The sequence below is a fragment of the Mobula birostris genome, chromosome 5 (assembly GCF_030028105.1).
Source record: "Mobula birostris isolate sMobBir1 chromosome 5, sMobBir1.hap1, whole genome shotgun sequence".
NCBI classification, from domain to species: Eukaryota; Metazoa; Chordata; class Chondrichthyes; order Myliobatiformes; family Myliobatidae; genus Mobula; species Mobula birostris.
In genome coordinates, this window is record NC_092374.1 from 186,261,306 (window position 1) to 186,405,484 (window position 144,179).

At 45.0% G+C, this 144,179-nt stretch overlaps 2 protein-coding genes across 3 annotated transcripts; one reads left to right on the plus strand and one right to left on the minus strand.

Annotated features, from left to right (window-relative positions):
- Positions 1-10,712: 10,712 nt before the first annotated feature.
- On the plus strand, positions 10,713-84,495 carry LOC140198133 (uncharacterized). Its single transcript, XM_072259085.1, has 11 exons — positions 10,713-10,938; positions 20,367-20,672; positions 44,757-45,023; positions 48,345-48,461; positions 52,212-52,313; positions 66,074-66,181; positions 66,267-66,353; positions 80,533-80,631; positions 82,097-82,150; positions 82,230-82,273; positions 82,910-84,495. The coding sequence occupies exons 1-11, from the start codon at positions 10,797-10,799 to the stop codon at positions 82,937-82,939; spliced, it is 1,356 nt and encodes a 451-aa protein (XP_072115186.1). The 5' UTR covers positions 10,713-10,796; the 3' UTR covers positions 82,940-84,495.
- A 28,683-nt stretch (positions 84,496-113,178) lies between these two features.
- Positions 113,179-133,373, minus strand: LOC140198134 (HEPACAM family member 2-like). 2 transcript variants are annotated; one of them, XM_072259086.1, is made up of 4 exons: positions 133,210-133,373; positions 129,441-129,749; positions 123,962-124,222; positions 113,179-116,468 (listed from the first exon to the last, which is right to left on the minus strand). In XM_072259086.1, the coding sequence occupies exons 1-4, from the start codon at positions 133,319-133,321 to the stop codon at positions 116,374-116,376; spliced, it is 777 nt and encodes a 258-aa protein (XP_072115187.1). In that variant the 5' UTR covers positions 133,322-133,373; the 3' UTR covers positions 113,179-116,373. The 2 variants fall into 2 exon arrangements, with proteins under 2 accessions (XP_072115187.1, XP_072115188.1); XM_072259087.1 differs by lacking the exon at positions 133,210-133,373 and adding an exon at positions 131,303-132,496.
- Between the last annotated feature and the right edge of the window lie 10,806 nt (positions 133,374-144,179).

Consider the following 144,179-nt stretch of genomic DNA (forward strand, 5'->3'; position numbering starts at 1 on the left):
GCTTGGGAGTTTTTGACTTGCTTTTTAGCTAGTCCTGCCCAACAACGAGGGCCAAGTGGCCTGTTCTAGCTCTACCCGGCTATCTGCTATGAAACAATTTAATTTCTTCTCTTTAAAGTATTTTCTTTCCTTTTCCAGGTGGCTGGGGGTCCTGCTGGAGGCCGTGCTCTCCAGTCTGTCGGGCTTAGAGGCTGCACACTCCACTCCAAAGCACATCGAGCGATGTAGTGATATGATTTAGTATTTCCATCCAAATCAAAATAATATAAAAATGGAACGTTTGACAAAGGGTGGCACTTCGTGATGTTAGTTTCATGCTCAGAGAAAACTCTAACTGCTCCCTTCTAGAGTGAAAGTAAAGGTATTAGACAATAGACAGTAGACAATAGGTGCAGGAGTAGGCCATTCGGCCCTTTGAGCCAGCACCACCGTTCACTGTAATCATGGCTGATCATCCACAATCAGCACCCTGTTCCTGCCTTCTCCCTTGATTCCGCTATCTTTAAGAGCTCTATCTAACTCTTTCTTGAAAGAACCCAGAAAACTGGCCTCCACTGGCTTCTGAGGCAGAGCATTCCACAGATCCACAACTCTCTGTATGAAAAAGTTTTTCCTCAACTCCGTTCTAAATGGTCTACCCCTTATCCTTAAACTGTGGCCTCTGGTTCTGGACTCCCTCAACATCGGGAACATGTTTCCATAAGACCATAAGACAAAGGAGCAGAAGTAGGCCATTCGGCCCATCGAGTCTGCTCCGCCATTTTATCATGAGCTGATCCATTCTCCCATTTAGTCCCACTCCCCCGCCTTCTCACCATAACCTTTGATGCCCTGGCTACTCAGATACCTATCAATCTCTGCCTTAAATACACCCAATGACTTGGCTTCCACTGCTGCCCGTGGCAACAAATTCCATAGATTCACCACCCTCTGACTAAAAAAATTTCTTTGCATTTCTGTTCTGAATGGGCGCCCTTCAATCCTTAAGTCATGCCCTCTCATACTAGACTCCCCCATCATGGGAAACAACTTTACCACATCCACTCTGTCCATGTCTTTTAACATTCGAATGTTTCTATGAGGTCTCCCCTCATTCTTCTAAACTCCAAGGAATACAGTCCAAGAGCGGACAAGTGTTCCTCATATGTTAACCCTCTCATTCCCGGAATCATTCTAGTGAATCTTCTCTGTACCCTCTCCAACGTCAGCACATCCTTTCTTAAATAAGGAGAACAAAACTGCCCACAGTACTCCAAGTGAGGTCTCACCAGCGCCTTATAGAGCCTCAACATCACATTCCTGCTCCTATACTCTATGCCTCTAGAAATGAATGCCAACATTGCATTTGCCTTCTTCACTACCGACTCAACCTGGAGGTTAACTTTAAGGGAATCCTGTACGAGGACTCCCAAGTCCCGTTGCATCTCAGAACTTTGAATTCTTTCCCCATTTAAATGATAGTCTGTCCGTTTATTTTTTCTGCCAAAGTGCATAATCATACACTTTCCAACATTGTACTTCATTTGCCACTTCTCTGCCCATTCTTCCAATCTATCCAAGTCTCTCTGCAGACTCTCCGTTTCCTCAGCACTACCGGCCCCTCCACCTATCTTCATATCGTCAGCAAACTTAGCCACAAAGCCCTCTATTCCATAATCCAAATCGTTGATGTACAATGTAAAAAGAAGCAGCCCCAACACTGATCCCTGTGGAACACCACTGGTAACCGGCAGCCAACCAGAATAGGATCCCTTTATTCCCACTCTCTGTTTCCTGCCAATCAGCCAACGCTCTATCCACGTATGTAACTTTCCTGTAATTCCATGGGCTCTTATCTTGTTAAGCAGCCTCATGTGTGGCACCTTGTCAAAGGCCTTCTGAAAATCCAAATATACAACATCCACTGCATCTCCCTTGTCTAGCCTACTGGTAATTTCCTCAAAAAATTGTAATAGGTTTGTCAGGCAGGATTTTCCTTTAAGGAATCCATGCTGAGTTCTGCCTATCTTGTCATATGCCTCCAAGTACTCTGTAACCTCATCTTTGACAATCGACTCCAACAACTTCCCAACCACCGACGTCAAGCTAACAGGTCTATAATTTTCTTTCTGCTTCCTTGCCCCCTTCTTAAATAGCGGAGTGACACTTGCAATCTTCCAGTCCTCAGAAACCATGCCAGAATCTATCGACTTTTGAAAGATCATCGCTAATGCCTCCGCAATCTCCACAGCTACTTCCTTCAGAACATGAGGGTGCATTCCATCTGGTCCAGGAGATTTATCGACCTTTAGCCTATTCAGCTTCCTGAGTACTTCCTCTGTCGTAATTGTGACTGCGCACACTTCTCTTCCCTGCCACCCTTGAGTGTCTGGTATCCTGCTGTCTTCCTCAGTGAAGACTGATGCAAAATACTTGTTCAGTTCCTCTGCCATCTCCTCATCTCCCATTACAATTTCTCCAGTATCATTTTCTATCAGTCCTATATCTACTCTCACCTGTCTTTTACTCTTTATATACTTGAAAAAGCTTTTAGTATCCTCTTCGATATTATTTGCTAGTTTCCTTTCATAGTTAATCTTTTCCCTCTTAATGACCTTCTTGGTTTCCTTTTGTAAGGTTTTAGAGACTTCCCAATCCTCTGTCTTCCCACTAATTTTTGCTTCCTTGTATGCCCTCTCCTTAGCTTTGACTTTGGCTTTGACTTCTCTTGTCAACCACGGTTGCATCCTTTTTCCACTCGAAAATTTCTTCTTTTTTTGGAATATACCTGTCTTGCACATTCCTCATTTCTCACATAAACTCCAGCCACTGCTGCTCTGCCGTCTTTCCCGCCAGTGTCTCTTTCCAGTCAACTTTGGCCAGTTCCTCTCTCATGCCACTGTAGTTTCCTTTACTCCACTGAAACACCGACACATCCGATTTCGGCTTCTCTTTTTCTAATTTCACAGTGAACTCAATCATGTTATGATCACTGCCTCCTAAGGGTTCCTTCACCTCAATCTCTCCAATCACCTCCGGTTCATTACACAATACCCAATCCAGTACAGCCGTTTCCTGCCTCTAGCATGTCCAATCCCTTAATAATCTTAAATGTTTCAATCAGATCCCTCTCATCCTTCTAAATTCCAGTGTATACAAGCCCAGTCGCTCCAATCTTTCAACATATGACATTCCTGCCATCCCTGGAATTAACCCAGTGAACCTACGCTGCACTCCCTCCATAGCAAAAATGTCCTTCCTCAAATTTGGAGAGCAAAACTGTACACAATACTCCAAGTGTGGTCTCACCAGGACCTTGTACAACTGCAGGAGGACCTCTTTGCTCCTATACTCAACTCCCTTTGTTATGAAGGCCAGCATGCCATTAGCTTTCTTCACTGCCTGCTGTACCTGCATGCTTACTTTCAGTGACTGATGAACAAGGACACCCAGATCTCATTGTACTTCCCCTTTTCCTAACTTGACACCATTCAGATAGTATTCTGCCTTCCTGTTCTTTCCACCAAAGTGGATAACCTCACATTTATCCACATTAAACTGCATCTGCCCACTCACCCAACCTGTCCGAGTCACCCTGCATTCTCATAACATCCTCCTCACAGTTCACACTGCCACCAGCGTTGTGTCATCTGCAAATTTGCTAATGTTACTTTTAATCCCTTCATCTAAATCATTAATGTATGTTGTAAATAGCTGCCATCCCAGCACCGAGCCTTGCGGTACCCCACTAGTCACTGCCTGCCATTCTGAAAATCCCTACTCTTTGTTTCCTGTCTGCCAACCAATTTTCTATCCATGTCAGTACCCTACCCCCAATACCATGTGCTCTAATTTTGCCCACTAACCTCCAATGTGGGATCTTATCAAAGGCTTTCTGAAAGTCCAGGTACACGACATCCACTGGCTTTCCCCATGTCCATTTTCATAGTTACATCCTCAAAAAAATTCCAGAAGATTAGTCAAGCGTGATTTCCCCTTCGTAAATCCATGCTGACTCGGACCTATTCTGCTACTGCTATCCAAATATGCCGCTATTTCATCTTTTATAATTGACTCCAGTATCTTCCCCACCACTGATGTTAGACTAACTGGCCTATAATTGCCTGTTTTCTCTCTCCCTCCTTTCTTTAAAAGTGGGATAACATTAGCTACAAGGTTTAAAAAAGGGAAAATTTCAACGGTTCTTGTTTCAGTCGAAGCAAGTAGCTGAAGAAGTGAGCGGAAGAATTCGGGTCAAAAAAGTGTTTTTTTTAAAAAAACTGCTCGGGGAGGAGGGTCTGCACTGCGCAGGCGCGTGACGTAGCGCGGCAAGGTTTAAAAAGCAGACCACCATATACAGCGGCCATCGTCGGACTGGACTGAGTCAGGGTGGGGCGGCTTTGGCTCAAACAGGGTTCGGCGAGAAGAGGCAGAGGCCAGGGTAGGTTCTGGTAAGTTTTTTGTTCAGATTGTCTAGCGTAGAGAGAATGCCAGGCAGGATGTTCGAATGCTCCTCTTGCAGGATGTGGGAAGACAGGGAGACCCTCTGGTTTTATTTCACTGTTATAAATGCAGTAGGGAGCATGCAGATGCCATCTCTCTGGCACTGACGGAGTGGAGAATGAGGACCTTCCAATTAAACAAGTGGTACTTATGGTAGTAAATACCAAAGCACTTACTCCGCTAGGGTTATTAAGGGTTAACTTGTTCCCTACTCTAGGTTGAGGTTGGCTGGAATAGACTAAACCCCCCTGCTCCCCCAAAACAGATTGCCAAAACCCGACAGGCTAGATCATTTCCCCCAACCGTCTTTCTTTGTCATCAAAGGGATGCCATCTCTCTGGCCCTACATTCCTCCTTAGAGCACCTGGAGAATAAAGACGCATATGTAAGGCTCCTTTTTATTGACTACAGCTCTGTCATTAACACCATCATTCCAAATAAACTTGATTCCTAGGCTCTGGAACCTAGGCCTTAGCACTCAGATCTGCAGCTGGATCTTCAACTTCTTCTCAGACAGAACCCAGGCTGTAAAAATAGGGGACAAGCTCTCCTCTACAATCACTCTGAGCACCGATGCCCCAGGCTGTGTACTCTGCCCCCTGCTGTACTCACTGTACACCCATGATTGTGTAGCCAAGTTTCCATCAAACTCAATATATGTTTGCTGATGACGCAACAATTGTAGGCCGTATCTCGGGTAATGATGGATTTGAGTACAGAGAGGAAATTAAGAACCTGGTGGCATGGTGCGAAGACAATAACCTATCCCTCAACGTCAGCAAGATGAAGGAATTGGTTGTTGACTTCAGAAGGAGTAGCGGACCACAGGACCCCATTTACATCAGTGGTGCACAAGTGGAACAGGTTAAAAGCTTTAAGTTCCTCGGGTTCAATATCACAAATGACCTGACTTGGTCCAACCAAGCAGAGTCCACTGCCAAGAAGGCACACTAGCACCTTTACTTCCTGAGAAGGCTAAAGAAATTTGGCCTGTCCCCTAAAACCCTCACTAATTTTTATAGATGCACCGTAGAAAGCATTCTTCTGGGGTTCATCACAACCTGGTATGGAAGTTGTCCTGTCGAAGACCGGAAGAAGCTGCAGAAGATCGTGAACACAACGCAACATCACACAAACCAATCTTCCATCCTTGGACTCACTTTACACCGCACGCTGTCGGAGCAGTGCTGCCGGGATAATCTAGGACACGACCAACCCAGCCAACACACATTTCATCCCTCTTCCCTCCGGGAGAAGGCTCAGGAGCTTGAAGACTCGTACGGCCAGATTTGGGAACAGCTTCTTTCCAACTGTGATAAGACTGCTGAACGGATCCTGACCCGGATCTGGGCCGTACCCTCCAAATATCCAGACCGGCCTCTCGGTTTTTTTGCACTTCCTTACTTTTCATTTTCTATTTTCTATGTATGATTTATAATTTAAATTTTTAATATTTACTGTCGATTTGTACTCCAGGGAGCGGGAAGCGCAGAATCAAATATCGCTGTGATGATTGTACGTTCTACTATCACTTGTTTGGTGACAATAAAGTATAAATTGGTATGTCCCATACGGGATCGCCCTTGTCCCGTATTTCTCCCGCTAAGGTAGAGCGTTGCTATGAAACCTTTCGTGCCGAAATGGCATCAAGCGCAGAAACAATTACCATTAATTTATATGGGAAAAATTTTTGAGCGTTCCCAGACCCAAAAAATAACCTACCAAATCATTCCAAATAACACATAAAACCTAAAATAACACTAACATATAGTAAAAGCAGGAATGATATGATAAATACACAGCCTATATAAAGTAGAACTAATGTATGTACTTAGTAGTCGGGAAGATTGTCAAAACCGGTTTGTGGAAAGCACGTCATATATATGCGCACGTTACGCATGCGCACACAGTTACCCGCGCAAGGTTTTATGGTCATAGTAGTCTTTCTCGGGGTAAACACTGTCCCGTAGTTGACTCAAGCAACACACGTCAAAGTTACTGGTGAACGCAGCAGGCCAGGCAGCATCTCTAGGAAGAGGAACAGTCGACGTTTCGGGCCGAGACCCTTCGTCAGGACTAACTGAAGGAAGAGCTAGTAAGAGATTTACCTCAGCTCTTCCTTCAGTTAGTCCTGACGAAGGGTCTCGACCCGTAGTTGACTACAGCTTTTGTTCCTTATTTGGAAGTGAAAAAGTTGGCAACCCTAACTGTAAAAGACATGTTGACGTGAGTTTAACCCTACTTGAACACCCCACCCCCTCCACCCCCGGTCGGCCAGTCCGCAAGAATATTGTCAATATTAAACCGGTCCACGGTGCAAAAAAGATTAGGGACACCAGGTTTAGAAGAAACATGTAAAAGACCCCATATTGCTTCATTACAAATGTAGTACATCTTCAGAGTTGAAGGGAGGTGAACACTACCCAGTGTCCTGCCTTATACCAATGACATATTCACTCTATCCATTGACACAGTGGTTGTGGACCACCGTGTCCTAGTCCACAGTTACAGTGGGTGGTGTTCAACAGGCTCCGTATTCGGGTCTCTTGCTAATGACAAACTCAGGAGCATCAGACACGCGATTCAGAAGAAACCTTGGCTCCTGCACAGTCACAGAAAGCTTTGTGCTTAGTGAAGATTGGGAGCTGGAGAAAGGGAAAGGTCTAAATATGAACTGAATTGTGACATTCTCCATGTCATCGCCAGGCTTTTTAGAAGGCACAGAAGACTGTGTCAATGGTGCTAAGTTTTGTAACTCCAAATCATCAAATTAATTTACACAGGGGTTCAAAACGTCAATCTAACTTAGTCTTACTTTAAGCAAGGAAGGCGTGCACTTATGTTGTAGCATCATGATGTATGCAATTACAATAGTACTCAAATACTACTGAAGTATTAAATACACAAACTCCTCCCTGCTTAGCTATAAGCTCCAACTCAATATAGAATGTATTTAAATTTATATACCTACACCATATATACAGTGTACTATATAATACAACTACAATATAGACTTCCACGGCATAGTAAATGCTAAATTGCCCAATTCAGGCCTAGAGATTCCGTACTCTTGTGGGATAAAGTCTTTCCAGACAAGGCAGGTCACTCTGCTTGGCAGGTGAGACTTGTGACTGTCAAAATAATCTCAGACTCTGGGGCATTCTCTGTGGTGATTGTAGGAATTGACTCTGAGACTGTAGGAAGTGGTTTTGACAGCTCTGGACACCTTTCTTATCCTTTATTTTTCTTATTCTAGTTTGGGCATCTTGATTTTGGGAAGGTGCATTCAGTTCACTGGAGTATTTTCATATTAATCCTTCTTTGTTCCCTTTCTGATGAAAGCGGTATCAGTAGAGATTATGGAGGCATTAGTAATGATCTTTCAAAAATCATTGAACTCTGGCAGGGTACCAGAGGACTGGAAAACTGCAAATGTCACTCCACTCTTTAAGAAAGTAGGAATGCGGCAGAAAAGGAAATTATACACCAGTTAGCCTGACCTCAGTGGTTGGAAAGATGTTGGAGTCAATTGGTAAGGATGAGGTTATGGAGTACTTGGTGACACAGGACAAAGTCAGCATGATTTCTTTAAGGGAAAATCTTGCCTGATGAACCTGTTGGAATTCTTTGAGGAGAATACAAATAGGATATATAAAGGGCATGCAGTGGATGTTGTATATTTGGACCTTTAGAAGCCCTTTGACAAAGTGCCACACATGAGGCTGTTTAGCAAGCTAAGAGCCAATGGTTTCACAGGAAACTTACTGGCATAGTTAGAGCATTGGCTGATTGGTAGGAGGTGGTGAGTGGGAATAAAAGTACCCTTTTCTGGTTGGCTGCCAGTGACTGGTGGTGTTCCGCAGGGGTCAGTGTTTGGACCGCCTTTTTTATGCTCTATACAAATTATTTACATTATCGAATAGATGGCTTTGTTGCCAAGTTTGCAGATGATATGAAGATTGGTGGAGGGGCAGGTAGTGTTGAGGAAACAGGTAGGATTTAGACAGATTTGGAAAATGGGTAAGAAAGTGGCAAATGAAATACAATGTTGGAAAACACATTGTCATGCACTTCGGAAGAAAAAAATAAATATGCACACTATTTTCTAAACAGGGAGAAAATCCAAAAATCTGAGATGCAAAGGGACTTGGGAGTCTTTGTGCAGAACACCCTAAAGGTTAACATGCAAGTAATGTTGGCGGTGAGAAAGACAAATGCAATGTTAGCATTCTTTTCGCGGGGTGTAGAATACAAGAGCAGGGATGTGATGCTGAGGTGTTATAAGGCACTGGTGAGGCCTCACCTTGAGAATTGTGAACAGTTTTGGACATCATCTAAGAAAAGATGTGCTAATATTGGAAAGGGTTAGAGGAAGTTCACAAGGATGAATCCAGGAATGAATGGGATATCATATGAGGAACCTTTGATAGATCTGGGTCTGTACTTGGAATTTATAATGATGAGAAGGGATCTCATTGAAACCTTTCGAACATTGAAAGGCCTAGATTAGATGTGCAAAGGATGGTGGGGGAGTTTAGGACAAGAGGGCACAGCCTCAGGATAGAGGAGCATCCATTTAAAACAGAGCAGCAGAGAAAATTGTTCAGGCAGAGCGTGGTGAATTTGTGGAAGTTGTTTTCTGTACAATGGGGATAGATGTGTATCAGAAGAAAGGTTCCATATCTCCAGATGAAATTTCAAAAAGTCAAATTGGGTTGTACTTGATGATATATGTGAAAGTAAATTTCCTGAGCAGTTAATTTTGGCGGCTATCAAGCCAGGTTAATAATACCTTGTGCTCTGTACCCACAACTTAATAGTTGAGGAAGGAATTTCCAGATTATTGATAATAAAAGGAAAGCTGTTCCCTGGCGGACAGATGAATGTAAAAGAGCTGTGAAGGTTCAAGTACAAATTTAATTGTCATTCAGCCATACATTGATAGCCATGAATACAGCCCAATGAAGCAGTATTACTCTGGGACCAGGTGGCAGGAGTCTGCTGTCTAACACAATACAGCTTGCGTTCTGCCGTGCGAACACCGGTGCAGCCCTGATTCCAGTTTGGATGGCATACCACACCGCCTCTGGTGGAGCACACCAACTCTGACATCTCTCTCCTGGGCATCTATAAACAGGTGGCACCGCGGCTCAAGGCCCAGTCCTCGCTACAACGGAGGCCACGCAACTCCTCCGCCATCCGCCAATGAAACAGCGAATCAGACTTGCAGCATTCCACATCACCAATGTCCAACAGGTCCCTGCAATCACAAAAAAAGCGATCACTGGCTGTTAGATGCTCACTGCCTTCCCATACCAGCTCCTCTGACACCTCTCTAACACAAGCAGCAGCACAATCCAGCTCCTTCGATTTCTCTGCCAATGAGCAACTTGCTGATGGGGTAGACCTACAGTGTTTTAATTCCTAATGTCCAGCCGGTTCTTGTGTTCATTTAAAAAAAGTTTAAAAAGGACAATAATGCCTGCAGTGCCCCTCGTAGAAGCTGCTGCGGTCGAACCTGCCACCATCTTATCAGAGTTACTAACTTAAGCAGTGATACTCCTATTCATTGTTCATGTAACATAAAAGAGCTCAAGCCATAGTAGGAAAGGTGGTGAGAAGGGCAAAGAAAATGTACTGGAGAACACACTGTGATAGCATTGGGAAAGATTTAGAAAGTACAGGAAGTTTGGGATATGATTCAGAAAATGAGGGGGATTTGAAAACTTGATGCATTACTGGCTTTGTTTGGTGGGGAGAAGGTTGCAGTTACTGTATTGTTGAATCAGGTTCGCAGGACCGGCAAGTGAGATAGGAAAGGGTATATTAATCATTTATTTACCAACAGTAAATATTTGACCAAACATTCATGTTCCCCAAGTTACAGACACCATAAAGCTGAATACTCAACAAACATACTTAATTAAAAGTGCGCGCAGAGCATACCTTCCCAATCACCACACCTCAAAGTTGCTGGTGAACGCAGCAGGCCAAGCAGCATCTGTAGGAAGAGGTGCAGTCGACGTTTCAGGCCGAGACCCTTCGTCAGGACTAACTGAAGGAAGAGTGAGTAAGGGATTTGAAAGTTGGAGGGGGAGGGGGAGATCCAAAATGATAGGGGAAGACAGGAGGGGGAGGGATGGAGCCAAGAGCTGGACAGGTGATAGGCTTTGTATCTGTACTCGGCACAATGATAATAAAGTTGACGCTAATCCAGTAGGTGGCGGTAATGGTCTGCTAACAAGGCTGTAAACAACTGCCGTCGCTCTGTAATATCGTTGCTCCCCAGTGCTCGAGTCAGGGAAGGAGCGGTAATGGATGATGCAATGTTTGGAATGTGCTTCTTGCACAACCCCAGACCGTGGAAACGATTTGACTTTGGCGTCCCAAGTTACTGGATATTGTTGCTCCACCTTCTGCTGCAGCAGGAACCGCACTGCGTGTCTGGTGCGGAAGGTAGGCCGCCGCCACTGGGGAATTAATTGAAGTAAACAAGTAGCAGTTGTTGTGATTCAGCGTTCGGAATTTTTCCACCAAATATGGCCAAATGTTGTTCCAGGAAAACTGTTGGACACCATAGGAGCTTCCTGCGATTACTGCAGGAAATGCAGTCAACTTCAACACTTGTGGACCGGAGTAAAGACCGCCCCCGCTTAATGCGCCTTCGCCTTTTGTGTTTTTGATGCGGAAGGTGTAGCCGCTGGCGCTGGGGAATAATTGTTGTAAACAAACGACATATTCCCTGTTACGCAGACACCAGGAATTCTGCAGATGGTGGAAATTCAAGCAACACCTCAAAGTTGCTGGTGAACGCAGCAGGCCAGGCAGCATCTCTAGGAAGAGGCACAGTCGACGTTTCAGGCCGAGACCCTTCGTCAGGACTAACTGAAGGAAGAGCTAGTAAGAGATTTGAAAGTGGGAGGGGGAGGGGGAGATCCAAAATGATAGGAGAAGACAGGAGGGGGAGGGATGGAGCCAAGAGCTGGACAGGTGATAGGCAAAAGGGATATGAGAGGATCATGGGACAGGAGGCCCCGGGAGAAAGACAAAGGGGGGGGGGACCTAGAGGATGGGCAAGGGGTATAATAGAACATAGAATAGTACAGCACAGTACAGGCCCTATAGCCCACAATATTGTGCCGACCCTCAAACCCTGCCTCCCATATAAGCCCCCACCTTAGATTCCTCCATATACCTGTCTAGTAGTCTCTTAAACTTCACTAGTGTATCTGCCTCCACCACTGACTCAGGCAGTGCATTCCACGCACCAACCACTCTCTGAGTAAAAAACCTTCCTCTAATATCTCCCTTGAACTTCCCACCCCTTACCTTAAAGCCATGTCCTCTTGTATTGAGCAGTGGTGCCCTGGGGAAGAGGTGCTGGCTATCCACTCTATCTATTCCTCTTATTATCTTGTACACCTCTATCATGTCTCCTCTCATCTTCCTTTTCTCCAAAGAGTAAAGCCCTAGCTCCCTTAATCTCTGATCATAATGCATACTTTCTAAACCAGGCAGCATCCTGGTAAATCTCCTCTACCCTTTCCAATGCTTCCACATCCTTCCTATAGTGAGGCGACCAGAACTGAACACTACTCCAAGTGTGGCCTAACCAGAGCTTTATAGAGCTACATCATTACATCGCGACTCTTAAACTCTATCCCTCGACTTATGAAAGCTAACACCCCATAAGCTTTCTTAAATACCCTATCCACCTGTGAGGCAACTTTCAGGGATCTGTGGACATGTACCCCGAGATCCCTCTGCTCCTCCACACTTCCAAGTATCCTGCCATTTACTTTGTACTCTGCCTTGGAGTTTGTCCTTCCAAAGTGTACCACCTCACACTTTTCTGGGTTGAACTCCATCTGCCACTTCTCAGCCCACTTCTGCATCCTATCAGTGTCTCTCTGCAATCTTTGACAATCCTCTACACTATCTACAACACCACCAACCTTTGTGTCCTCTGCAAACTTGCCAACCCACCCTTCTACCCCGACATCCGGGTTTTCTCTGGCTGACAGAGCGTAGGTGTTCAGCAAAGCGGTCTCCCAGTCTGCATCGGGTCTCGCCAATATATAGAAGGCCACATCGGGAGCAGGGGATTTCACAACTGATGCTCCCTATTTATAGTGTATAATGTGGGACGGGCCATGAACCTTTGAACGCATCCTGCACTGTTGGTTTCTCCTAATGATCAACACATCCTATTTCCTTATGCACCCAACCCCCACCCCTGAAGAGTCTGCTATCACGCAGTTGCTTTCCCTGCTTCCCCTCCTATCAGACACGCACTCAACCCACCGTCCCTCCTCGCCTTGCTTTTTGATCAAGTTGCTGTCCTATCCCAGACTCTTGTCATTGTCTCCACCCGTCCTTCCCTGCATGGCCCCACCTGCCCACAAACCATGTCACACCTGGCTGCACTGGTCAGTTACCAGCTCATGACCCTGCCTCCCTCCCGCTCACCTCTTTATAACTGGTAATCTCCCCTTTACACTCAGTCTTGAAAGAGGGTCACAACCAGTGTAAGTCGTTGTGATACGTACGGTAACAAACTTTAAAAGACAGCTGCATGGAGAGGAAAGGTTAGAAGATGGTGGACTAGCTCGAATGAGGCATTTAATTTAGTGTGAACTAGTTGAACTGAGGGGCCTACTAATGCAAGGGCCCTCAAGAACATGGGAAGAAAGCCAAAAAAAAAACTTCAAGCAGAGACCATGGAGTGTCCTTGGAAAGTAGGATTAAGGAAAATCCGAATGTGTTTTTATACATGTACTAAAATCAAGAGGCTAGTGAGGGACAGAGTAGGACTACTCAAGGACAAAGGAAGGAGCCTGAGCATATGGTCAATGTACTAAATGAGTAGACTCCAACCTGATGGCATGAATATCAATTTCTCCTTCCAGTAGTTCCCCCCCCCCCCACCTGCACTCTTCATTCTGGCCTTTTACCTCCTACCTACCTTCACCCCTTCCTCCTCTCCCCGCCCGCCGCCCCCCCATGTCCCCTCCTCCTTCCCTTTCACCTATGGTCCACTCACTTGGCTTCACCCATCACCTTCCACCCAGCTTCCTTCCCCTCCCCCCCCACCCCACCCCCCCTCTTTATTCTGGAGCCTTCCCCCTTCCTTCTCAGTCCTGAAGAAGGGTCTTGGCCTGAAACATTGACTGTTTATTCATCTCCAGCGCTGTGCCTGCCCAGCCGAGTTCCTCCAGCATTATGTGTGTTGCTTGGAGGCCAGAAAGGTGATTGTTGGGGCTTTGACAAAGCTCTTTGTATCCTTTCTAGCCAGAGAGGCCCCAGAGGAGTAAAGGACATTGTCAACAAGTTTACAGAGTCAAGATTGTTTCATGTCATTTCCAGAACAGGTGTAAAGGAGAATAAAATAATTGTTATTCTGAATCTGATATAGCAGGAAAACACAAATATAAATATATATAGCATATATACATAGCTTAATTGTATGTCCAAGAAGTGATGTGAGGTACAGGAGTATCTGTTGATAAGGTGACTGACAGGAAATGATAGTGTTGGTTAGGAATTCGGAGGCGTGGGTTAGTGGGTGGAGTTGCTGATCAGCCTTGGTGTTTGGGAAAGGTAACTTGCTGAGTCTGATCCCTGATGGAAGAGGGACAAACAGGCCATGAGCTGGGTGGGATCCTTCATGATGTTACTGGTGCTTTTCAAGTACCTCTCCGCATACATGTCCTAGATGGCACAAAAATTGTGATGTCTGCACAATCAAGGTCAATTACAGCAGAGCCCAATGGCTACCATTCTCCTGAAGTTTGGAAACAGAAAACTCCGCGCCCTCCGACCTCCAGGTTCCCCGCTCGCCCGACCCGACCCCGGCACCCTCCCACTCCCCGCTCACCCGACCTGACCCCGGCTCCCTCCCGCTCCCTGCTCCCCGCTCACCCGACCCGACCCGACCCCGGCTCCCTCCCGCTCCCCGCTCCCCCGCTCACCCGACCCCGGCTCCCTCCCGGTTCCTGACCGACCGACCCTGGCACCCGCGCGGCTCCTCTCCCGACCGACCCGACCCCGCCTCCTGCCTGGCTCCCCGCTCGCTGCTGTCTGGCACATTCTAGGCTGCAGGAGTAAGTGCTGAGGTGCGCAGCCAATGCAATAGCTCGGATTCAGGTTTATTTATCTCGTACACAGTGAAATGCGTTTTGTGCATTAACAACTAAGCAACCTGGGGACAGCCAGCAAGTGTCACCAGACATTCCAGCCCTAAGAGAACATACCCACAATGCTCAACAGAAGAACACCGCAAGACTGGGCCTCTGATTTCCCTAGTGCACTTCAGACTGTTATAAGGCCTTTTTTGACTTCAGGACTTCCAATTGACCTTAAGGCTTTGATCTTCAATGTTGACCCCACTACTAGCTGGTGACAGGGCTTTGGACTCTAGGTCTTGAACTCTGGACTCATTTTGACTCCAGTACCTATGTTGCCATCAGCCCACATGCCTCCTACTTGCACAAGCATCTGGTCTCGGGTCCCACCAACTTGGTGGGTGGACTCGCTGACCACTAGCTCTTATCCCTCGCTGGTCCTTGTCCACAGTGCTTGCTAGGGGGACGGCCACGGATGTCCTTTGTCACACATCCATGTTGTTGGCTTTCAATCAGAGTGGAGGCCTGGACTCCAAATGTCCTTCATCCTATTTCCACATTGCTGGTATTTGGGCATGAAATGTAAAGCAGAGGCCTAGACTCCAGCCTGACCCCTCGCTCCCCTCTCTGTCCCCTAAACTGAGCCACGACATTGTTGGAGACTGCAGCTGGGCTCCATCTGTCTGGGGGCTTGGTGGGGAAGGGCCAGTGTCTCGCGTTCTTCTGGCTCCCTGACTGAAGTATAGATAGTGTCTTTAGAGGAGGGGCTGGTTTCTGTGATGCACTGAGTTGGGCCCACAGCTCTTCAGTTTCTTGTGATCGCATGCAGAGCAGTCCTCAGAGAGGACAGGAAAATTTTTAATTGGGGAAGGGCAAATTATGAGGCTTTAAGGCTAGAACTTGTGGGTGTGAATTGGGATGATGTTTTTGCAGGGAAATGTACTATGGACATGTGGTCGATGTTTAGAGATCTCTTGCAGGATGTTAGGGATAAATTTGTCCCAGTGAGGAAGAAAAAGAATGGTATGGTGAAGGAACCATGGGTGACAAGTGAGGTGGAAAATCTAGTCAGGTGGAGGAAGGCAGCATACATGAGGTTTAGGAAGCAAAGGTCAGATGGGTCTATTGAGGAATATAGGGAAGCAAGAAAGGAGCTTAAGAAGGGGGCATGAGAAGGCCTTGGCGAGTAGGGTAAAGGAAAACCCCAAGGCATTCTTCAATTATGTGAAGAAGAAAAAAAGGATGACAGGAGTGAAGGTAGGACCGATTAGAGATAAAGGTGGGAAGATGTGCCTGGAGGCTGTGGAAGTGAGCGAGGTCCTCAATGAATACTTCTCTTCGGTATTCACCAATGAGAGGGAACTTGATGATGGTGAGGACAATATGTGTGAGGTTGATGTTCTTAAGCATGTTGATATTAAGGGAGAGGAGGTGTTGGAGTTGTTAAAATACATTAGGACGGATGAGTCTCCGGGGCCTGACGGAATATTCCCTAGGCTGTTTCACGAAGCGAGGGAAGAGATTGCTGAGCCTCTGACTAGGATCTTTATGTCCTCGTTGTCCACGGGAATGGTACCAGAGGATTGGAGGGAGGCAAATATTGTCCCCTTGTTCAAAAAAGGTCGTAGGGATAGTCCGGGTAATTATAGACCAGTGAGCCTTACGTCTGTGGTGGGAAAGCTGCTGGAAAAGATTCTTAGAGATAGGATCTCTGGGCATTTAGAGAATCATGGTCTGATCAGGGACAGTCAGCATGGCTTTGTGAAGGGCAGATCGTGTCTAACAAGCCTGATAGAGTTCTTTGAGGAGGTGACCAGGTATATAGATGAGGGTAGTGCAGTGGATGTGATCTATATGGATTTTAGTAAGGCATTTGACAAGGTTCCACACGGTAGGCTTATTCAGAAAGTCAGAAGGCATGGGATCCAGGGAAGTTTGGCCAGGTGGATTCAGAATTGGCTTGCCTGCAGAAGGCAGAGGGTGGTGGTGGAGGGAGTACATTCAGATTGGAGGATTGTGACTAGTGGTGTCCCACAAGGTTCTGTTCAGGGACCTCTACTTTTCGTGATCTTTATTAACGACCCGGATGTGGGGCTAGAAGGGTGGGTTGGCAAGTTTGCAGATGACACAAAGGTTGGTGGTGTTGTAGATAGTGTAGAGAATTGTCAAAGATTGCAGAGAGACATTGATAGGATGCAGAAGTGGGCTGAGAAGTGGCAGATGGAGTTCAACCCGGAGAACTGTGAAGTGGTACACTTTGGAAGGACAAACTCCAAGGCAGAGTACAAAGTAAGTGGCAGGATACTTGGTAGTGTGGAGGAGCAGAGGGATCTGGGGGTACATGTCCACAGATCTCTGAAAGTTGCCTCACAGGTGGATAGGGTAGTTAAGAAAGCTTATGGGGTGTTAGCTTTCATAAGTCGAGGGATAGAGTTTAAGAGTCGCGATGTGATGATGCAGCTCTATAAAACTCTGGTTAGGCCACACTTGGAGTACTGTGTCCAGTTCTGGTCGCCTCACTATAGGAAGGATGTGGAAGCATTGGAAAGGGTACAGAGGAGATTTACCAGGATGCTGCCTAGTTTAGAGAGTATGCATTATGATCAGAGATTAAGGGAGCTAGGGCTTTACTCTTTGGAGAGAAGGAGGATGAGAGGAGACATGATAGAAGTGTGCAAGATATTAAGAGGAATAGATAGAGTGGATAGCCAGCGCCTCTTTCCCAGAGCACCACTGCTAAATACAAGAGGACATGGCTTTAAGGTAAGGGGTGGGAAGTTCAAGGGGGATATTAGAGGAAGGTTGTTTACTCAGAGAGTGGTTGGTGCGTGGAATGCACTGCCTGAGTCAGTGGTGGAGGCAGATACACTAGTGAAGTTTAAGAGACTACTAGACAGGTATATGGAGGAATTTAAGGTGGGGGCTTTTATGAGAAGCAGGGTTTGAGGGTCGGCACAACATTGTGGGCCGAAGGACCTGTACTGTGCTGTACTATTCTATGTTCTACTAGATTGGATGCTTTCTATGGTGCATTGATAAAAACTGGTGAGAGTTGACAGGCATCCAGTGGAAATGGAGGTGTTCGTGAGCTTTCTTGGCCATGATAGAAACATAGAAAATAGGTGAAGGAGTAGGCCATTCGGCCCTTCGAGCCTGCACCACCATTCAATATGATCATGGCTGATCATCCAACTCAGAACCCTGTACCTGCCTTCTCTCCATACCCCCTGATCCCTTTAGCCACAAGGGCCATATCTAACTCCCTCTTAAATATAGCCAATGAACTGGCCTCAACTGTTTCCTGTGGCAGAGAATTCCACAGATTCACCACTCTCTGTGTCAAGAAGTTTTTCCTCATCTCGGTCCTAAAAGGCTTCCCCTTTATCCTTAAACTGTGACCCCTCGTTCTGGACTTTCTCAACATCGGGAACAATCTTCCTGCATCTAGCCTGTCCAATCCCTTTAGATTTTTATACGTTTCAATCAGATCCCCCCTCACTCTTCTAAGTTCCAGCGAGTATAAGCCTAGTCGATCCAGTCTTTCATCATCTGAAAGTCCTGCCATCCCAGGAATCAATCTGGTGAACCTAATCAGTCTGGTGTGATGCCTACATAGTTGTAACAAGGTGATTTTCAGTCCTAGGGGCTTGAAGATCTCAACCCTCTCTAATCCTTTGATGTAGACAGGAGATTGTGCACCATCCCATATCCTGAAGTCAATGATCAGCTCTTTTGTTTTGCTGACATTGAGGAACAGGTTGTTGTTATGACACCATGTTACTAAGCTCTTTATTTCCTTCATCATTGTTTGAGGTATGACCCATAACAGTGGTATCATCTGTAAACCTGATTATGGAGTTGGGGCAGAATCGGGCCACACGGTCTTGAATGTACAGGGAGTAGAGCAGGAGGCTGAGGACACGGCCTTGTGGAGTACAGTGTTTAGAATAATCACAGTGGAGGTGTTTGCTGCCTTTCCTTACTGATTGTGGTCTGTTGGTCAGGAAGTCGAGGAATCAGTTGCAGAGGGAGACATTGATTCCCAGGGTGGGGAGTTTGGTGATGAGTTTGCTTGGAATTATAGTTTTGAATTCAGGTTCCCTCAAAATTACTTCCTCTTACTTTAAACCCACACACTATTGTTTATGCCTGCTTTGAGTCCACTGGGGAAGTTGGAAGACCCAACGTCCATGAGCCCACTGGATTGGGGACCTGTGTGTGTGAATGGGTGGGACGGAGGGAGATAAGGGACTAGTTTCTTTCTCTTGATTATTTATTTTGCTGAACAGTGTGGGCATGCTTTGTTAGTGCCGCAATGTGTGGTGACACTTGTGGGCTGCCCCCAGCACACCCTTGGGTTGTGTTACTTGTTATCGCAAACATCACATTTCACTGTATGTTTCGATACACGTGATAAATAAATGAATCTGAGATACACACTATGGGAAAAAGATCTTGACTAACAACGCCTTTCATATCTTCAAGGAAAACAAACCCAGCCTTCCTATCTCTCCACATATATAAGGTTCTCCAATCGAGGCAACATCCTGATGAATCTCCTCTGCAATGTCAATTAGCACATTCATATCCTTATTATAGTGTTGCAACTGGAATTGCAACACACCAGTATTTTGTAAAGTTATAATGTAAACTACCATATTCCAACTTCCAGATTGTGTGGGCGACCAAAGAAGGTAAGCATGACATAAGCTATCTTCACCACATATCCATCGATTTTGATACTGTCAGGAGACAATGAACTTGAACCCCACGTAACTATTCATCAACATTTTAAGTGCGCTCCCATTTATTGTATATGCTGTACCCAACTTAACTTCCCAAAGTGAATCACCTCACAATTGTTGGGATTAAGTTCTATCTGCTATCACTCTGTCCGATTGATCTATATCCTGCTGTCCCTTTAGACATCCTTTGTTATCCATCACACCAAATTTTTTTGTGTCATTCACGAACACACTAATCTTGCCTCCTGCATTCACATTCAAGTTGTTACTATATACCACCAGTGGCCAATCTTTTACATTCCACGTGTCAATTTTTTCATGCACAAGTTCGATAGTAACATACTTTTACAAGAATTGAATGGGGGTACAAGAGTTGTGAACTCGTGAGTGAAAAAATTGACGCATGGAATGTAAAAGGTTAGCCACCCCTGCTATATACCATAAACTGCAAGGGCTCCAGCTTCTACTGCTCCAGAGAAGTTTGTACAACCTCGCATTTAGCTGCATGCATACTTTGATAATAAAATAAACCTTTGAACTCTCTGAATTCTATATTATAGGAGAGGAGTGAAGGCTTTGGAGGGGGCGCACATGGGATTTGCTAGAACAGTTCCAAGTGATTATTGCTCGGGAGGGAGTGGAAGAACAGAGGGTGGTAGCTTGGTGTAGATTTGGCAGAGTTGTTTACATCACTGAGGGCTGACTTGGCAAACTGAATCTTTAAGTTCTTTCAGGATGACATAAAGCAGTTATGAGTAGCTTTGGCTGTAACACACTCATGGTCAAAATGGTGTGACCTTTGCATTGTTATGAAGTTACATAAGTTATAAAGGTATTTTGTTTATAATATGAAGCTTATATACTGTAAACTGCACTCACATAGCCAGTGTGTCACTTCACAGTGCTTTTCCCAGTAATGTTCACTTGCTGTAGCCTTTCATTTGCTTTTTCTTTTTAAAGTTTCATGACTGTCACCAGTTTAAATGGTTACATTTTCTCTTCTTACCCTAATCAGACAAAGAAGAATTGGTCGGAGTCCTTGGTTCATCAGTTTTACTGGATCCTAAAGTCAGAGTTGATCTCAACAAAAGTGAAGTTCTTTGGACATTCGTCGCCAGCCACAGAAGCCCTCTCACCGTTGTACATCACATCCCACAATACTTGAAGTGGGCAGAGCCCAGTGAGCAGTTCAAGTCCCGTTTACAGTTTAATCCGTCTAACAGCTCTCTGGTAGTGAACAGATTAGAAGCCGATGACGAGGGAGTTTACAGCTTCACTGTGGATAGAAAAACACTGAAAATAATCCAATTGTTCCTCTTTGGTGAGTATTGCACTTGTTTGTGATGATGCAATGTATCGTTCACAACAGAATATGTGGTGGTTTCTGGGTTGCATCACCTGGCAGAATTTCAGCCACCGTAGCTGTGATATACCCTACCATCCCATGGAATAGACTGCTTAGGATCATTAACGACTATCCCCTGTAGTACTGGTGAGATGAGAGAAGGAATGCTGCCTATCAAACCCAAGGATTGGGATTTCCTTGTGACGGGGCGTCAGATAGATGATTCTGTGGACGCAGTCCAGAGACCCGGATGGTAGTTTGTCTCCCTGGTGCCAGGGTCCGGGATGTTTCTGATCGTGTCCAAGAGATCCTGAAGTGGGAGGGAGAGGAGCCAGAGGTCGTGGTATATATAGGTACCAATGACATAAGTAGGAAAAGGGGAGAGGTCCTGAAAGAAGAATATAGGGAGTTAGGAAGGGAGTTGAGAAAAAGGACCGCAAAGGTAGTAATCTCGGGATTACTGTCTGTGCCACGTGACAGTGAGAGTAGGAATGGAATGAGGTGGAGGATAAATGCGTGGCTCAGGGATTGGAGCAGGGGGGAGAGATTCAAGTTTTTGGATCATTGGGACCTCTTTTGGTGCAGGTGTGACCTGTACAAAAAGGACGGTTTACACTTGAATCCTAGCGGGACCAATATCCTGGCGGGGAGATTTGCGAGGGCTACTGAGGTGACTTTAAACTAGAATGGTTGGGGGGAGGGAATCAAATTAAAGAGTCTAGGAGAGAGGAGGTTAGTTCACAAATAGAGAAAGCAGGTAGACGGTGTGTGAGGGAGGATAGGCAGGAGACAGAGATCGGGAGCACTCAGACCAAAGATGTAGGGGACAAGGAAGAAAAGGATAACCAAAGTTGTTTGCTCCATTAAGGATAAACAGAGAGTGGGAGGGGGAAGAGTTTCTTAAATGCATCTATTTTAATGCTAGAAGTATTGTAAGAAAGGTGGATGAGCTTAGAGCATGGATTGATACCTGGAAATATGATGTTGTAGCTACTAGTGAAATGTGGTTGCAGGAGGGGTGTGATTGGCAACTAAATATTCCAGGTCTGGACAAGAGTAAGGCACTGTTACAGAGTGTAAGGAAGTGGAGGGTCAGAATCAGGAGTGAAGTCGGAAGGGGAGAGAGGTTTGTCTTTACCAATTAACTGGACTCTGAAATCTCACACTTGTTCTTCAGTCACACTTTATCTACTTGTGCACAAGGAAAACAGCATCATCAAATTTTCTGAAGTCTGAACGAAGAAATGCCATTTTTATACACAATTGACTTGCGGTTACAGATATTGACCACTTGCAAACTCTGTATGTTCAAATTCCTTACTTGCAAGATCAATCACTATTCACAATGGAAATTTTAAAACTTAATAGAAACTACAAGCTAACAACCAATGATACGTTGAAGTTAGTAAAATAATTGTCCCCTCGTTGCATCTCCTGATACATCCTTATCTGGTCCCGAGCTGTACAAAGGGAAGCTATGCTCTTCAAAGTCCTCTCCTGCCTGGGTTGACTGCATGTTGTCCATAAAATATCCTTGCCTAGATATTACCTTAACCCTTGCCTAGATATTACCTTAACCCTTGCCTTGCTGCAATTTCCACATATTGAAGGTAAAAAGAGGGAGGCATGGAGGATTTGAGATAAGTTTGGGAAAGTGGAGCACAAAATGATGATTGGAGTGTTTTCAATCCTCTGTTCTAAATGCATGCCACCAATACCACTCCCTGCCTACAAATAGTTAAGTCAGCAATGTCTTGGCATAAACTTTTCCATTTGACTTAGCAACTTTCAGTGTTGAAATAGAGGTTGGAATTTTAGGAAGGCGCCCAGGTATTAAGGTTGGTATCTCTGCATTATATTTTAGGAGTCCACACACTCTAACTCTTTAGTAGCACCTTTGGAAATATATCTGTCACCTGAAGTCTTCATGAATTTCTCACTGTCAACTGTAATATGACAAAATGGAACCTGTGTGATCCCAGAATGCTTTGCTAGTTTGAATTTTTTTAGTTTGCAAGTAGGATGCATGTTTAGAGCAGGATGTACGTTTATGGCAGGTAATGTTTTGAAAACAAAAGAAAAACAGGACACAGCTGTTGTGGTGGTGGGGGTAGTGGGGAGAGAAGCTTCAAAAGACAAATGGACTCTTTTAAAATGGATGGAAATAAGGAAGGAATGCAATTATGGGCTTGAACAACCTCAAAGACATGAAGTGATAAATTACTAGACTCTGCAAATGTATAAAAATGTTGTTCTGTTTTGAGCTGTAAGATTGAAGCTACCGACTAACAAGGGTTTAACATATGGAGGTAGACTTTCCTTTACAAGTATTAAACGCGCATATAATTTGATGCACGCTGATTTTGTTGGAGTTTGTTATTGTATATCAGAAGTCCTAGCTGGATGGTGCACTACAGAATTTGGAGTTTCCACCAAGATCTGCTTGTCTAGGGGCAACAGCAAGTCAGAATTGAGAGGATGGGGCTGCCTAAGGGAAAATCCTTGGCAGCAGCAACTGCTGAAAAGTAAGTTTCTTTTCACACCTGTGGATGTTCCCTCTTGGCAGTCAGTCTTCGGATTTTGACTCCTTTTGCCCTACACTTTGCGATCAATGGTATGGTCTTGGGTGGATCAGTTTCTCTTGTCATGATCCTGACATATTCAACATGATGACAGAAACTTCGAATGGTAAGAGGTGAACACTTCTACAGGTTGACCTAGCTTCTAGGACATGTGACAGAGGTGAGCAAACGAGTTGGATGGCTCAGCATCAGGGAAGCACATGGACCTGTGTCGGGGACATGTGAAATTTTACTGAGATAGTGTAAGAAAGGCATTTTTCAAACACCCAATAATAAAAGGTTGTCAGGGACACTGGGTGCTGAAACTAAATTCTGAAAAATTTATTAAACTCTACAGGGACGGTGTAGTGAAAACAGGTAAGTTGAAAGAATAAAGGTGAACATAAATAGCAAAAAAAGATGAAGTAAAAGGTGGGGCAGGGTGCATCTTTCCCTGATCCAGAAAGAGAAGTTTACTGATTTACAGATGCAGAGAAGTATGGATTCAACTTGTATGTACCAGTTTCAGTTAGAATATATAAAGCTGGTTTAAGAAAAGAATAAACGTGAGGAAGCAGACTGCACCTGAACATCTGCAATGTACTCGCATCTGAACATACACTCCATTTTGCCAGAAGTGCAGCAATATGCTGGGGGAGCAAATGATAGAGTGCAATATTGACTGTTGTGGGCGTTAACAGAGGGGATCTGGACTCACTTCCGTAATGTTGCGAGTGGAAAGGAGAACACCCCACTGTATTTGCGTCCTGATTATGGATGGTGTTCCAAGGAGTATATGGATTAACAGCAGATCAGAGATTGGGGTAGCAGAAGGGTCAGAATATGTTGGAATTATGGTTAATGGGGGGATGCTATGCTTTGAACTTGCGAAGTGATTACATGATGGGGCGTAATGAATAACTTCCAACATTTCTTTGTTTTAAAGTCTTAAAGAAACAGATTTCTTCAATTTTAAAACAAAAAGAACATAAGGCATAAGACTAGAATTAAAACAACAGGAATTCTGCAGATGCTGGAAATTCAAGCAACACACAAAAGTTGCTGGTGAACGCAGCAGGCCAGGCAGCATCTGTAGGAAGAGGTACAGTCGACGTTTCAGGCCGAGACCCTTCGTCAGGACTAACTGAAGGAAGAGTGAGTAAGGGATTTGAAAGTGGGAGGGGGAGGGGGAGATCCAAAATGATAGGAGAAGACAGGAGGGGGAGGGATGGAGCCAGGAGCTGGACAGGTGATTGTCAAAAGGGATACGAGAGGATCATGGGACAGAAGGTCCGGGAAGAAAGATGGGGGGGGGGGGAGGTGGGACCCAGAGGATGGGCAAGGGGTATATTCAGAGGGACAGACGGAGAAAAAGGAGAGTGAGAGAAAGAACGTGTGTATAAAAATAAGTAACAGATGGGGTACGAGGGGGAGGTGGGGCATTAGCGGAAGTTAGAGAAGTCGATGTTCATGCCATCAGGTTGGAGGCTACCCAGACGGAATATAAGGTGTTGTTCCTCCAACCTGAGTGTGGCTTCATCTTTACAGTAGAGGAGGCCGTGGATAGACATGTCAGAATGGGATGTGGAATTAAAATGTGTGGCCGCTGGGAGATCCTGCTTTCTCTGGTGGACAGAGCGTAGGTGTTCAGCAAAGCGGTCTCCCAGTCTGCGTCGGGTCTCGCCAATATATAAGAGGCCACATCGGGAGCACCAGATACGGTATATCACCCCAGCCGACTCACAGGTGAAGTGTGAAGACTAGAATTAGGCCATTTGGCCCATTGCATCTGCTCTACCATTCAATCATGGCTGATCCTTTTCTCCCCTCCTCAGCCCCCCTCCCTGGCATTCTCCCTGTAACCTTTGATGCCATGTCCAGTCAAGAACCTGCCTTAAATACACCCAACGTCTTGGCCTCCACAGCTGCACGTGGCAACAATTCCACAAATTCACCAACCTCTGGCTAAATAAATTTCTCTGCATCTCTGTTTTAAATGGACACCCGTCTGTCCTGATCCTGTGCCCTCTTGTCCTAGATTTCCTCCCTCCCCCTATGGGAAACATTCTTTCTACATCTACTCTGTCTTGGCCTTTCAACATTTGAAAGGTTTCAAAGAGATCACCCCCTCATCCTGAGTTCTGAATTCCAGCAAGTACAGACCCAGAGCCATCAAACATTCCTCGTATGATAACCCTTTCATTCTCAGAATCATCCTTGTGAACCTCCTCTGAACCCTCTCCAATGCCAGCACATCTTTTCTTAAATGAGGAGCCCAAAACTGTTCACAATACTCAAGGTGAGGCCTCACCAGTGCCTTATAAAGCCTCAGCATTACATCCCTGCTCTTGTATTCTAGACCTCCTGAAATGAATGCTAACATTGCATTTGCCTTCCTCACCACCGACTTAACCTGCAAGTTAACCTTTAGGGTGTTCTGCACGAGGACTCCCAAGTCCCTTTGTATCTCAGATTTTTGGATTTTCTCCATGTTTAGAAAATAGTCCGCACATTTATTTCTACTACCAAAGTGCATGACCATGCATTTTCTCAGCAGGCCAGGCAGCACCTATGGAAAAAAAGTACATTTTCCAACATTGTATTTCATTTGCCACTTTCTTGCCCATTCTCCTGTTCTGTCTAAATCCTTCTGCAACTTACCTGTTTCCTCAACACTACCTGCCTCTCCACCAAACTTCGTATAATGTGCGAACTTGGGAAAAAACCTATTCTGTCATCTAAATCATAAATCTACAGCATAAAAAGTAGTCCCAATACCAACCCCTGTGAAGCACTACTTGTCACTGGCAGCCAACCAGACAAGGATCCTTTTATTCCCACTCCCTGCCTCCTACCAATCAACCAATGCTGTCAACATGCCAGTAACTTCCCTGTGATACCATTGGCTCTTAACTTTGTAAGCAGCCTCACGTGTGGCATCTTGTCAAACGCCTTCTGAAAGTCCAAATATACAACATCCACTGCATCCCTCTTATCTATCCTACTTGTAATCTCCTCAAAGAATTCCAACAAGCTTGTCACAGAAGATTTTCCCTTAAGGAAACCATGCTGTCTTTGTCCTATTTTGCCGTGTCACTCCATAACCTCATCCTTAACAATTGACTCCAGTGTCTTCCGAACCACTGAGGTCAGCCTAACTGGTCTATAATTTCCTTTCTGCAGCTTCCCTCCTTTCTTAAAGAGTGTAGTGACATTTGCAGTTTTCCAGTCCTCTGGCACCATGCCAGGATCCAATGATATTTGAAGGCTATTACAAATGCCTCCACAATCTCTACTACTACCTCTTTCAGAACCCTAGGGTGCAGTTCATCTCATCCGGGTGACTTGTATACCCTTATGTCTTTCAGCTATTTGAGCACCTTCTCCTTTGTAATAGTCACCACACTCGCTTCTCTTCCCTCAACATCTGGCACATTGTTAGTGTCTTCCACAGTGAAGACTGATGAAAACTACTTATTTAGTTCATCTGCCATTTCCTTGTCCCCTGTTATTATTTCTCCAACTACATTTTCTAGTGGTCCTATATCCACTGTAATCGCTCTTTAATTTCTCATTGTTATTTATTAATTGCTATAGTATTTTTTCTGATTTTTTTTTTCCAAAAATACTTTATTCAGAAATATTACAAAATAAAAATAATTACATACAAGAAAAGAAAACCATTCGTTGACTGTGAGTCCTTATTCAATACAGTTATTAACAATAAAAAATTTGCGTTGACTCTCTGTTCATTGACAAATGAAAGATGTTTACAGTAAATCATGCGTTTACTCTCAACCCTTGGTCAAGAGTTAAGGCTTATTAGCAATCAAAATTTTCAACAATAAAGGCAGGCAATGGCTCTAATACTTTCCCAAATTAACAATTCCACCCACTCCTTGGGCACCATGTTGATTATCTGATTCTAACTGAATATTTTGGTAATGATTTAACTGTTAGGAACAAGAGATTTTCTGACATGGTGTAAAGTGTGGATGGTTTGCACCTTTTCATTGTAAAGAGTGAAAATGAGAGTTCACAAAAGAGGGAGAGAGAGCAAAGGCTGTTCTGTATTTGCTCAATGGATATTGGGAGGAAGTTTTAATTAATTTTGTGCTTCAGTTCAAAAGGTGATCAAGTGAAATATTTTACTCTGGGGTAAATTTGCTTTTGTGTTTTACAATATGTTAATGAGTCAGGGCCCCATGCAGCAACTTCCTCCCTCCTCCTTGTTCTTTGTAAAATGTGTGAAAGGTTTTCACAGTGAGAATTAACTATTTAGTTTTGCACTTACTTGTAGAGGTTCTGAAGGAAGAACAGTAAAAAATGGATTTTTTTTGTTCTGTCTGTGCATTTTGGTTGGTGTTTCTTTATTTGCTTTCCATGTAATTGATTTTACAGAAACCAGGATTCCATACTGGTTATGTGGAATCCAGGTTAAGGAAATGGAAATCTGTACATCTGTGTTTTGGATGTGAGTTGTTCTCATTTCAGAGGGAAATGGGCATTTGGGGAAATTGATATTTGGTAGAGAGTTAAATTGAAAATTTGAAATTAACAATTTTGGAAAGATTGGATTATTTTGGGAGCAACCCTAAAAGTTGCTATACTAACAGGACTGCTTTCTTTTATAGAGCATAAGTGATGCTACTCAAGACTTTTGACATTGATTTTGCATTTGAGATTCCTTGGAAAATAGTTTTGATGCAGTCAGTATTTTGTCATGTAAATTGCAAATGGAAGGAGGTAAGGAGTTTCTTGGGTGTTCTATTGTAATACATTAAGTGGATGATCTCCTGTTGACCTCCCCAAGCAAGGAAATTCGGGAGCAGTACTGCCTGTAACTTTTAGATAAACTAGCTAAGAAAGGTCATAAAGTATCCAAGCAGAAACTACAGATTGTACAACCAGAAGTTATTTATCTGGGACATAACCTATACCAGGATACAAGGTCAATGGTCAATTGTAGCAGTAGTCAAAGCGCCGCAACCATTGACTCGGAGGGAAATAGAGCACTTCCTGGGGATGGCTAGGTATTGTAGAGAGTGGATTTTAGATTGTGCCTCTATTGTAAGGCCCCTCCAGAATATATTTCTTCCCAGACAACCAGATCTGTTATGCTGGATCCCGTAAGCTGAGCAGGGATTTGAATGTATAAAAGAAGCAATAATATTTAGCCCAGCTTTGGGCATCTCAGACTATAGTAAGGAATTTCACTTTTTCGTTCACAGTAAGAATGGTTTTGCTCAGTCCATTTTGACTCAGGACCACGGAGAAAGACAAAGGCAGATTGCTTATTTCCGTACTCTGTTAGACCCAATAACCAGAGGTCTACTGGGTTGTCTTCCAGCACAGCACTTGCAGTCTTTTACTCTCATGTCCATGTCTCACATTCAGTGGAAGCGTTACTGACTCACTGTGCACACAACACCCTACCCCCTCTAGACAAATTAAATTATTCACAAATCTGAATGTTAGAATTACTCACTGTGTAACTCTTAACCCGGCCACTCTTCTCTCCACGGAGGAAGACGGCGACCCACACTGCCGTGAAACTCTTACATGAGAAGTAGTAAAACCCCGTGTGGGCCTTACTGATGCTCCTATTGTTAATGCTGATTAAATTTTCCTTGTTGATGGCTCGGCTTTTCGTAACGAGATGGGAAAACTATGCGCAAGATATGCAATTATTTCCCTCACCCATGTTGTGGAGGCAGCAGCACTTCCTGTGTCTACTTCCAGCACAACAAGCAGAGCTCTTTGAACTCACTAGGGTTTGTATACTTGCTGGAGGCCAGACTGTCAATATTTATACTGACTCGTGCTACGCCCTGGAAATGCGGGGATTTTTGTCCTGGAGGGTGGGGTCCCTATCAAAAAATTTGGTGGACATATGAAACCTATTGGTAGCATTACAGGAGCCTAAATAGGTTGTAAATATTAAGTGTGCAGCTCCTACGGGACAAATGGATGAGTTTGCTAAGTGCAATAAAGTGACAGGTTGTACTGCAAAAGAAGCAGCAAATGGGCCCACCCTTGTTGTGCTAGAAACAAGCGCCCCCCTGATGAAACCTCACCCTTTGGAGGACATATGAGCATACTAGTCCACTGCTCCATCGGACTAAAGGGCCAACTTGGAAAAGCTGTTCTTGCTTTCAGCACAATGGAATGTGGCTTCACCCAGATGGATGTCTTGCAGCTCCAGGTAAGCTGGTACCATGGTTTGCCCAATGTGTTTACAAGTTCACATATGTGGGCAAGAGGGGAATGTTTGATCACATAAACCAAACTCGGTGTGCCCCTGGAATATCTCAAGTTGCAGAACAAATCTGTAGACACTGTATGATATGTGCCTTGCAGAATTCGGGAAAACAGGTACAAGTAACGGGGCTCACACTCCACCGTCAGATGTTTTCCTTTACATTTACTGATGAACTTTATTGAATTGCCTCAATGTGAAGGGTATGTATTAGTCATTATTAAGGTGTTTGCATGATGGGTTGAAGCATTTCCATAAGACATAAGACAAAGGAGCAGAAGTAGGCCATTCGGCCCATCGAGTCTGCTCCGCCATTTTATCATGAGCTGATCCATTCTCCCAATTAGTCCCACTCCCCCGCCTTCTCACCGTGACCTTTGATGCCCTGGCTACTCAGATACCTATCAATCTCTGCTTTAAATACACCTAATGACTTGGCCTCCACTGCCACCCGTGGGAACAAATTCCATAGATTCACCACCCGCCGGCTTAAAAAATTTCTTCGCATTTCTGTTCTGAATGGGCACCCTTCAATCCTTAAGTCATGCCCTCTCGTACTAGACTCCCCCACCTTTACCACATCCACTCTGTCCATGCCTTTCAACATTCAAAATGTTTCTAATGTTGGTCCCCCCTCATTTTTCTAAACTCCAAGGAATACAGTCCAAGAGCAGACAAACGTTCCTCATATGTTAACCCTTTCATTCCCAGAATCATTCTAGTGAATCTTCTCTGTACCCTCTCCAACATCAGCACATCCTTTCTTAAATAAGTAGCCCAAAACTGCCCACAGTACTCCAAGTGAGGTCTCATCAGCACCTTATAGAGCCTCAACATCACAACCCTGCTCCTATGCTCTATTCCTCTAGAAGTGAATGCCAACTTTGTATTCGCCTTCTTCACCACCGACTCAACCTGGAGGTTAACTTTAAGGGTATCCTGTACGAGGACTCCCAAGTCCCGTTGCATCTCAGAACTTTGAATTCTCTCCCCATTTAAATAATAGTCTGCCCATTTATTTCTTCTGCCAAAATGCATAACCATACACTTTCCAACATTGTATTTCATTTGCCACTTCTTTGCCCATTCTTCCAGTCTATCCAAGTCTCTCTGTAGACTCTGTTTCCTCAGCACTACCAGCCCCTCCACCTATCTTTGTATTGTCAGCAAACTTAGCCACAAAGCCATCTATTCCATAAACCAAATCGTTGATCTACAACATAAAAAGAAGTGGCCCCAACACTGATCCCTGTGGAACACCACTGGTAACCGGCAGCCAACCAGAATAAGGTCCCTTTATTCTCACTGTTTCCTGCCAATCAGCCAACGCCCTATCCATGTATGTAACTTTCCTGTAATTTCCTTGTAGAAAACATGATGTAGTTACAGTAACAAATTGTTTGTTAAAGGAAATAATCCATGATTTGGGATCCCCTGGAAACTACCTACTGACGATGGTACCCATTTCTCTGATAAGGTCATTAAAGAAGTATGCCAGGCTGGATAGATTGAAAAGTCAGGAGGACAGGGTTGAGCTGGGCTCGATGGATTGAAAAGGCCAGAGAACAGGGTCGAGCTGGTTCTGCTCGCCGCTCTGCAGTACTTACACTGCTCTCCACAGTACTGAGGCTGTGGGCTGCTCTGTGCTTTGTGGCTGCGAGCTTCATGACAGTTTGCCCCACTGTGTGATGAACTGAGGCTGAGATGAGAGTGTGGGCCTGTTCTGGCTGCTCCGGGCTTCATTCTGAATGCTGTTGTTTGCTTTTATTGTTCGAACAATTTGTTTTTTTTTCCCCTCTATGCATTAGATGGTTTCTAGTCTTTTTTTTAAAAAGAGTTTTTTTGGATTTCTTGCATTGTGGCTACCTGTAAGGAGACAAATCCCAAGGTTGTATAATTTCTATGTACTTCGATAATAAATGTACTTTGAACATTTCCGTTGTAGCCACCATCCTCAGTCGGCTAGTGGAAAGGATGAATGGAACAATTTAAGAATAAACTCAAAAACTTCTATAGTTGTACCATGGAGATCATTCTGACAGGCTGCATCACTGTCTGGGACGGAGGGGCTACTGCACAGGACTGAAAGAAGCTCCAGAAAGTTGTAAATCAAGTCAGCTCCATCTTGTGCACTAGCCTACAAATTACCCAGGACATCTTTAGGGAGTGGTGTCTCAGAAAGGCAGCATCCATTATTAAAGATCTCCAGCACCCAGGGCATGCCCTTTTCTCACTGTTACCATCAAGTAGGAGATACAGAAGCCTGAAGGCACACACTCAGTGCTTCAGGAACAGCTTCTTCCCCTCTGCCATCCCATTCCTAAATGGACTTTGAAGCTTTGGACACTACCTCACTTCTTTAATATATAGAATTTCTGTTTTTGCACGATTTTTAATAACCTTTTCAATATACATAATTGATTTACTTTTATGTTTTATTTTATTTATTACTATTATATTTTTCTCTCTGCTAGATTATGTATTGCATTGAACTGCTGCTGCTAAGTTAACAAATTTCATGTCACATTCCGGTGATAATAAACCTGATTCTGATTCTGAAAAATGTGTAAGTAAATTGCATTAAAGTGGAAGCCAGTGCTGCCTTTTGGTTCTGATGACTATTCGAGCCACTGCTAATAGAACCATCGACTTATCCCCACATGGAATCATAATGGGACGGCCATGCACCTGATGTGCCACTGGGAGTTAAGTAGATGGATGTGCAAAACCTGGACGAGGGTACACTGGACTATTGTATTGCCCTTTTTATAAAAAAAAAAAAAAAATTCCAATTATTATCAGCGGGTAAAGGAAACCCAGCAACTGATGCTAACTGCCATGACATTGAGCCTGGAGATTGCGTGGTGGTGCAGACATTTAACAAAGAGCTGTTTGGAACCTCAATTTGAAGGACCACTTCAGGTATTGCTAGTCACCAATACAGCCATCAAAGTAGGAGAAAAGCAGTTGTGAATTCATGCCTCTCACTGTAAGAAGGTGCCTAATGACATACAAAATAAAACTACTGAGAGTGTAATGATGACGGATGAATTAGCCCTTGTTCTTTCTCTGACAGGGCAAGGAACCACGAACACTTACTTACAAATACGCAAACAGGACCAGTGTCTCAAGCTACACCCACAGAACACTGGAGGAACTCAGCAGGTTAGGCAGCATCTTTGGAAAAGAGTAAACAGCCGATGGTCAGGCCGAGACCCTTCAGGATCAGTAGCTCTTCAAGCGCCTGTGTTTGTATGGCTGTCCTGGCACATGAAGAGATAGGTGTGCCCCTTTTACTCATGTTCAATGAAATAGAGATGAACTGTTACTTTAATTGGTCCAAGCTCTCTGATCTGCATATGTTTAGTTTCTGGTACAATGGTGATGGGGCTGAGAAACAGAGACCCCCCCTTGATATGGCCTTGGTGGAGGTTGGGAATATAAATTTGGAAACAATGAGTGTTTCAGAGTATGGTATACCCCCATATGATAATGCTAACCCCAGGGTAAAAGGACTTATTGTTGTCCCTAGGGAAGGTAACACTTGCCTATGAAACTGGTAAAGCTGCACGGGAACCAGTTAACATGGCATCAGCTTTGGAAAAGTTAGCCAACGAAACTGCGTATGCTCTCGATCAAACCCAGTAAGTAATATCTAAATTGTCAGAATTGGTGGTGGTCTGTACGGTGGCATTGCAAATCCAAGTGGCAGTGGACTTTGTTTTATCCAATAAAGGAGGCACGTCAGAATCAGGTTTATTATCACTGACGTGTGTCGTGAAATTTGTGAACTTACCAGCAGCGGTTCAATGCAATACATAATACTGTATAGAAGAAGAAGAAAAAAGTAATAAAGTAATAATAAATACATTAAATTACAGTATAAGTTTATTGAATAGATTAAAAATCACGCAAAAAAAAAACGAAATAAAATATATTTAAAAATTGAGGTAGTGTTCATGGGTTCAGTGTCCATTTAGGAATTGGATGGCAGAGGGGAAGAATCTGTTCCTGAATTACTGAGTGTGTACCTTCAGGCCTGATGGTAACAGTGAGAAAAGGACATGCCCTGGGTGTTGGAGGTTCTTAATAATGGATGCTGCCTTTCTGAGACACTGCTCCTTGAAGATGTTCTGGGTACTTCGTAGGCTAGTACCCAAGATGGAGCTGGCTAAATTTATAACACAATGCAGCTTCTTTTGGTCCTGTGCAGTAGCCATCCCACACCAGACTGTGATGTAGCCTGTCAGAATGCTATCCACAATAGAAGTTTTTGAGTGTATTTGTTGACATACCAAATTTCTTCAAACTCCTAATGAAGTGTAGTCGCTGTCTTGCCTTCTTTATAACTGCATCGATATGTTGGGACCAGGTTAGGCCCTCGGAGATCTTGACGCCCAAGAACTTGACTCTGCTCACTTTCTCCACTTCTGATCCCTCTATGAGGATTGGTATGTGTTCCTTCGTCTTACTATTCCTGAAGTCCACATCGGCTCTTTCATCTTACTGACGTTGAGTGCAAGATTGTTGCTGCAATACCACTCCACTAGTTGGCATATCGATACGCCCTCTCATCTCCATCTGAGAATCTACCAACAATGGTTGTATCATCAGCAAATTTATAGATGATATTTGAGCTATGCCTAGCCACACAGTTATGGGTATAGAGAGTAGAGCAGTGGACTAAACACACACTTCTGAGGTGCACCAATGTTGATCATCAGCGAGGAGGAGATGTTAACACCAATCCACACAGATTGTTGTCTTTGCTTAGGAAGTTGAGGATCCACTTGCAGAGGGAGGTACAGAGGCCCGGGTTCTGAACTTCTCAATCAGGGTTGTGGGAATGATGGTATTAAATGCTGAGCTATAGGTGATGAACAGCATCCTGACGTAGGTGTTTGTGCTGTCCAGGTGGCCTAAGACCACGTGAAGAGCCACTGAGATTGCATCTGCTAGTGACCTATTGTGGCAACAGGCAAATTGCAGTGGGTCCAGATCCTTGCTGAGGCAGGAGTTCAGTTGAGTCATAACCAACCTCTCAAAGTATTTCATCACTGTCGATGTGAATGATATTGGGCGATAGTTATTAAGGCAGTTCACGTTATTCTTCTTTGGCACTGGTATAGTATAATTGTTGCCTTTTTGAAGCAAGTGGGAGCTTCTGCCCATAGCAGTGAGAGGTTGAAAATGTCCTTGAATACTCCCGCTAGTTGGTTGGCACAGGTTTTCAGAGCCTTACCAGGTACTCCATCAGGACTTTCGGCTTTACAAGGGTTCACAGTCTTTAAAGACAGTCTAACATCGGCCTCTGAGACAGAGATCACAGGGTCATCAGTTGCAGCAGGGATCTTCACAGCTGTAATTATATTTTCCCTTTCAAAGCAGGCACAGACGACATGTCAGGAAATGACAAGATGGAAGGAAAGTGCAAATATACCTGTAACACTGAAGTCTTTATGAATTTATAAACTTTTGTCAAGTGTAATGTGACAAAATGGAACCTGTGTGATCCCAGAGTGCTTTACTGATTTGTTGAAGCATTCATCTTGCAAGTGGGGTGTGTGTTTTATAGCAGGATTTATGTTTATGGCAGGGAGTGTCTTGACAACAGAGAAAAATAGGACACAGGTGTTGTGGGGGTTGGGGGAGAAGCCTTAAAAGACAAATGGACTCATTTAATATGGATACAGATAAGGAAGAAGTGTAATTATGGGATGGAGCATCCTCCAAGACATAAAGCTGATGAATTACTGGACTCTGTAAACATATAAAAATGGTCTGTTTTGAGTTGTAAGATTGAAGCCACTTACCAACAACTTAATGTATGGAGGTAGACTTCCCTTGCAAGTAATAAACAAGATTATAATTTGGTCCACTCTGATTTTGTTGTAGTTTGTTACTGTATATTAGAACACCTAGCTGAATGGTACACTGCACACCAAACTGTCCATAACCTCCACTACTGATCCCATTAACCTCTTTATTTGACCTCTTCTTCTGACCTGTGAATTGAACTCCCCAGGAAGCTGAATGATTGAGGAAGAACCATAGAGCCTGGCTGATAAAATGTAACTGACACCGCGAACAAGCTCTGAAAATAATAGCGCCGCATTTAAAATGCCACATCCTCTGCAATACCCTGTAACAATCAGATGAAACAGCTACCCTGTTCACTTTTATATTAAAGTGATATGCAAGGACGTCACCCAGATACAGTGCTCCAAGATGACAGAACAATATACAGTAATTATTTACCATCAGCTTAATGACATAGAGTCATAGAGAAGTACAGCACAGACTATCCCTTTGGCCTATCTAGTCCATGCTGAAGCCATTTAAACTGCCTGCTCCCATCAACATAGCCCTCCATACCCCTACCATCCTTGCACCTAACCAAACTTTTCTCAAACGTTGAAATCAAACTCACATGCACCACTTGTGCTGGCAGCTCATTCCACACTCACAGCCTTCTGAGTGAAGAAGTTTCCCCTCATGTTCCCTTTAAAGTTTTCACCTTTCACTCTTTTAGCCACCCTGATGCGCCTCGGTGGCAAACACCTCCTCCTATGTAATCTGCAGGGTCCATGAAGTTGATGTCGCTTTGGCTCACTTCTATAGTCTCTGTGTCCATCTCCCGAGTAAACACAGATGCAAAAAGATTATTTAAGATCTCCTACATCTGTTTTAGCTCCACATATGGATTAGCATTCTGGTCTTCCAGAGGACCACTTCTGTCCCTTGCAATCCTTTTGCTCTTAACATATCTGTAGACTCCCTTAGGATTCTCCTTCACCTTGTCTGCCAGAGCAATTTCATGTCTACTTTTAGCCCTCCTGATTTCTTTCTGAACTGTTTTCTTGCATTTCCTGCACTCCATAAGCACCTTATTTGTTCCTACTTGCCTATTCCTGCTATGCACTTGCTTTTTTCATAACCAGGGCCTCAATATTTCTTGAAAACCAAGGGTCCCTACCCTTGTTCTCTTTATCTTTTATTCCAACAGGCACATACACGGTTCTTTGGGGCGCTGTGCTGTTTTCATGGATGTTTGTGAAGCAGATGAATTTCAGGATGCATATTGTATACATTTCTCTGACATTAAATATACTCGTTGAAATCTATGGTACTCTCAAAGTTTTGCTTTTGAAGGCCTCCTACTTACAAAGTAAATAGCCTGAAAACTTTGCCAGGACACAGCCCGCCCCAAGCCACACTTGCAGATCATTTCTGATACCATCAAAATTGGCCTTAATCAAATTTAGAATCTCAAACCGCAAACCAGATCTGTCTTCTTACATGTTTATTTTGAAATGTTATTGTGGTTACTAGTTGGAATGTGTTCCTCTATACAAACTTCTGTCGCCTGTCTTGTGTCAGTCCCTAATAGATCCAGTATCACGCACTCCCTCATTGGGTCGTCTTCATACTGATGAAGGAAATTTTCCTCAACACATTTGATAAACACTATCCCATCTAGTCCTTTTACAGTATGGGATTCCCAGTCATGTGGAAAATTAAAATCACGTACTATAACATTATATTTCTGGCACCAGTTTCTGATCTCTTTACAAATTTGTTCTTCTAACTCCCCCTAAGACTTAGCCCATTAACGGGATCATATCTTTCTTAATCAATAGATGAATTCTTCTGTCTGTCCTGACGGAGTACTGCTGTGACATTTTCCCTGACTAGTAATCCCACTCTGTCACATGTGAAATAATGGAACCCCAGAATATTGAGCTGCCAGTCCTGCCCCTCCTGCAACAAGTCCCACTAATGGCTACAACATCATAATTCCAGGTGTTGATCCATGCCCTGAGCTCATCTGCCTCTCCTACGATACTTCTTGCATGGAAATACATGCAGCTCAGGACACGAGTCGCACCATGTTCAATCTTTTGATTCCTGACTTTGAGGAACATCACAACCTCGCCACTAACTGTTCTGGCAGTCTTGTTCCCATCCCCCTGCAAGTCTACTTTAAACCTCACTATGCAACACTAGCAAACTTTCCTGCCAGGATATTAGTCCCCTTCCAGTTCAGGTGCAAACCATCCCTTCTGTACAAGACCCACCTTCCTTGGAAGAGAGCCCAATGATCCAAAAATCTTATGCTCTCCCCCCTACACCAACCTTAGCATTGTGTTAAACTGTATATTCTTCCTCGTTCTAGCGTCACTAGCCGTGGCACAGGTAGCAATCATGAGATCACAACCCTGGAGGTCTTGCCCCTTAGCACCTAACTCCCTGAACTCTCTATACAAAACATTGTCACCTGTCATTGGTACTTACATAGACCACAACCTCTGACTATTCACTCTCCCACTTGAGAATGCTGAGGGACTTGATTCAAGATGTCCCAGAACCTGGCACCTGGGAGGCAACGTACCATCCAGGAATCTCATTCTCACCCACAGAAGCTCCTTTCCGTTCCTCTTACTAGTGAATCTCCTATCAGCAACAGCGTGCTGCTTCTTCTTCCCTTCTTTTCTGAGTCACAGAACCAGACTCAGTGCCAGAGACCTGACTGCTGTGACTTTTCTCTTTTGGTCATCCTTCCTCACAGCATCCAAAGTGGTATACCTGTTGTTGAGGAAGTTGGCCACAGGGGCACTCTGTACTGGATCCTTTACCCTTTTCCCCTTCCTGACTGTCACCTAGTTTCCTGTGTCCTACACTTTGGGTGTAACTACCTCTCCCTATCACACCCTCAGCCTCCCGAATGATCCAGAGTTCTTCCAGTTCCTGCTCCAACTCCTTAACGCGGATGGTTCGAAGCTGCAGGTGAACGCACTGCTTGTAGTTGTAGATGTAGTTGTCAGGGACACTGGAGATCTACCTGCCTTCCCACATCCTGCAAGAGGAGCATTCAATTATCCTGCCTGGGGTCTCTACTGTTTTAGCTGAGCAAATGTAAAGAAGGGGAAAAATTAAAAAGAAACTATCTACAGCTTTTCTTTTTTGCATTTTCTAACTGAAGCTTCTCCTCACTTTTCCCTCGAAGAGTTAAAGCCTCAAAATCACCAGTTTAACTCTGTCCACTCCGAAGATGACCGTTGCGACTCCTGATCTCTATATACATTTCTAAGGTTACACTTCATGGATGAGGATTTCCTTAAACAGTGCAGAAATAGTTAGCCGTTACCCTTTGTCCAACCAGGATTAAGACAACACCGTTCTGCTTTGTTTTTATGTAGGAGGAAGAATTTGGGGTCGATATGTCAGATCATAACAAAAATATCCCTTGATCCAACCAATCAGTCAATGTTGAATCTCCTCAAAGGTCATTTCTACCCACATGTTGTGATTAGTAAACATTATTATTTAAGTCCATCCTCTGTCCTGGGCTGGACTCTCAAGTTGTCTTCAGGTGTAGCCCATCTTCAAATGCCTTCTAGGCTAAGATACTTTCGCTTCCAGGGATGAGGACTTTAGAGCTTCTGTGGTGTTTCTGTAGCTCTGGGTTTTTATAGGATGGAGTTGCTCGCCCCATGCCCAAACTATCTCTCCTTTCACAGCCGGGCTGGGGACCATCCATGGCAGAGTTAGTAAGCATTCTAGGGACCAAATATTTGTATATCCACCAGCACTTGCATCCCTAGGAGATTGATTTCTTTGAGAAGAGGCCCCACAGTTCCTTCGTTTAAGAAGCACTTAATTTGGAACTGTCACGTACCCCGTGATGGGTTAAAGAACCAGCAGAGATGGAAAACACTTTGGAGTCCGGTATTGCTATAAACTTATAATACTTATTAGTAACTATGCAATACAATAATAGTAATGTGGATAAATCAAACAGGTTAGCAAATGATTATATATAAGTAAGTGTGGAATTTATATGAAAACCGAGCTTCTTCAAGTCTAGTGGTAAATAGATAGTCTTACGATAATGAGTAAAGTTCAGTTCAGTTTGTGGTATTGAGTTGAGTAGTGATGGAGAGAGAGAGATTTGAGTCTTCAGGTGAGCTGCCGTTGTCCTCTGAAATCCTTTAAAAATCACCGACTGACCACAACAAAAGGGGCTGTTCTGTGGTGGAGCTATCGACCCAGGCGAGGGTTGGAAATACAAATAACTCCCCACCGGTCACACCCTGTTCACACTGCAAGAGCCACTGATCGATCCACCTAATCGATCCTCCAAAACCCACTTTTTCTGCAGGCACAACAAAGCTCATTCAGTGTCCAAAATCATGTGTCTCAGGTCTATCATCTGACCTTCTATTTATCTCCCCGCACTGAGTACCCACTGTCACTCAATCAGCTCCTCCCTTCTCTCTCTGTATAAGAATGTAAAAGCAGGCCACGTTCTTGTAGAAATGTAAACATCCTGCTGAAAAATCATAACACCATCTCAAAGTAGTCTTCATCTCTCTCTCTCTCTCTCTCTTAAAAACAAGATGTTGGTGTTAAATAACTCTCTCTTTCTCTTTTTAAGAAGCTGTCTGTTCTTGAGCATCTTTCTCTCTCTTTTCAAAAGCACAGTTCATAGGGGTAATTCAGGACCCCATCACAGGAACCAGTAGGGAGTTGAGTCCAAGATTGCCAACCCATTCACAGAAACTGTGTTTGATGTGCTTGCTGCTTCTACTTCACCACGCTACCAGAGGGGGGAGCCTGCTGCTGTGGGGAGTGTTGCCCAGGTTCTCTGCGTTTTGGAAGTGGACTTGGACCATAAAATTTATCTTTCAGTCTTACAGTTTTAATATTGTTTTTTTTTCACCTAATCTTCTCATTTTTGGTTTTTTTTTGCAGGGGGGTGGATTTGGGGGTCGATGTTCCTGATCCATTTTGATTTATTTGCATGGGCTGAGGGATTTGGGAGTCAATGTGCCTGATCTATTTTGCTTGGTTTTTGTGCAGGAGAAGGGATTTGGGGGTCAATGTGTCTGATCCATTTTGCTCGGATTTTGTGCGGGGAGGAGGATTTGGGGGTCGATGTGCCTGATCCCCATTTTGTTTGGCTTTTGAGAAGGAGGAGCGATTTAGGAGTTGATGTGCTTGATCCGTTTTGTTTGGTTTTTATGTGGGAGGGGGAATTTGGGGATCGATGTGCCTGTTATGTTTTTGTTTCTTTTGTGGGGAGGGGCTATCTGAGGGTTGATGATCCTGCTGCCTTTCTTTCTTGGTTTCATGGCTACCCAGAGAACTGAAGAATTTCAGAGTTGTATACTTCAATAATAAAGTGAACGTTTGGACCTTTTGCATCCGGTTTTACCAGTTGTACCGTCAATCCAGATGTTCCCAACCTGAGGTCCACGGACCCCTCGGAAAATGGCTTAAAAAAGGCTGGGAATCCCTGAATCGATCTGAGTGCCATGAAAATGTTCTCCGACACTGTGGTATCAGAGCCCCTGTTCCCGGTGCAGATGGTGGGTCATAACAGAGTGATAATTCAGCCGCCTTTTGAATGCAAACCTCCCCTCTTTCTGAGCTGCTGTGGCTGATGGTTTCTGCAGCAGTGACTGATCCATGTCTGTTCCTCTATGCCAGTGCTGGTGGGACACTGTGTCTTACATATGTTTACTGTGGTAGGTTCTATTGCGTCCATGGGAAGAGAATTCTACAAATTCACTACTCTTCTCATCTCCATCCTAAATGTATCCCACTGAATACTGCCATGTCCCATAGTTCTAGTTTTGTTTACCTGTGGAAACAACTTCCCTTATCTTATCTATCCCTTTCATAATTGTGTATGCTTCTATGACATCCCCTTTCATTCTTCCAAAGTCCAGTGAGTATAGTCCCAGGTGACCCAATCTCTCCTCATAGGCTAACCTCCCATCTCTGGAGTCAACCTGGCTGTATGAAGTAGCTCACACAAAATCCTGGAGGAACTCAGCGGGTCAGGCAGCTTCTATGGAAAGAAATAAACAGTCGACATTTTGAGCCGAGACCCTTCAGCAGGAACGCATGTTTGTGGCTGTATGAAGTGTTAGGTGCTTTCCAGTTTGATTTTGTTAACCTAAACATTCTGGCACTGTTGATTTTCAGGCCACCGTTAAAGGTTGACTTCAGTGGACAATAGATCCCTCTGTTTTCTTCACTTAACATTGCAACTCCTGGATTGTTCAACCACACAGTTCTGAAGTATTTCTCATATTCAGGGACGTTCTGCTTACAGAACTACCTTTCCCCAGTCGATTGGTATTGGGCTTTGTTCATACAACCACATCTTCTTGTTTGCATTCCAACTACTTTATATATTTTGCTTATCCTTGCCTTTGTCAGTATGAACTTTCCACATCAACTATCTAACCTGACGAGGAGATAACATAGTGGCCAAGTCACATACAGTAGATTCCAGTTAATGGGGCCATCAGTTAATCGAAACAGCCGTTTATTTGGGACAACTCTTAAAGAATAAAATTAATCAAGTAAGTAGCCAGGTTTCTTTTTGCTTACTTGGGACACTATGCCACTTAATTGGTACAGGAAACTGTTGCCATACAGCTTCAAACTTGTGTCAGTTGTGTCTGCACTTGTGTGACCAATGGACACAACTCTGTGCTTAGGGTGAACGGTTTTTAAATAGCACCAGTTGTGTGTACTCTTGCTTTTATTGGGGAGATTCAAAAATGTGAATTTTTGATAATTTTGTTGTTTATTTTGAAAACAGTCCATTATCTGCACTAGGCATCTGCGCTGATTTTGTTCATTTTCAGTCAATCAAAAGAACATGACAACACACACTGGATGAGTTCTGCCATTGATAACTATTAGGATCTAATACACAGTTTATTATACTGTAGTAGTATTGAAAGTGTTCTGATTTGTTCTGTATATCATTTAAATACATAATTTGTTACTCAGTTATTTTTATTACCTTTTTAACTATTTCCGTGAAACTCGGCTAATTGGGTAGTCCGTAATTGGGCCAAAATGTATTGTTCCCAATGTATTCTAATTAACCAGAGTCCATTGTATAATCTTAGCATGAAGGAGACCAGTCCAGGCTTTTGAACCTCAATTTTTAGGATGTGCTTTTTTTTTGCCTACAGAACTGCCACTTACTAGATGGGTTTTGTTTCTCGCACCATTCCCTGTAAACTCTTGAGATTGTTGTGCATGAAAATCCCAGGTGATCAGCATTTTCCGAGATACATAAACCATCCCATCTGGCACCAAAAATCATTCAATGGTCAAAGTCATTTAGATCACATTTCTTCCCCATTCTGATGTTTGGTCTGAACAACTGAACATCTAGTCCATGTCTTCATGCTTTTATGCATTCAGCTGCTGCCACGTGATTTGCATTAATGTGCAGCTGTACACTAAGTGTACGTTGTGAAATTTGTTGTTTTGCGGCAGCAGATTTCATGATCAGCCCTCCCCCTTCACTTTCTAGACTGTACATGCTTCCCCATTTGTCTGTTCTACCTGCCCCTTATGTCCTAATGTATGAATCCAAGCTTGTTCCCTCCCACAGAGGGTTGCATTTCATATTGGAGGCTTGCGGCCAGTGGTGTGCCACGGAGATCAGTGCTAGGTCCTTTATTGGCTTTCATATATATATTAATCATCTGGAAGAGAATGTTGGTGGCATGATCAGTGATTTTGAAAATATCAGCAAATCCTCCCGGGAGGGGGGAGAAGATGGCGGTGCGACGACAGCGCGCGTGGCCACTTCAGTGGTGATGTCTGTTATCTGTCAAGTAGGGGACCGTGCACAATCCTGATTTGATGGAGACAGACATGAGAGCACAGCGGAACATCTGGAAAACTTCTGAAATGCCTGCTTTGCTGCAGCTGCTACTGTGTGGTAACCGGAACCTCCGGAGCTGAAGGCCCAGAAATCCTCGGCTTTGCGTGTTTCAGCAGCCGGGGAGAGGTCGAAGGCACTCGGCAGAGGATGGTGCTCGGGAGGCTGTATTGGAGGGGCTGGTCGGAGGCTCGAAGTTTTCGGATGGACGGACTCAGGGTCGGCTATGGTCGGCTGCTTCCAAGGTATCGGCAAGTTGACGATGCCTGGAGGTTTATGGCAGGGAGTTTCTCCCTTTTGCCGCCTGCTATCGGGGACTCGGGAGTCAGTCGACTTGGGACTTTGAGGATATTTTTTACCGTGCCTATGGTCTGTTCTTTATCAAATTATGGTATTGCTTTGCACTGCTGTAACTATATGTTATAATTATGTGGTTCTGTCAGTGTTAGTCTTTGGTCTGTCCTGTTTTCTGTGATATCACTCTGGAGAAACATTGTATCATTTCTTAATGCATGTATGCATTTCTAAATGACAATGAAAGAGAACTGAGTGTTCTCATAATCTAAAAAAAAAATTTGGCGGTATAATGAATGGATAGTGGAGAAGCACACACACAAAATGCTGGAAGAACTCAGCAGGTCAAACAGCACCCATGGGAAAGAGTAAATTGTCAACATTTCAGGCCGAGACCTTTCTTCAGGACTGAGAAAGAAGGGGGATGATGCCGGAATATAAAGGTGGGGGGAGAGGAAAGAGGCTAGCTGGAAGGTGATAGGTGAAGCCAGGTGGGTGGGCAAGGTCAAGGGCTGGAGAAGAAAGGATCTGATAGGATAGTCTATCCTCAGGGTGGAGGAGCAGCACCTTATATACCCTCTGGGTAGTCTCCAAATTGATGGCATGAATATCGATTTCCCCTTCTAGTACACAAATTCCCCTCCCCCCCCCCCCCAATTCCCCACTCTAACTTTTTACTTCTTCTCATCTGCCCTCGTGGGTCCCCTATTCCTTCCCGTTCTCTTTTGGTCCACTCTCCTCTCCTATTAGATTCTTTCTTCTCCAGACCTTGACCTTTCCCACCCACTTGGCTTCACCTTTCACCTTCCTGCTAGCCTCTTGCCCTTCCTCCTTGTAGGTAAAAAGGGATTATTTAAGCTGGCTATTTTATTTGGTTTGGCACAACATTATGGGCTGAAGGGCCTGCTGTGCTGTAGTGTTCTATGCAACACACACAGAGGGAAGGCCAGTCCTGCTGAAGGGTGTTGGCCCAATATGTCAACTGTACCATTTTCCACAGATGCTTCCTGGCCTACTGAGTTCCTCCAGCATTTCTGTGCGTTGCTTTGATTTCCAGCATCTGCAGATTTTCTCTTGTTTGTACTTTCTATGCTTTACGAGGACACCGGGTGTGAACTCCTTGGCAGTACAAACCTGTTGCATGAAATCAAATCCTTTCATTCAAATACATTTGGTCCAAAGTCAGAGTGAGATTTGTGGAAGTGATTGCAGTTCATTAATCAACATCTTTTTTTTCCTTTCAGGGAGGCTGGTTGAAGCTCTGATATTGTCCAACTCCACTTCCCACGGTCGTGGTTCCACCATCCAGCTCATCTGTAACGTCAGTGGAGATCCTCACCAGTATCAATGGTGGAAAGACGGAGGGGAAATCTCCCAGCCTTACCAGCTGACAGACGGTAATAGGACTCTTGTAATCATGAAGGCTTCAAGACGTGACTGTGGAATATACACTTGTGTGGCAACCAATCCTGTCAGCTCCATCCAGTCAGACTACACCCTGACTGTTCTCGGTGAGTTTAATTTATGTATGACGTTTTGAGTCTAAACCTTGTGGTTAGCTGGGATTGGTGGGATTTAGAATGCACCCTGTGCTGATTACTACAGCAGCAGAGAATTAAGGTTCACAGAAAGGTGACAGTGCAGCAAGAGGCCATCACGTCCATCAGCCCTGTATTGGCTCTTTGTCAGAGCAATTTATTTATTCCATTCCCCTGCCCTTTATCCATAGCCCTGCAAATTCTTTTCTTTCATACACTTTAATAGCTCCCCTTTGAACACTACAGTTGAATCTGCTTCCGTCTGAACCAAATTCAGTGCAGGCTCTAGCCAGCTTTGCTTCTCTTGCAAATTATTTCTCTTCTAACTCATGACCCTTTCCATCTGCTGTTTTACTCTTCACGTTTTAAATTCCCTTTCAGATCCTCTTGCAACTTCCTCTGTTCCAAGTCGAATAAACACAGCTTCTACCATCTGCCCACTTACTCAAGTCATTCCACAATTTATTCTGCACCTCCTCCAAAACATTCATACACAGTAGTTATTAAAGTCTGGTACCAAGACTGTGTCTTTTATTAACATCCCTTGTAACATTCCTCACCTTACACTCAAATTACAGAGACCAGTAACCTGCATGATTTTAGATACTTCCTCAATTTGCTTAGCCACTTTGTTAGGATATCCCGGATCTTTCTCTTTAGAGTAGAACAGAACTTCATTGTCATTGCATTATGGTGACAGTGAGATTGTGGTGCCCCATTTAGAGCTGCATGCTCTGGTGTACGTAGCGACCTCTTCTTCCTACCAGAAATGGAGCATAGAGCATTTCTTGGCATTAAATTTCTTTTGCACCTACTTGCCCATTCCAGCAGCCTGTCTCTATCTCATTGAAATGTATTAGCCCCTTCACAGTTCAAGACATCTCCAGGTTTTGTGTCGTCTGAAAAGCTAGAATGTGTACATCCACTCATAGTCGAGCATTACACCCTAATAGGTTGTTTTATAAAGCCACGGTCTTGTATGCCTTCTTTGCACTGCTGTGGAGAGAGTGAAGAGCACAAAGTTCCATGATGGACGATCTAAGGTGCTCGTTAGTCAAGAAGGTACAGTAGCATCAACACTTGAGTCGTGCCCCGATTCAAACAACTTTCCACAGGAGCAGCATCAAGAAAGTCCTGTCTGGTTGTATCACTGTGTAGTACAGAAGCTAATATTTACCGGGAGCATTGTACACGAAGCTTTGTTGATGATCCGTATCACCTGCTCCTTCATCTCCTTGTCCCACTACCATCAGGAAAGAGGTACAGGACTTTTCACAGTATGGTAGTAATTTTATGCATTGCACTGTACTGCTGCCGCAAAGAAAAGCAATTCATGACACGTGAGTGATGACAAACCTGATTCTGATTTGGGTCTGGATTGTGGACTGAGAGTGGGAAGGGGGCAGAGCGGGAGCCACCATGGTTGGGAAAAAGGGGAGGGGAGGGAGCGGGAAGTACCAGAGAGACTTTCTGTATTGATCAGTAAAAGAATTATTTAGAATCAAATGACCTTGCCTGGTGTCAGCACCTATGCCAACAACCCCCCACCCCCACCATGCTTCTTCTCTGTTATCTGTCCCACACCCCTTTCCCGATGCTCCACCCTCACCACTCCCAACATCCTCTGCTCCCACCAGCTTTTCAAACTCGCTCTCTGTTTCAGGTTACAAATACCGTACTGTGTAAACGTCTCCGGCCTTTAGCATCAACGTCTGGTATAGTGGGGGGGGGGGGAAGGGGGAAGTGAGGGGGTACCTACTGCGCAAGATTGAAAGAAACTATGGAAAGTGTAAGATTAATCAACTCCATCACAGGTCTTATAGCCTCCATAGTATCAAAGACATCTTTAAGGAGCGGTGCCGCAGAAAGTATTATGTATTGCAGAGTACTGCAGCGACAAAACAACTTGACCCTGACTCTGAAAAGCCTTAGAAAGATTGAAGCGTGTATCCTCCAAAAGAGACAATGGTGTACTGCACACGGAAAATACTGACACAATTAGTAGAATACGTAACACTAAAGATAATAAAGATAATTTTGAAATAAAACAGGCAGCCTGGATCACTACAAATTGGATGCCTCATTCTCTACTGCAGTGGCTGCACTTCACTGGCTGAGTCCAAAAACATAGAACAATACATCACAGCACAGGCTCTTCAGCCCACAATTTTGTGCCTAAAAACCTTTTTAGCCTACTCTAAGACCAATCTGACACTTCCCTTTTCTGTCATCTATGTGCCTACCTAAGGGTCTCTTAAATGTCCCTGATGTACCTGCCTGAATCGCTACCTTTGGCAGCGCATTCCATGTACTCTGCACTCTCTGTATTAAAAAAATCTTACCTCTAACATGCCCCCTCTACTTTCCTCCAATCTCATTAAATTATGCCCCCCCCCCCCGTATTAGCCATTTCTGCCCTGAGGGAAAGTCTCTGGCTGTCCACTTGATCTATGCCTCTTAACATCTTGTACAAATCTATCAGGTCACCTCTCGTCCTCCTTTGCTCCAAAGAGAAAAGCCTTATTCATTTTACTTAACATCATATGACATGCTATTCAATCCAGCATCCTGGTAAATCTCCTCTGCACTCTCTCTAAAGCATCCACAACTGCTGCTGTATGGTTGGATGGTGAAAACTGTTGTGAAATTGTAAGTTCCTTTTACTCACTGGGAGGCGAAAACAGTAACAGTAGTTAGTGCCTATGTCCATGATGTACAAGGACCTGACTGCAGCCAGCCTTCCCTTCAGGAAGTGGCTTTCTCTTCTTTAATGTGCCATTAACCACATCGTGGCAGTCAACCAGACCTTCTCCCGACAAAAGAAATGGGAGGAATTGGGTGACAAAGTATGAAAGTATTTAAATTCAGTGTTGAGTCAACATCTGACTCCAGTTCTAGGTGTAGAGATGTTCAGAATGGAAACAGGCCATTTGGCCCAACATGTCCATGCTGACCAACAGGCACCCAACTGTGCTAATCCCATCTGGCCACACCGACACCCAACAGAGCAGCCAGTGGTGAAATTTGGCAGGAGACCCACGAGGCAGATGAATGGATCTTATCAATTGTATACTCCTGGCTGATATTACAATTCAGTATCTTGCCAACACACCTCAGAGGGAGTGTGTGTGTGTGTAGATTCTGAAATCACAGGGCATGAGGCTGAGCAGAGGTTAACACATTCACTTTCCTGCAGGAGTTAAGGGCAACAATTTATTCAATGCCACAATCAGCAGCCTTTGCAGTCAGTTCTGCAGTGTCCAGTTGCATGGTTTAAATCTATTTTAATTGCAGGCTTTCCCTCTGAGGACATCGCAGTTATAACTCTGTCGATCATAGAACTGATGATTTCTTCAGTGTTACTTCTTGATGGTGTTCTTCAGCTCTGCTGGAATTTGGAACCTGACAAAGGTACATATCGTTAGCTAATTAGCATTTAAGGTATAAACACACAGGCTTCTCTAAGTAAACTTTGATTAATTTTGAGAGGCATTTAGACAGGGACGTGAACAGAGAGGGAATGGAGGGATGTAGACAGGTGGGATTAATTTACATCCCCATCATGGTAGACACCCGCATTGTGAACTGAAGGGCCTGTTCCTGTGTGCCGTACTCTTCTGTGTTCCACTGCTAACACAAGCAAGATGGCAAAGAAAGGTGACCAGGCATTGTTCCCGACAGTCCCTGGGATCTATGGGATACTGTTGTTCACTTTTGGCCAGATGTGAAATGGTCCTCTGTGGTGACACACAACAGCTGGAATGACGCACAAGTCAGCTCTGATCCCACTCCAGAGGGGCACTTAGGAAAAGAGTGAGTCCCAAATAATTTGTGTTTGACAAATCATGTGGAATTTTCTTCCAGTGTTGAGTCGGTTCAGTTGGTAAAGAGTGACAGAAGGGTGCCTCATCCTGATTGTTGTGGAATGTGTGTGTATGTGGGATAGGCTTGGCTCCCTCAGGTATTGTACTAATTTCCCTTGAGTCCTTGCTATTTTTTTCAAACTTTGGAGTATCTTTGAATCTTGTGTCTTTCACCACCTGCTTCGATTTTCTGCCCAGATCATAAACAATCCTTGGTTCCAAATATTGTTGTTCCACCTTCATTCAAGAATTCGGAATTCTGCCAAATGACTTCCATCTGTGTTTAGTATCGTTTATTGGGGGAGTAAACATTAAATTAATTTTTAAGGCGTTTGTGCTGCAAGTCTCTGGTCATGTTAACTTTGAGAGCCTCTTCACCAGTTGTTAAACCAAGAAATTTAGTTAAGATATTTACTATTGTTACGTAACCGGCAACAATGAATATTAATCGAGACAGGTTTTATAAAAAAATAACCAAACATTTATTAAACACATATAAACGATAAGGGAAAAAAAAACAAAGGAAAACTTTAATCGGAGGTTAAACAGGTACGCAGCCGTTCATTAACTCCAATCGGCTCTGGTTCTTAAAGCGTTAAATGCGAAAACAGTTCTTAAAGCGATACAGTCAGATATAGTTCTTAAAGCGACAACTTCAAAAGTCCAACAGTTTTACACATTCAATTGGGAGAGACTTCTCTGGAGAACGATTTCTTCACCGACGCACCTTTACTGCCGGTTCTGTCCACAGGATTCCCGATGCCAAAAATAAACAGTTTAAATCAACTGACCTTAAATTCCTTTTAGAGAGAGAGAGAGCCTTTGTGCATGAACTCATTGCGCTATTGCAAGAGTTATCTCAATGCAGGTTCTCTTCAACGAAGACTCAATAAGGTCAATCCTTTATTAAACTGCCAACCGATGCCGACTTCTCTCGATCCTTCACTTCGATGAATTCTTCACTCTCCCTTCAAAACTGTCGGAATTGAGTAAATTGGCACTTCCAGCCACAAATTTCCAGTTCAAATACAATATCTTGTAAGAGAACGCACCTTCCGTTTTAAAAATGAAACTGCGTCACAAAAACAAACACGCAACAGAAACGGAGGCACAACACGTTCTACCCGGAAATCTACAAACTCAAAAACCCACTGCGTCACCTGAGACAACGCTTATATAGTCACGGGGCACTTGTCATCACCTGACCTCACATCGGCGGGAAAGTCACATCAGGTGACCTCCAAAAGACCATTACAGCATTCTCACAAAAAAAAACAGATCTCCTTGAGCATGTAACACTATATACTTTATTCCATGACGTGTCTCCACGTTTGCCTTTGGTAGAGAATTCCACAAGTTCACTACCCTCTGATTGAGACAGTTCTTTCTTTCAGTGCTAATTGTGTTGCCCCATATCTTAGTACTGTGACTGCTTACTTTGCAGCTCTGTGGCCAGGGGAAGCATTACCATCTGAATGATAAACCCTCCCAGCAATGAATCTGATGAAGTCTTGTTCACTCTTGTTTTAGGACAAGTGTGTCCTTCCTTCATCAGAGAAACAAAACCTTGAGCAACACACAGAGAAATGCTAGAGGAGCTCAGCAGGTCAGGCTGCATTGACGGAGAGGAATAAACAGTCGAACTTTGGGTCGAGATCCTTCATCAGAACTGGTCTTGGCTGTTTATTCGTTTTAATAGATACTGCCTGACCTGCTGAGGTCTTCCAGCACTTGCTCTGGGTTTTCAGCATCTGCAGAATCTCTTGTGTTTACAATATTCCCGATGCAGCTCATTATATGTAATAGATCTCTACAATCGGAGTAAGGTATCTCTACTCCTGAACTGATTTTTTTTCCTTGTAATAAAGAACAATGTGCTGTTTGCCTTTCTAATCGCTGGCTCTACCTACATGTTAGCTTTGGGTGATTTGAGTGCAGTGAGATCCCAGTCCCATTGCACACCCTCAGCTTTCAATGTCTCAGCATTTAACAAGTATTCGGGTTTTGTACTTTTTTTTCTACCAGGCTGAGAGAGAAACCATTTCAACAGAAGCTGGAAATTCAGAAGCTTTCAGAGGGTGTTACTTAGCGTTTCAATGTGTGGCTGGAAACTTGAAAAGATCATGGGAAGGGATCGGAGAGGGAATCTTTTCCAGAAGGGGGATTTGAAGTGGACTGGAATATGGGATGGGAGCAAAGCAAAAGGTAACAGCATCACTTTCTGGGGCACATGATGAGAATCGACAAATGCTGGACCAACAGCTGAATGAGTTGAACAAAGAACCAAGTGAAGGAGAGATGTGTGGTGATGCATCCTTATATGTGGCTGACCAGTTACCTCTGGACCCTTTGGGCAACTTTTACTCTTTCTACATGAAGTGTCCCTGCATTTGGATAGTTTAGCCTGCACCATATTTACATTCTGGGCCAGAACACCTGCTATTTCCTCTGAGCATCTGACTGCAGTAATGTTCCAATTCTTGGCACCGGAAAAGATTTCACACTTAAAACAGTGTAACTTCAGTGCAGTAGGCTAGGGAGGATTATTCTTGCAAAACAAAATTATTGGGATAAACAGCACAGCTGATTCATAGTGAGCTCGTTCCTCCTCTTCTTGGCACTGGATTCCAGCAAATGTCTTTTTCATATCCACAGGCAGCGGATAATGAGATTACACAAGGTGTCAAATATAAGCTGATTCCCAGTAGTATGTTTTGTCTGTACAGATTCTCCACTTGCTGCAAGTGTCAATGAGCTTGCTGGGCCAATTCCAATTCCACGCACTGTCATGTGGTCCAGTGTTCCTCCTAAGGTGCGTGTGCACAAATCATTTGCTACTTGTGCACAAAGGAATTTAAACTGCACATAAAAGGTTGTTGCCCTCTACCTCGTTAAGTATATTTCACGATCACACGCAATCACATTTCCTTTTCCGGTTTCTGATGCAGACGGTGTTGACAACATGGACTTTGCGATAATTTGTCTGCAGATTTTAGAACTGGCTTATTTATACCGTTTTTATTGAAAAAGTTATTCAGTGCACATGTTGTCACTGGGGGAAAAAGTTGCACAACACAAGATTTTTGCACACACTGGCCATTACAAATTAGAGGGAACACTGATCTGGTCTGTTTTTGATCTGGCCAGGTTGCCTCTTGTTTAGGGAATGCGGACACGCAACAGCCTGACCAAACCTGGATGCCATCCCTATTATCTGGAACACTTTCACTGCTGATTCCTGTGTTAAATCATTTGCGTGGACCTCACATTCTGATTGTTCTTGATTGTTTCCTTGTAGTTCTGAAGAACCACGAAAGTTGGTTGCTGGGCCTGTTCATCTGTGACGTTGCGTCTCTTGTGGCAATCTTCATTGTCCTCATTTGCTGGATTCACATTGAAGGTAGGTGCACAAAATGATTTTTATTTCAATGAAAATAATCACAGTTGTTGTCTGCAGGATTATGAGAATGGAATGAGTGTCTCAGTTGGTAATTGTGAGTCACTTTACCTGGACTACCGGCAGCTGCAGTCCTTGACCCCACAGCCAGTGGAGGTCATTTTCAGGTGCTTACATTGAGAAGATGAGGTTAATGGTGTCAGACAAGGGCAAGGACCTGTGTTGGCACTGCAACTTTCTGTCAGATTGACTCAGGTGTTGGAATAAAAAGGCACACCACCAAGCTCACCATTGGCACAGAGAAATGTGATGCTATAAGCGCTGTGAATGGCGATATTAAAGCAGAAAGAGAGAGGATTAGACCAGGCAAATGTTCAGAGCTACGGCAAATGGATGTCATTATCACAAGAGAGTCTGCAGATGCTGGAAATCCAAACCAACACACACAAAATGCTTGAGGAACTCAGCAAGCCAGGCAGCATCTATGGAAATAAATAAACAGTTGATGTTTCGGGCCAAAACACTTCTTCAGGTCTGGAAAGGTTGGGGTGTGGAGGGGAAGGAGGCCGGTGATAGGTGGAGCCAGGTGGGTGGGAAAGATAAAGGATTGGAGAAGAAGGAATCTGATAAGAGTGGACCAATAGAGAAAGGGAAGGAGGAGGGGACCCAGGAGGAAGTGATAGGCAGGTGAGAAGAGGTAAAAGGCCAGAGTGGGGAATAGAAGAGGGGATGGGGTCAGAAAAAGTTACTAGAATGAGAAATCGATATTCATGCCATCAGGTTGGAGACTACTCATTTAGTACCTTGCTTATATCCTCTGGCTCCAGGCATAAATTCCCTCCTATTCTCTCCCTCACTAACCTCTTTATTTTAATAAATTTATAAAATGCCTTTGGATTTTCCTTAATCCTCTTTTCAAAGAATATTTCATGGCCTCTTTTTCCCTTTACAACACCCTGCTTGAGCTTTTTGTCTGGCTTTCTTTCTATGTTCTTAAGGCCCTGCATGAAAAGTAGCTGATGGGTGAGTTTGACTAGGAAAGAAACATGGTCCTTGGCTGTTTAGAGGGCATTTAGAGATGGAAATAGGGAGGAGCTGAGGGCAATACAGAGGGACCTGAAAGCCAGGATCAGGGAGGCTAAAGATAGGTACAGGAGAAAGCTTGAGTGGAAACTCGAGCAGAACAACATGAGAGAAGTCTGGAGGGGGATGAGGACCATCACTGGGTTCCGGCAAACTAGCAACAGAGGAGCTGAAGGCAGTATGGACAGGGCCAATGAACCTAACCTGTTCTTTAACAGATTTGACATTGTGGCCCCTGCTCATCCCCCACACGAGCCATCTGTTGTCGGCCCCCAACCAACACATATCCCACTCTCCCCTCCTACCCCTCCTCACAGTCCCCCACCCTGCTCTCATGACTATAGCCCTTCCCCCCACACGAAACCACCACGGTGGGCTTCACAGCTGAACAGATGAGAAGACAGCTGAAACGTCTCAACCCAAGCAAGGCTGCAGGACCGGATGGTGTCAGTACCAGGGTGCTCAGAGCCTGTGCCCCTCAGCTATGTGGAGTACTTCGCCATGTCTTCAACCTGAGCCTGAGGCTCCGGAGGGTTCCTGTACTGTGGAAGACGTCCTGCCTCGTCCCTGTGCCGAAGACGCCGCGCCCCAGCGGCCTCAATGACTACAGACCGGTGGCATTAACCTCCAACATCATGAAGACCCTAGAGAGACTTGTTCTGGAGCTGCTCCGGCCTATGGTCAGGCCACACTAAGATCCCCTCCAGTTCGCCTACCAGCCCCGACGAGGAGTTGAGGATGCCATCGTCTACCTGCTGAACCATGTCTACGCCCACCTGGACAAGCCAGCGAGCACTGTGAGGGTCATGTTTTTTGACTTCTCCAGTGCGTTCAACACCATCTGCCCTGCTATGCTGGGGGAGAAGCTGACAGCGATGCAGGTGGATGCTTCCCTGGTATTATGGATTCTTGATTACCTGACTGGCAGACCACAGTACGTGTGCTTGCAACACTGTGTGTCCGACAGAGTGGTCAGCAGCACTAGGGCTCCACAGGGGACTGTCTTGTCTCCCTTTCTCTTCACCATTTACACCTCGGACTTCAACTACTGCCCAAAGTCTTGTCATCTTCAGAAGTTTTCGGATGACTCTGCCATAGTTGGCTGAATCAGCAAGGGAGATGAGGCTGAGTGCAGGGCTACGGTAGGAAACTTTGTCACATGGTGTGAGCAGAAATATCTGCAGATTAATGTGAAAAAGACAAAGGAGCTGATGGTAGACCTGAGGAGAGCTAAGGTACCGGCGACCCCTGTTTCCATCCAGGGGGTCAGTGTGGACATGGTGGAGGATTACAAATATCTGGGGATACGAATTGACAATAAATTGGACTGGTCAAAGAACACTGAGGCTGTCTACAAGAAGGGCCGTCTCTATTTCCTAAGGAGACTGAGGTCCTTTAACATCTGCCGGACGATGCTGAGGATGTTCTACGAGTCTGTGGTGGCCAGTGCTATCATGTTTGCTGTTGTGTGCTGGGGCAGCAGGCTGAAGGTAGCAGACACCAACAGAATCAACAAACTCATTTGTAAGGCCAGTGATGTTGTGGGGATGGAACTGGACTCTCTCACGGTGTCTGAAAAGAGGATGCTGTCTAAGTTGCATGCCATCTTGGACAATGTCTCCCATGCACTACATAATGTACTGGTTGGGCACAGGAGTACATTCACCCAGAGACTCATTCCTCCGAGATGCAACACAGAGCGTCATAGAAGTCATTCCTGCCTGTGGCCATCAAATTTTACAACTCCTCCCTTGGAGGGTCAGACACCCTGAGCCAATAGGCTGGTCCTGGACTTACTTCATAATTTACTGGCATAATTTACATATTACTATTTAACTATTTATGGTTTTATTACTATTTATTATTTATGGTGCAACTGTAACGAAAACCTTTTTCCCCCGGGATCAATAAAGTATAACTAAGACTATGACTATTTCCAGACCTGAAGAAGAGCCTCAGCCCGCAACGTCAACTGTTTATTCATTTCCATAGATGCTTCTGACCTCCTGAGTTCCTCCAGCATCTTGTGTGTGTTACTGGAGGAACCGTGTGGGGCAGGCAGCATCTGCAGAGCCAACATGATGGTTAACGATTTGAATTATCGATCCAATGGAAGTAGGCCCCTCAGTTCAAATAGTTCACACCAAACTAAATGCCTCATCTGAGCTAGTCCACCATCTTCTAACCTTCCCTCTCCATGCAGCTGTCTTTTAAAGTTTGTTACCGTACGTATCACAACGACTTACACTGGTTGTGACCCTCTTTCAAGGCTGAGAGTGTAAAGGGGAGATTACCAGTTATAAAGAGGTGAGCGGGAGGGAGACAGGGTCATGAGCTGGTAAGTGACTGGTGCAGCCAGGTGTGACATGGTTTATGGGCAGGTGGGGCCATGCAGGGAAGGACAGGTGGAGACAATGACAGGAGTCTGGGATAGGACAGCAATCTGATGAAAAAGCAAAGGGAGGAGGGACGATGGGTTGAGTGCGTGTCTGACAGGAGGGGAAGCAGGGAAAGCAACTGCGTGATAGCAGACTCTTCGGGGGTGGGGGTTGGGTGCATAAGGAAATAGGATGTGTTGATCATTAGGAGAAACCAACAGTGCAGGATGCGTTCAAAGGTTCATGGCCCGTCCCACATTATACACTATAAATAGGGAGTATCAGTTGTGAAATCCCCTGATCGAGCCCTGACCGACCAAATGTAAACAACTACAACACTGTCCCCACCTCCCCTTTACTCCGCTCCACAAATGTCCAAGTTCTGGTACGTCCCTGTAATAGTCCCGAGTAGCTTTCTCGGTGACCACAGTTCTGAGCGCTGTAACAGGGAATATGCCGTTTGTTTACAACAATTATTCACCAATGCTGACAGATTATCTTGAGCACCAGGCACACAAAGCGGAAATCGCTGCTGCAAAAGGCGAACGATACAGTAATGATAAAGTCAAACCTTCTCCAGGGCAGGGCGGAAACCTCATTCCAAACACTGCGTCACCAGTTTGTGTCTGTCTGTATCTTGTTTTACAACGGTTGGACACCAGTTTGTGTGGGTTAGCAGTGCAACTTAAAGGTGCGATATCGCCACCAACTGGATCGGCGTGAGGTAATAGAAACATAGAAACATAGAAGATAGTTGCAGGAGTAGGCCATTCGGCCCTTTGAGCCTGCACCGCCATTTATTATGATCATGGCTGATCATCCAACTCAGAACCCCGCCCCAGCCTTCCCTCCATACCCCCTGACCCCGGTAGCCACAAGGGCCATATCTAACTCCCTCTTAAATATAGCCAATGAACTGGCCTCAACTGTTTCCTGTGGCAGAGAATTCCACAGATTCACCACTCTCTGTGTGAAGAAGTTTTTCCTAATCTCGGTCCTAAAAGGCTTCCCCTCTATCCTCAAACTGTGGCCCCTCGTTCTGGACTTCCCCAACATCGGGAACAATCTTCCTGCATCTAGCCTGTCCAATCCCTTTAGGATCTTATACGTTTCAATCAGATCCCCCCTCAATCTTCTAAATGCCAACGAGTACAAGCCCAGTTCATCCAGTCTTTCTTCATATGAAAGTCCTGCCATTCCAGGAATCAATCTGGTGAACCTTCTTTGTACTCCCTCTATGGCAAGAATGTCTTTCCTCAGATTAGGGGACCAAAACTGCACACAATACTCCAGGTGTGGTCTCACCAAGGCCTTGTACAACTGCAGTAGTACCTCCCTGCTCCTGTACTCGAATCCTCTTGCTATAAATGCCAGCATACCGTTCGCCTTTTTCACCGCCTGCTGTACCTGCATGCTCACTTTCAATGACTGGTGTATAATGACACCCAGGTCTCGTTGCACCTCCCCTTTTCCTAATCGGCCACCATTCAGATAATAATCTGTTTTCCTATTTTTGCCACCAAAGTGGATAACTTCACATTTATCCACATTAAATTGCATCTGCCATGAATTTGCCCACTCACCCAACCTATCCAAGTCACCCTGCATCCTCTTAGCATCCTCCTCACAGCTAACACTGCCACCCAGCTTCGTGTCATCCGCAAACTTGGAGGTGCTGCATTTAATTCCCTCATCCAAGTCATTAATATATATTGTAAACAACTGGGGTCCCAGCACTGAGCCTTGCAGTACCCCACTAGTCACCGCCTGCCACTCTGAAAAGGTCCCGTTTATTCCCACTCTTTGCTTCCTGTCTGCTAACCAACTCTCCACCCACACCAATACCTTACCCCCAATACCGTGTGCTTTAAGTTTGCACACTAATCTCCTGTGTGGGACCTTGTCAAAAGCCTTTTGAAAATCCAAATATACCACATCCACTGGTTCTCCCCTATCCACTCCACTAGTTACATCCTCAAAAAATTCTATGAGATTCGTCAGACATGATTTTCCTTTCACAAATCCTGCTGACTTTGTCCGATCATTTCACCGCTTTCCAAATGTGCTGTTATCACATCCTTGATAACTGACTCCAGCAGTTTCCCCACCACCGACGTTAGGCTAACCGGTCTATAATTCCCCGGTTTCTCTCTCCCTCCTTTTTTAAAAAGTGGAGTTACATTAGTCACCCTCCAATCCTCAGGAACTAGTACAGAATCTAAAGAGTTTTGAAAAATTATCACTAATGCATCCACTATTTCTTGGGCTACTTCCTTAAGCACTCTGGGATGCAGACCATCTGGCCCTGGGGATTTATCTGCCTTCAATCCCTTCAATTTACCTAACACCACTTCCCTACTAACATGTATTTCGCTCAGTTCCTCCATCTCACTGGACCCTCTGTCCCCTACTATTTCTGGAAGATTATTTATGTCCTCCTTAGTGAAGACAGAACCAAAGTAATTATTCAATTGGTCTGCCATGTCCTTGCTCCCCATAATCAATTCACCTGTTTCTGTCTGCAGGGGACCTACATTTGTCTTTACCAGTCTTTTCCTTTTTACATATCTATAAATGCTTTTACAGTCGGTTTTTATGTTCCCTGCCAGTTTTCTCTCATAATCTTTTTTCCCCTTCCTAATTAAGCCCTTTGTCCTCCTCTGCTGAACTCTGAATTTCTCCCAGTCCTCAGGTGAGCCACTTTCTCTGGCTAATTTGTATGCTTCTTCTTTGGAATTGATACTATCCCTAATTTCTCTTGTCAGCCACGGGTGCACTACCTTCCTTGATTTATTCTTTTGCCAAACTGGGATGAACAATTGTTGTAGTTCATCCATGCACCCTTTAAATGCTTGCCATTGCATATCCACCGTCAACCCTTTAAGTGTCATTTGCCAGTCTATCTTAGCTAATTCACGAATCATACCTTCAAAGTTACCCCTCTTTAAGTTCAGAACCTTTGTTTCTGAATTAACTATGTCACTCTCCATCTTAATGAAGAATTCCACCATATTATGGTCACTCTTACCCAAGGGGCCTCTCACAACAAGATTGCTAATTAACCCTTCCTCATTGCTCAAAACCCAGTCCAGAATAGCCTGCTCTCTAGTTGGTTCCTCGACATGTTGGTTCAAAAAACCATCCCACATACATTCCAAGAAGTGTTGTAATAATAATCATTCTTTAGTGATCTCGAGTGGGAAATTCTTTAGTTACAGCAGCAACATTTTAAAAAAAAAACAGTGTGAAGACTTAACTAATAATAAAATACAGAATAATAATATATACAATAATGTACCAATGTTCAATAATGTGCAATAATACTGTACGAAATAATTAAACGGAGACTATTGTACTATGATGTGTTCTCCTGTCACAGAGATGAATTGTTGTATAGGGTTGTCATAGAGAATTTGCGGGGAAAAAACTCACAACTCGTCTTTCAAATTAATGCTAAATTAACTCTAAGAGCCCTATAGATCGTAAATGTATGTTTTCGTAAATAAGACGACAGGCATTTTCCGTAACAACTCCTTTATGTTTAACCACACAGAACATAAAACACGTGAAATAAAATGTCGGACCAACCTTTTAAGGTTAACCCTCAACTCAATGTCGTTGGTTGTGAATTATGCATGTGTTTCCACCCCTTATATTCCTCGGGCTCGTCCAGAGTTGTGTTAACACACTCATGGTCAGATCCTGACACCAGGGGCATGGCAGCAGAATACTCTTGGTGGGCCAGTTTAAGGTGTCACGTACCCCGTGACGGGTTAAGGAACCAGCAGAAATAGAAAACACTTTGGAGTCTGGTATTGCTATTAACTAATACTATTTATTATTAACTACACAATACAATAATATAAATTCAGATATATTAAGCAGGTTAGCAAAGATTATATGTATATAAGTGTGGAAATATAGAAACCAAGCTTCTTCAAGCCTAGGGGTAAATGGATACCGTCTTACTGTGATGGGTAAACTTCAGTTCAGTTCGTGGTATTGAGTTGAGTAGTGATGGAGAGAGATATTTATAATCCAAGGTAAATGTCGAGAGAAGGCAATTACGTCGATATTCCACAGATTTCACTACAGCAATACAAAATAACAATAGTAGTAGGTTTAATCTCCAATGTTCTTCCACTCCACACACGAAATATCACCGACAGTGATCCTCAACGAATATCCTTTCAACACAATTGGTACCACACCCGAATTCAGCTACGGGTCATCCCAAAGTGGTGGCCACAGGGTACTCAAACAGAATCCACGTATGGATTATCACCAACAGTAGTCTATCACTGAGGTACCGTCTTCAAGCGGTAAAACTACCCACCCAGGCAAGGATTGTCACACACAGGTAGTTTCCACACAAGGTAACCCCTAACACACAACTGTGATGGCCACTTATCCAGTTCCGTGACATATGAAATAACTCCAACAGTGATTTGCCACAGGGGTGCCTTTCTTCAGTGAACTACCACACCCAAACAAGGGTAACACACAGTGGTATTCACAAAGGTACTCCCCTGCCCAGAGAACCCCCTCCTGTGGATTAACTACATGACAATCACACTTTCGTAGTCGAGTGGAATCAAACTCACCCTCATGGGCTACTTAGAGAGAGAGTCCAAACAGTGATCTCTTTGTCACTCGGTTTCTTCTGTTTCAAACCTATCTCTCCTCTCTTCCTGCGAACTTGTCCTAGTTGCAGAAAACTTGTGAGAGTCGTTTATCAATACTCAGGATCTATCTCAACTCACCCCTTTGGGGCTACTGAAAGTTTAAACCAGGACCTCACTCACTGGTGTCTTTCATTGATCGAAACCATCTTGACTCTGAGCATGTGTTTCTGTGTCTGTAACTGTCCTTGTAAAAAGTAAACATACTGTAGAGACACCATAACATCGATTGTCCATCAAATAACTCCACCTCTCTCTCTCTCCATGGCAACCCAGAAGCTGACAGCAGTAGTCACTGTCCTTGTAAAAGTGCAAACACGAGCTGAAAGGCAGACTCTGCCCCTCTCTCTCTCAGCAGAAATCCAAAAGTTAGTCTCAGTTCTCTCTTGTGCCTTAAAGTGACAGTCCACAGCAAAAAGGATTCCCAGGGGTACATAACAAAGGCGATCTACCGAAATACGTTCAGGTTTACTCCTCCTATCTATGATAAAAGTTGCACCACCAAGTTCACCATTGGCACAGAGAAATGTGATGTCGTAAGTGCGGTGAATGGCAATATTAAAGCAAATCGAGAGAGATGATTAGACCAGGCAAATGTTCAAAACTATGGCAAATGGATGTCATTAACATGAGAGATTCTGCAGATGCTGGAAATCCAAATCAACAGATACAAAATGCTGGAGGAACTCAGCAGGGCTGGCAGTACCTACGGAAATGAATAGATAGTCGATGTTTCGAGCCGAGACGCTTCTTCGGGACTGGAAGGGAAGCGGGAAGATGCCAGAATAAAAAGGTGGGATGAGGGGAAGGAGGACAGCTAGAAGGTGATTGGTGATGCCAGGTGGGTAGGAAAGATAAAAGGCTGGAAATGAGGGAGAAAGAAGAAGGGGACCCGGGCGGAGATAACTGGCTGGTGAGAAGTGTGAGAGGCCAGAGTAGGGAATAGGAGGGGAGGGGAGGGGGGTAATTATTGGAAGGAGAAATAGATATGCATGCCATTAGGTTGGAGGCTACCCAGACGGAATGAAAGGTGTTGCTCCTTCACCCTGGGGTGAATCTATCTTGACACAAGAGGAAGCTATGGACTAACATATCAGAACAGGAATGGGAATTGGAATTAAAATGTTTGGCCACCGGGAAGTTCCACTTTTGGTGGATGGAGCGGAGGTGTTCAGCAAAGCATATTTAATCATTGGCATTCACATTAGACTTAGAAAGGATCGAGCAGAGTGGTTTCTAATGGTAAATATCAATCCAATAACCCCTGAGGGGCGGGGATTCACTGATCACTAAGGCGTCCAAAACAGCTACAGGGGATCATCAAAGCAGCTCATGGCGGTACGGGTTGTGCCACTGGAGCACCGGGGGGCGGGTATGGGTTGTGCCACTGGAGCACTGGGGGGGGGGGTACGGGTTGTGCCACTGGAGTGTGGCGGTGGGGGGTAAGGGTTGTGCCACTGGAGCACTGGGGGGGGTACGGGTTGTGCCACTGGAGTGTGGCGGTGGGGGGTAAGGGTTGTGCTGCTGGAGCACTGGGGGGGGTATGAGTTGTGCTGCTGGAGTGCTGGGGGTACGGGTTGTGCCAACTGGAGCACTGGGGGGGGTACGGGTTGTGCCACTGGAGTGCGGGAGGGGGTACGGGTTGTGCCACTGGAGTGCGGCGGTGGGGGGGTAAGGGTTGTGCTGCTGGAGCACTGGGGGGGGGGTTGTACCACTGGAGCACTGGAGGGGGTACGGGTTGTGCCACTGGAGTGCGGTGGTGGGGGGTAAGGGTTGTGCTGCTGGAGCACTGGGGGGGGTATGGGTTGTGCTGCTGGAGCGTTGGGGGTACGGGTTGTGCCAACTGGAGCACCGGGGGGGGGGGTTGTACCGCTGGAGCACTGGGGGGGGGGTATGGGTTGTGCCACTGAAGCACAGGAGGGGGTACGGGTTGTGCCACTGGAGTGCGGCGGTGGGGGGTAAGGGTTGTGCTGCTGGAGCACCGGGGGAGGGGGTGTGTGTGGGTTGTGCCACTGGAGCATGGGGGGTTAGGGTTGTGCCACTGGAGCGCTGGGGGTACGGGTTGTGCCAACTGGAGCACGGGGGGGGGGTACGGGCTATGCCACTGGAGCACGGGAGGGGGGTACGGGTTGCGCCACTGCCAGACAAAGCCCCGGTGAGATCACAGCTGGAGAACTGACAGCAATACTGGGCCCCAGGCTAGGAAGATACATTTTGACCTCTGTGTGACATCAATGTACAAAACCCATTTCCAGAAAAGTTGGGATATTTTCTAAAATGCAATAAAAACAAAAATCTGTGATATGTTAATTCATGTGAACCTTTATTTAACTGACAAAAGTACAAAGAAAAGATTTTCAGTAGTTTTACTGACCAACTTAATTGTAATTGTATTTTGTAAATGTACACAAATTTAGAATTTGATGGCTGCAACACACTCAACAAAAGTTGGGACAGAGTTAAAATATTAGTATTTTATAATATTCAAGTTTTAGAATATTCAAGTAACACTGGTTTGGAAGACTCCACATTAAGCAGGCTAATTGGTAGCAGGTGAGGTATCATGACTGGGTATAAAAGTAGCATCCATCAAAGGCTCAGTCTTTGCAAGCAAGGATGGGTCGTGGCTCACCCCTTTGTGCCAAAATTCGTGAGAGAATTGTTAGTCAGTTCAAAAGGAACATTTCTCAACACAAGATTGCAGAGAATTTAGGTCTTTCGACATCTACAGTACATAATATTGTGAAAAGATCCAGAGAATTCAGAGATATCTCAGTGCAGAAAGGGCAAGGTTGGAAACAACTGTTGAATGCGCGTGATCTTCGAGCCCTCAGGCGGCACTGCCTAAGAAACCGTCATGCTACTGTGACAATTATAGCCACCTGGGCTCAGGAGTACTTCAGAAAACCATTGTCGCTCAACACAGTCCGTCACTACATCCAGAAATGCAACTTGAAACTGTATTACGCAAGGAGGAAGCCATACATCAACTCTATGCAGAAACATCGGTGAGTTCTCTGGGCCCGAGCTCATCTCAGATGGACCGAAAGACTGTAGAACCGTGTGCTGTGGTCAGATGAGTCCACATTTCAGCTAGTTTTCGGAAAAAACGGGCGTCAAGTTCTCCGTGCCAAAGATGAAAACGACCATCCAGATTGTTATCAGCGAAGGGTGTAAAAGCCAACATCTGTGATGGTATGGGGGTGCATCAGTGCCCACGGCATGGGTGAGTTGCATGTATGTGAAGGTACCATTGACTCTGAGGCGTATATTAGGATTTTAGAGAGACATATGTTGCCATTAAGGCGACGTCTCTTCCCAGGACATCCATGCTTATTTCAGCAGGACAATGCCAAACCACATGCTGCACAGGCTACAACAGCATGGCTTTGTAGACACAGAGTGCGTGTGCTTGACTGGCCTGCTGCCAGTCCAGATCGATCTCCTATCGAAAATGTATGGCGCATCATGAAGAGGAGAATCAGACAACGGAGACCACGGACCACGAGCAGCTGAAGTCTTATATCAAGCAAGAATGGACAAAATTTCCAATTGCAAATCTACTACAATTAGTATCCTCAGTTCCAAAACGATTAAAAAGTGTTATTAAAAGGAAAGGTGATGTAACACAATGGTAAACATGCCTCTGTCCCAACTTTTGTTGAGTGTATTGCAGCCATCAAATTCTAAATTTGTGTATGTTTACAAAATACAATTAAGTTGGTCAGTAAAACTATTGAAAATCTTTTCTTTGTACTTTTGACAGTTAAATAAAGGTTCACGTGAATTAACATATCACAGATTTTTGTTTTTATTGCATTTTGGAAAATATCCCAACTTTTCTGGAAATGGGGTTTGTAGATTTACTAAGGATTTAAGTTACGAGCAGAGATTACGTCCTTCGAGTTTGAACAGCGAGAGGCTGATGTGATGGAAGGTCTCAAGACAGTAACAGGGAGTGATGGCCAGACTGAAGCTATTGCTGATGCTTGGGGCACCAGGGACTGGGTCACCTGAGCCTACGTCAGTTTTGGGTGCTGTTCTGTTCGTGTTTTTTAATAAATTAGTAAGCACTTACGTTGTTCAGCAACAGGGATGTGGGGAAATTCGGGGCCAGGCAGAGTCTCCATTCCGCGTTCAAAGGCCAGCGACACCGACATGGGATATCTGTGGCCAGATGTTGGATGTCTGGCCAGTGGAGAGTGATTGAGGAACCCGTCACTCGGGTCAGTATGTTATCGGCTGGATCCAAGGTCAGAGATCCATGCATGCAGGAGGAATGAACTCCAACAACCACCTGGGTTTGCAAATCGGTGAGACCGGTGTTTTGCCGTCTCGTCTCCAGAGTTCAAGGCTTAGTGTTCAGTGATAAGCTTATCTTGGGATTGATCCTAAGGATCAAGATCCCAGGGTTGAATCAGAAGTCTGCAATTCAAGGCCTGTTGGCCGGAGGTGATTCTGCGAATCTCTGCAAGTCTGCTTGGGAGGCCGGAGCCCTGTGTCTGCAGGCCGGATCTGAATCTGCTGGAGGCTGGAGGCCTACCCTGGGATGTGTGTGGGTGGGATGGAGAAATGGGTCCTGTTTTTGCTGTTGTTGTTTTGTTGCTTGTTGTGTTCTGTGTTTTGCCGAGAATTGTGAGTTTGCACTGTTGGTGCTGGAATGTGTGGTGACGCTTCCAGATCGCCCCGAGCACATACTTAGGCCTGTTACTGCAAATTTCACTGTCTGTTTTGATGTACACATGACAAATAAACTTGAATCATGAATCTTTACTTTCCCCAGAGTAAAAAGTGGGGATCTCCACAGTAGAAATTGGACTGGGTGTTGCAGAAATCAGTCAGCCTCACATCCCGGCAGGTGATGTTGTGCTCAGTGCTCGACACTCCTGTAGAGGAGCTGGACCACGTGCAGATTTGAACTTAAATGTCTGCAGTTGTTTGTTGCTGACCAGCTCCCAACCTCCCCCACCAGTAACTGTTGAAGCTTCTTCCCTCCACTCCCCCCAGACCATGTCTTCAACTGGCTCATAAAAAAAATGCTTGAAATACTCGGAGGGCTGGCAGCTTCTGCAGAGAGAGCGCCTGAACTAGTGATTCAGTCAATGACCTTGCATCAGAATGGGAGGTTAGAAATTAACTTCCTTTTGCAAAGAAGGGCTGAAGGACTGTGAAAATGAAAGGAAGGTCGGTCTGTAAGGATGGAGACCAGGAGAGCTTTGTGAGTGTCTCACACCGGTCTGCCCAGGGCTAGTGAATGTGTAGCCCCAGTAACCATGATCTCCATCACTTTGAAATGTTGACCAGAATAGTAGCATACTCAGTGAAATAACGACAATTTCAGTGTCCACTGACAGACACAGACACATGCACACACTTCAGTGTTACTTTTGCAGACTCCCAGCTCACATCTCTGTGACAACAGCAGAGGTTTCAGTGGGGACTTGCCATCACCCTGTCAGGACAAGCAGATGGAGTACATCTGCAGTCTTTAAAGCAACTTCTATATCCCCAGGAGCTGTATAAGAAGCATGAGCTTCAGTATTGGAATGGGATCACTGCATCTCATTGGTTTAATTTCCTGAGTGAATTGCTGACCATTACTGTGGGATCTTTGCTCCAGGTTCGAACCCTTTCGCAGTGGCGGCTTCCTGGACTGTGCCTCTCCTGCTTTTGATTTTGTTTCTACCGTTCTCTGTTTCAAACCCAGTCTGTTTCCGGAAAAATACAGGTAAGGAACAGATCATTAATTTGATAACATTTCTAATCCTCTCAGATTATCAGGTCTCTAATCATTACATTTCTGTACTTGACAGGGTTTTGGAAATGGACTCTATTTGGACTTCACATTGTTGTGTTCATCACCTCGATTACGTTCTTAGCATTAACAAGTAATCCAAACTGTGAGTTTGCCTCTTGCCTTTCATTATTGATCATAACACTGCAAGCTTCTGATAATCAGTATTTCCTTTGTCTCGTACAATGTCAGTTCAAGCACATCTGCAACAAACTGTGTCAGAGTCAATGCCTCCAGAAGACACGGTACATCATTAAAGACCCCTCACACCCTCTCCATGAACTGTTTGTTCTTCTGCCATCAGGCAAACATTACAGGAGCATCAAAACTAAAACCACAAGGCTACTAAACAGCTTCCTCCCACAGGCAGTCAGACTGCTAAATAGCTGCTCTACCTGACTCTGCTTTGGACACTTTTAACTTGCACTGGACAATTATAACTGATTTTAATTGATATATGACTGTTGTGTTTTACTATTTATTGTTATGTTTATTATTTAGTGTTACGTTTGTTATGTTATGATTGCACTGCCCCTGAGAAACGCTGTCTCATTCTGCCCTGCAGAGCTGATGTGCGGTTAGAATGACAATAATGTTTTCTGAATCTTTGAAACTGTGTGGGTGATGTTAAGGACGATTTCCCTCGTGTTGGTTGTTTACATGCCTTCTGTTGCCCCACGAACATAGATGTGTCCTTCAGAACTATGTACCTTGGTCAGCAGAATAGGTCCTGTCTGCTCCTTCTCACGACTGCCTCCGAGTGGTATTCATGGGACTGGGGTCAATTTTGACCAGGTACCTTCATGTCTTAGATATTGATTGTTGGGTATAATTCTGAGTCCCACTGTCTAGTTATTCACTAATTTTGGCTGAACCACCAGGTGTTAATGGCTTCGACTTTATATGCATTTCTTTGCTGTTTAGTTCTTTTAAAGTTTAAAAAAAAAGTGATTTTAACTTTGTGATTTGATTGGAGAAGATCTAACTAAAGGCTTGCAATATACTGTTAACAAGCAGAATACACATCAGTATTAAAGGGTGACACAACAGAAGTATATTTAGAATTAGAGATGATAGAGAGAATAAGAACATACAGGCACAGTACAGGCCCCTCGGCCCACAATATTGTGCCGACCCTCAAACCCTGCCTCCCATATAAGCCCCCACCTTAAATTCCTCCATATACCTGTCTAGTAGTCTCTTAAACTTCACTAGTGTATCTGCCTCCACCACTGACTCAGGCAGTGCATTCCACGCACCAACCACTCTCTGAGTAAAAAACCTTCCTCCAAAATCCCCCTTGAACTTCTCACCCCTTACCTTAAAGCCATGTCCTCTTGTATTGAGCAGTGGTGCCCTGGGGAAGAGGCGCTGGCTATCCACTCTATCTATTCCTCTTATTATCTTGTACACCTCTATCATGTCTCCTCTCATCCTCCTTCTCTCCAAATAATAAAGCCCTAGCTCCCTTGATCTCTGATCATAATGCATACTTTCTAAACCAGGCAGCTTCCTGGTAAGTCTCCTCTGTACCCTTTCCAATGCTTCCACATCCTTCCTATAGTGAGGCGACCAGAACTGGACACAGTACTGCAAGTGTGGCCTAACCAGAGTTTTATAGAGCTGCATCATTATATCGCGACTCTTAAACTCTATCCCTCAACTTATGAAAGCTAACACCCCATAAGCTTTCTTAACTACCCTATCCACCTGTGAGGCAACTTTCAGGGATCTGTGGACATATACCCCGAGATCCCTCTGCTCCTCCACACTACCAAGTATCCTGCCATTTACTTTGTACTCTGCCTTGGAGTTTGTCCTTCCAAAGTGTACCACCTCACACTTCTCCGGGTTGAACGCCATCTGCCACTTCTCAGCCCACTTCTGCATCCTATTAATGTCTCTCTGCAATCTTTGACAATCCTCTACACTATCTACAACACCACCAACCTTTGTGTCGTCTGCAAACTTGCCAACCCATCCTTCTAGCCCCACATCCAGGTCGTTAATAAAAATCACTAAAAGTAGAGGTCTCAGAACAGATCCTTGTGGGACACCACTAGTCACAATCCTCCAATCTGAATGTACTCCCTCCACCATGACCCTCTGCCTTCTGCAGGCAAGCCAATTCTGAATCCACCTGGCCAAACCTCCCTGGATCCCATGCCTTCTGACTTTCTGAATAAGCCTACCGTGTGGAACCTTGTCAAATGCCTTACTAAAATCCATATAGATCACATCCACTGCACTACCCTCATCTATATGCCTGGTCACCTCCTCAAAGAACTCCATCAGGCTTGTTAGACACGATCTGCCCTTCACAAAGCCATGCTGACTGTCTCTGATCAGACCTTGATTCTCTAAATGCCCGGAGATTCTATCTCTAAGAATCTTTTCCACAGCTTTCCCACCACAGACGTAAGGCTGACGGGTCTATAATTACCCGGACTATCCCTACTACCTTTTTCAAACAAGGGGACAACATTCGCCTCCCTCCAATCCTCCGGTACCATTCCCGTGGACAGCAAAGACATAAAGATCCTAGCCAGAGGCTCAGCAATCTCTTCCCTCGCCTCGTGGAGCAGCCTGGGGAATATTCCGTCAGGCCCCGGGGACTTATCCATCCTAATGTATTTTAACAACTCCAACACCTTCTCTCCCTTAATATCAACATGCTCCATAACATCAACCTCACTCATATTATCCTCACCATCATCAAGTTCCCTCTCATTGGTGAATACCGAAGAGAAGTATTCATTGAGGACCTCGCTCACTTCCACAGCCTTCAGGCACATCTTCCCACCTTTATCTCTAATCAGTCCTACCTTCACTCCTGTCATCCTTTTGTTCTTCACATAATTGAAGAATGCCTTGGGGTTTTCCTTTACCCTACTCACCAAGGCCTTCTCATGCCCCCTTCTTGGTCTTCTCAGCCCCTTCTTAAGTTCCTTTCTTGCTTCCCTATATTCCTCAATAGACCCATCTGATCCCTGCTTCCTAAACCTCATGTATGCTGCCTTCTTCCACCTGACTAGATTCTTCACCTCACTTGTCACCCATGGTTCCTTCACCCTACCATTCTCTATCTTCTTCACTGGGACAAATTTATCCCTAACATCCTGCAAGAGATCTCTAAACATCGACCACATGTCCATAGTACATTTCCCTGCAAAAACATCATCCCAATTCACACCCGCAAGTTCTAGCCTTATAGCCTCATAATTTGCCCTTCCTCAATTAAAAATGTTCCTGTCCTCTCTGATTCTATCCTTTTCCATGATAATGCTAAAGTCTGGGGAGCGGTGGTCACTGTCCCCCTGATGCTCACCCACTGAGAGATCTGTGACCTGACCCGGTTCATTACCTAGTACTAGATCTAGTATGGCATTCCCCCTAGTCGGCCTGTCCACATGCTGTGACAGGAATCCGTCCTGGACACACTTAACAAACTCTGCTCCATCTAAACCCTTGGAACTAATCAGGTGCCAATCAATATTAGGGAAGTTAAAGTCACCCATGATAACAACCCTGTTATTTTTGCACCTTTCCAAAATCTGCCTCCCAATCTGCTCCTCTGTGTCTCTGCTGCTACTGGGGGACTATAGAATACCCCCAATAGAGTAACTGCTCCCTTCCTGTTCCTGACTTCCACTCATACTGACTCAAAAGAGGATCCTGCTACATTACCTACCCTTTCTGTAGCTGTAATAGTATCCCTGACCAGTAATGCCACCCCTCCTCCCCTTTTTCCACCCTCTCTATCCCTTTTAAAGCACTGAAATCCAGGAATATTGAGAATCCTTTCCTGCCCTGGTGCCAGCCAAGTCTCTGTCATGGCCACTACATCATAATTCCATGTATGTATCCAAGCTCTCAGTTCATCACCTTTGTTCCTGATGCTTCTTGCACTGAGGTACACACATCTCAGCCTTTCTACCTTACTGTCTTTACACCCTTTATTCTGCTTCTCTTTCTTCAAAGCCTCTCTATATGTTAGATCTGGCTTTACTCCATGCACTTCTTTCACTGCTGTATCGTTCTGGGTCCCATCCCCCTTGCAAATTAGTTTAAACCCTCCCGAACCATGCTATCAAACCTACCTGCAAGGATATTGCTCCCCCTCGAGTTCAGGTGCAACCCATCCAATCTGTACAGGTCCCACCTTCCCCAGAAGAGATCCCAATGATCCAAAAATCTAAAACCCTGCCTCCTGCACCAACTCCTCAGCTACACATTCAACTGCCATCTCCTCCAATTCTTACCATCACTGTCACGTAGCACTCGCAGCAATCCTGAGAACGCCACCCTTGAGGTCCTGTTCTTCAGCCTTCTGCCTAGTTCCCGAAACTCACACTTCAGGACCTCATCCCTCTTCCTGCCTATGTCGTTGGTCCCAACATGTATCACGACTTCTGGTTGCTTTCGCTCTCATATCAGGATGTCGTGCACCCGGTCAGAGACATCCCGGACCCTGGCACCCAGGAGGCAACAAACCATGCGGGTGTCCTTCTCACGTCCACAAAATCTCCTGTCTGCTCCCCTGACTATAGAGTCTCCAATGACAACAGCTCTCCTCTTCTCTGTCCCACCCTTCTGCACCAATGGGTCAGACTCAGTGCCGGAGGCCCTGCCACCGTGGCTCACACCTGGTTGGTCATCCCCGCCAACAGTATCCCGGACGGTAAACTTATTATTCAGGGGAATGGCTACAGGGGTGCTCTGCAGTACCTGTCTGCTCACCTTCGCTTTCGCCCCTCTGACTGTCACCCAACGACCTGCTTCCAACAGCCTAGGTGTGACTACCTCCCTGTAGCTCTCTAATCTATGACTGCCTCATTCTCCCTTATGAGTCAAAGGCCATCCAGCTGCTGCTCCAGATTCCTTACACGGTCTTCCAGATCGCCCAGCCGTATGCACTTCTGGCAGATGTGACTCTGCGGGAGAGGGGCATTCCCCCAAGACTGCCACATCTCACATGAGAGGCACATCACCGTCTCAGGAGACATTGTAAAGACTAACTGCGAGCAAGCTTGTCCTCCGCCTCTTCTCGTCAAAGCCAAAAAGCTCCACTCCTTCACTGGTCCACTCACTGGCGGCTTTCCAGAGGCCGCTTTGCTTGAGCTATCCCTCTATTTATCTGTTTGAGCTTTTCAAAATGCTTGGTCACCTGACATCAATTGCCCAATCAGCTGCTTTCTGCTGAGCCTGAGCTATTCAAATCTTGATTGTCTAATCAACGGCTTTCAGTGTTGAATAGATGCCATCAGTGTTGGAAAGGGGCAGCGAGAGAAGCTATGGTCAATATGGAGAGACAGTAGATCTCTCTGACATTTGCCTTTTGCCTCGCAAACCCTCTAGAACATCTACAGATTCCCAACCTCCAGATCATGGGAATTGGACAGATTAATTTAATTTTCAGCTTCATTGCTTCCTTGAATCTCATTAAGTTTTGCAATTAACATTTAACAATGTTAAAATGAACAGAATTTATTTCACAATTGGCAGCCGAGATGCTACACATTTACAGAGTTAATTGGTGGCTGGTGAATTGGTTATTGAAAGATTATTGAGAGCAGTGAATGACTCTGGACCGAGAACTTTTCCGAATGTTAATGTCGGAGGCTTTTGCTCTGAAATGAAGTAATGTAGAGTTAAGTGTGTGGATTCTACTGATCCCAGGAAACTGGGGAGATTAAGTGGGGACAGAAGTACGGTATTGCCTTTTTCCTAAAGTGGAGTGGGTTGGTGATGGAAGTAATGAGTGCTGGGGTTTTCTTCCCTCGAAGTTTGGCCAGTGTTTTAAACTAAGATTGAGATAGTATACGATCAACACACATCAAAGTTGCTGGTGAATGCAGCAGGCCAGGCAGCATCTCTAGGAAGAGGTGCAGTCGACGTTTCAGGCCGAGATCCTTCGTCAGGACTAACTGAAGGAAGAGTTAGTAACAGATTTGAAAGTGGGAGGGGGAGGTCATCAGGAAGCTCTCAAAGCTCTACGCTTCTTTTTGGATTCCAGACCTAATCAGTTCCCCTCTACCACCACTCTGCTCCGTCTAGCGGAATTAGTCCTTACTCTTAATAATTTCTCCTTTGGCTGCTCCCACTTCCTCCAAACTAAAGGTGTAGCTATGGGCACCCGTATGGGTCCTAGCTATGCCTGTCTTTTTGTTGGCTTTGTGGAACAATCTATTTTCCATGCCTATTCTGGTATCTGTCCCCCACTTTTCCTTCGCTACATCGACGACTGCATTGGCGCTGCTTCCTGCACGCATGCAGAGCTCGTTGACTTCATTAACTTTACCTCCAACTTTCACCCTGCCCTCAAGTTTACCTGGTCCATTTCCGACACCTCCCTCCCCTTTCTAGATCTTTCTGTCTCTGTCTCTGGAGACAGCTTATCCACTGATGTCTACTATAAGCCTACTGACTCTCACAGCTATCTGGACTATTCCTCTTCTCGCCCTGTCTCTTGCAAAAACGCCATCCCCTTCTAGCAATTCCTCCGTCTCCGCCGCATCTGCTCTCAGGATGAGGCTTTTCATTCTTGGACGAGGGAGATGTCCTCCTTTTTTAAAGAAAGGGGCTTCCCTTCCTCCACTATCAACTCTGCTCTTAAATGCATCTTCCCCATTTCACGTACATCTGCTCTCACTCCATCCTCCCGCCACCCCACTAGGAATAAGATTCCCCTGGTCCTCACCTACCACCCCACCAGCCTCCGGGTCCAACATATTATTCTCCGTAACTTCCGCCACCTCCAACGAGATCCCACCACTAAGCACATCTTTCCCTCCCCCTCTCTGCTTTCCACAGGGATTGCTCCCTACGTGACTCCCTTGTCCATTCGTCCCCCCCATCCCTCCCCACTGATCTCCCTCCTGGCACTTATCCTTGTAAGCGGAACAAGTGCTACACATGCCCTTACACTTCCTCCCTTACCACCATTCAGGGCCCCAAACAGTCCTTCCAGGTGAGGCGACACCTCACCTGTGAGTTGGCTGGGGTGATATACTGTGTCCGGTGCTCCCGATTGGCGAGACCCGACGCAGACTGGGAGACCGCTTTGCTGAACACCTACGCTCTGTCCGCCAGAGAAAGTGGGATCTCCCAGTGGCCACACATTTTAATTCCACATCCCATTCCCATTCTGACATGTCTATCCACGGCCTCCTCTACTGTAAAGATGAAGCCACACTCAGGTTGGAGGAACAGCACCTTATATTCCGTCTGGGTAGCCTCCAACCTGATGGCATGAACATCGACTTCTCTAACTTCCGCTAATGCCCCACCTCCCCCTCGTACCCCATCTGTTACTTATTTTTACACACACATTCTTTCTCTCACTCTCCTTTTTCTCCCTCTGTCCCTCTGAATATACCCTTTGCCCATCCTCTGGGTCCCCCCCCCCCCCCAGTCTTTCTTCCCGGACCTCCTGTCCCATTATCCTCTCGTATCCCTTTTGCCAATCACCTGTCCAGCTCCTGGCTCCATCCCTCCCCCTCCTGTCTTCTCCTATCATTTTGGATCTCCCCCTCCCCCTCCAACTTTCAAATTCCTTACTCACTCTTCCTTCAGTTAGTCCTGACGAAGGGTCTCGGCCTGAAACGTCAACTGCACCTCTTCCTAGAGATGCTGCCTGGCCTGCTGCGTTCACCAGCAACTTTGATGTGTGTTGCTTGAATTTACAGCATCTGCAGAATTCCTGTTGTTTACAATAGTATACGATATTGGGTTACATTTACAGCTTGACCAAACTCTCTAAAGATAATCATCAAAGCTTGTTGAACAAAAATGTTACTTCAAAGTTCAGAGTTCAAAATAAATTTTATTATCAAAGTACACATATGCCACTAGATACAACTCTGAGATGCATCTTCTTGTAGGCATACTCAGCAAATCTCTAGAATAGAAGCTATAACAAGATCAATGAAAGATCAACCAGAGTGCAGAAGACAACAAACTGATGGTGGATGCTGCTTTCCTATGACAGCATTTCATGTGGATGTGCTTAATGGTCGGGAGGGCTTTACCCATGATGTACAGGTCCGAACCCAGTACTTCCTGTAGAATTTTCCATTCAAAGGTATTGATGTTTCCATATCAGTGCAGCGCAGCCAGTCAATATACTCTCCACTGCACACCTGTAGAAGTTTGTCGAAGTTTCAGATGTCATGCAGAATCTCCACGGAGTTCTAAGGATGTAGAGGCGCTGCTGTGCTTTGGGTCCAGGACAGGTAACACACAGGAATTGAAATTTGCTCTCAACCTCTGATCCTCCGATGAGGACAGGGTGATGCACCTCTGGTTTCCCTCTCCTTGGCCTTGCTGACAGTGAGTGGGAGGCTGTTGGTCTGACAGCACTCAGCCACTCTCTCTCCTGTGTGCTGATTTGTCAGCCCCTTTGATTTGGCCCTCAATAGTGGTGTCATCTGCAAACTTGAATACGGAATTGGAGCTGAACTTAGCCACACAGTTAATTAATTAAGTCAGTTAAGTAGTTAAGGTTAGGCTGTTTAAATATTTCAGCATGCATAAGACTAGATGAACTGAAGCAGCTGGTTCTGTGCTTGCAGTTTTCTATGACTCCAATCAAAGAAATGGCCCGGCAGCTTGTGTGTCCGGACGGCGTTACGTCGGAATTTGTGAAAGCCAGTCTACCCCAAAACAGGCTCGTCAATAGGCCATATCGCTGCTAGAATCTCTCTGACACCAGTTTATAGAACAAGTGCAAGTTGGAGATGCTCTGGTGCTGAGTAATAATATCAGGGAGGATATCTAAACAGTTTTATACATGATAGAGTCACAAGTCAGAAGAAAGTTGAGTTTAGGAAAGAGGCATTGTGATGTCTTAGAGAGCTGGGAAGCAGGGTTTACAAGGAGAATGTCCTGCCGACACTGAGCTGCTCGCTGGTCGTCTTTCACACCCCCTTCCCACTGGGGCTGCCCCATGCTTGGACTTTCAGTTTTACCTCTCATGTTTAATCCTGTTATTACCACTTCAGCTTTCTTTATGTACTGCTTCACATTGTACTACAACCTCTGAACCACGACGTTATTTTGTACTTATTGCTTTATATGTTGCTGCGTTTATTATAGAACATAGCCCAGGAACAGGCTCTTCGGCCTACAATGTTGTGCCGAACCAGCTACAAAGTAAATCAAAATACCCGAACACTAGTCCCCCTTACCCACAGAATGTCCATATCCCTCCATCTTCTTCACATTCATTGTCTGTCCAAACTTCCCTGAAACGCCTCTAATGTATTTAGAAACATAGAAACATAGAAAATATGCGCAGGAGTAGGCTATTCGGCCCTTCGAGCCTGCACCGCCATTCAGTATGATCATGGCTAATCATCCAACTCAGAACCCTCTACCAGCCTTCCCTCCATACCCCCTGATCCCTTTAGCCACAAGGGCCATATTTAACTCCCTCTTAAATATAGCCAATGAACTGGCCTCAACTGTTTCCTGTGGCAGAGAATTCCACAGATTCACCACTCTCTGTGTGAAGAAGTTTTTCCTAATCGAGGTCCTAAAAGGCTTCCCCTCTATCCTCAAACTGTGGCCCCTCGTTCTGGACTTCCCCAACATCGGGAACAATCTTCCTGCATCTAGCCTGTCCAATCCCTTTAGGATCTTATACGTTTCAATCAGATCCCCCCTCAATCTTCTAAATTCCAATGTGTGTATGCCTAGCCGATCTAGTCTTTCATCATATGAAAGTCCTGCTATCCCAGGAATCAATCTGGTGAACCTTCTTTGTACTCCCTCTATGGCAAGAATGTCTTTCCTCAGATTAGGGGACCAAAACTGCACACAATACTCTAGGTGTGGTCTCACCAAAGCCCTGTACAACTGCAGCTGCACCTCCCTGCTCCTGTACTCTAATCCTCTTGCTATGAATGCCAGATACCATTCGCCTTTTTCACTGCCTGCTGTACCTGCATGCCCACTTTCAATGACTGGTGTATAATGACACCCAGGTCTCGTTGCATCTCCCCTTTTCCTAATTGGCCACCATTGAGATAATCTGTTTTCCTGTTTTTGCCACCAAAGTGGATAACTTCACATTTATCTACATTAAATTGCACCTGCCATGAATTTGCCCACTCACCTAACCTATGCAAGTCACCCTGCATCCTCACAGCTAACACTGCCGCCCAGCTTCGTGTCATCCGCAAACTTGGAGATGCTGCATTTAATTCCCTCATCTAAGTCATTAATATATATTGTAAACAACTGGGGTCCCAGCACTGAGCCTTGCGGTACCCCACTAGTCGTTGCCTGCCATTCTGAAAAGGTCCCGTTTATTCCCACTCTTTGCTTCCTGTCTGCCAACCAATTCTCTATCCACATCAATACCATACCCCCAATACCATGTGCTTTAAGTTTGCACACTAACCTCCTGTGTGGGACCTTGTCAAAAGCCTTTTGAAAATCCAAATATACCACATCCACTGGTTCTCCCCTATCCACTCTACTAGTTACATCCTCAAAAAATTCTATGAGATTCGTCAGACATGATTTTCCTTTCACAAAGCCATGCTGACTTTGTCCGATGATTTGAGCGCTTTCCAAATGTGCTGTTATCACATCTTTGATAACTGACTCTAGCATTTTCCCCACCACCGATGTTAGGCTAACTGGTCTATAATTCCCCGGTTTCTCTCCCTCCTTTTTTGAAAAGCGGGGTTACATTAGCCACTCTCCAATCCTCAGGAACTAGTCCAGAATCTAAATATCACTAATGCATCCACTATTTCTTGGGCTACTTCCTTAAGCACTCTGGGATGCAGACCATCTGGCCCTGAGGATTTATCTGCCTTTAATCCCTTCAATTTACCTAACATCACTTCCCTACTAACATGTATTTTCCTCAGTTCCTCCATCTCACTGGACCCTCTGTCCCCTACTATTTCTGGAAGATTATTTATGTCCTCCTCAGTGAAGACGGAACCAAAGTAGTTATTCAATTGGTCTGCCATTCCTTGTTCCCCATAATCACTTCACCTGTTTCTGTATGTAAGGGACCAACATTTGTCTTAACCAATCTTTTTCTTTTTACATATCTATAAAAGCTTTTATTTGCTCCAATTTCCACCATAGCAGGCAGCGAGCTGCAGGCATCCACCACTCCCTGAGTAAAGATCAAGCATAAATACAATTTACTCTGTGAGTTTCACACCAGCAAGGAATTTCATTGCACCTACTGCATATAACAGGTATCATCTGATCAGCATCTGACTTGCTGCGTGTGAGAGCAAAGAAGAAGGTCTTTGGGGACAGGCAGGGAAACAGAGGCAGAGAAGAAAGGTAGTGATCACGGGGGACTTGATGACTAAGTGATCACTGCGGTCGTAGTGGGGGGGCGTGGGGGGGGCGGGTAGTGGAGTTTAGCTCCCACCATCTGTTAAATGCTCCCAATGGCGTGTGCTTCAAATAGCCTCTGACAACCAAGTCCTGCTCCTGGCCTTCGCATGTGCTTAGCAGATAAGCCCGGCGGAACTGTTTCTTCTGACGAGAAGGGGCAGAGGCAGGTTACTGGTGCCTTAAGACTAGTTGCTTTGGGCAGACGGGGCTCGTCAGCTGTGATTGGCAGCTCATCTAGGAGAAGGAAGACTCTGATCTCAAAACTCCGCTGCCTTGCGTCTATACCCACTCATAGGAATGGTTTCAGGTATCAGCCATAGAAACCATAGAAACTACAGCACAGAAACAGGCCTTTTGGCCCTTCTTGGCTGTGCCAAACCATTTTCTGCCTAATCCCACTGACCTGCACACAGACCATATCCCTCCATACACCTCCCATCCATGTATCTGTCCAATTTATTCTTAAATGTTAAAAAAGAACCTGCATTTACCACCTCGTCTGGCAACTCATTCCATACTCCCACCACTCTCTGTGTGAAGAAGCCCCCCCCCACAATGTTCCCTTTAAACTTTTCCCCCCTCACCCTTAGCCCATGTCCTCTGGTTTTTTCTCCCCTTGCCTCAGTGGAAAAAGTCTGCTTGCATTCACTCTATCTATACCCATCATAATTTTATATACCTCTATCAAATCTCCCCTCACTCTTCTACGCTCCAGGGAATAAAGTCCTAACCTATTCAACCTTTCTCTGTAACTGAGTTTCTCAAGTCCCGGCAACATCCTTATAAACCTTCTCTGCACTCTTTCAACCTTACTTATATCCTTCCTGTAATTTGGCAACCAAAACTGAACACAATACTCCAGATTCGGCCTCACCAATGCCTTATACAACCTCATCCTAACATTCCAGCTCTTATACAACCTTGAAGGAAATATCTGGAACTGGGAGTCCCTAAGGCAGTCCGACATTAGTGCTGACTGGCAACATCTGCAATGCTGTTGGTTCCAAACTAGATTGGTCTCTGTTGTTCCTTTGGGTTCATCAGATGCGTGGAGAGTGGGGGCTTGCTACATGGGCAACAGCTTGCTCTCCATATTGTGCTGCCCAGGCTTGCGTATCTAGGCAGCTAGGGTGCAACATCCATGGTCAACCGTGACTGACTGCGTCCCTCACACGCTCAGTGGGGTGGTTGGGGGGGCGGGGGGAAGAAATGATGGGAAGAGATATGTGCCCTCTACCTATTAATCACTATGGGATGGTAGTGTAGTGGTTACCACGCTTTACAGTACAGGTGACGCGGGTTCAATTCCCGCCACTGCCTGTCAGGAGTTTGTACCTTCTCCCTGTGACCGTGTGAGATTCCTCCAGGTGCTCTGGTTTCCTCCCAAAGACATTTATTCCAAGTGTTATTTTGAAGATTCAACTATTCAAAAAATAAAATCTCTATTCCACCGAAACATCCAATTTTAATCCTTCCGTGTTTGCTGCAGGTTATTTTGAAGCAAATCTCCACAGTATTGATAATCTCTCCAAGTTAGTGGCATCCACAAATTCAGAAAGCATACCGAAGTCTAAATAGTTGATGCAAAGTGAGAGCTAAAGTGGTCCCAGCATGGCTCTTTCTGGAACATCGCTTCCCACTTCTTCCCAAAGGTGAACTGTGACCCGTTACTCCATCTCCTGACAGGACACGGAGGAAGGCAGAGTTTGTATATGGGGGCTGAGGGGGGACCATGTACATGAGTGTAACTGGACTGGATGCCAGGGTAGTACAGGGTTGGTGCAATGCTTCACAGCACGCCAGCCGTAAGATCGGGATTCTGTGTTCCAGCCGCCACCTGTGTCTGCGTAGGTTTCCTCCAGGTGCTCCGGTTTCCTCCCACATACTGCTGAGGCTCAGTGAGTGGTGGGCATGGCATGCTGCATTGGCACCGGGAGTGTGGTGATACTTGGCAGGCCGCCAGCACAACCCTTGCTGATTTGCTTTGACCCACGTGGCGCATTGCACAGCACGTATCAATGGACCTGTGCCTAACAAGACTGCTCCTTTCAAAAGGAGACTGGAGTTTGTGCACGGTCGGAGTTAGGAAGAGAGAGGTGGTGCTTGGGGGGGGGGGTGAAGAGGGGGGACCTGTGTGGGGGGAAGCAGAGTCTGTATTTGGTGGGTGCGAAGGGAGGCAGAGTCACAGTTTTCGGGGGAGCTGTGGAGGTCGGAATGGGATGTAGTGGGAAGGCTCGGCTTTGATGAAGAGGAAGAGACTTAACACCAATGTCGAGTGCCTGGTGCCTCTGGGTCTGCCCTGTGTTCTTGCCACCCCTATTACCCTTAAGTGGCTCAGTACCCTGCAGTCATATCCAACTGGGCACTACCCAGTACCCTGCAGTCGTATCCAACTGGGCACTACCCAGTACCCTGCAGTCATATCCATCTGGGCAGATTAGGTGGGTGGTGCCTATGTCTCCATCACACTGAGGCTGTGAGGAAGGAGGGCAGCGAGGGTACAACAGGGGGTTTAGGGTGACTCTGAGATCAGATAGCAGAGCAGGGTTTTCTGACACTGGAGCAGCTGGTGGGAACTATCTATGAAGGTCTCCTGTTATTGTGTTGAGAAGTGTCCACATTATTTTGATGGATCACACCCACTAATGGTGACAGTCACGCATCACATCCTCATTGCAGCTTGAATCCTCAATGGAGCCTAGAAAAATAGAGGGCTATGGGTAACCTGAGGTAATTTCTAAAGTAGGTACATGTTCGGCGCAGCATTGTGGGCCGAAGGGCCTGTATTGTATGGTAGGTTTCTCTATGTTTCTAACGCAGGTTGTACGTGAGGTGTTCTGAAAGCGCCTTTGGATAAGTTCCTGTGTTAGAGATGTGAGTGGGTGCCAACGGCTTCTCTTTCTGCATTTTAGATCAAGTTTGTGACAGCAGCTTCATAACCTGGAGAGTATTCTTTGCAACAATGTTTATCTCCACGGTGATCTTTCTCCTCTACCTTTTGCTCTATCAGTGTAAGTATCAAAATGATTAAACCGTTCATCTCTTTACTCACTTTCTATGGCAGTTGGTTACAGTGAAAACATTCTCCAGGTCTCAGCGTCACTCTGGCTTCTGAAAAGTGGACAGTTGTGGTGGTTAAATCCTAAGCACGTCACTCCTTTTGTCACTGAGCGGCTGCCATCGTTTGGGAACAGCTCTGGACCTATTGTGGGTGTTATGCTGGATCTTATTGTCAGTTCATGTGGAGCTGCCAGTAGTTGTCAGGACTCCCGCTCTGGTGATTTCCTGCTGCACCTATGTTCCACAAGGGTCTGGGTTAGGACCGATTCTTTCCACATTTGATGTCAATAATTTGGATGATAGAATTAATGGGTTTCTTGCGAAGGTTGCAGGCAATATGAAGATAGGTGGAGGGGCAGATAGTTTTGAGCAAGTAGAGAAGCTACAGAAGGGCTTAGTCAGATAAGGAGAATGGGCAAATAAATGGCGGATGGAATACAGTGTCGGGAAGTGTACGGTCATCGACTTTGGTAGTTGGAATGAAAGGGTTGACTATTTGCTAAATGGAGAGAAAATACAAAAAACTGAGGTGCAAAAGGACTTGAGAGTTCTTGATTAGGATTCCCTAAAGGTTAACTTGCAGGTTGAGTCTGTGGTGGGCAAGGCAAATGTGATGTTAGCATTCATTTCAAGAGGACTAGAATATAAAAGCAGGGATATAATGTTGAGACTTTATAAAGCACTGGTGAGGCCTCAGCTGGAGTACTGTGAGCAGTTTTGGCCCCCTTATCTTAGAAAGGATGTTCTGAAATTGGAGAGGGTTCAAAGGATGTTCACGAAAATGATTCCAGGATTGAATGGCTTGTCATATGAAGAGCATTTGTTGGCTCTGGGCCTGTATGCGCTGGAATTCAGAAGAATGAGGAGTGATCTCGTTGAAACCTATCAAACGGCGAAAGCTCTTGGTGGAGTGGATGTGCAGAGAATGTTTCCTATGGTGGGAGCGTCAAAGACCAGAGAACGCAGCCTCAGAATACAGGGGTGTCCTTTTAGAATGGAGATGAGAAGGAATTTCTTCAGCCAGAGATGGTGTATCTGTGGAATTCTTTACCACAGGCACCTGTGGAGGCCAAGTCTTATGTATATTTAAGGCAGAGATTGATAAATTCTTGATTGATCAGGGCATGAAATGATACGGAGAGAAGGCAGAGATTGGGGCTGAGGGGAAAATTGGATCAACCACTGCTAAATGGCGGAGCAGACTCGATGGGCCAAATGGCCTAATTCTGCTCCTATATCTTATGGAGCTGAAGTTACTCCTTGGTTTCAGTCTCCACAGTCGCTGTCCAACCTGCTGAGTGTTTCCATCATTTTCTGTTTTGTATGGATTGCTGAGTTTGATTTTCAATGTGTGTGCTTTTTTTTAAAAGGCATAATCTCTTATTCAGTTCCTTTATAATTTGTCTCACTGCTCAGCCCCAGGAACAGGACTTGCCTTTAACATCTGGAGAAGCTATATCCAGAGGAATGGTGAGTGCAGTCGGGTATCTCCGATGACACTGCATATTAAATTTGCACAAGAAACAAATGATTCATGTACTTTTTACAGATCAAAACCAAGAAACAAGGGAAGGCAAGTGTACTGAAGTACAGGTATTTTGTTTCTATTAATTCTTGCAGTTTTTCAGTGTTCATGTGATTGTAAATTGACTCATTGTCTAACCGCTCCCTCTCTCCTATGTACTATACACACCCTTTAGAATCTTTCTGTTCTATTTATTATGCCACCGTCTGTCAGACATTGAAATACACGACCCAGAGTGAGCCTCTGTCCCTGTTAAACTGACAGATATGTGATTGGATATAATGTGTGCACGATTTCTCTGACTGTTTCACTGACTCCCTGTCTGGCACATTCCTCCTGTAAGTTACAGACATTATCTCCCAGACTATACCGTGTCCTACAGTGTGACTACTTCAGTCTTCCCCCATTGCAACATCTGGCCCATCCATTTTGCTGCTGCTGTTGTCTGTCTCTCCAGTGTTTGAATGTGAAGATTTCAAGATTCAGTGGAGGTGTTGATCAGCCTTACTACTTGGGGAAAGTAACTAATTTTGTATCTGGTGGTCCTGGTGTGGATGCTACGTAGCCTCCTCTCTGATAGGAGAGGGACGTGAGCAGGGTGGGTGGGATCCTTCATGAGATTGCTGGCCTTTTTCTGGCACCTCTCTGTGGATGTATATAAATATATTTGTCATCAAGTAACAATTACATTTTGTTTATTTTAGGAGTTAGAAGTTATGCAAGATGACGAATGACCAATCTCTTCAATTAGAATTGGCACCACATTCAGCAGCTTCTGATACATTTTAGTGGACAGATACTTGCCTCCCAATGACCTTGCTTTAGGTAGGAGCCTGAGAAGAGGGAACAAGCCTCAGTTCTCCTTCTCTCAGCTCTAGGTAGGACATTTAGACCCTAGTAATCTGGCTGAATTTCCATTAGCACTGGAATCGATAGGATACCCAGTCCTCTGCAATTTTTAAGCAACACACATCAAAGTTGCTGGTGAACGCAGCAGGCCAGGCAGCATCTCTAGGAAGAGGTACGGTCGACGTTTCGGGCCGAGACCCTTTGTCAGGACTCTGCAATTTTTGGCAGTATTTTCATTAGCACTGGAATTATTATTTCAGATTCTGAGAGTAGGCAGAGGGAGTCTCTTTTTCTTGGGCCTTGTACAGTACACCCGAAGTTCATTAGGACTAAAGCTCATAGACGTCACTAGTAAGCAAATTCCACACAATGTAGGTGATGTTAGATTTTGGCTCCCACAAATGCTTGGACTGTTGTGTCTGAGAGTTAGAAGCAGAGGTTTATTTCAGTAGTGTCTGGTCACAGATGTCTGCCACGTCACGCAAGTTGCTGCTTGCTGCTGCCAGGGGTACTGGCTGTGGCTATAGCTATGGAGATTCACCTAGGTCCCCTTGGAGAGGAGAAACATCTCCTTGCTGGTCCCTTTCCCACCACCTCCCCACCCCTCAAGCCTCTGGCAGCTCTCCCCATTTTCAGATGTTGCAGCTTGTGTACACTAGCAGCTCATTCCACACTCACACCACCCACAGGTTTCCCTTCAATAGTTCATCTTTCACCCTTAACATATGACCTCTAGTTCTAGTTTCACCTAACCTCAGTGGAGTAAATTTGCTTGCATTTACCCTCTCTATAACCCTCATAATTTTGTATACCTCTATCAAACCTCCGCTCAGTTTCCTATGCTCCAGAGATAAAAAAAAAAGTCCCAACCTATTCAACCTTTCCCTATAACTTGATTGAGATGTATCAGATGATAAGAGGCATTGAACATCCAGCTCCTTTCTCCAGGTGGCAATCAATAATACAAGAGTGCATCCTCTTAATGTGATTGGAGGAAAATATGGGGTGTGACGTCCGAGGTAGATTTTTTACAGAGAGTAATGGTAATGTCTGGACGCATGGTAGTTTTGGCTGATTCGTTAGTGACATTAAGAGATTCTTGAGATGGGCTCCTGGATAAATAAGGATGGGGGTAGTTATTGGCAATGTAGGATGAAGGGTTTTGACTGATCATTGAGTAGGTTTATACGGGTCCGCACAACATTGTGAGCTATATAATGTTCCATTTTAACATCAACTTAAAACTAACACAATATATTCATAACTCACGTGTGTACAAAAATTAACAATAACATTAGTGCAAAATTGAGGGAGAGAAATAGAAAAAGTCTTGTCTGAGGTAGTAACACACATCAAAGTTGCTGGTGAATGCAGCAGGCCAGGCAGCATCTCCAGGAAGAGGTACAGTCGACGTTTCGGGCCGAGACCCTTCATCAGGAAGAGCTAGTAAGAGATTTGAAGGTGGGAGGGGGAGGGGGAGATCCACAATGATAGGAGAAGACAGTTAGGATGCAGGAGTGGGCTGAGAAGTGGCAGATGGAGTTCAACCCGGAGAAGTGTGAGGTGGTACACTTTGGAAGGACAAACTCCAAGGCAGAGTACAAAGTAAATGGCAGGATACTTGGTAGTGTGGAGGAGCAGAGGGATCTGGGGGTACATGTCCACAGATCCCTGAAAGTTGCCTCACAGGTGGATAGGGTAGTTAAGAAAGCTTATGGGTTGTTAGCTTTCATAAGTCGAGAGATAAAGTTTAAGAGTCGCGATGTGATGATGCAGCTCTATAAAACTCTGGTTAGGCCACACTTGGAATACTGTGTCCAGTTCTGGTCACCTCACTATAGGAAGGATGTGGAAGCATTGGAAAGGGTACAGAGATTTACCAGGATGCTGCCTGGTTTAGAAAGTATGCATTATGATCAGAGATTAAGGGAGCTAGGGCTTTACTCTTTGGAGAGAAGGAGGATGAGAGGAGACATGATAGAGGTGTACAAGATAATAAGAGGAATAGATGGAGTGGATAGATAGCGCCTCTTCCCCAGGGCAGCACTGCTGAATACAAGAGGACATGGCTTCAAGGTAAGGGGTGGGAAGTTCAAGGGGGATATTAGAGGAAGGTTTTTTACTCAGAGAGTGGTTGGTGCGTGGAATGCACTGCCTGAGTCAGTGGTGGAGGCAGATACACTAGTGAAGTTTAAGAGACTACTAGACAGGTATATGGAGGAATTTAAGGTGGGGGCTTATATGGGAGGCAGAGTTTGAGGGACAGCACAACATTGTGGGCCAAAGGAGGACATCTCCCTCGTCCTGGAATGAAAAGCCTCATCCTGAGAGCAGATGAGACGGAGACGAAGGAATTGCGAGAAGGGGATGACATTTTTGCAAGAGACAGGGTGTGAAGAGGAATAGTGCAGATAGCTGTGAGAGTCAGTAGGCTTATAGTAGACATCAGTAGATAAGCTGTCTCCAGAGATAGAGACAGAAAGATCTAGAAATGGGAGGGAGGTGTCGGGAATGAACCAGGTAAACTTGAGGGCAGGGTGAAAGTTGTAGCCAAAGCTAATATAGCCAACGAGCTCAGCATGCGTGCAGGAAGCAGCGCCAATGCAGTTGTCGATGTAGCGAAGGAAAAGTGGAGGACGGATACCAGAATAGGTTTGGAACATAGATTGTTCCACAAAGCCAATGAAAAGGCAGGCATAGCTAGGACCCACATGGGTGCCCATAGCTACACCTTTAGTTTGGAGGAAGTGGGAGGAGCCAAAGGAGAAATTACTAAGAGTGAGGACTAATTCCGCTAGACGGAGCAGAGTGGTGGTAGAGGGGAACTGATTAGGTCTGGAATCCAAAAAGAAGCGGAGAGCTTTGAGACCTTCCTGATGGGGTCAGGAAGTCTCTATCTCTTGCACTATTCCTCTTCTCACCCTGTCTCTTGCAAAAATGCTATCCCCTTCTCGCAATTCCTCCGTCTCTGCCGCATCTGCTCTCAGGATGAGGCTTTTAATTCCAGGACGAGGGAGATGTCCTCCTTTTTTAAAGAAAGGGGCTTCCCTTCCTCCACCATCAACTCTGCTGTCAAACGCATCTCCTCCATTTCACACACATCTGCTCTCACTCCATCCTCCCGCCACCCTACTAGGAATAGGGTTCCCCTGGTCCTCACCTACCACCCCACCAGCCTCCGGGTCCAACATATTCTCCGTAACTTCCACCACCTCCAACGGGATCCCACCACTAAGCACATCTTTCCCTTCCCCTCCGCTTTCCGCAAGGATCGCTCCCTACGCGACTCCCTTGTCCATTCGTCCCCCCCATTCCTCCCCACTGATCTCCCTCCTGGCACTTATCCGTGTAAGTGGAACAAGTGCTACACATGCCCTTACACTTCCCCCCTTACCACCATTCAGGGCCCCAGACAGTCTTTCCGGGTGAGGCGACACTTCGCCTGTGAGTCGGTTGGGGTGATATACTGCGTCCGGTGCTCCCGATGTAGCCTTCTATATATTGGCAAGACCCGATGCAGACTGGGAGATCGTTTTGCTGAACACCTACTCTCTGTCCGGCAGAGAAAGGAGGATCTCTCAGTGGCCACACGTTTTAATTCCACATCCCATTCCCATTCTGACATGTCTATCCACGGCCTCCTCTACTGTAAAAATGAAGACACACTCAAGTTGGAGGAACAACACCTTATATCCCATCTGGGTAGCCTCCAACCTGATGGCATGAACATTGACTTCTCTAACTTCCACTAATGCCCCACCTCCCCCTCGTACCCCATCCATTATTTATTTTTATACACACATTCTTTCTCTCACTCTCCATTTTCTCCCTCTGTTCCTCTGACTATACCTCTTTCCCATCCTCCTGGTTTCCCCCCAACCTTTCTTTCTCCCCGGACCTCCTGTCCCATGATCCTCTCATAACCCTTTTGCCAATCAGCTGTCCAGCTCTTGGCTCCATCCCTCCCCCTCCTTTCTTCTCCTATCATTTTGGATCTCCCCCTCCCCCTCCCCCTCCCACTTTCAAATCTCTTACTAGCTCTTCCTTCAGTTAGTCCTGACGAAGGGTCTCGGCCCGAAACGTGAACTGTACCTCTTGTTATGTACCCCATAACTGGGTTGCCAAACCAGCAGAAATGGACCACTCAGTTGGAGTCTGGATTACTGGAACTAAGAAAGTTTTATTAAAGAAATAAGCGACACAGTGCTCTAATAGTAAGGATATAAATGCAACAGGTTAGTAATGAATAAACACACACGTACACAGAACTAGGATAATAGGATCAATCAACTCTCTAGGGGTAAAATGTTCAATCACAAGTGACAGAGTTCAGTTTAGTTCAGTTCGCAGTAATCGCCATCGTGCCATTGGAGAGAGAGAGAGAGAACGAATGAATATTCAAATCGGATTCCAAACAGACCTTCGATATTCCTCGCAGTTAGCTTTCGGGCGAGCCCTTTGTAATGTCTTCTGAGGTCACCGACTGTGTCCCCTCTGTTCCAGATACGATCGTTCCTCTGCAGTGAAACCCGGCATCCAGGCAAGGGTGGACACACACACCAGGTTCCCGCCGACCGTATCTTTCCACCCTGTGCGTCTATGGCTGGTCCTGCGAACACTGCTCCAAAATCTCCCACCGACTTGTGGGGGCACACCGCTTCCAGGGTCTCGTTACCTCGTGGTGTCGTGTGTGTTGTCTTAGCGAACCTGCCCCTTTTTATCCCCCTGCTGGGGTATCGCCTGTCCATCACACTTCAAACAGTTCAGGGTTCAAAAGGAGCCGGTCTTGACAATACTCAGACCGGTTGTTCCTTCCGTTAAACTCCCTCGTCCCTTCATTAACATTTCCAAATGCTGCTCCATTGTCTTACTTATCTCTCTGTCCTGAAGACAGGTGGCAGATCAACTGTTGATCCCACTGGTGCTAGAACAGGACAGTTAACATCTTAGTCTATGTGTACTTTTGTAACCCTCTTTCATCACACCCCTCCCCTTTAAGGATTTTTACCGGGGTAAAAATTATAAGCATGAATACATTATTGGATACACACAAATATACATCTTCATCAGCTATTTGGCTAATACAGAGAATTTTAAGTTGTCAACACCTTGACAGACAGTCAGCAATCACATTTTCTGTCCCTTTTATACGTGGTATTTTAATAATCCTCTAAACCAGGCTCCAACTTAGCAAACTTCATAGTGGCCGAAAACACTGATGAATTGTGATCGGTGTAACCTCTCATTGGGTTTCGTCCCGGACCACGATAACAAGGGTCGTCCCATCCCGACTTAGTTTTATTTCGCAAGGGCTTAGTAGGAGGGGGAGGGGTAGTACCCGCAAAGTTATTGCAAAACTTCCTACAGTACCCCACCATCTCCAAGAGCCTTCTGAGGGCCCTATTGTCTGTCAGGGTTGGGATGTCAGAGATAGCCCGCACCTTAGCTTGTATCGCTGCCAGCTGCCCCTGTGTTACCACAATTCCCAGGCAAGTGACCTTCGTGTGGCCGAATTCATTTTTTTCAAGGTTCACTATCAAGCTGGCTTCAGACAGCCGTATTACATCGCCAATATACACTTCTGTGTTCTTTAGCCCTTTCGTCACTGAATTACTCATTCTATAGGAGTGTTGCTCACTAGGCTGACCTAGCGTGACAAACACCACCCAACGTCCCAGTTCTTTGCATCGCCTCGGGACAATCAAACACACGTGTGCGAGCCGTTTAATTAGCTTTGTTCGGGGATTAAGGGAGAGACCTTATCAGCAGAGCTGGCCAAAACAATAGCCTTCTCCCATTCTGGTCGGTACCATACTCATCTTTTCAAAATGGGTTTTCCCTTTATCAGGTGACACCCTAGCTTCATTGATTTCCGCGCTAACACCGACTAGGTTTGTTAGCATATCAAAAGCCTGTGACCGTCTCAGTTCACGTCTGCAATAATCAATAACATCCTTCCTCCTGTGCAGCCAGAAAAACTCTCTCATGGCTCCACCGACTGTTTCCTTCAGCACCTCAAAATGTCCACCGAGGGGTACCTTGTGGGCCAGGTTAAAAATCTCATCCCCATAACTCTTTTTCACCACCCCCCATTCCTCATCTACGGTACTTGGTCTCCCTTCCTTCCTTAGCACCTCCCCCTTCACACCATAATTCACTGGCTCCCTTCCTAATTCTGTTTCACAGAGGGCTGTTTCCTCGTCTCGCTCCTGTGCCTGTATAAAGTCCTTCTTTTCTAATGATAAATCTACCTTAATTTCCCCACTTCCTCCTGTTTCATTACACTCCTTCTTTTCACTTTCTACCCCCTCCTCATACAAGGCTGGTAGAAATGTCTCAGCAGTCTCTCTGGACATACAGCGAGTCACTGCGCAAACAGGATGAACCTGTGAGTCCATGGGCGGGGCCTCAATGCTGGCAGGCTGACCTGTCAATCTCACTGCCGAGAACACAATTCCCCCGGCGAGCTCATTACCGAGCAAGACTTCCACGCCTTTCATCGGTAATTCGGGCCTCACCCCGATCGTGACTAGTCCAGAGACCAAGTTGCTTTGTAGGTGTATCTGGTGCAAGGGTACTGCTCCTGTCCCTTCCCCAATACCTTTGACCCTGACCTCCCCAGTCTGGGTCTCTGAACTAAACTCTAACACACTTTTCACTATCAATGACTGACACGCTCCCGTGTCTCTCCAGATCCGCACTGGAACTGGGTTTAACCCCTCCTTCTCCGACACCAATCCAGCCGAGATAAACCTCTCGCACCCTTCCTGAACTTTGGCAGACCTTTCCTCTCCTAGCGGTTTGTTTACCAGCTCAATACAGCAGTCGGAATCGCCGTTTTTCCTTTCCCCGTCTCCTTCTTTGGGGCAAAGCACCTGGACGCAAAGTGTCCGACTTTCCCACAATTATAACAGACGACCCCAGGAGACTTCCTACCAGACTGCTCCCGGTCTACCTTATCCTTCTCACTAGTCCCCGGCTTATTTTCTGACTTTTCTGGCGGACTCTCCCCGCCATCCTGACTACCCTTCTGGTAGCCTTTACTCGGGGCAAACTTCATTTTATGCGTCAACGCGTACTCATCCGCTAACTTAGCAGTTGCGGCTAACGTGGCTGCCTCTTTCTCATCTAGGTAGGGTCTCATACCTTCAGGGACACAACCTTTAAACTGCTCAGTCAGGATCAGCTGTAGCAGTCTGTCATAATCCCCCTCTACCCCCTTCGAGGCGCACCAACGCTCACAATATGTCTGCATCTCACGGGCAAACTCTAAATACGTGCGGTCCCACTGCTTCCTCGCATTCCGGAACCTCAGCCGGTATGCCTCCGGGACCAACTCATAAATCCTGAGGATGGCCTCTTTCGCCACCTCATACCTCTGGGCATCTTCCGCAGACAAAGCCGAGTAAGCTTGTTGGGCTTTCCCTTTAAGTACACTCTGAAGCAAAACAGCCCACTTATCCCTCGGCCAGTCCTGACTTGCAGCAACTTTTTCGAAATGGAGAAAGTACCGATCCACATCGGTATCATCAAATGGGGGAACCAGCCTAACCTCCTGGGTCGCCCTGGACCCTCCACCTTGGTTCGGCATGGGCCCCTGCACTCATCATCCTTAACCTCTCCAGCTCGAATTCCCTTTCCCTCTGTTTCTCCAACCGCCTCTCTTCTCACTCCAACTGCCTCTCTTTCTCTTCTCGCTCCCATTGCCTCTCTTTCTCTTCGTGTTCTAGCTGCCGTACCCAGAACTCATGCTCAAGTCTCAATTTTTCAATCTGCACCTGTACTGTGTCTTCATCAGGTTTTCCAATAGATATCACCTCCAGCTCCCCTTGGGGAAACACACCTTTAGATGCATAGTGCTCTACGATAGCTCTGTGTATCTCCTCTCTCCTCATTGTCGACTTCCCCTTAACAAGATTCAACTGTTTGGCCACAGCTGCCAATTCCGCTTTCCTGGCATCCTCTAATGTCTCCAAGGTTGGCGCCTTCAGAAATTCCTCAGTCTCCATTTTTGCTGTTTGCCTTTTCTTTCTTTCGGGAATTTTAACCCAATCAATTTACCCCGTTCCAAATTTAGCGTTCAAAATCGCAGACGAGAACCCCACTTATGTTACGTACCCCGTAACTGGGTTGCCAAACCAGCAGAAATGGACCACTCAGTTGGAGTCTGGATTACTGGAACTAAGAAAGTTTTATTAAAGAAATAAGCAACACAGTACTCTAATAGTAAGGATATAAATGCAACAGATTAGCAATGAATAAACACATGTACACAGAACTAGGATAATAGGGTCAATCAACTCTATTGCAGTCTAGGGGTAAAATGTTCAATCACAAGTGACAGAGTTCAGTTTAGTTCAGTTCGCAGTAATTGCCATCGTGCCGTTGGAGGGAGAGAGAGAACGAATGAATATTCAAATCGGATTCCAAACAGACCTTCGATATTCCTCGCAGTTAGCTTTCGGGCGAGCCCTTTGTAATGTCTTCTGAGGTCACCGAGTGTGACCCTTCCGTTTCAGATACGATCGTTCCTCTGCGGTGAACCCGGCACCCAGGCAAGGGTGGACACACACACCACGTTCCCGCCGACCGTATCTTTCCACCCTGTGCGTCTATGGCTGGTCCCGCGACAATGCTCCAAAAACTCCCACCGACTTGTGGGGGCACACCGCTTCCAGGGTCTCGTTACCTCGTGGTGTCGTGTGTGTTGTCTTAGCGAACCTGCCCCTTTTTATCCCCCTGCTGGGGTATCGCCTGTCCATCACACTTCAAACGGTTCAGGGTTCAAAAGGAGCCGGTCTTGACAATACTCAGACCGGTGTCTCCTTCCGTTAAACTCCCTCGTCTCTTCATTAACATTTCCAAATGCTGCTCCATTGTCTTACTTATCTCTCTGTCCTGAAGACAGGTGGCAGATCAGCTGTTGATCCCACTGGTGCTAGCACAGGACAGTTAACATCTTAGTCTATGTGTACTTTTGTAACCCTCTTTCGTCACATTCTTCCTAGAGATGCTGCCTGGCCTGCTGTGTTCACCAGCAACTTTGATGTGTGTTGCTTGAATTTCCAGCATCTGCAGAATTCCTCGTTTTTTGTCTGAGGTCATGTTAGGTTTTTCAGTTCAGTTCAAGATCCTGAGGGCAGTGGGGCAGAAACTGTTGTTAAAGTGAGGTGTGGGTCTTCAGAACTTCGCCATGGACGGTCCCAAGCCCGGCTGTGAAAGAAGGAGGGTTAGGCATGGGGCGAGCAACCTCATCCTGTAAAAACCCACTGGTACAGAAACACCGAAGTCCTCATCCCTGGGAGAGGAAGGATAGACCAAGAAGATAGACCACACCTGGGGACAACTTACAGAGTGGCCCAGGACAGAGGACTCTGTCGAGCTGCTGTTGGCAGCCTTTGCCCCTGTACAGATGATGTGCTTAAGTATGTAAGAAAATGCTGCCAGTGAACAACACAGCCAACAATGACATCCCGTAAACGATTCACAAAACTTCTACTGTCAGTTCTTTTATGTCATCTTTTACTTTCATACTTGTTTCTACTACTTTTGGAACCTGTGATCTATATTTTGGTGTTGTGTTATTGGGCCAATTGAGTGATCTGGCACTTTGCTGTCTCTGAAGGTGTTTGGTCATGTTTCAAGCGAAGCCTGGAGATGAGGCACGAATCCATGATTGACTCCATTTCTCACCGACTAAAACATTGAAATCATCAAACCGAGTGCGTGCTTAGCGCTGTCGACTTCTTGCTACTGCTGCAAGTGACAGTCTCTTTTTCCCTCTCGCTGCAGAGGACTGTGCTGGAATCCTGGGTTTTGGGCATGGTTCAATTGAAGCATTTTGTGGGTTGGACTCTAGGTCACGTTGTGATGTGTTTCTGGTTTCTGGTAGCTCCTTTGTTTTATTGCTATTTTGGGCGAATTTAATTGAGGTGGCCTGCATCTCCAATGGTATAGCACCAGACTGAACGGAACTCGATATTCCTGACTTGGTTTTGTGTTTTGTTTTATTTAATTTACTTTTAGATTTTTATTTACTTGTTAACTAATTGATTGGTTTATTGGCTGACATACAGTGCAGAAAAGGCCCTTACAGATCTTCGAGCTGCGCTGCCCAGCAACCCACCGATTTAACCTTACCCAGATCATGGGACAATTTACGATGACCAATTAACCCACCAACCGACACATCTTTGGGCGGTGGGAGGAAACCTAAGGGTAATGGTGAGCAGGTACAAACTCCTTACAGGCACAGCAGGAATTGAACCCGGGTCACCTGTACTGTAATGCATTGTACTAACTACTGTGCTATGTGCTGTGTTTATCACTTTTTTTGTGTGTGTTGGGGGGGGGGTGGGTGGTGGTTTAATGCTTTTCTTTGAATGGGTTCCATGGAGTTTCTTTATTTCGTGGCTGCTTGTGGGAAGACATGGCTGTGTAATGCATACGTACTTTGATAATAAATGTACTTTGAATCTTTGAACCCCTCCTCCAAGTTCTCCATCTGCACAGATGCAGCACAAGGCTGTGTGCTTGGTGCCCTGCGCTACTTTTTTTTTGCACACCTATGACTGTCTGGCTAAGCACATCTCCAATGCCATGTTCAAGTTTGCTGATGGCAGCATTGCCATATGCCAAAAAACCAAGGAGCTGATTATAGACATCAGAAGAAGGAAACAGGAGGTCCATGAGCCAGTTTTCATGGGAGGATCAGAGGTGGAGAGGGTCAGTAGCTTTAAATTCCTGGGTGTTATTATTTTGGAGGACCTGTCCTAGGTCCAGCTCCCAAATGCAATAAATAACAAATCACTGCAGAGCTTCTACTTCCTTAGGAGTTTGTGGAGATATGGCATGACATTCAGAACTCTGACTAACTCCCATAGGTGTGTGGTGGAGAGTATATTGACTGGCTGCATCATAGCGTGGTATGGGAACACCAATGCACTTGAATGGAAAATCCTCGAAAGGTAGCAGATGCAGCTCAGTCCATCACGGGGAAGGCCCTCCCATTGATTGAACACATCTACATGAAACAGTCAATGTGTCTGTTCCACTTTGTTCATCTATTTGTGCGGGAAGAAGGAGTTGGGGGTTGATGATTGTTTTGCCTTTCTTTTCTTTCTTGGCTTCATCACTGCCGGGCAAAAAGGAATTTCAGAGTTGAATACTTTGAAAGTAAATGAACCTTTGAACACTGTCACAGGAGATCAACATCCGTCATCAGGGTCCCCTGCCACCCAAGGCGTGCTCTCTTTTCGTTATTGCCACCAGGAAGATGGTACATGAGCCTCAGGACTTTTACCACCAGGTTCGGGAAGAGTCAACCCCCCCCTCAAGCAAAGGGGATAACTCGGCTCTTGAAACAAAGGGGATAACTTTACTCAACTTCATTTGCCTGATCATTGAAATGTTCCCACAATCGATGGACTCACTTTCAAGGACTCTTCATCTCACGTTCTCAATATTTATGCCTTATTTATTACTATTATTGTTTCTTCTTTTTGAATTTGCACAGTTTGTTGTCTTCTGCACTCTGGTTGAACGCCCTAGTTGGGAGGTCCTTCATTGACCCTGTTATAATTATTATTCTATTGATTTGTTGATGATGCCACAGAAAATGAATCTCAGGGTTGAATACAGTGACATTTATGTACTTTGATAATAACATTTATTTTGAACTTTAATTCTTTTATGGGATTGGCTGAACCCCCCAGTCTAGTGATGTCACAGTTTCTGAATTTGGATCTTGCTTGAATTTGGATTATTGTGGTAGGGATGAGAAAAGAGGGAATTTCTTGTTTGGGGATCACCCCATCATAGCCCCCCGATCGTTCAAACACCACTGGCCTTTGTCAGTGACTCTACGTGGTTGTGGTCAGGTTTGTGTTCGATCCAATTCCCACTATATGCTGCCAGCCTTCAAAATTCAAAGTAAATTTTATTATTATGGTACATAATTGTTATCACATAAAACCCTGTGATTCTTTTTCCTGCAGGCATATCAGCAAATCTATAGAATTGTAATTGCAACAAAATTCATTGAAGGATCAAGCAGATCAAGTTATTTCTTGCAGTGATGAGACAGCCTACAGAGGAGAGGTTAACACCCTGACACAGTGGTGCCAAGGAAACATCCCCTCCCTCAATATCCAAAAACAAAAAACCTGATCGCGGATTACAGGAGGAATGGAGACAGGCTCACACCAATCAACATCAATGGGACTGCAGTCGAGAGGGTGAGTAATTTCAAGTTCCTCGGTATACACATCACCAATGATCTCACCCGGTTTGTACACACTGGCTGTGTGGCAAAAAAAAGCACAACAGCAACTCTTCCACCTCAGGTGACTGAAGAAGTTCAGATGGCTGAGGTGGAAATCCTCAAGACCTTCTACAGGGGCACCTTTGAGAGCATCCTGTCAGGCTGTAATCACCACCTGGTACAGGAGCTGCATCAACCTTAATCACTGGGCATTGCAGAGAGTGGTACACGGCCCAGTTTATTTGTGGATGTGAACTTCACTCCATTGAGGACGTTTACAGCAGCAGGTGCGTAAAGAAGGCCTGGAAGATCATTGAGGACACCAGTCACAACCATAAACTGTTTCAGCTGCTTCCGTCTGGCAAACAGTACCACAGCATTAAAGCCAGGGCCAACAAGCTACGGGACAGCTTCTTTCTGATCACTTCCTTGTTCTCGCTGACATTGAGTGAGAGTTTGTTATGACAGCACACATCCAGATTTTCAATTTAGAGATTCAAATTTTCATGGACCGTCCCACATTATACACTGTCAATACACCGGTTGTGAAATCCTCTGATCGAGCCCCGCTCGACCGAACAACCACAAGTTCCTGTACGTCCCTGTAATAGTCCCGAGTCGCTTTCTCGGTGACCACCGTTCTGAGCGCTGTAACGGGGAATATGTCGTTTGTTTATAACAATTATTCCCCAGCGCCGGCAGATTGCCTTCGGCACCAGGCAGACAAAGGGGAAACCGCTGCTGCAAAAGGCAAACGAGACAGTAGCCTGGCGGAACTCCGAGGTCGAGCCCTCTCCGCAGCCCGGATCCGGGGCAGGACGGAAACGTCGTTCCGTACGCGGTCTCTACTGCTCGGCGGAACTTTGTGCTGGTTCGCGGCGCAAAATCACCACCGACTGGACCGGAGTGAGGTGTAGAGAATTGGAGTGGGGGGCCCTCACTTCTTGTCTTTCAAATGAACGCTAAATTAATTCCCCCCCCCCCAGTAAATGTACGTTTTCGTAAATAAAACGACAGAGGCATTTTCCGCAACAACTTCTTTACGTTTAACCAACCCCACAGAGCATAAAGCACATGAAAAAATCCGTCAGACCAGCCTCTTAAAGTGAACCCTCGGCTCAAAGTCTGTCGTTCCGGATTATGCATGTGTTTCCACCCCTTACACTACCCTGCTCAAGCCCCTCCGGAATTCACCGAAACCGGCATCGTGAGCTGCCCGATTCGGGTCCGTGTTCCATGGGTGGGGGAGCAGCAGGTGACTCGGGCTCGTCCAGAGTTGTGTTGACACGGTCATGGTCAGGTCCTGACACCAGGGGCATGGTAGAGGAATACTCCAAGTCTTGGTGGGCCGGTTTAAGGCGATCTACCGAAATACGTTCAGGTTTACTCCTCCTATCTATGATCTAAGTCACACCACCAAGTTCACCACTGGCACAGAGAATGTGACGTCGTAAGCGCGATGAATGGCGATATTAAAGCAAATAGAGATGATTTGACCGCGCAAATGTTCAAAACTATGGCAAATGGATGTCATTAACACGAGAAAGAATGTAGATTCTGGAAAATCGAAACCAACATACACAAAATGCTGGACGAACTCGGGCAGCATCTATGGAAATGAGTAGATATTCGTCATTTCGAGCAGAGACCCTTCTTCGGGACTGGAAAGTAAGCAGGAAGACGCCAGAATAAAAAGGTGGGGTGAGCGGAAGGAGGACAGCTAGAAGGTGATTGGTGAAGCCGGGTGGGTAGGAAAGATAAATGCATGGAGAGGAAGGAGAATGGACCGTCGGAGAAGGGGACCCAAAGGGCAGGTGAGAAGGAGTAAGAGGCCACGCTGGGGAATATAAGAAGAGTAGGGGGGAGGGGAGTTAATTACTGGAGGGAGTAATCGATATCCATACTATAAGTAACTGCTGAACCTCACATCATAGCGCTAAACAATGCTGCATCCATATTGTACTGTCTCAGTACTTTGATATTTGTGTGCTGTAGCACTTACTTATTATTCACAGTTATTTTGTAAATAACACTATTCTTTGCATTTCTGGTCAGCTGCTAACTGCATTTCATTGGCTTTGTATCCGTACTTGGCACAATGACAATAAAATTGAATCTAGTCTAATCTAATCAGTTTGGAGACGACCCTGAGGGCAACTTCATCTTGACACAAGAGGAAGCCAAGGACTAACATGTCAGAACAGGAATGGGAATTGCGATCCAAATGTTTAGCCATCTGGAATTTCCGCTTTTAGTGGAGGCAGCGGAGGTGTTTGGCAAAGCATATTAAATCATTGGCATTCACATTAGACTTAGAAAGGATCGAGCAGAGTGGTTTCTAATGGTAAATATCAATCCAATAACCCCTGAGGGGTGGGAATTCACTGATCACTAAAACGTCCAAAACAGCTACAGGGGATCATCAAAGCAGCTCATGGATGCTGGCTTCAGATCTGGACCACTGGAGCATGGGGAGTACAGGTTCTGCCACAGCCAGACAAAGCCCTGGTGAGACCACAGCTAGAGAACTGAGAGCAATACTGGGCCCCAGGCTATTTTGACCTCTGTGTGACATCAGTGTAGATTTACTAAGGACTTAAGTTACGAGCAGAGATCACATCCTTCGAGTTTGAACAGCGAGAGGGTGATGTGATGGAAGGTCTCAAGACAGTAACAGGGAGTGATGGACAGACTGAAGCTATTGCTGATGCTTGGGGCACCAGGGACTGGGTCACCCGAGCCTATGTCAGTTTTGAGTACTGTTCTGTTCATGTTTTTTAATAAGTAATTAGGAAAAATTTAGGTTGTTGAGAGGTGGATGTGGGGGAATTTGAGGCAGGGCAGAGTCTCCATTCTGTGTTCAAAGGCCAGCAACACTGATGTGGGATAGCTGTGGTCACATGTCAGATGTCTGGCCAACGGAGAGTGGATGAGTAAGTTCAACTGACCCACTGGGTTTGCAAATTGGTGAGACTGGTGTTTGGGGTCACGTCTCCAACGAGTCAAGAATTCGAGGTCTAGTGTTTGGTGATCAGCGTGTCTTGGGATTGAGGCCAAGGATCAATCGTCAAGGGTTGAATCGGAAGTCTGGGCCTGATGGCCGGAGGTGATTCTGCGAATCTCTGTGAGTCACCTGGGGTGGTTGAAGCCCGGTGTCTGCAGGCCAAATTTGAATCTGCTGGAGGCTGGAGGCCTGTTCTGGGGTTAAGGATGCGTGGGGTGGGATGGAGAAATGGGGCCTTATTTGCTGTTGTTGTTTTGTTGCTTGTTGTGTTCTGTGTTGTTCTGCTGAGGATTGTGGGTATGCTACGTTGGTGCTGGAATGTGTGAGAACAGCAGAGGTTTCAGTGGGGACTCGCCATCACCCTCTCAGGATAAGCAGAAGGAGTTCATCTGCAGTCTTTAAAGCAACTTCTATATCCCCAGGAGCTGTGTAAGAAGCATGAGCTTCAGTATTGGAATGGGATCACTGCATCTCATTGGTTTAATGTCCTGATACGTACTGAGTGAATTGCTAACCATTACTGTGGGATCTTTGCTCCAGGTTCGAACCCTTTTGCAGTGGTGGCTTCCTGCACAGTGCCTCTCCTGCTTTTGATTTTGTTTCTACCATTCTCCGTTGTAAAGCCTGTCTCTTTCCAGAAAAATGCAGGTGAGGAACAGATCATTAATTTGATCAAACTTCCAATTCCCTCAGATTATCAGGTCTCTAATCATTACATTTCTGTACTTGACAGAGTTTTGGAGATGGACTCTATTTGGACTTCACATTGTTGTGTTCATCACCTCGATTACGTTCCTAGCATTAACAAGTAATCCAAACTGTGAGTTTGCCTCTTGCCTTTCGTTATTGATCATAACACTGCAAGCTTCTGGTAATCAGTATTTCCTTTGTCTCGTACAATGTCAGCTGAAACCCACCTGCAACAAACTGCGTGGGTGACATTAGATCGAAAAAGTCATTTTTTTTTCTTAAAAACTGCTCAGGGAGAAGTGTCTGCACTGCACAGGCGCGTGACGTAGCGCGCCAAGGTTTGAAAAGCAGACCTCCATATACAGCGGCCATCGTCGGAGTGGACCGAGTTAGAGTGGGGCGGCTTTGGCTGAAACAGGCTTCGGCGAGAACAGGTAGAGGCCAGGGTAGGTTCTGGTAAGTTTTTTGTTCAGATTGTCTAGCGTAGAGAGAATGCCAGTCAGGATGTTGGAATGCTCCTCTTGCAGGATGTGGGAAGTCAGGGAGCCCTCCGATGTCCCTGACAACGACTCCTGCAGGAAATGCATCCAGCTGCAGCTCCTAACAAACCGCGTTAGGGAACTGGAGCAGGAGCTGGATGACCTGCGGATCATTCGGGAGAATGAGGAGATTATAGATCGTAGCTACAGGGAGGTAGTTACGCCAAAGGACCAGAGGACAGGAAATTGGGTCACTGTCAGGCGAGGGAAGGGGAAAGGGCAGGCAGAGCAGGTTTCCCCTGTGGCCATTCCCCTCAACAACAAGTATACTGCATTGGATACTGTTGGGAGGGATGACTTACCTGGGACAAGCTGCAATAGCCGGATCTCTGGCACTGAGTCTGGCTCTGCAGTGCAGAAGGGAGGGGGGAAAAGAGGAGAGCGGTAGTGATAGGGGACTCGATAGTTAGAGGTGCAGATAGGAGGTTCTGTGGTCGTGACAGGATGGTTTGTTGCCTCCCAGGTGCCAGGGTCAAGGATGTCTCTGATCGATTGCATGACATTCTGAAGTGGGAGGGTGATCAGCCAGATGTCATGGTGCACATCGGTACCAATGACATAGCAAGGAAGAGTGAGGAGGTCCTGGAGAGTGAGTATAGAGAGCTTGGTAGGAAGTTGAAAAGCAGGACCTCAAGGGTGGTAATCTCAGGATTGCTACCTGTGCTACATGCCAGTGAGGGTAGGAATAGGATGCTCTGGAGGATGAACAAGTGGCTGAGGAACTGGTGTAGGGAGCAGGGTTTCAGATTTCAGGATAATTGGGACCTCTTCTGGGGCAGGTGGGACCTGTACAAGAGAGACAGGTTACACTTGAACTACGGGGGGACCAATATCTTTTCCGGGAGGTTTGTTAATGCTATTGGGGGGGCTTTAAACTAGATTTGCAGGGGGATGGGAACCAAAGTGCCAGAGCTGACAGTGTGGCTGGGGTGAAAATAAATGATGTTAAAAGTTCAAGCAAATCCGCTAATAGAAAGGTTGTGAGTGGTGGTAAAGATCTTCTGAGGTGTATATATTTCAATGCTAGGAGTGTTGCGGGGAAGGCGGATGAGTTGAGGGCGTGGATTGACGCGTGGAATTATGACGTTGTAGCAATTAGTGAAACTTGGCTACAGGAGGGGCAGGACTGGCAGCTTAATATTCCAGGGTTCCGATGTTTCAGATGTGATCAAGGCAGAGGAATGAAAGGTGGGGGAGCGGCATTGCTTGTTAGGGAAAATATTACAGCAGTGCTCAGGCAGGACAGATTAGAGGGCTTGTCTACTGAGTCCTTGTGGGTGGAGCTGAGAAACAGGAAGGGTATGGCCACATTAGTGGGATTGTATTACAGACCACCCAATAGTCAAAGAGAATTGGAAGTGCAAATCTGCAGAGAGATAGCAGGCAACTGCAGGAAATATAAAGTTGTGGTGGTAGGGGATTTTAATTTTCCATATATTGATTCGGACTCCCATACTGTTAGGGGTCTAGATGGTTTAGAGTTTGAAAAATGTGTTCAGGAAAGTTTTCTAAATCAATATGTAGAGGGACCAACTAGAAGGGATGCAATATTGGATCTCCTGTTAGGAAACGAGTTAGGACAAGTGACAGAAGTCTGTGTAGGGGAGCACTTTGGTTCCAGTGATCATAACACCATTAGTTTCAACTTGATCATGGACAAGAATAGGTCTGGTCCTAGGGTTGAGGTTCTTAACTGGAAGAAGGCCAAATTTGAAGAAATGAGAAAGGATCTAAAAAGCGTGGATTGGGACAGGTTGCTGTCTGGCATGGATGTGATGGGTAGGTGGGAAGCCTTCAAAGTAGAAATTTTGAGAGTGCAGAATTTGTACGTTCCTGTCAGGATTAAAGGCAGGGTGAATAGGAATAAGGAACCTTGGTTCTCAAGGGATATTGCAACTCTGATAAAGAAGAAGAGGGAGTTGTATGACGTGTATAGGAAGCAGGGAGTAAATAAGGTGCTTGAGGAGTATAAGAAGTGCAAGAAAATACTCAAGGAAGAAATCAGGAGGGCTAAAAGAAGACATGAGGTTGCCTTGGCAGTCAAAGTGAAGGATAATCCAAAGAGCTTTTACAGGTATATCAAGAGCAAAAGGATTGTAAGGGATAAAATTGGTCCTCTTGAAGATCAGAGTGGTCGGCTATGAGCGGAACCAAAGGAAATGGGGGAGATCTTAAATAGGTTTTTTGCATCTGTATTTACTAAGGAAACTGGCATGAAGTCTATGGAATTAAGGGAAACAAGTAGTGAGATCATGGAAACTGTACAGATCGAAAAGGAGGAGGTCCTTGCTGTCTTGAGGAAAATTAAAGCGGATAAATCCCCAGGACCTGACAGGGTGTTCCCTCGGACCTTGAAGGAGACTAGTGTTGAAATTGCAGGGGCCCTGGCTGAAATATTTAAAATGTCGCTGTCTATGGGTGAGGTGCCGGAGGATTGGAGAGTGGCTCATGTTGTTCCGTTGTTTAAAAAAGGATCGAAAAGTAATCCGGGAAATTGTAGGCCAGTAAATTTAACGTCAGTAGCAGGTAAGTTAATGGAGGGAGTACTAAGAGACAGAACCTACAAGCATTTGGATAGACAGGGACTTAATAGGGAGAGTCAACATGGCTTTGTGCGTGGTAGGTCATGTTTGACCAATCTATTGGAGTTTTTCGAGGAGGTTACCAGGAAAGTGGATGAAGGGAAGGCAGTGGATATTGTCTACATGGACTTCAGTAAGGCCTTTGACAAGGTCCCGCATGGGAGGTTAGTTAGGAAAATTCAGTCGCTAGGTATACATGGAGAGGTGGTAAATTGGATTAGACATTTGCTCAATGGAAGAAGCCAGAGAGTGGTGGTAGAGAATTGCTTCTCTGAGTGGAGACCTGTGACTAGTGGTGTGCCACAGGGATCAGTGCTGGGTCCATTGTTATTTGTCATCTATATCAATGATCTGGATGATAATGTGGTAAATTGGATCAGCAAGTTTGCTGATGATACAAAGATTGGAGGTGTAGTAGACAGTGAGGAAGGTTTTCAGAGCCTGCAGAGGGACTTGGACCAGCTGTAAAAATGGGCTAAAAAATGGCAGATGGAGTTTAATACTGACAAGTGTGAGGTATTGCACGTTGGAAGGACAAACCAACGTAGAACATACAGGGTTAATGGTAAGGCACTGAGGAGTGCAGTGGAACAGAGGGATCTGAGAATACAGATACAAAATTCCCTAAAAGTGTCATCACAGGTAGATAGGGTTGTAAAGAGAGCTTTTGGTACATTGGCCTTTATTAATCAAAGTATTGAGTATAAGAGCTGGAATGTTATGATGAGGTTCTATAAGGCATTGGTGAGGCCGAATCTGGAGTATTGTGTTCAGTTTTGGTCACCAAATTACAGGAAGGATATAAATAAGGTTGAAAGAGTGCAGAGAAGGTTTACAAGGATGTTGCCAGGACTTGAGAAACTCAGTTACAGAGAAAGGTTGAATAGGTTAGGACTTTATTCCCTGGAGCGTAGAAGAATGAGTGGAGATTTGATAGAGGTATATAAAATTATGATGGGTATAGATAGAGTGAATGCAAGCAGGCTTTTTCCACTGAGGCAAGGGGAGAAAAAAACCAGAGGACATGGGTTAAGGGTGAGAGGGGAAAAGTTTAAAGGGAACATTGGGGGGGGGCTTCTTCACACAGAGAGTGGTGGGAGTATGGAATGAGCTGCTAGACGAGGTGGTAAATGCGGGTTCTTTTTTAACATTTAAGAATAAATTGGACAGATACGTGGATGGGAGGTGTATGGAGGGATATGGTCCGTGTGCAGGTCAGTGGGACTAGGCAGAAAATGGTTCGGCACAGCCAAGAAGGGCCAAAAGGCCTGTTTCTGTGCTGTAGCTTCTATGGTTTCCATGGATTCCCCTCGTGCTAGTTGTTTGCATGTCTTCTGTTTCCCCACGAACACAGATGTGTCCTTCAGAACCATGTAACTTGGTCAGCAGGGTAGGTCCTGTCTCCTCCTTCTCGCGACTGCCTCCGAGTGGTATTCAGTCTGGGGGAGTCCTGATCCAGCAGCTGAGGGAGATGGCAATCAGGTCTCCTTCCTCAGATTTGATAATTCTGTGAGAATTCATGGGACTGGGGTCAATAACCAAGATCACGACCTCTTGACCAGGTACCTTCATGCCTTGGATATTGGTTGTCGGGTATAATTCGGAGTCCCACTGCCTTGTTAGTTACTAATCTTGGCTGATCCACCGGGTGTTAGTGGGTTTGACTTTAAATGAAATCCTGTGTTGTGCCGAACCAGCTAAAATGCAAATCAAAAACACCCGAACACTAGTCCCTCTGACCTACTCAATGTCCATGAGCCTCCAGCTTCCTCACATTCATGTGCCCGTCTAAACGTCTCTTTAAAGTCTCTAATGTATTTGCCTCTACCACTGTTTGAGGCAGTGCATTGCAGGCATCCACCACTCTCTGAGTAAAGATATACTATTTACTCTGTGAGTTTCACACCAGCAAGGAATTTCAGGCACCCATTGTATATGACAGGTATGATCTGATCAGGGAAGTTCAGCTTGCTGCGTGTGAGAGCAAAGAAAGAGACCGCAGGGCTGACAGTGTCTTGGCAGAGCAAAACTCCCTCGTCCGCCCAGGACTTTGGGGACAGGCAGGGAAACAGCAGCAGAAAAGGAATCAGAATCTGAATCAGGTTTATTATCACCAGCAAGTGACGTGAAATTTATTAACTTATCAGCAGAACAGTGCAATACATAACACTTCCGGAAGTCCACAATCAGCTCTTTCGTCTTACTGACATCGAGTGCGAGGTTGTTACTGCGACACCACTCCACTAGTTGTTATATCTCACACCTGTACGCCCTCTCATCTTCATCTGAGATTCTTCCAACAATGGTTGTTTCATTAGCAAATTTATAGATGGTATTTGAGCTATGCCTAGCCACACAGTCACGGGTATAGAGAGAGTAGAGCAGTGGGCTAAGCACACACCCCTGAGGTGCACCAGTGTTGATCGTCAGTGAGGAGTACATATTATCACCAATCTACACAGATTGTGGTCTTCCGGTTAGGAAGTGGAGGATCCAATTGCAGAGGAAGGTACAGAGACCCAGGTTCTGTAACTTATCAATCAGGATTGTGGGAATGATGGTGTTAAATGCTGAGCTATAGTCGATGAACAGCATCCTGACATAGGTATTAGTATTGTCCAGGTGGTCTATGGCTGTGTGAAGAGCCATTGAAATTGCTTTTACCCTTGACCTATCGTGGCAATAGGCAAACTGCATTGGGTCCAGGTTCTTGTTGAGTAGTGATAATGGGGGACTTATTGACTTAATGATTAAGGTGGTCATAGTGAGGGTTCCTTACGGTTGTTATAGTCGTTGGGGATGGTGGTGGGGGAGGGTATTGGAGATAAGCTTCCAATGGCATGTGCTTCAAGTACCCTCTGACAACCAAGTCCTGCTCCTGGAGTTCACGTGTGCTTAACTGATAAGTCCTGCAGAACTGTTTCTACTGACGGGAGAGGCAAAGTGGGTTACTGGCACATAAAACCAGTTGTTTCTGGCAGATGGGGCTCGTCTGTTGTGGTTGGCAGTTCATCTAGAAGAAAAATTCTCCAACCTCCACAGGCTACGTGCGGACAAGGAGATAAGATAAGAGATAAAAGGGGATGGGGCGGGGGGTTGCATTACTGGAAGTGATTAGGTTGGAGGAACAACATCCTGTACACCATCTGGGTAGCATCCAACCTGATGGCATGAACATCGATTTCTCAAACTTACGGTAATTTTCCTCCCCACTCCTTCACCATACCACATCCCATATTCCCTCTCTCACCTTATCTTCTTGCCTGCTCATCACCTCCCTCTGCTGCTCTTCCCCCCCCACCACTTTTCTTTTCTCCATAGCCTTCTGCCTCTCCTATCAGACTCCCCTTTCTCCAGCCCTGGACAAGGGCATGCAAAAGTTTGGGCACCCTTGGTCAAAATTTCTGTTACTGTGAATAGCTAAGCGAGTAAAAGATGACCTGATTTCCAAAAGGCATCAAGTCAAAGATGACACATTTCTTTAATATTTTGAGCAAGATTACTTTTTTATTTCCATCTTTTACAGTTTCAAAATAACAAAAAAGGAAAAGGGCCTGAAGCAAAAGATTGGGCACCCTGCATGGCCAGTACTTAGTAACACCCCCTTTGGCAGGTATCACAGCTTGTGAACGCTTTCTGTAGCCAGCTAAGAGTCTTCCAATTCATGTTTGGGGGATTTTCACCCATTCTTCCTTGCAAAAGGCTTCTAGTTCTGTGAGATTCTTGGGCAGTCTTGCATGCACTGATCTTTCGAGGTCTATCCACAGATTTTCGATGACGTTTAGGTCAGGGGACTGTGAAGGCCATGACAAAACCTTCAGCTTGCAGCCCTTGAAGTAGTCCACTGCGGATTTTGAGGTGTGTTTAGGATCATTATCCTCTTGTAGAAGCCATCTTCTTTTCACCTTCAACTTTTTTACAGACGGTGTGATGTTTGCTTCCGGAATTTGCTGGTATTTAATTGAATTCATTCTTCCCTCTACCAGTGAAATGTTCCCCGTGCCACTGGCTGCAACACAAGCCCAAAGCATGATCGATCCACCCCTGTGCTTAACAGTTGGAGAGGGGTTCTTTTCATGAAATTCTGCACCCTTTTTTCTCCAAACATACCTTTGCTCATTGCGGCCAGAAAGTTCTATTTTAACTTCATCAGTCCACAGGACTTGTTTCCAAAATGGATCAGGCTTGTTTAGATGTTCCTTTGCAAACTTCTGATGCTGAATTTTGTGGTGAGGACACAGGAAAGGTTTTCTTCTGATGACTCTTCCATGAAGGTCATATTTGTGCAGGTGTCGCTGCACAGTAGAACAGTGCACCACCACTCCAGAGTCTGCTAAATCTTCCTGAAGGCCTTTTGCAGTCAAACGGGGGTTTTGCTTTTTTTTTCTAGCAATCCTATGAGCAGTTCTCTCAAAAAGTTTTCTTGGTCTTCCAGACCTCAACTTGACCTCCTCTGTTCCCGTTAACTGCCATTTCTTAATTACATTACAAACTGAGGAAACGGCTACCTGAAAACACTTTGCTATCTTCTTACAGCCTTCTCCTGCTTTGTGTTCATCATTTATTTTAATTTTCAGAGCGCTAGGCAGCTGCTTAGAGGAGCCCAAACTTGTACCTTTCACCAATGAACTTCCCAGCTTCTTTCTTCACGCCTCACCCTCCCAGTTTCACCTATCACCTTGTGTTTCTGTCTTCCCTCCTCCCCACATTTTGCTGTTTCACAGTGCAGATTCCAACCCCACGCATCTGGACCCAGCCAAGCTAACCACTTGTGAGTCCAAGTGGCAGGAAATCAAGCTCCCTTCTCAAGCCGACTGCCTCTCCGGCTTCCGTGTCTGGGTGTCCTTACCCCTTGGCGAATCCGCCCGGACAGACAGAGGAACAGCAGAGCTCACACAGCTAATGGTACGAGCTAATGGTTTAAAAAGTTCGTCTGTTTGGTGAGCTAAGTGGGTGAGTAGACTTATTTTTCCTTGTTTCATTCCTGTAGAATTAGGTAGCATGCCTGCAGGGTTAGTGCTTTGTTCAGGGTGTCAGATGTGGGAATCCTGGGAGACCTCCAGCCTCCCTGATGGCCACGTCTGCGCTAGGTGCACTGAGATGCAGCTCCTCAGAGACCGTGTTAGGGATCTGGAGCTGCAGCTTGATGACCTACTGCTTATGAGGGAAAGTGAAGAGGTGATAGACAGAAGCTACAGGGAGGTAGTCATCCCTAGGCTACAGGGGTCAGAAAACTGGGTGACTGTCAGGAGCGGGAAGGAAAATGCCCAGACAGTGGAGAGCACCCCTGTGGTTGCCCCCCTCAGCAACAAGTATATCATTTTGGATGCTGTTGAGGGGGATGAGCTGACAGGGGACGCCCACAGTGACCGGGTCTCTGGCACGGAGCCTGGTGCTATTGTGCAGGAGCGAAGGAGGGAGAAGGGGAATGCGGTAGTCATAGGGGATTCCAACAGACAGGAGATTCTGTGAGCCTGATAGAGATACCCGCATGGTGTGTTGCCTCCCAGGTGCCAGAGTACGAGATGTCTCGGATTGGGTCCAGAATATTCTGAAGGGACAGGGTGAGCAGCCAGCTGTCTTGGTACATGTTGGTACCAATGACATAGATAGGAAAAGGGAGAAGGTCCTGAAGAGAGATTTCAGGGAGTTAGGAAGGAAGCTGAGAAGCAGGACCTCCAGGGTAGTAATCTCGGGATTGCTACCTGTGCCACATGCTAGCAAGGGCAAGAATAGTGGGATCAGACAGATGAATGCGTGGCTGAGAGACTGGTGCAGGGGGCAGGGCTTCAGATTCTTGGATCATTGGGATCTCTTCTGGGGGAAGTATGACCTGTTCAAAAAGGACGGGTTATACCTGAACCCGAAGGGGACCAATATCCTGGCGGGAAAGTTTAATAGAGCTGTTAGGGAGGGTTTAAACTAATTTGGCAGGGGGATGTGAACCGGAATGATAGAGCGGAGGAAGGGGAAAACAGAAATAAATCTAAGATAGTGAGCAGTAAAGATGTCAGGAAGGACAGGCAGGGGATGAGGCAAATTTGCAGCCATTGGGGATGAGTTGCAGTGCAATAAAGTTGCAGAGCAATCAAGGCAAAAAGTACCAAATACTGCAGGTGTTATACTTATGCACGCAGCATAAGGAATAAGGTGGATGATCTTGTCGTACAGCTACAGATTGACAGGTATGATATTGTGGCCATCACTGAGACGTGGCTAAAGGACGCGTGTCTCTGGGAGCTGAACGTCCAAGGATACACGGTGTATCGGAAGGATAGGCAGGTAACAAGAGGGGGTGGCGTGGCTTTATTGGTAAGAAATGATATTAAATCATTAGAAAGAGGTGACATAGGATCGGAAGGTGCAGAATTTTTATGGGTTGAGCTAAGAAATCGCAGGGGCAGAAGGACCCTGATGGCAGTTATATACAGGCCTCCAAATAGCTGCAGTGATGTGGACTACAAATTACAATAGGAAATAGAAAAGGCTTGTCAGAAGGGCAGTGTTATGATAATTGTGGGGGATTTTAACATGCGAGTGAATTGGGAAAATCAGGTCGGCACTGGATCTCGAGAGAGAATTTGTAGAATGTCTACGAGATGGCTTTTTAGAACAGCTTGTTGTTGAGCCCACTAGGGGATCGGCTGTACTGGATTGGGTATCGTGTAATGAACCAGAGATGATTAGAGAAATTGAGGTAAAGGAACCCTTAGGAGGTAGTGATCATAACATGATTGAGTTCACTGTGAAATTTGAGAATGAGAAGTCGAAATCTGATGTGTCGGTATTTCAGTGGAGTAAAGGAAATTATAGTGGCATGAGAGAGGAACTGGCCAAAGTTGACTGGAAAGGGACACTGGCGGGAAGGACGGCAGAGCAGCAGTGGCTGGAGTTTATGCGAGAAGTGAGGAAGGTGCAAGACAGATATATTCCAAAAAAGAAAAAAATTTCAAATGGAAAAAGGATGCAACCATGGCTGACAAGAGAAGTCAAAGCCAAAGATAAAGCAAAGGAGAGGGCATACAAGGAAGCAAAAATTAGTGGGAAGACAGGGGATTGGGAAGTTTTTAAAAGCTTGCAAAAGGAAACTAAGATGGTCATTAAGAGGGAAAAGATGAGCTATGAAAGGAAGCTAGCAAATAATATCGAGGTTACTAAAAGCTTTTTCAAGTATATAAAAGACAGGTGAGAGTAGATATAGGACCGATAGAAAATGATACTGGAGAAATTGTAATGGGAGATAAGGAGATGGCAGAGGAACTGAACGAGTATTTTGCATCAGTCTTCACTGAGGAAGACATCAGCAGTATACCGGACACTCAAGGGTGGCAGGGAAGAGAAGTGTTTACAGTCACAATTACAACAAAGAATGTACTCAGGAAGCTGAATAGTCTAAGGGTAGATAAATCTCCCGGACCAGATGGAATGCACCCTCGTGTTCTGAAGGAGGTAGCTGTGGAGATTGCGGAGGCATTAGCGATGATCTTCCAAAAGTCGATAGATTCTGGCATGGTTCCAGAGGACTGGAAGATTGCAAATGTCACTCCGCTATTCAAGAAGGGGGCAAGGAAGCAAAAAGAAAGTTAAAGACCTGTTAGCTTGACATCGGTGGTTGGGAAGTTGTTGGAGTCGATTGTCAAGGATAAGGTTACAGAGTACCTGGAGGCATATGACAAGATAGGCAGAACTCAGCGTGGATTCCTTAAAGGAAAATCCTGCCTGACAAACCTATTACAATTTTTTGAGGAAATTACAAGTAGGCCAGACAAGGGAGATGCAGTGGATGTTGTATATTTGGATTTTCAGAAGGCCTTTGACAAGGTGCCACACATGAGGCTGCTAAACAAGATAAGAACCCATGGAATTACGGGAAAGTTACATACGTGGGTAGAGCGTTGGCTGATTGGCGGAAAACAGAGAGTGGGAATAAAGGGATCCTATTCTGGTTGGCTGCAGGTTACCAGTGGTGTTCCGCAGGGGTCTGCATTGGGGCCACTTCTTTTTACTTTGTACATCAACGATTTGGATTATGGAATAGATGGCTTTGTGGCTAAGTTTGCTGATGATACAGAGATAGGTGGAGGGGCCGGTAGTGCTGAGGAAACAGAGAGTCTGCAGAGAGACTTGGATAGATTGGGAGAATGGGCAAAGAAGTGGCAAATGAAATACAATGTTGGAAAGTGTATGGTTATGCACTTTGGTAAAAGAAATAAACGGGCAAACTATTATTTAAGTGGGAAGAATTCTGAGATGTAACAGGACTTGGGAGTCCTCGTGCAGGATACCCTTAAGGTTAACCTCCTGGCTGAGTCGGTGGTGAAGAAGGCAAATGTAATGTTGGCATTCATTTCTAGAGGAATGGAGTATAGGAGCAGGGATGTGATGTTGAGGCTCTATAAGGCACTGGTAAGACCTCACTTGGAGTACTGTGTGCAGTTTTGTGCTCCTTAATTAAGAAAGGATGTGCTGATGTTGGAGAGGGTTCAGAGAAGATTCACTAGAATGATTCTGGGAATGAGAGGGTTAACATATGAGGAATGTTTGACCGCTCTTGGACTGTACTTCTTGGAGTTTAGAAGAATGAGGGGAGACCTCATAGAAACATTTCAAATGTTGAAAGGCATGGACAGAGTGGATGTGGCAAAGTTGTTTCCCATGGTGGGGGAGTCGAGTACGAGAGGGTATGACTTAAGGATTGAAGGGCGCCCATTCAGAACAGAGATGCGAAGGAATTTTTTCAGCCAGAGGGTGGTGAATCTGTGGAATTTGTTGCCACGGGCAGCAGTGGAGGCCAAGTCATTGGGTGTATTTAAGGCGGAGATTGATAGGTATCTGAGTAGCTAGGGCATCAAAGGTTATGGTGAGAAGTCGGGGGGTGGGACTAATGGGAGAATGGATCAACTCATGATAGAATAGTGGAGCAGACTTGATGGACTGAATGGCCGACTTCTGCTCCTTTGTCTTATGGTCTTCTGTCTCATGGAGAAGGAGCCCGAAATCTTTATGGGCACAGTGGGGATTTCCAAGAACGGAGAGCCCCTCTCCCCTCTCCCCCGAGGAACTGAGGGTTTTGTATATAATAGTAATTGTATTTTAATTTGAAACCAAATGCTCCCCTCATTCTTCTAAACTCCAAGGAATACAGTCAAAGAGCAGACAAACGTTCCTCATATGTTAACCCTCTCATTTCCGGAATCATTCTAGTGAATCTTCTCTGTACCCTCTCCAACGTCAGCACATCCTTTCTTAAATAAGGAGCACAAAACTGCACACAGTACTCCAAGTGAGGTCTCACCAGCGCCTTATAGAGCCTCAACATCACATCCCTGCTCCTATACTCTATTCCTCTAGAAATGAATGCCAACATTGCATTCGCCTTCTTCACTACTGACTCAACCTGGAGGTTAACTTTAAGGGTATCTTGTACGAAGACTCCCAAGTCCCATTGCATCTCAGAACTTTGAATTCTTTCCCCATTTAAATAATAGTCTGCCCATTTATTTTTTCTGCCAAAGTGCATAACCATACACTTTCCAGCATTGTACTTCATTTGCCACTTCTCTGCCCATTCTTCCAATCTATCCAAGTCTCTATGCAGACTCTCCATTTCCTCAGCACTACTGGCCCCTCCACCTATCTTCGTATCGTCAGCAAACTTAGCCACAAAGCCATCTATTCTACAATCTAAATCGTTGACGTACAATGTAAAAAGAAGCGGCCCCAACACTGATCCCTGCGGAACACCACTGGTAACCGGCAGCCAACCAGAATAGGATCCCTTTATTCCCACTCTGTTTCCTGCCAATCAGCCAACGCTTTATCCAGGTATGTAACTTTCCCGTAATTCCATGGGTTCTTATCTTGTTGAGTAGCCTCATGTGTGGCACCTTGTCAAAGGCCTTCTGAAAATCCAAATATACAACATCCACTGCATCTCCCTTGTCTAGCCTACTGGTAATTTCCTCAAAAAATTGTAATAGGTTTGTCAGGCAGGATTTTCCTTTAAGGAATCCATGCTGAGTTCTGCCTATCTTGTCATATGCCTCCAGGTACTCTGTAACCTCATTCTTGACAATCGACTCCAACAACTTCCCAACCACGGATGTCAAGCTAACAGGTCTATAATTTCCTTTTTGCTTCCTTGCCCCCTTCTTAAATAGCGGAGTGACATTTGCAATCTTCCAGTCCTCCGGAACCATGCCAGAATCTATCGACTTTTGAAAGATCATCACTAATGCCTCCGCAATCTCCACAGCTACTTCCTTCAGAACACGAGGGTGCATTCCATCTGGTCCAGGAAATTTATCTACCTTTAGCCTATTCAGCTTCCTGAGTACTTTCTCTGTCGTAATTGTGACTGCGCACACTTCTCTTCCCTGCCACCCTTGAGTGTCCGGTATACTGCTGTCTTCCTCAGTGAAGACTGATGCAAAATACTTGTTCAGTTCCTCTGCCATCTCCTCATCTCCCATTACAATTTCTCCAGTATCATTTTCTATCGGTCCTATATCTACTCTCACCTGTCTTTTACTCTTTATATACTTGAAAAAGCTTTTAGTATCCTCTTTGATATTATTTGCTAGCTGCCTTTCATAGTTAATCTTTTCTCTCTTAATGACCTTCTTGGTTTCCTTTTCTAAGAATTCTGGCAAAGCACTTGGTCCTGCTGGTTTCACAGTGGAATTTATTTATTTATTTATCTATCTATCAGTCTTTTTCCTCTATTCTCTCTCCTTGGTTGTCTAGAATATTCAAAGAAGCAATCAACTTAGGTAAATTACCACAATCATTTTATGGAGCTTCTATTTCTTTCATTCTTAAAGAAATAAAGATCCTACTGATTGTGCATCATATAGACCAATATCTCTTTTGAACACAGATTCAAAAATTTTAGCAACTAGGTTAGAGAAGGTATTACCTCAAATTATCTCTGTGGACCAAACAGAATTTATTAAAAACCATTATTCATCTTTTAATATTAGGAGTATTATAATGAATATTGTTTATACTCCTTCACTTAACAATCTGGAATGTATTATTTCATTAGATACTGAGAAAGCTTTCAATAGAGTTGAATGGCCATATTTATTTAGTGTGTTCGAGAAATTTAATTTTAATCTGATATTTATGTCTTCGATTGAACTGATATATCATACCCCTGTAGCTTCGGTTTGTACTAATAATCAAAGATCTCCCTTTTTTTTTTGTCTATCTCAGGGTACTAGGCAAGGATGCCCTCTTAGTCCATTATTATTTGATATTGTCCTTGAACCTTTAGCAATTGCCATCCGAGGCTCGCCTAACTTTTTTGGTATTACCCGTGGAAATGAAATACATAAATTATCATTATATGCAGATGATTTGTTATTATATATCTCTTATCTGGGGGAAATCAATTCCCATTATTTTTTCTTTGTTGGCTCAATTTAATAACTTCTCTGGTTATAAATTGAACCTTAATAAGAGTGAACTATTTCCCCTAAATAAGCAGGTTCCTATTTATGGATGTCTACCATTTAAATTGGTTACTGACTCTTTTACATATTTAGGGGGTTAAAATCACAAAAAAGCATAAAGATTTACTTAAAGCTAATTTTTTTTTTTTTTACCTTTAATTGATCAGATTAAACTTTTGTTTACTAAATGGTTACCAATACCTTTGTCACTGATCGGTCGGATCAATGCTATCAAGATGATTATTTTGCCTAGATTTTTTATGTATTTCAAACGGTACCAATTTTTATTCTAATATCCTTTTTTTTGATAAGGTTGGTTCAAAAATTTCCTTATACGGCAGAACAAAAACCCTGGGTTAGGTAAAAGACATTTATATACACTTTTTTTTAAAAAAAACTTTATACACACAATTTACACTTTATAAACATTATATACACTTCTTACAGTTCCTTTTCAACTTCATCACACAAGACTTGTTTCCAAAATGTATCAGGCTTGTTTATATGCTCCTTTGAACCTTTTGAATAGAACTTTTTGGCTGCAATAAGCAAAGTTATGTTTGGAGAAAAAAGGGTGCAGAATTTCATGAGAAGAACCCGTCTCCAACTGTTAAGCACAGGGTGGATCAATCATGCTTTGGGCTTGTGTTGCAGCCAGTGGCATAGGGAACATTTCATTGGTAGAGGGGAGAATGAATTCAATTAAATACCAGCAAATTCTGGAAGCAAACATCACACTGTCTGTAAAAAAGCCGAAGATGAAAAGAGGATGGCTTCTACAACAGGATAATGATCCTAAACACACCTCAAAATCCAGAATGGACTACCTCAGGAGGCAAAAGCTGAAGGTTTTGCCATGGCCCTCACAGTCCCCTGACCTAAACATCATAAAGAATCTGTGGATAGACCTCAAAAGAGCAGTGCATGCAAGACGGCCCAAGAATCTCACAGAGCTAGAAGCCTTTTGTAAGGAAGAAGGGGCAAAAATCCCCCAAACAAGAATTGAAAGACTCTTAGCTGGCTACAAAAGCATTTACAAGCTGTGATATTTGCTAAAGGGGATGTTACTTAGTGCTCACTTAGTGTATCTGTGCCTGTTAGTTCTTTTATTTTTGCATAGAATGTATAAAATAACCAAATAAAATCCCAGATATTCTGATTATTTGTTCCTCACCCCCACGCAAGGTGCCCAAACTTTAGCTTCGGGCCCTTTTCCTTTTTTGTTATTTTGAAACTGTAAAAGATGGAAATAAAATTTTTCTTGCTTAAAATATTAAAGAAATGTGTCATGTTTAACTTTGCGCCTTTTGGAAATCAGTTAATCTTTTACTTGCTTAGTTATTCACAGTAACAGAAATTTTGACCAGGCCCGAACTTTTGCATGCCACTTTATTTTCACTCACTTGAACACTGAAAATCTACAGAAATTGGGCCGGCTGGTGGCGCAATGACATTGGCGCCAGACTACGGAACGGAGGTTCCCAGGTTCGAAGTCAGTCGGGGCCCGCTCCCGAGTACGTGTTCCATCCGCGCCGGGTTGAGTGTCGAGATTGCAATTCAACTTCGTAAAATAAAGGGAAAAATACTGCGAAATGTCTGTGTGAGGAGTGGCATGCCACACAGTCTCTCTCTGCGCCTGGTAAAGGCATGAGAAAAAGACATCGATGCACACACAGACGTACATGCATACATGCACACGCCACAAAAAGGAAAATCTACAGAAATTTACACCAACACATACCTGCTCACTTTGTGTATCTGTGCCTGTTAGTTCTTTTATTTTTGTATAGAATGTATAAAATAGTCAATTAGAATCCTGGATATTCTGATTATTTGTTCCTCACCTCCAGCCTCTGAACAATTACAATCTACTCTGCTGTTTTCTTTTATCCTATTTCAGTGCATCTTAATCTTCACACTCGAGTTAAAAACCAAGTTTTGCACGGGAGCTGGTAGGTACCTGTAATGGGTAACCAGGGGCAGTAGTGGAAGCAGGCAGTTCGGTGGAGTATCGGAGGCTCTGAGATAAACACATGGAGAGAATGGAGGGATACAGATGCTACACAGGGGACATTTAGTACAAACTGGCATCAAAGTCAACACAATATTGCAGGCCGAATGGTCCATCTGGCTTTGTACTGTTCCAAGTGCTGATGATCTCTCTGGTTAACTGGTTGGGTCGATCCTGGGTGAGACTTCAGGAAACTAAGACAGGAGGTTTCCTATCATGGGTGAGTCTAAGACTAGAGGGCACAATCTCAGAATAGGGGGACATTCAGTTACAGAAGAGATGAGGAGGAGTTTCCTTAGCCAGAGGGTGAGGAATTGATTGCCTCAGACGACTGTGGAGGCCAAGTCATTGGGTGGATTTAAAGCAGAGGTTGATAGTGTTGTAGTTTCTTGATTTGTAAGGGTGTCAAAGGTTACAGGAAAAGGCAGGGTTGGGGTTGAGGGAGGATGATACATCAGCCATGGTGGAATGGCCGAGCAGACTCAATGGGCTGAATGGCCCAATACTACCCCATCAGTCCACAAGGAATGCGGCAGCAGGCTCAGGAGAAAGTTCTGGGCTTCCGTATTTGAGAGCTCATGGCAGAACCCGATAAAATCCGGGCTAAAGCAGTTCAGCATTGGCAGTATCCAGTCAAGGACAGACAGTGTACGCGTTGGAGTTTTCCTGACACTTCCGGTAATTGAAGTATCGGTGAGACACAGGGTGGGAAGTTTTCACTGTAACCCAATTTCCCAGAAAGTGATGGAATTGTTGGTAATCTTGTTACTTATTCCTACGTTCCAAAGGACATCACCCACCAGACTAGTCCACATCCGATCACTGTGAATTTTTTGTTCAAGATTACAAGGCTGCTGCCATATCCCGCATCTGTAAGTGTACAGAGTGAAACAGCTCAGTAAGAGGACACCGAGTTCACACATTGACACACATCTGACAGGGTGACACGTCCAATGGAATGTTACAGAGCTGCATCACAATTTGCAATGCAGGACAGTCACAGCAGAGGGTGCAGTTGGCATACCAACTTTCTAAACCCAAAGGATCTAGTTTCAACAGTCGCAGCCTGGTGCACTGTCATCAACATCAGAACAGCCAGCCCATCATTAGAAGGGGACACCTTCTGGGGGACACCCTGTACTGCCACACCTCACTGTCTCAGTGTGATCACAGCACGGGGTCAGAAGCAACATCACCCTGATCCACATCAAACCATCTCTGCCCGATTGCCGATATACTGGCCATTGGGGAGGCTGGGGTGTCAACAACTCTAAAAGATCTATCCTGGGCCCAACAGGCTGATCCATTCACGAAGACATGGTATATTACAGATGTACTGTGGAGAGCATTTGACTGGATGCACAGGATGGGGAGGGGGGGGGGGAGGGGGGTGGTGGGGTGGGGGGACTTGCAGGTTTGCAGACTCAACCAGCTCCATCGTGGGCACAAACCTACCCACCAGTCGAGAGGCAGTGCCTCAGGAAAGTGACAGTCATCATTAAGGATGCTTTGCCCCAGGACGTGTCCTCTTCTCACTTCTGCCAGGTGGTTTTGCAGTCTGAAGACACAATCAACTTTTAAGAACAGCTTCTTCCCCTCCAGCATCAGGTTTCCGAATGGTCCGACAACCCAGGGACACCATCTCACCACTTCCCTCTCTTTTGCCACTACTTTTTAAAAATTCTTCCCATAACTTACCTTTTATTATGACTTGCATTGCACTGCTACCACAAAGCAATGAATTTCATGATAAACAAAGATAATAAATCTGATTCTGATCATTCTGTATTAATGACCGAGACATGTAATAACCAAACTCAGTCTGTAATGGGATTTTGGGTTTGGATTGCTTTGAGAGAGTTGTAGTGGAGACTGATTTAATGTCGTACTCACCAGGAAGCTGCAGAAGTATCTCCATAGATAGAAGAGTTGTGCTGAACCAGCAAAAAGAAAATCCAAAACACCCAAACACCAATTCAACACCCCCCACCCCACATCCTCCTTATATCCATGTGCCTATCTAAACCTCTCCTAAAGGCCTCTAATTTATTTGCCCCTCTCACCATATCAGGCATCCAGGACTCTGAGTTTAAAAAAAACTTACCTCGCACATCCCCTTGAACCTACCCCCCTCCCCTCATCTTCAATGCTTGCCCTGTGCTATTAGACATTTCAGCCCCCCCCCCCCACCAAGGGAAAAAGATAATCCCTGTCAACTCTACCTATGTCTCTCAGAATCTTGTGAACCTCCAGATCTACACTCAGCCTCCAGCACTCCAGAGGAAGCAACCCAGGTTTACCCAGCCTCTTGTGATAGCACATGCTCCTGAAACCAGGCAGCATTCTGGTACCGAGCTATAACATCTCACACTTATCTGGGTTAAACTCCCATCTGCCATTTCTCAGCCCACCTCTGCAACTGATCTCAGTTGTGCTGTATTCTTTCCCAGCCTTCTACACTGTCCACAACTCCAGTTTTGGTATCATCCACAAATTTACTAAACCATTCGTCTACATTTTCATCCAGGTCATTTATATACATTACAAACAGCAGAGGTCCCAGCACAGATCCCTGTGGAATTCCACTAATTACAGGCCCTCCAACTCAAATAAGTTCCTTCAATCACTACCTTCTGTCTTCTGAGCTAGTTCTGAATCCAAACAGGCTATTTGCTGCAGACCCCATGCATCTTGATCTTCTGGATTAGCTTCCCATGAGGGACTTTGGAAAACGCCTTACTAAAATCCATGTAGACATCTACTGCCCAACTTTCAAACTCTCTTATCACTTGAGTCAAAAAACTCAAATCGTTGGTAAGGCACAACTTGCCCCGCACAAAGCTGTACTGTCTCTCCCTAATTAGGTCATGGTTTTCCAAATGTTCATATATCCAACTCCCAGGAGTTTTCTCCAGCAATTTCCTTATAACTGACGTGAGACACACCAGTCTATTATTCCCAGGATTTTCTCTTCTTAAATAGAGGTACAACATTAGCCACCCGCCAGTCCTCCAGGACCTCGACCGTGCCTCGAGAGGACACAAAGATACTGGTCAAAGGGAAAAGGAATCTTGGTCTTTGCCTCCGTCAATAACCTGAGTAAATCCCATCAGGCCTTGGGGACTTATCCACCTTAATGCTCACTCAGAGACCCAACACTTCCACCCTTTTGATTTCTGAACACCCTGACATACTTATGCACTCACTATTGATCTCCTGGTCCTCCATATCCTTTTCCTTGATAAACACTGAAGGAAAGCACTCATTAGGTACCTAATATTCTCTGCATCCAAGCAAATGTTTCCCCCCTTTAATCTTGAGTGATCCCATCCCCTTTTCCTAGTTATCCTTTTTTACTCTATGTATATAATGCCTTGGGATTCACCTCAATCCTATTTGCCAAGGACTTTCCCTGGCCCCTCTTGGCTTTACTAATTCCCTTCTTTAGTTCTTTTCTGGCTTGCTTATAATTCTCATGCTTTGTTTGATACCAACTTCTGAACTTTACATACTTTTCCTTTTTCTTCTTGAATAAATTCATCACCTCTCTGGATATCCTAGGTACTCTTATCTTTCCATCCACGTCCTTCCCTTTTAACAGGAACTCACCTTTCCTGTACTCTCAGCAATTGATCTTTAAACACCCTCCACATGTCTGATATGGACTTGCCAGAGAAAAGGTGATCCCAATTAGAATCAGAATCAGGTTTGTTAATACTGGCATGGGTTGTGAAATTGGTTAACTTAGCAGCAGCAGCACAGTGCAATATAATATAAAGAAAAAAATAAACAAGTAAATCAATTACAGGAAGTATATATGGAATAGATTAAAATAGTGGAAAAACAAATAATGTTAACTAATAAATTTAAAAAGAGAAAAGTGAGGTAGTGTTCATAGGTTCAATGTCCATTTAGGAATTGTATGGCAGAGAAGAAGCTGTTCCTGAATTGCCAAGTGTGCACCTTCAGGTTTCTGTCCCTCCTTCCTGATGGTAACAATGAGAAGAGGGCATTCCTGGGTGGGTGGGTCATCAATAATGGACATCACTGTTCTGAGGCACCACTCCCTGAAGATGTTGAGGATACTACGGAGGCTAGTGTCCAGGGTGGAGCTGACGCTTTTTAGTTCCTGTCTAATGCCCTCATCATACACTGCAAGTGCAGCCTCACTAGTGTTCTGTACAACAACGTTCCATCTATTATACTCTGCCTCACTGCTCAAGGCCAGCATGCCAGAGGTAAGAGTTTCACCAGACAAGGATCCACAAAGAGAGGCTGGCATGCCTCCCTGAAATACAGCCTGGAACACACAAGAATTCAGGACCAATCAGACAGCCCCGCTGTCCCGATGAAGCAATAACCCACAAAGACAACAAGAACATTGCAAGACATTGAAAATCCCAGGCTAATTTAATCAGCCTAAACTGAATAAAAGCAAATTCAGGAATGGGAAGGGTGCAATCACACTGATGGGATTGTACTATAGACCATCTAAATGTATGCCATGCTGCATGAGATGCTTCCTCATAGTTCAACAACTTGGGTCCAATCCTGGCCTTGGGCTGTTGTGTGGAGTTTGCATACTCTTCCTGGGACTGTGTAGGTTTTCCTTAGTAACACAGTTTCCTCCCACATTACATAGGTGGAAAGGTTGGGATGCAAATTGTTGACTGTAAATTACTTCTAGGGTGGATGGAAGAAGGTGAAAGAATAGATTAGGAGGGAAATTAGCAGGGATATTGGGTTGTCCTGTGAGGTGGCACATATTTGATGGGGGATACCATATGGAAACATTGCATTTCACAGCATCGAGGCATTAGTTCACAAGGCGCAGGATGTTCCACAGAGGAAGAAGTTCTCAAATGGCAGGGGTAGGCAACCATGGCTGACAAAGAAAGTTAAGGACCACATAAGATGATGCAGTCATCTTGTATATAAGATGAGAGGCATTGATGATGTGGATAGTCAGAGGCTTTTTCCCAGGGCTGAAATGGCTAGAACAAGAGGGCATAGTTTTAAGGTTCTTGGAAGTAGGTACAGAGGTGGTGTCGGGGCAAGTTTTTTTTTAATATATAAAAGAGACTCCTGGATAGGTACATGGAGCTCAGAAAAATGGAGGGCTATGGGTAAGCCTACGTAGTTCTAAGGTAAGGACATGTTCGGCACAGCTTTGTGGGCCGAAGGGCCTGTATTGTGCTGTAGGTTTTCTATGTTTCTAAATTGGTTATGATCTTTCCAGAATCACATGATTCTGGCTTGGTCCCAGAGGACTGGAAGATTGCAAGTGCCACTCTGCTCTTTAAGGCAATTATAGGCCAGTTAGCTTAACCTCAGTGGTTGGGAAAGTGTTGGAGTCCATTATTAGGGATGAGGTTTTGAGGTACTTTTGGAGACTAATGATAAAATAAGTCAAAGTCAACATGGTTTCCATAAAGGGAAATCTTGTTTGATAAATCTGTAAGAGTTCTTCAAGGAAGTAAAAAGCAGGGTGGGACAAGAGAGGCAGTGGATGTCATTTACTTGGATTTTCAGAAAGTGTTTGATAAGGTGCCACACGAGGCCACTTAACGTGACAAAATTCCATGGCATTACAGGAAAGATGCTGGCATGGACAGTGGAATGGCTGACAGGCAGGAGGCAATGAGTGGGAATAAAAGGGGCCCTATCTGGTTGGCTGCCGGTGACTCGTGGTGTTTCTCAGGGGTCTGTATTGGGAATGCTGCTTTTTATATTGTTTGCCCATGATTTAGATAATAGAGTTAATAGCTCTGTGGCAAAGTTTGCTGATCATATGAAGATGGGTGGAGAGGTAGGTAGTGCTGAGGAAGCAATGCAATTGTAGCAGGACTTAGACAAATTCGAAGTATGAGCAAAAAAGTGGCAAATGGAATAGTGTTGGGAAATGTATGACCATGCATTTTGGTAAAAGGAACAATCATGCGGACTATTATCTAAATGGGGAGAAGGTTCAAAGAGAGGTGCAGAGGGACCCTTGCAAAACTCCCAGAAGGTTAATTTATAGGCTGAGTCTGTGGTAAAGGCAGCAAATGCAATGTTGGCATTTATTTCAAGGGAAATAGAATATAAAAGCAAGGAGTTAATGCTGAGCCTTTATAAGACACTAGTCAAACTGCACTTGGACTATTGTCAACAGTTTTGGGCCCAAATTTCAGAGAGGATGATGTGTTGTCATTGAGGAGTCCAGAAGTGGTTCATGAGGATAATTCCAGAAATGAAGGGGTTGACATATGAAGAGCATTTGGCAGCTTTACGTTTGTACTCACTGGAATTTAGAAGAATGCGAAGAGATCAGTTCCTCCTCTCATTGGACCACCCACATACTGACTTAAGAAACCTTCCTGGATATACTTAAATTCAGATCTAGCTAAACCTCTTACACCAAGGTCCTAGTTTACAATATATTATGGAAGTTGAAATCCCCCATGAAAACAAACCCATCATTTTTAAATATTCCTTAATTTGATTACATACCTTTTTCTCAATGTCCTGGTAGCTATTAGGGGTCTGTAGTACAATCCCATCATTGCACCCTTCCTATTCCTGAGTTCCTCCCAACAGACTCAGTATCTGACCCCTCCATTATCTCTCCTCTGAGTGCATCTATGATAACCCCTGATCATTTGTGCAACTCCATTCCCACTTTCACCTCCTCTATCTTTTCTCAAATTTTGAAAACCTGGTACATTAATCACCCATTCCTGCCCCTCTCTCAAAGAAGTTTCAGTAATGATTACAACATCATAGTCCCATGTACTGATTCATGCTCCAAGGTTATCTTTACCCATAATACTCCTGGTATTTAAATATACACACTTCAAAACATCCTGCCCATCATAAACTGTTATTTAAATTTTGCTTTTCAATACTTTTCTGGATATTTATCTTCTGATCTGATCCTTCCCTTACTAATCTGGGGCTCCAAAACTAGTTTAAACTCTCCACAGTAAGATCAGCAAACCTCCCAGCCAGGATATTGGTTTCCCTCCAGTTCAGGTCCAACTCACCCCTCTTGTATAGATCACTCCTTCCCCAGAAAAGGTTTCAATGATCCAAGAACTTGAATCCCTGTCCTCTGCACCAGCCCATGGCACAAGGAGTAATCTGGAGATTACAACCTCCAAGGTCCTTCTCTTCAGCCTCTTTCCTAACTCTATATACTCACTGCATAGGACGTCTTCCCATTTTCTGCCTATGTCATTGGTGACAATATGCACCACAACCTTTGGCTGTCCCCCATCCGCCTTAAGAATGTCCTGCAGCCGTTCTGATACGTCATGGACCCGAGAACCAGGAGGCAACACACATTCCTGGTGTCTCTTCCGTGGCTACAGAATCTCCTCTCTGTCCCTCTAACTATCGAGTCTCCTATAACTATGACACTGCCTGACTTCACCCTCCCCTGTCGAGGCTCAAAACCAGCCAGAGCTGCTGCCGTGATCTGATGGGTCATCCCACTCCAGCAGTACACAAAAGGGTATACTTGTTGCTGAGCGCAATGGCCACAGAGGAACTCAGCATTGACTTCTTAATCTCCTTACCTCTCCTAGTGGGCACACATCTACCATCCAAAGTCTATACTCTGGGTATGAGCACCTCTTCTGAAGTCCCGTCTATAATATCTCTGGCCTCCCGAATGATCCAGAGTACATCCAACTCCAGCTCCAAATCTCTGACCCGGTCAGTCAGGCGCTGAAATTGGGTGCACTTCTCGCGGATGCAGTCATCAGGGAAACCATCAGATATCCCGAATTCCCACATCTAACAGGAGGAGCATTCCATCTTGATTACTCCAAACCAAAAAAAGCTTGCCTCTTCTTAAATGAGCATTTACCTGCGCGTGCAGAATTCTGTCAAGCCAAAGTCTTCCCTCTCTACCACTGGTTCACTCAATCAATGGCCACTCCACTTGAGACTACTTTTATTTGCAGCTGAGGTCAGGCCTCTGATGCCAATTTCCACACCTGCACAGCCCCAAAACACCGGCCTTGCCCGAATCTGCTCCTTTCATCCTTTCTCCTGAAAGATATGGCTCTGACCCAATGCTCACTCTTCTTGCCCGAGCTGCAGAAAAGAGACTGGCTTTACCAGAGTCTGCTCTTTTCGCACTCACACTCCTAGCTTCCATAGGCTCTGGAAAGATCATTGATTGGGCAGTTGGGAAAGGGAAGAGATATGTGAAGTAGCTGGATTACTCAAAGAGCTGATGGACTTTCTACGTCACATCATTGGTTGGAACTCCAGCCCCCCTTTGACCATCTCGGCTGCAGTGCTGACAGATTATTTTCTAAAGCTCACCAACAGAAGACGGTGATGAAAAGCTACCCTCAGAAAACTTAGCTCACCAGGTCTTGTCAGGATGTAATCCTTCCTGACAGAGCTGACTGGATTGCTTGCCACACACACGTATGTGGCTCTCTCATTCCATGCATCATTCTGGATCAGGAGTGTCCTGTTGCCATCTATCATCTGGTCATTATGGGAGACTTGGACTCCATTTTTCCACCACTGATACTCCAGAGGATCTCCATCAACCTTACAGGTGAGCTGGATGGTGGAACCAATGAAGATGGTATTGATGGCGATCAGATCTTCTGATAGAGGACCTAAAGGGGAGAGTGTGGTTAATGAATGGTGAACAATTCTAATGAAAACTTACCGCCCAGCACCACACTAAATGCATTGGAAAGATCAACACTCTGCAACAACAAAGTTCCCAAGGCAGACCCACAACCACCATCATCTCGGACGAGAACAGCAGATTCCTGGGAACATCACCTCTTGGAAATTCCCCAAGTCACTCACCATCCTGACTTGTAAAAATATCGCCGTTCCTTCATTGTCACTGGGTCAAAATCATGGGATTCCCTCCCTAACTGCACCTTGGGTGTACCTACACCTCAGGAACTGCAGTGGCTCAAAGCGGCAGCTCATCACCACCTTCTCAAGAGCAGCTAGGGATGGACAATAAATGCTGGCTTAGCTGGTGACGCCCACATCCTGTAAATGAATAAATAAAATCAAATAACTGCGCATCACAACAAACTCACACCCAGTGAGCTCATGGTCAGACCTGTGAGGTGGTGTGTGGCAACTGCCATGTATAAACAGGAATTGACGGATGGCTGTTAATGTGATGTCAAGGCAGAGAGAAGAACAGGGACAGGAAAACAGGGACTGTCCCCATTCCTCTCTACGAAATATGACAGGGCCTTCAATCTCCAAAGGTAAGTAATAGTTGAGAAATTTGCTCAAGTTCTTTAAGGTCTGGACTGCTATAATCCACCCAAGTGTGGGTGTTTGACATTATTACCAAGGACTCATCTAGTTCCTAGTTGAAACCTTATTACTGAAGGTGGTTGCAACATTGGAGGCCTCAATATCCACTCTAGAGTGCAATGTTCTAAAAGTCACTGAAGCCCATTTATAAGTTTATGACAAACTCTTTCCTTCCTCCTTTTTGCTGTGAAAGTGCTCTTGCCTGGCCTCAACATCATCAGAATTACCTGACCCAAGACTAGGATGTCACAAGTGAACAAGCAAAGTCCTGGCACCCACTAACCCACACTCCACTGCCTCCTGCCCTAGCATAATAATGACTTCGACATTCTCAATTCTCCATCTCAATCTCAAATTTCTCCAGGATGTCTCCCCCCACCTTTCCTGGAAAATCTTGCAGACCCAGAACACTGATTTCCTCCACTCCAGCCTTTTGTACAATCCTGACATACTACCTTCTACCATTCCTGATTATTTCCCAGGAGTCTGGAATTTGCTCCCTCATCTCTTGCCCCTTTAGATATTTTAGCAACCATTTGGTCCCTCACTAAGATCTTTACAAAGCTCGCTGACAAAAACTATTTTTGTTAGAGTTTCTGAAAGGTACTCATGGCATCCTAAGGCATTCAGTTGGTCTTTATGTGCTGTCTCGGATGTGGGCGATCATGGTATTTCTACAGCCATAAATATTCTTGGTAAGTTTCTACATAAGTGGTTTGTCATTGTCTTCTTCTGTGCAGTGTCTTTACAAGATGGGTGACCCCAGCCAGTATCAATACTCTTTGGAGATTGTCTGCCTGGTGTCAGTGGTCATAGAACCAGGACTTGTGATATGCAGCGTCTGCTTGTACGACCATTCACCAGCTGCTCCTGTGGCTTCACGCGACCCTGATCTGGGGTGACGGTGCCAAGTAGGTGCCACACCCTGCACAAGGGTGACCTGCAGGCTAGCGGAGGGGAGGAACCCTGCCACCCACCTACTAAATTAAGCCTGCTATAGCAGTGAGAACTAACAGAACTGACAGTGTAAAGCTGATGGCTTGAGAAACACGTAGACTGATAATAAGCTGTGGGTACCTATAATGTTTGAGATGTGACACCAATTGGATGTATGAAAGGCATGTTCCATTACAAGACCACAAGATGGAGGAACAGAATTAGGCCATACAATTAGCACCAATGTCCTGCCTTCCCCCCACCCCCCCAGTATCCTTTCAGGACCTGATCAATCAAAAATCTATCCACCTCTGATTTAGATATACATAAATACTTGGCCTCCACAGCTGCCTGTGGCAAAGTATTCCACCCTCTGGCAAAATAAATTTCTCCTCATCTCCATTCTGAAAGGATACCCCTCTATTTTACCATTGTTTCCTCTGGTCTTAGACTCTCCCAGCATAGGAAACATGCTTTCCACATACACTCTCACAAGGCCTTTTCACCATTCGCTACATTCCAATGAGATCACCCCTCTTCTTCCAAATTCCAGTGAATACAGGCCTAGAGACATCAAACACTCTTCATGAGAAGCCATTTAACCCTGGAATCATTTTGTGAACATTCTTTGAATCCTCTCCAGTTTCAGCACATCCTTTCGAAGATAAGGGGTCTAAAATGTTCAAAATACTCCAAGTGAGGCCTCACCAGGGCTTTATAAAGTCCCAATATAGCATCCCTGCTTTTATCTTCTAGTCCTCTTGAAACAAAAGCTAACATTGCGTTTGCCTTCCTCAACACAGACTCAAACTGCAAGTTAACTTTTAGGGAATCCTGCACAAGGACTCCAAACTCTTTGTACCCCAGTTCTCATTTTCTCTCCATTTGGAAAATAGTCTATCCCTTCATTTCTTGTCATCTCCCGGTCGGTGACCTCCTGCCCTCTTCTTTGGGACAACACAAGCTGGAGGAACACCACATCCTCCGCTTGGGCGTGTTGCAGGCTGCAGAACTCAATATTGAGTTCGCCTCCTTTATGATAATACGTGCTCTTTGTTCAAATGCAAGAGCCATTTCCCCTGCCACACTCTTCTCTTTCACACTGCCTACTGTCTCACCTACTGGGCACAGCCCACTGTAGCAGAACCACACAAGCAACAAACTGGACTGGCATGATAGCTTAGTCTGGTCCCACTGACCACATGACTTCACCCAATCAGAACATTCTGCCCATTGCCTTCGCCATCTTCACCACCACCCAAAAAGTTGGAAAGTTTGAGGAGCAAGTTTAGTTACATCAAGCAGAGTAAAATGCATCACGTGCATTACCAATACATGAGGGAGTGCCAGAGGCAGTCTGTAAGTATTGCCACACATTCCTGCATCAACATAGCATTTCCACAATGCTTGTCAGAACAAGCAATTAAACAATCTCCAGTCCTCCCTCACAACTATGCTCACACAGACCTTTACCCTCAGAATTGGCCTCCAGAGGATTTGGAGATACAAATCTTCCACTTACCCAGCAGACTCAGCTCTGGCCAGCAGGCCACGACTTCCCCAGAATTCCAGTTCAACTCTTGGGTCTTGATCCTTGGCATCAATCCCAGCACACCCTGATCCTTGAACACTGGGCCTCAGGCTCTGAACTTGTCAATTCAGGAACATAGTGGTGTCATCAGAGCATGCTCATCTCGACCACACAGAACCCCAACTCTGGAACCGGCCAACAACTTGCCAGCCCTGGCAGTGGGGGGGCAAGGGAGGCTCATCCACTATTCACCAGACCTACACCCAACCACAGACGTCCCACCTCCTCGTTGCTGGCCTTCCAATGCATGGGTGTAGACTTAGGCTCCTGCTTGAGCTTGAATTCCCCCACATTCTGTCCCCAAAAGCTAACTAAACCCCCTAACTCCCTTGTCCTCAAAACCTTAAAAATAAATTCAGGGCCAATAAGGGTCAGTCTTTTGAACATTTAATATTTCATTCCCCACAGATGCGGCCCAATCTGAAGTATTTCATCCTCTCCCCCCACAACATCTTAACATAGAAACATAGAAAATAGGTGCAGGAGTAGGCCATTCAGCCCTTCGAGCCTGCACCACCATTTATTATGATCATGGCTGATCATCCAACTCAGAACCCTGCACCAGCCTTCCCTCCATAACCTCTGATCCCCCTAGCTACAAGGGCCATATCTAACTCCCTCTTAAATATAGCCAATGAACTGGCCTCAACTGTTTCCTGTGGCAGAGAATTCCACAGATTCACCACTCTCTGTGTGAAGAAGTTTTTCCTAATCTCAGTCCTAAAAGGCTTCGCCTTTATCCTCAAACTGTGACCCCTCGTTCTGGACTTCCCCAACATCGGGAACAATCTTCCTGCATCTAGCCTGTCCAATCCCTTTAGGATTTTATACGTTTCAATCAGATCCCCCCTCAATCTTCTAAATTCCAATGAGTACAAGCCTAGTTCATCCAGTCTTTCTTCATATGAAAGTCCTGCCATCCCAGGAATCAATCTGGTGAACCTTCTTTGTACTCCCTCTATGGCAAGGATGTCTTTCCTCAGATTAGGGGACCAAAACTGCACACAATACTCCAGGTGTGGTCTCACCAAGGCCTTGTACAACTGCAGTAGTACCTCCCTGCTCCTGTACTCGAATCCTCTTGCTATAAATGCCAGCATACCATTCGCCTTTTTCACCGCCTGCTGTACCTGCATGCCCACTTTCAATGACTGGTGTATAATGACACCCAGGTCTCATTGCACCTCCCCTTTTCCTAATCAGCCACCATTCAGATAATCTGTTTTCCTATTTTTGCCACCAAAGATGATAACTTCACATTTATCCACATTAAATTGCAACTGCCATGAATTTGCCCACTCACCCAACCTATCCAAGTCACCCTGCATCCTCTTAGCATCCTCCTCACAGCTAACACTGTCGTCCAGCTTTGTGTCATCTGCAAACTTGGAGATGCTGCATTTAATTCCCTCATCCAAGTCATTAATATATATTGTAAACAACTAGGGTCCCAGCACTGAGCCTTGCAGTACCCCACTAGTCACCGCCTGCCATTCTGAAAAGGTCCCGTTTATTCCCACTCTTTGCTTCCTGTCTGCTAACCAATTCTCTATCCACATCAATACCTTACCCCCAATACCGTGTGCTTTAAGTTTGCACACTAATCTCCTGTGTGGGACCTTGTCAAAAGCCTTTTGGAAATCCAAATATACCACATCCACTGGTTCTCCCCTATCCACTCTACTAGTTACATCCTCAAAAAATTCTATGAGATTTGTCAGACATGATTTTCCTTTCACAAATCCATGCTGACTTTGTCCGATGATTTCACCGCTTTCCAAATGTGCTGTTATCACATCTTTGATAACTGACTCCAGCAGTTTCCTCACCACCGACGTTAAGCTAACTGGTCTATAATTCCCCGGTTTCTCTCTCCCTCCTTTTTTAAAAAGTGGGGTTACATTAGCCACCCTCCAATCCTTTTCCAGTATTTGCAGGTTTTGTTTGAATTTTTATTAACTACAGAACCTGCAGTGAGTCATTTTTAAACTGCATTATGAACAAATGAAAACACTCACGGAAGAGGAAAAGCTGTATTATTTTTAGTGTACGATCAGCTGCCGTGAAGCTGTAATCTCCTTGGTCCCCGGCCTTTAATCCATTTATCATCAGAGAGCCATTAGATGGAATAAATCCTAAACGCGACCTGAACTGCACGCTGGGCTCTGCCCACTTCAGGTAATCTGGGATGTGATGCAAAATGGTGAGAGGGCTTCTATGCCTGGCGATGAACGTCCAAATAATTTCTTCGTTGCTGGGATCAGCTTTGACTTTAGGATCCAGTAACACGGATGAACCAATCATTCCATTCATCCGTTCCCATTCAGCTGGTGAGGGCAACAGAGAGAGAGAAAAAAAATCACTGAACCTGTGTTAACAGGGAAGTGAAGCAGACGAGAAAACTACAGGCTACTGGTGCACCTGACATCACTAAACAGGTAGAACTTGTGACCTATATCATCCCTGCTGATTAACAAAATCCCAAAGCCACGCATCCTACGCTAGCTGACGTTTACCCAAAGAATATTGTAGAGTGTAGAAAATTCGTACACATAAAACCCGTTTCCTCATCCCCAGCTGCTCATTGACACTGTGCAAAGTTTAACACGAGCCAAGTGTCCAGCAATCCAAAGTTAGTTTATTGACGTGTGTTGGTTGAAGTACAACTGCTTACTTTCTGCCTGTTACACCACTGATGTTTAGGGCAGCAATGAAGGTCCTCCATCTCCGGTAGTGTCCAGGGATTCCTTCAACTTGTCATTCGCTCAGCCTTCACTGTCAGCCATGCGAGTTCCTGGTGGAGACCCAGGAACACTATCACACACAGATGGAGGATTCTTCATTGCTGTTTCTGTAACAATTTTGTTTTACCACTCAGTCACTCACCCTGAGTACAACCTCCAAACCTGGAGGACCAGTAAGACCACACTTAGCCTGGCCTCTTTCCTTTGACGTGTTTGGCCTTGGTGACCCTACCAAGAGTCAAAGCACAAGACCCCAACTCCAGCCAACATAGCTTTCTGGGTCATTGAGACACACAAGCATCCAAACCACATCTAAGATTGTGGTCCTCCCGGAGGTCAAGAAAACTCTTATGAATTTAGTACATGTCAGAGGTATTATTATTAAGAGTGTTAAGTTCCTGGAGTGCATTGCTGAGGGCAGTGTAGAGACTGATACACTAGGGACATTATCCATGTGCCTATCTGAGTTATGGGTGATGTAGATTGCTCATGAAGTAGGTTAGAAGGTCAGTACAACATTGTGTGCTGTAGTCTCTCTCCTGTGTTCTTAAATTTAGATGATCTCCCTCAAAAGCCAATAGGCAGTTCAACATTTTTGAACCAAGCTCCTAAATTATGGAATTCAGTACCTAAAACAATTAAGGGATGCAGACTCAGCTAACACTTTTAAACACCAGATCAAAACCTATTTATTAACATCTGTCTTTTATTTTCCTGGTTTAGTTTTTATTGTATTTTCATATTTGTACTTTATCCCACTGTAAAGCACTTTGAACTGCATTATTTGTATGAAAAGTACTCGATAAATAAAGTTACATTGTGACTACTAGGAATACACAAAATGCTGGAGTATCCCGGGAGATCAGTCAATACTGCAGGTTAAGTAATTGGCGGAAATGTACATAATTCACAACCACAGACATTGAGTTGAGGTTTTACTTTAAGAGGCTGGTCTGACTAGATGACGTAATTATGTAATATGTAAAGGTTTTTAAAGCACGCTTTGGAGTTTAATAACAGGGATAGCTTTTTTTAAAAACATAAAACGTCGCACTTCGTTTCATTTGCGAAACCTGCAGCATCTATGAAGAGGAAGAAAGATGATTTGCACACAACTCCCATCAAGGCATGTTTACCTCTGCAGTTGCTCATCTCTATCAAAGATTGTTCACATTTTGATTCTGCACTTTAAAGTTTGCCGACGGGACATCAACCGTCTCCACTTCACCACACCTTGTTCCCATTCCAACCTCACTCCTTCCGAACGCTCTGCTCTCCACTCCCTCCGCACTAATCCGAACCTTACTATTAAAAATAATCCACAGCTACCAACCTTATAGCTCCCACACCCCGCACTTCCCGTTTCTACCTCCTACCCAAGATCCACAAACCTGCCTGTCCTGGCACACCTATTGTCTCAGCTTGCTCCTGCCCCACCGAACTTATTTCTGCATATCTCGACAGTTTTATCCCCCCTTGTACAATCCCTATATACCTCCATCCCCCACCAGGAAGGTCTCAAAGCTCTCCACTTCTTTTTGGATTCCAGACCTAATCAGTTCCCCTCTACCACCACTCTCCTCCGTCTAGCGGAATTAGTCCTGACTCTTAACAATTTCTCCTTTGGCTCCTCCCACTTCCTCCATACTAAAGGTGTAGCCATGGGCACCCGTATGGGTCCTAGCTATGCCTGCCTTTTCGTTGGCTTTGTGGAACAATCTATGTTCCAAATCTATTCTGGTATCTGTCCCCCACGTTTCCTTCGCTACATCGACGACTGCATTGGCGCTGCTTCCTGCACGCATGCTAAGCTCGTTGATTTCATTAATGCTTCCTTATACATGCTGCCTGGCCTGCTGCGTTCCACCAGCTTTTTTTGTGTGAGAAGTTTGGTTTAAAGGCGAGTTCCTCCAGCGTTTGAGTGTCTGATGTCTCACTTAGACACTGTTACGTCAATTTGCCCCGCTTCCAGCTTAGAACACAGGAAGAAAGCTGGGACATCTTTGGATGGGGAATAAACAGTCAATGTCTCAGGCCGAAACCATCCTGTTTAGCTCCCTGACTTCTCAATTAACCAATTCAGGCGATGCGATACTCCGCTCTGCAACGCGCCTTGAAATTTCACTCCTTAGCCGGCAAACTGCAGCCATAGCATTCTTTGTAACCTCGCCTCCACTCCCCACCGTTCCACAGCCTTTTAATTTGGTGAAAGGTGGCCTTCGGTCTGCCCGAAAGTCGGTGGTCTCCCAGCGCGGCGAGACGTCCGAAAGGGAATGCGGCGACTGGCACATTCAGGCTGCAGAAGGTCAATCCGGAACTCGGTGCAGCTAATGCGAAAGGCAGAGTTTCGAGCGAGGCGAAGGCAGGGACTATTTAAAGGGAAAATCACCTAAACTAGTCATGCGAGTCAATTACGCAGTCTCTTTTTTTTAACCTCACTCCAAGTTCACAAAGTACTGACCACGAACCAAAATGTTGTTTTTATCTTAGTATTTGGAAATAACTGAGAAAACCTGTAGCTCGGGTGGTAGGTGGGTGGGTGGGCTGAGTTGCTTTCAGATCTCGGCAATTTATTCAATTCAAGGCTTTGCCAGGATCGGAGAACGAGTCAACATCCGCAGATTTCCTCGTGTTTCCATAATTTTAAGTGTATAAAGTCACAGCCTCTTTATACCGGGTACGACGGAAAACCACAAAATCGCACTTGTTCTAATTGTGGGGAGCAGTTTAGTTTTAGTATTATACCCAAAACTCGTTCATTCACACAAAATGCTGGAGGAAATCAGCAGGCCAGGCAGCATCTATGAAAAGAGTGCAGTCAATGCTTCGGGTCGAGACCTCTTCGGCAGGGCAGTTTCGACACCAATTGCTTTGCAACTTTCAGTATAAGGTATCAAACCCATTGAGGTCTCGGCGACAAACCTCGGAGTCAAGATCAAGAGGTGATTCAACCGGCTACAGTGGGTCGCGGGGAACCCCACACCCACTCCGACCTAATGCTCTCCAACCCAACCACCCCGCGCCCCCCTTCCGGCTTTCCTACCTCCAGAAGGGAACGCAATACACACACACAGCGGCAAGTAAAGAGCAAGCCACGACTTCGAAGGAGGTTTACAAAGGCGAGAAATTCCGCAGATGCGAGACATGCTGTTCATGTGAGAGCGAAACCTAGTCTGAAACCGTCCGGTCCCAGCACCGTTAGAGTGAAGAAGGCGAACTTTTTAAAATTGACTAATGAACTACACGTGGCTTGTATCATCCGAGGAATATTTTTAATTTGCATTTTGTCAGAGAGCTCCTATTGGTTGTCAAGGATGAGCCCACTGTTGTATTTAAATAAACTTCGACCTGTTGTGATTGGATTTTTAAACTGTGAAAACCACTCACATGTTCTGAGGATACAAGCGGAACTAGTCAATTTTTTTTCTGCCAAAAATGTGACAATTTTTACTAATAAAAATTTTTACTAGTAAGGTTTATTTGGAAATGTAAAAGTGTCTGAGTCACATGGATAAAGTTACTAACATGGTTAGAGCATGGGCTGCGAGTGGGAGTAAAAGGATCATTTTCTGGCTGGCTGCCAGAGACTAGTGCTGTACCGCAGGGTTCGGTGTTGTGACTACTTTTTATGCTGTATATCAGTGATTTAGATGATAGAATAGATGGCGTTATTGCCTAGTTTGCAGATGATACAAAGGTTGGCGGAGGGGCAGGTAGTGTTGAGGAAACAGGTAGGATGCAGAAGGACTTTGTCAGATTAGGAGAATGGGTAAGAAAGTGACAAATGAAATACAGTGTTTGGAAAATTCATGGTCATGCACATTAGTAGAAATAAATGTGCAGACTATTTTCTAAATGGGGAGAAAATCCAGGAATCTGAGATGTAGAGGGATTTGGGAGTCCTTGTGCAGAGCACCCTGAAGGTTAACTTGCAGGTCGAGTCAGTGGTGAGGAAGGCAAATGCCAGGTTAGCATTCATTTCAAGAGGTCAAGATCAGAAGAGCAGGGATGTGATGCTGAAGCTTTATAAGGCACTGGTGAGGCCTCACCTTGAGTATTGTGAACAGTTTTGGGCCCCTCATCTTAGAAAAGATGTGCTGGCATTGGAGAGGGTCCAGAGGAGTTTCACAAGGATGATTCCAGGAAAGGAAGGGTTATCATATGAGGAACATTTGATGGCTCTGGCTCTGTACTCGCTGGAATTTAGAAGGATGGGGGTGGAGGGGAATCTCATTGAAACCTTTCAAATGTCGAAAGGCCGAGCCAGAATAAATGTGGAAAAGATGTTTCCCATGGTGGGAGAGTCTAGGGCAAGAGGACACAGCATCAGGATAGAGGGGCGCCCTTTCAAATCAGATGCAGAGAAATTTCTTTAACCAAAGGGAGGTAGATTTGTGGAATTTATTGCCATATGCAGCTGTGGAGGCCAGGTCACTGGGTGTATTTAATAAAGAGATTGATGATTTCTTGATTGGACATGGCATCAAAGGTTTCATGGAGAAGGCCAGGAACTGGGGTTGAGGAGGAGAATAAAATAAAAAGGATCAGCCATGATTGAATGGCGGAGCAGACTCGATGGGCCAGATGGCCGAATTCTGCTCCTATGTCTTATGGTCTTATCGGCTTCTCCGCTCTAACGGTGACCCAGGACTGGAAGGGGTTTTCCGGCTATCAAGAGAGGATGGTTGATTTTACAGTTATCATGGATTTATATACTATTTGGCATTAATACTTTGCAGAAAGGATTACAGGATTGGTGCTTTAAATATATATTGCAGTTCCTTAAGCATACAGGCCTTTTTATAGAATTTAATATGTATATAGGATTTAGATCCACACTCCAGTTCAGAAAGTGGCAGTAATACATCTTAAAGATATTTGCCAACAGCTGCAAAACCCCAGTGTTTGTGGCTTCTTTGTCCATTCAGAAATCTGATAGCAGGGAGAAGCATTTCCTGAAACGATGAGTGTGTGTCTTCAGACACCTCCCCCCTGATATTAACAATGAGAAGAGGGCATACCCTGGGTCATGGGGGTCTGTAATGATGGATGCTTGCACACACTTTTTCAGTTCTGCCGACAAATTTTCTATCGGCTTGAAGTCAGGGCTTTGTGATGGCCCCTCCAATAGCTTGACTTTGTTGTCCTTAAGCAATTTTGCCACAAATCTGGAGGTATGCTTGGGGTCATTGTCCATTTGGAAGACCCATTTGGGACCGAGCTTTAACTTCCTGTCTGTTGTCTTGAGGTGTTGCTTCAATATACCCACATAATTTTCCTTCCTCATGATGCCATCTATTTTGTGAAGTGCACTAGTTCCTCCTGCAGCAAAGCACCCCCACAACATGATGCTGCCACCCCCATGCTTCACGGTTGGGATGGTGTTCTTCGGCTTGCAAGCCTCACCCTTTTTCCTCCAAACATAATGATGGGCATTATGGCCAAGCAGTTCAATCTTTGTTTCATCAGACCAGAGGACATTTCTCCAAAAAGAAAGATCTTTGTCCCCACGTGCACTTGCAAACTATAGTCTGGCTTTTTTATGGCGGTTTTGGAACAGTGGCTTCTTCCTTGCTGAGCAACCTTTCAGGTTATGTCAATACAGGACTTGTTTTACTGTGGATATAGATACTTGTCCCCCTGTTCCCTCCAGCATCTTCACAAGGTCCTTTGCTGTTGTTCTGGGATTGATTTGTACTTTTCACGCCAAAGTACGTTCATCTCTAGGAGACAGAATGCATCTCCTTCCTGAGCGGTACAACAGCTGCATGGTCCCATGGTGTTATGGTGTTTATACGTGCGTACTATTGTTTGTACAAATGAACACAGTACCTTCAGGCATTTGGAAATTGCTGCCAAGAATGAACCAGACTTGACATCATTTTCTGACCTCAATCCGATAGAAAATTTGTGGGCAGAACTGAAAAAGCGTGTACAAGCAAGGAGGCCTATAAACCTGACTCCGTTACACCAGTTCTGTCTGGAGGAATGGAACAAAACTCCAGCAACTTACTCTGAGAAGCTTGTGGAAGGCTACCCAAAACGTTTGACCCAAGTTAAACAATTTAAAGGCAATACTACCAAATACTAACAAGGTCTATGTAACCTTCTAACCCACTGGGAAAGTGATGAAAGAAATAAAATTGAAATAAATCATTCTCTCTACTATTATTCTGACATTTCACATTCTTAAAATAGTGTTCCTAACTGACCTAAGACAAGGAATGTTTTCTAGGATTAAATGTCAGGAATTGTGAAAAACTGAGTTTAAATGTATTTGGCTAAGGTGTATGTAAACTTCTGACTTCAATTGTATACCCAACACTCTGTGAGATGGGGAGAGTTGAGGGTCAATGTGAAAGGTAATCCAGAAAACACTGGAGATAAAGGGTTAAAGAGGGTTTGATAAAGATTGAATGAAGCATTCATCAGGAAAGGAACACTGAAAATGGCAAAGGTCCTTCGGCAATATCGAATGGGTAGGTGTGGGTGGTATTTGCAAAAATTGGATGGACATACAGAGGCCATGAAATAAAATCTGCAGGCAAGATTAACAAAATTCTCAAGACATTTTATAAGGATATTGAGAGCAAGAGGGCAACCAGACAAAGAGCAGAGCTTGTTAGGGACCAAGGGGCCAATTGATGTTTCAGCAAGAGGACGTGGCAAAGTCTTGAATAAATACTACACATTTATATTCATGAAGGAGATATTTTATTTGCAGGTTTCAAAGAAGGGCATGGGGATACTTTACGGTATGTTAACATTTAAAATGATGAATGTATTAGATGGTTTAATGGACCTAAAGGTGGATAAAATCCCAAGGCCTAACAAGATCTAGGGAGGAAACTGCTGTGTCTGTGACAGAAATCTCTAAACGTCCACTGGCCACAGGTGAGAAGGTGCCAGTACACTGGAGAACAGTGAATGTTGCAGATGTGTTCAGGAGAGAATCCTCAGGCTTGTGTGTATGGATGTTACTGGGAAAAACAATTTGAGAGACAGGGTTAATCTCTACTTGGAAGGCAGAGGGTTCATTGGATATTGTCAGCACAGCTTTGCTGGTGGGAGATCCTATCCGGTTTTCATATTTGTACTTTATCCCACTGTAAAGCACTTTGAACTGCATTATTTGTATGAAAAGTGGTCGATAAATAAAGTTACATTGTGATTACTAGGAATACACAAAATGCTGGAGTATCCTGGGAGATCAGTCAACACTGCAGGTTAAGTAATTAGCGGAAAGGTACATAATTCACAACCACCAACATTGAGTTGAGGTTTTACTTTAAGAGGCTGGTCTGACGCGATGACATAATTATGTAAAGGCTTTGCATGGGTACCTTATCAAATTCCTTGCTGAAGTCCATATTCACGATATCTACTGCTCTACCTTCATCAATGTGTTTAGTCACATCCTCAAAAGATTCCATCAAGCTTGTAAGGCACAACCTGCTTTTGACAGAGCCATGCTGACTATTCTTATTCAATTCTATTCTTAGTCTTACTCTCCAAATGTTCATAAATCCTGTCTCTCAGGATTTTGTCCATCAAATTACCAACCAATGAAGTAAGACTGACTGGTCTATAACTTCCTGGGCTATCTCTACTCCCTTTTTTGAATAAGGGAACAACATCTGCAACCCTCCAATCCTCTGGAACCTCTCCTGTCCCCATTGATGATGCAAAGATCGTCGCCAGAGGCTCAGCAATCTCTTCCCTCACCTTCCACAGTAGCCTGAGGTACATCTCGTTCGGTCCCGGTGACTTATCCAACTTGATGCTTTCCAAAAGCTCCAGCACATCCTCTTTCTTAATATCAGTATGCTCAAGCTTTTTAGTGCACTGTAAGTCATCCCTACAATCACCAAGATGCTTTTCTGTAGTGAATACTGAAGCAAAGTATTCATTAAGTACCTCTGCTATCTCCTCCGATTCCATACACACTTGATTGGCCCTGTTCTCTCACGTCTTATCCTCTTGCTCTTCACAAACTTGTTGAATGCTTGATATTTTCCTTAATCCTGCCCACCAAGGCCTTCTCATGGCCCCTTCTGGCTCTCCTAATTTCATTCTTAATCTCCTTCCTGCTAGCCTTATAATCTTCTAGATCTCTATCATTACCTAGTTTTTTGAACCTTTCGTAAGCTTTTCGTCTTGACTAGATTTACAACAGCCTTTGTACACCACGGTTCCTGTACCCTCCCATCCTTTCCCTGTCTCATTATAACATACCTATGCAGACCTCCATGCAAATATCCCCTGAACATTTGCCACATTTCTGCCATACAATTTCCTGAGAACATCTGTTCCCAATTTCTGCTTCCAAGTTCCTGCCTGATAGCCTCATATTTCCCCTTACTCCAATTAAATGCTTTCCTAACTTGTCTGTTCCTATCCCTCTCCAATGCTATGGTAAGTGAGATAGAATTGTGATCACTATCTCCAAAATGCTCTCTCACTGAGAGACCTGACGCCTGACTAGGTTCATTTCCCAATAGCAGATCAAGTGCAGCCTCTCCTCTTGTAGGCTTATCTACATATTGTGTCAAGAAACCTTCCTGAACACACCTAACAAACTCCACCCCACCTAAACCCCTCACTCTTGGAAGATGCCATTCAATATTTGGGAAATTAAAATCTCCCACCACGCCAACGCTGTTATTATTACACCTTTCCAGAATCTGTCTCCCTATCTTCATCTCAATGTCGCTTTTACTATTGGGTGGCTTATAAAAAACACCCAGTAGATTTATTGATCCCTTCCTTTTCCTAACTTCCACCCACGTAGACTCCGTAGACAATCCCTCCATGATGTCCATCTTTTCTGCAGCCGTGACACTATCTCTGATCAACAGTGCCACACTCCCACCTCTTTAGCCTCCCTCTCTGTTCTTTCTGAAACATCTAAAGCCTGGCACTCTAAGTAGCCATTCCTGCCCCGAGCCATCTAAGGCTCTGTAATGACCACAATATCATAGCTCCAAGTACTGATTCATGCTCTAAGCTCATCCACTTTGTTCATAATACTCCTTGCATTGTAATGGACACATCTCAAACCATCGGTCTGAGCGCATCCCTTCCTTATCACCTGCCTATCCTCCCTCTCACACTATCTACAAGCTTCCTCTATTTGTGAGCCAACCGCCTCTTCCTCCGTCTCTTCAGTTTGGTTCCCAACCCCCAACAATCCTAGTATAAGCTCTCCCCAATAGCCTTAGCAAACCTCCCTGCCAGGATATTGGTCCCCTTGGGATTCAAATGCAACCTGTCCTTTTTGTACAGGTCACGCCTGCCCCAAAAGAGGTCTCAGTGATTCAGAAATCTGCTCCAATCCCTCAGCCTCGCATTTATCCTCCACCTGATTCTATTCCTATACTCACTATTGCGTGGCACAGGCAGTAATCCCGAGATTACTACCTTTGTGGTCCTGCTTCTCAACTTCCTTCTTAACTGCTTGTGTTCTGTTTTCAGGACCTCCTCCCTTTTCCTACCTATGTCGTTGGTACCAATATGTACCACAACCTCTGACTATTCTCCTTCCCACTTCAGGATTTCGTGGACGTGATCAGAAACATCCCAGACCCTGGCACCTGGGAGGCAAACTACCATCCTTGTTTTTTTCCCTGCATCCACAGAATTGCCTGTCTGAACCCCTACGTGTAGAGTCCCCTATCACTGCTTCCATCCTCTTCCTTTCCCTACCCTTCTGAGCCACAGGGCCAGGCTCTGTGCCAGAGGCATGACCACTGTTGCTTCCCCCATGTAGGTCACCCCCCCAACAGTACTCAAACTGGAGTGCTTATTGTTCAGGGTCAGCCACTGGGGTACTCTCTAGTATCTTACTCTTGCCATTCCCTCTCCTGACTGTTACGCACTTCTCTGTCTCCCGCGGTCCCGGTGTGACTACTTGCCTGTTGATCCTATCTATCACCTCCTCACTCTCCCTGACCAGTTGAAGTGATGTACAGGTGTGCCTAATAACGTGGCCACTGAGTGTATCCCCAACACTCTGAGATGGGGAGAGCTGCGGGTCAATGTGAAAGGAAGGCAAATCCAGATAACTCTGGAGATAAAGGGTTAAAGAGGGTTCGATAAAGATTGAATGAAGCATTCGGCAGGGAAGGAACACTGAAAATGGCGAAGGTCCTTCAGGAGTATCGAATGTGTAAGTGAGAGTGGTATTTACAAAAACTGGATGGACAAAGAGGTCATGAAATAATATCAGCAGGAAAGATTAACAAAATTCTCAAGTCATTTCATAAGGATATGGAGAGAGGGCAACCAGGCAAAGAGCAGAGCCTGTTAGGGACCAAGGTAGGTTGATGAGGGTGGTGTGGCTGATGTAGACAACATGAGCTTCAATAAGGCATTTGACAAGGACCAACGTGGAAAGTTGGGTTGATAGGTGATGAAGAAGATACGTGGGACACTGGCCCTCAATAGCCAGGTTATAGAATATAGAGTGTGGAAGTCAGGGTGCAACTTTATAAAACTTTGAGTATGGTGGAGTATTGTGTACAGTTCTATTTGTCACACAACAGGAAGGATGTGATACATTGGGGACAATGTGGAGGAGACTTACCGGGATGCTGCCTTCGATGTAACATCTCAGGTTTCAGCTTTGCATTGATCAGATGCAAACATACTTAGGATATAAATGCCATGAAAATTGGCTGTTTGAGGCAGCAGCACAGTACATTACAATCATGAGTTAACATTAATATATACGTAACTCACATTTGTACAAAAATCAACAATGACACTAGTGCGAGAGTGAAAGAGAGATAGAAAAATTATTGTCTGAGGTAGTGTTAGGTTTTTCAGTTCAGCTCACGATCCTGAGGGCAGTGGGGCAGAAACTGTTGATAAAGTGAGGTGTAGGTCTTCAGAACTTGGCCATGGACGGTCCCAAGCCCAGCTGTGAAAGGAGGAGGGTTGGGCATGTGGCTAGCAATCTCATTCTGTAAAAAACCACTGCTACAGAAGCTCCAAAGTCTTCATCCCTGGGAGAGGAAGGATACACCAAGAAGATAGACCATACCTGGGGACAACTTACAGAGTGGCCCAGGACTGAGAACTCTGTCGAGCTGCTGTCGGCAGCCTCTGCCCCTGTACAGATGATGTGCTTAAGTAAGTCAGAAGATGGTGCTAGCGAACAACATGGGCAATGGTGACATCCCGCAGATGGTTCTTTCTTTTTCTTTCATATTTGGTTCTAATACGTTGGAGCCTGTGATCTATATTTTGGTGTTGTGTTATCAGGCCAATTGAGTGATCTGGCTTTTTGTTGTCTCCGAGGGAGTTTGGTGAGGCTTCAAGCATCACATGCTGCCTCAAGACCAAGAAGCCTAGAGACGAGACTGATGAAGGGTTTCGGCCTGAACCATCGACTGTGCTCTCTTCCTTGGATGCTGCTTGGCCTGCTGAGTTCCTCCAGCATTTTGTGTGTGTTGCCCCAATTTAATTCTAGCCAAATTCCCAAGATCATAAAACAACTCAACGCAACTATTTACCACCGGAGCTACATATTTTCCAAGTTGTTTCCATATACAAAGGTAGAAACCATTTAGAAAGAACATTTAGGTTCGTGGTCAGTACATTGCATAGTGTGAACTTCGGAGAGGCTAAAGAAACAGACATTGCTCAATTGACTCATTTAGGTGATTTCCCTTTAAATAGTCCCTGCGTTCACATCGCTCAAAACTCTGCCTTTGCACTGGCTGCACCGAGTTCCGGAGTGACCTTCCGCAGCCTGAATGTGCTAGTCGCAACGTTCCCTTACGGACATCTCGCCGTGCTGGGAGATCACCGAGTTTCGGGCAGACCGAAGGATATCTTTCACCAAATTAAAAGGCTTTGGGTTGGTGGGGAGTGGAAGGCAAGGCCACAAAGAGTGCTATGGGTGCATTTTACCACCTATGGAGTGAAATTTTAAGGCACGTTGCAGAGCGGAGTAATTGTGAGGTCAGGGAGACAAATGGGATGGTCTCGGCCCCATCCAAAGTCCCTGACTTGCTGAGTGTTCTAGGCTGGAGGCAGAGAAAAGCTCGCATGTTGCAGCACTGGCTAATTGAGACATCAGACACACAAAATGCTGAAGCAACTCACCTTTAAATGAACCTTTAAAGTGTAAAAATAAAATGTGCATAATCTTTGATAGAGATGAGAAACTACACAGGTTCCTTGATGGGGGGGGGGTATGTGCAGTCCTCTTTATTCCCCTCCTTAGATGCTGCAGGTTTCACAAATGAAACCCAAAGCACCTCACCTCATTTAAAGAAAAAAAAACTGCAGTACCTTTTATTAAACTCCAAACAACACACACAACATGCTGGAGGAACTCAGCAGGCCAGGCAGAGGCAGATTGTTTAAATTTAAGAGACTGGTGGAAGAAGACCTGAGAACTCGAGCAGGATTATAAACTGAAAATGATTCTGTGGTGTACTCTGGTCACAGACCATTACGAGCTTTAAAAACAAGAAAGAGAAGTTTAAAATCAATTCTGAAAGCTACAGGAAGCCAATAGAGCAGGTAGTCTGGGAGTGAGAAGTTCCCTCATTCTGGTTTTGGTTAAATGTCTCGAAACAGTGTTCTGAATGAGTTGAATTTGTCAATAGATTGCTTTGGAAGGCCAGTAAAAGTACATTGCAGTAATCTAGTCTATTTGATATAAAGGTGTGAATTAGTTTTTCCATCATTATGTAACAAACAAATGTACCTTTGCAATAGTTCTTAAGTGTGGTAATTGTGCTCTGGTCACTTCATGTGGGATTTAAAATTCAAATCTGAACCAAGGATAACACCCAGGCTTGTTACTTCTGATTTTACAAAGGGAGCCATGTTCCCAAGTTCATTCAGAAGCTCATCTCTTTTGACTTAGGGACGAACCTAAGGTATTACAATTTTATCTTCAAAGGTCACAGTAAAATGCGTCATCAGGATGCATACATGTCACCACATACAATCCTGGGATTCTTTTTCCTGCTGGCATACTCAGCAACCTATAGAATAGTAACTGTAAACAGGATCAATGGAAGGGCAAGAGCATAGAAGATGACAAACTGTAGAAATGCAACTATAAACAAATAGTAATAAATAATGAGAGCTTGAAATAAAGGGTCCTGAAAGAGAGATCAGTTGTCATGGGAACATCTCAATAGAGGAGTGTAGTTATCCTCTTCTGTTCAAGAGCCTGATGGTTGAGGGGTTCTTGTTCTTGAACCTGGTGGTGCGAGTCCTGAGGCTCCTGTACCTTCTACCTGATTGCAGCAGCAGCTAAAGAGCATGACCTTGATGATGGCTGCTGCTTGCCGCAGTGTTGATAAAGTAATTACCAAATGGCCAATTAAACTAATCACTTCTGCTGACACAATGACCCTATCCTTTAATTTCCCTCACATTCATGTATCTAACTAAACATCTCAAAATTCCCTAAAGGGCCCTTTGGCCACAATGTTGCGCTAACCATGTAACCTACTCTAGAATCTGCCTGGAATTTCCCTAGTGCATAACTCTCTATTTTTCTAAGTTCCATGTACCCATCTAAGAGTCCCTTAAAAGACCCTGTTGTATCCACCTCCACCACGGCTGCCGACAGTGCATTCCACACACCTCTGTGCAAAAATCTTACCCCCGACATCCCCTCAGTACCTATTTCCAAGCACCTTAAAACTATGTTCCCTCGTGTTAGCCATTTCAGCCCTGGGAAAAAGCCTCTGACTATCCGCACGATCAATGCCTCTCATCATTTTATACACCTCTATCAGGTCGCCTCTCGTCCTCCGTCGCTCCAAGGAGAAAAGGCCAAGTTCACTCAACTTATTCTCGTAAGGCACGCTCTCCAATCCAGGTAACACCATGGATCCCATGGTGTGAGATCTTGGTGGAAGAGCTTGTCAGGTCACAGATGAAGCATGGCTCATTAGAAATGCAGCCCCTGTGTACTCGGCTCCAGAATGCAGTTCTGCCCACACACTGGGTTTATTAGTGTGTGTGTGTGTGTGTGTGTGT

Excerpts from the sequence above, each read along its gene's own strand:
- LOC140198133 (XM_072259085.1), top strand. The coding sequence starts at position 10,797 with ATGGATGATGCAATGTTTGGAATGTGCTTCTTGCACAACCCCAGACCG. Across the intron at positions 66,354-80,532 it reads ATTAACAAGTAATCCAAACT|ATCAAGTTTGTGACAGCAGC; the intron begins GTGAGTTTGCCT and ends TCTGCATTTTAG. Across the intron at positions 80,632-82,096 it reads CTACCTTTTGCTCTATCAGT|CCCCAGGAACAGGACTTGCC; the intron begins GTAAGTATCAAA and ends CTCACTGCTCAG.
- LOC140198134 (XM_072259086.1), bottom strand. The coding sequence starts at position 133,321 with ATGAACAGCATGTCTCGCATCTGCGGAATTTCTCGCCTTTGTAAACCT. Across the intron at positions 129,750-133,209 it reads TATTGCGTTCCCTTCTGGAG|CTGAATGGGAACGGATGAAT; the intron begins GTAGGAAAGCCG and ends TGCCCTCACCAG. Across the intron at positions 124,223-129,440 it reads AATACAGCTTTTCCTCTTCC|GTCCTCTATCAGAAGATCTG; the intron begins GTGAGTGTTTTC and ends TCTCCCCTTTAG.